The following is a 144,179-nucleotide window of genomic DNA, read 5'->3' on the forward strand; positions in this document are numbered from 1 at the left end:
ATATTGACCAAATTTTCTACCGTATTTACTAGATGGAAACTGGTTTTATCCCGGGGAAATTAAGATGCCCGCGACATGTGTAAAAATTCGTTTGCGCAATGCGCACGACAGTGAAGCCAAACTACCCGAATAGACCAGAACCATGGTAAAACATGATTTTTACAATGAAATTCAATGTTTACCATATACTTCATGGTAGAAACATCATACTTGGTTGAATATTTTTGATACTTACACATTTCCACTTTTTCGTGTAGCTTGAAATTTTCGCGCGCCAAAAGTGAACTTTTCGTACGATTTGTTTTGATTCGCAATTCAGTACATTAAGTTTGAAAAGAACTGTAAAATTATCGAAGTTTTTGAAGTAGACCACCGGTGAGTTGTATCGAAATTACGCGAAAAACATATTTTAAACTTTTTCCTCAATTCTAGCGATGCAAGTCCCGAAGTGCGAGACCCAATCCGATGGCTTCCGCAGGGCTTGGAAAATGCATCAAAATGCCATTGGGAGGAATGACCAGGAATCACCAAGCTGGAACTACCTACATATAGTGACCCAAGAACAGCCCGGCTCGTGGTCTGCGGACGAAATAAATTTCAGTGTCACTCGGAGATCCCACATCTTATGGTCTGCGGTTGTTCCAGAAAATATTTCATGTTCAACATGTTTTTTTATGTATTGTTATTTAACAAAGTGATATGTGATTGTGTGTGATGTAAATTAATGTATTTTTGGAATAAATAAAAAAAATCTAAACATAATTAAAATAAAATTTTATTCCATGATCGCAAAATATTATTGACAATGACTTTCATCATCCAAGCAATAATCAAAATATTATGAAAAACAATGGGTTTTCATGGTTTTATTGTGAAAAAATGGAAGCTGTAAAAACCATGAACTTTATATTTTTCAGCTTTCCAATGTATGGGAAATCGCCAATTTTTTCATGGTCACGCTGCATAACAATACCCCTTTTTCATGGTAATTTTCGTCAAAACGATTAAATGTATGGTCGTAAACTATGAACTTCAATGTGTATTCACGATATCGTGGATCGTAAAAGTCATGGTGAAAACCATCAAATTCATGGTATTGTGATTATGAACTTCAAAGTTTTTTCAAGGTGCAAGTCTATTCGGGTAGACGAACACGCTAACAATATTTTAGCGCGCAGTCATCGTTTTGAATAATGTTTTGAAATGCTGTTTCGTAGGACAATATCCGGTCAAGAGATCTATTTAAGTACTTTACTGGTGCTTATTTACTTAAATTTCACAAGTTTTTAAGGGGTCGTTCACGAATTACCTAAACACATAGGGGGGCGGGAGGTGGGGCTCAGCTAGTGTTTTCTATAATCGTTTATGACCTTTCATCTATTGTTTTGTAAAGTTGTGCTTTTCAAATGCAGTTATTAAGTTTTACCACAGACAGTCTTTAAAAGTGCTTTGCCTTGAAGCATGGATGTCACATTTTGAATATTTTCAACGATTTTTGAAAAAACGTGTCAATTTCTCAAATACTAAAAAAAAAGTAAAATCTTTAGTGGGAAGAGGGGTTTTAGAAAATCTTACATTGTCTTACCAGGGGTGTTACCGTCGGAAAGTAACAATGCGTTAAATGTAGGTGTTAATGGACCGATCCCATGTATATAAAATTAAATTAAGTTAAGGTAATTATTGTAATAGTTTTTATAAGGCTCGATGTTTGATGATAGGGAAACATAAAATTGTCATTAGCTGTGTTGTCTGTTAGTTTAGGATTTACGATAGGGTTCTATGTTCGGTTATCATCACGGAAGATTTCCGGTCTGGAGTGTCCCAAGAGCGCGATGCCCTAGGACACAACTACCAGAACGGTTACGTGATGTGGGCTGGCTTCCGTGGCTCGTGAGTACGAGAATCGGACATAGAACTATGTCCATGGTCACCCTAACTGCCAGCATCCCTACCCCGTTCGTGCTATAATGGGCGACTTGAGTTTGACAACCAACAAATTTCCGGGGCGAAATCTCGAAACGAAGTGGAGAGTTGGTTGTCGAGCTCTACAAGGAGTCAGTCGGGAGTGGATAGTGAATTGGAGCAGACGTGTTTGAAGTGGTCTGCACTTAAAGAAAAAAAACCGCGTGGTTGTGGCCTTGCAGAAGCCATCTTTTAAAGAACACCCAGTTCTGGCAATTTACCCTCTGAAAGGTTTGCTGGGCAATTCCGGAGAACTCAAATCAGGTGGCCTAAAACCTCTCCGAAAAGTTTGGTTAACCGACAAGTTGGAACTCTGGACATTTTATTACCGGAAGCCAAACCACGTGGTAAGGGGCCGTTCACTAATTACGTAAGCACAATTTTGGAAATTTTATACCCTCCCTCCCCCCCTGGTAAGAAAAAGTAAGATTATTCAAAACCCCCCCTCCCCCCCCTTGTAAGATCTTACGTTTTTGATTTTTTGAGAAATTGACACGTTTTTACAAACAGAGCTTAGCACTTTTTAAGAAAAACATAATATATGAATTTGAAAAGCACAGTTCATACAAAACAAGAGATGAAATGTCACAAACGATTACAAAAAAATATTATTTAAGACAAAGCATGTTCGTAGCAGCATAATTATCAATAAATTTCCACAATCGAATACACAATACAAAATCTAATTTCCGAAAAAAAAAGAGTCATAGATATTACAAGGTACAATAAAAATTGATATGTTGTGAGTTGTGAACTCAAAATCATAAAAATCTAAAAAAAATCATTCTATATTACTAGAATTGTTGCAAAAATGTTTAACGACAATAGCGCTGTTAGTTAACCCCAAAGCTCAGACTCATTTCAGCAGTGAGCGATAAAGTTTTAAATTTTTTTTTGATTTGATCTTTTGTTAAATAGAGTTTATTTTTTATTTACTCAAAGACATTAAAAGATAAATAACATAACATCAAAAATAACCAACAAAAAGGTTGTGAGAAGAAAAAAATTTAAAAAAAAAACCTGAGCAAATTGGTTTTGTATGGCTGTGACGAATTATCAATGTAACATTTCTTACGTAATATTTTGGGAAACCCCCCCTACCCCCCTTGTAAGAGATCGTAAGCAAATGTGAAACCCCCCCACCCCCCCTATGTGCTTACGTAATTAGTGAACAGCCCCTAACTATCCACTTAGCATTTCATCTGCTAATTGATCCGACGACAACATCCATTGGCTGGAACAAATCCCGCTGGCAAGCTCCGGTTGGCCACAATCCGTTGGCTTGATTGTATCCCGCTGGCAAGCTCCGATTGGCCGCAATCCGTTGATTTTATTGTACCCTGCTGGCAAGCTCCGATTGGCCTCAATCAAATCGACCCTGCTGGCACAGGTTCCGCTGGAACAAATCCCGCTGGCAAGCTCCGATTGGCCGCAATCCGTTGGCTCGGTGTTACCTCGCCGTCAAAGCTCCGATTGGCCGCAATCAACTGGCTGGCTTCGACCCCGCCGACACTGGTTCCGCTGACGCTGGTTCCGCTGGCACTGATTCCGCTGGCACTGGTTCCGCTGGCACAGGTTCTGCGAGCACGCATCTGTAAGCGTCGAATCTGCTGGCATCGACACATGGGCGACAATCCGGCAACTAGACATCCAAGTGGAAGAAGGCAGACGGCTACCGCAACCACAAAGTATCAAATTCGGGGGTCCATCCAAGGATCGTCGAATGGCGCCCATCCGCTCCGGCAATTGCGGTAAGCCACACTGTTAAGCCTTCCAAGAACCAAGAAATCAAGTCGCCACCCATGCGCTCAAAATCATTTCAAGTCGCTGTATCGGCCGCATCGATTCCCTAATAACCTTTGTTGTATGTCTTAAATAAAAAAATGTAAAAACGTAAATTTCCAAACTTATAATTTTCCGAGCCGATATATGTTGGAGAGGTCCGCTATCTCATTCGGAGATTTGTTTTGTTGCGCATCCCTCTTCCTCGTCTTTTTCGTGTTTCCCCTTTTGCAGTTAGCCGACTCTGAGATTAGCGATTAGACTGAGCTAGTCGGTCGTTACAGGGGGTGAGGAAGGGTTGAAAATTTCCAAATTCGTGCTGACCGGCCGGTCACTAATGGCGTATTTTTTTTTTTTGATTCCGGATTTGGCTCTGGAACCGTCAGAATAAAAAAGCGAGTTTCGGGTTTCGAGTTATTCCATACGTAGGTGTGCGTGAGAACGAGGGCAATGTTTACATGCAGCTGTCATTTTGTTCTCCCTTCTGGATTTCTTCATTCGGTTCTTCACATCCGGATTGCCGTTTTTCGTGTCCGGATTGCACTGGAATGCAGATAGTACGATTTTGCTTGGCTGAGAGGTTCAAAATCGCGGCAATAATCATTTGTCCGTTCATTATTTCAACTGTTTTGTTTTCAGCCAAAAACAGCTGTTTAATGTTTTGACAACAACGTTGAGAGTATTGGTGAACTTCTCGCAAAACTGACTTTTTTCTCAGTGCGACTCCGTCCCTTTTTCGAGCGAACCTAGGTTGCCTCTCGAGCAATAAATGAGCACGATGACAGCAGTTAGAGCGAACCTAGGTTGCCTCTAGTTTGCCTCCAGGTGAAAAAAAAATACGGTATAAGTCGTGTGCTTGGTTCAGTGAGACTTATCGCTTGAGCTGCTTCTTTCCCTTGTTCTTCTCGTATTGGAAACAATAGTGGTGCTTTCCCAGTTTTTAGCACTCCTCGATACTCCGCAGAAAAAAATAGGTTCAATCAACAGGCGCTGATAAATCCCTAAAGCTCGCTGGTGTAGTGCATTAATTATCTTAGCTGCATACGGTCAACCGATGTGGCACAGCAACAATATTTCTCATCGCCAAAGTCTCGCAACATGGGCAAGAACGCTCAAGTTCAACAGCCTATGCCGCAACCGCCAACGATGCATAGTTCCCAGGCTAAATTTGAACCTTTCTCCAATTACACATTATCCGCAAATATCGACACTTTGTCAACTGCAATAAATTCCCACATACTACCGGGCACCTCCGATTCTCTCATTTTCGTTTTCTCTCTCTCTGTAAGCATGCTTTAGCAATAAGTATCAATTAGACTAGATTCAATAAAGACAATCAATCGTATCGTAACCACGGTGTAGTCTATACTTCGATGACATCCCGTCACAGTTAGTACATGGCGACCGTGACTCGGTAATTAGTGAATCGCAATATCAAAAACAGAAGTGTCGAAATATTCGTGAATTGAATACGAATAAGTGTTCGAAAAATTCGTGAATTAAAAACAAAGAAGTGTTCGAAATAATCGTGAGTGATGGGAACGACAAAATCGAAGGAAACAACCATTAGTGGTGATGTTAATGTTGTAAATGAACTTGAGATTAACAATGATAGGCACAAGGAACACGAACTTAAATTGTGGTTCTTATTAGCAATAAATATATTGCAAGTAATGTTCAAACTTGTCAACTGGCAACTTAAAAGAACGCGCAGAAAAGCTTTTGAAAAAGGATGCAAGTCCCAAAATACCGAAGATAAAGTGTAGTGGTTAAAATTAAATCTGACCCCTAAAAACGATAAACAGTAAATCACAAACTTTGTTTAAACAAGTGATAAGCGTCTGCATCGCTTAAAAATAATGCAAACAGTGAAAAAAAAAAACAACAACAAAAGTGATTCAACAAACCGTGTGTGCGCCTCAACGACAAAGGCGTTACGAATCGTGAAATCCAGTGAAGGTGGCCCTCCCCAGCAGTGAAGGTGACTGAGGAAATTCGAACCGTGTAGAGGAGCGCGTTTCCACGAGGAATGGGATCGAGGAGTGCGTCGTCCCGTTGAGCTTCACCTATAACTCGGAGCATGGAGGTAAACAGTAGCCGTCACACCATTGGTGATAAATTGCCAATTTTAAATTTATTATCAATAAATGGGCATAGACGAGGATAAAATTATAATTCAACATAAGCTAGGAGATCTTAACAAAATTTTAATCAATTTCAAGAAAGCTCCAAACAGGAGTTATGAAACTAAAACTTTGGTAAACAAGTTAAGGTACTGCAAGCAACTTTATAATGAAATAGGAGATTTACTTGCAATAAATGAAGAAGAATTTACATCTAGTGAATTCCATTTTTTAATCAAAGTAAAAAAAATTAACGTATGCGGAAATAATTGACTTCATTAATATTAGACTTCCATACTCGAGTAATCATTCGCCAAGTTTTAAATCTACAGTGATAGCGATTATCTTTTGTCAAATACTGTCTAAAAAATTTGTAAAAATGCCAGTGGTTGACATTAAACTAGGTACCGCGTTGGTTAACACTTATGACGGATCACCAGAAAAATTAGATGCTTTTTTGGACGCAGTGTCACTGTTTTCAGACATTGTGGACTCAGAATTTGCAGCAGCATCGGCAGAACAACAAGCTGCGGCTCGTATTACCGTTGTTCGTTTCATTAAAACTAGACTGACTGGAATTTCACGCCAGGCAGTGGGAGAGCAAAATAATCTCCAACAAATAATTGACACAATAAAAACGCGATGTTCGTCAAAGAAAAATTCTGACAGCATTGTGGCTAAACTGAAGGTGGTAAAGCAAGACTCTTCCGTCGAAAAATTCTGTGATTCGGTAGAGATTCTCACTAATGAATTGCAAAATATGTATGTTGCCGAAAGAATTCCCCACGATAGAGCGGAGACTATGGCCACTAAACGGGGAGTGGAAACACTCATCAGTGGCATAAAAAATTCCGACACCAAGTTAATTTTAAAAGCAGGTAACTTTGCAAATATTAAAGAAGCAGTGCAAAAACTGCAAGAGAGTGACACGATGGGAGAAACCCGTCCGCAATTATTTCATGTAAGAGAAAATAATAACCATGAAATGTATTCTTTTAATAACCACCACCGAGGTCGAGGCCGCGGAAATTTTAGCCGAGGAAACAGATTCCGAGGTAGGAACACCTATAGTGGGGATCGCTACTTTTCAAATCAAAATCATGGTCAGCGATATAATTACAGACCAAACAATAATTGGCGCGGTGGGATCAATCATCAATCCTACCCACGTTACCAAGGACCACCTGGCCGCCAGATATTTTACAACAGCCAGGGAAACTCGCAGCTCCCCCAACTTCAACCACAAAGCGGGGGAATAGCAAACATCCAGCAAACGGAGCAACAAATCCCTCCCCAGCAGTTATCACAAATACTACATCGCCAGTGAAACATTTTTTCTCCATTAACCCATCATGTAGTAATTTTGTAGTCCTGAAATTAGATTTTCTAGAAACAGTATGCACCTTGCTGGTGGATTCTGGAGCAGAAATATCTATTTTCAAGACCAACAGAATACTCCCCACAACTTTTGTTAATACTAATGACCAATGCTACATTTCTGGAATTAACGATCATTCAGTGCCTACTTTAGGTACTGCTACAACAAATATCTTACTACCAAATCAAAGAAAACTGCAACATAAATTTCAATTGGTTGATGGTCAATTACCGATCCCCACCGATGGAATACTCGGTAGAGATTTTTTATGCAATTATTTCTGTTCAATTAATTATGACACTTGGATGCTAACAGGTAGATGCAAATCAGAAGTTCTCGAAATTCCCATTCATGATGACATGGACGGCAATATTTTTCTTCCACCTCGATGCGAAGTGTTCAGACGCATAAATATCGGAGATACTCACAAAACCTTCTTGGTAAAATCCAATGAAATAGTGCCAGGAGTGTTCATCTCTAATTCTATAATCAATTCCAACAATCCCTTTTTGAAATTTTTGAACACCACAAACGAAACGGTCAAAGTAAAACGAAATTTTTCTCGCCACTTATTCGACATTGAAAACTATGAAATTTACTCTTTTAATAAATTATCAAGCGATGGTTCTAGGCATCAGCAGTTATTATCTGAGCTTAATTTGGAACATACTTCACAAGATGTAAAACTTAATGTGATGAATTTGTGCAAGAAATATCAGGACATTTTTGCCTTGGAAACTGATTATCTTACATGTAATAATTTTTATAAACAGACAATAAATCTCACCGACAATTCTCCGGTTTACATAAAAAATTACAGACTTCCTGAAATTCATCGCGAGGCAATCAAAGTTATAGTTGATCAAATGTTACAAGGAGACATTATACAGCCTTCAATATCTCCTTACAACTCACCGATACTTGTTGTCCCTAAGAAATCTACGACAGACGATAAAAAATGGCGTCTGGTTGTAGATTTCAGACAACTGAATAAGAAAATTCTAGGAGATAAATTCCCGCTCCCTAGAATTGATGACATTCTAGATCAGTTAGGTAGAGCAAAATATTTCTCTACTCTAGATCTGATGTCGGGATTTCATCAAATCGAAATTGATGAAGCCTCAAAACAATTTACAGCCTTCTCCACCGAAACAGGTCATTACCAGTTCAAGAGACTTCCTTTTGGTCTCAACATATCAGCTAACAGTTTTCAGAGGATGATGACCATAGCTTTGAGTGGTCTGCCCGCGGACTGTGCATTTTTGTACATCGATGATATTATTGTCATCGGCTGTTCAATTAAACATCATTTACAAAATTTAGAACTTGTTTTTGAAAAGCTTCGTCAACGAAATTTGAAGCTAAACCCTACCAAATGTCATTTCTTTTGTTCGGACGTGACTTATCTTGGTCACCATATTTCAAATGAAGGAATCAAGCCTGATAAATCAAAATTTTCAGCAATAAGTAATTTTCCTACACCGAAAAATGCAGACGACGTTCGACGATTCGTTGCATTTTGTAATTATTACAGGCGTTTTATTCCATATTTTGCAGAATTAGCCCATCCCTTGAATAATTTATTACGGAAAAATGTAAAGTTCGAATGGTCCCGGGATTGTCAAAATTCATTTCAAACTTTGAAAAATAAATTAGTATCCCCCCAAATTTTGAAATTTCCCGATTTCAAAAAGCCTTTTATCTTAAGTACCGATGCATCTAAAATAGCATGTGGTGCTATGTTAACTCAACCATATGGAGACACTTATTTGCCAGTGGCATATGCAAGTAAGTCCTTTACTAAAGGTGAACGAAATAAGTCCACCATAGAACAAGAACTAATTGCAATCCACTGGGCAATCACACATTTTCGACCTTATCTATACGGCAGGAGGTTTACAGTCAAAACTGACCACCGACCTCTCGTATATTTATTCGCAATGAAAAATCCATCGTCAAGATTGACTAGGATACGAGTTGACTTAGAAGAATTTGAATTCGACATTGAACACGTTGAAGGGAAACTAAACGTTGGCGCCGACGCACTTTCACGTGTAATTGTTGATTCAGATGATCTAAAAACTATATCGGTCTTACCGATACAGACGAGGTCCATGACAAGAAGTGAACCCAACAATGTCACTCAAACCTGTAGCTCAAAGACTGATCACCTTAGAGCATACGACTCAGTGAATAACATTGATGCGTTTGATCTTCCCAAATTAATAACCGAAATTGACGAAATACAGACAGCAGTGTCAATAAAAATATATGATAAAAAAATGAAAAAGAATCTTGCTCAAGCGCAATTTTCTGCAAAGATGTGCACATCTACTAAAGATTTCGAAGAAATTATCGACACAATTAACGAAATGGCCAATTATTTGAATATTAAAAAGCTAGCAGTTGCAAGAAACAGTATTATTTTTTCGAAAATCAATACTGAAACATTTAAATCGCTTTACAATCAATCAAACAACGAAGTCGTCATAATTATCTATACACCAGCGATAACTGTTACAAAACAAAATGACATAAATCAAATCATCCTTGAGAACCATACATCCCCGCTTGGAGGACATGTTGGTACTACAAGATTATGGCATAAACTACGAAAAACATACTACTGAAAAAATATGAGAAACACTATCAGCCAGTTTGTTAAGAACTGCATTGATTGTAAAAGAAACAAACACACCGTACATACGGAAGAAAAATTCATTGAAACCACTACAGCCACTAAAGCATTTAATGTTGTGTCCATTGATACAATAGGTCCTATGACTAAAACCAGAAAAGGCAATAGATATGCTTTAACATTACAATGTGACCTCACAAAGTATGTTATTGCCATACCTATACCTGATAAGCAAGCTCAAACATTAGCGAAAGCATTTATTGAGCACTTTATACTTATATACGGATGTCCAATTTTAATTAAGACTGATTTAGGAACAGAATATAAAAATGAACTGTTCAAAAATATATGTCAACTACTGTCAATTAACCACAACTTTTCTACAGCTTATCATCCACAAACAATTGGTGCCCTCGAACGCAATCATCGATGCTTTAATGAATATCTTCGACAATTCATTAACGAGCAACTTGATGATTGGGATTCTTGGCTTCAATTCTATACTTTTTGTTATAACACTACTCCCAACACAGTACATAAATTCACTCCATATGAATTAGTTTTTGGTAATTTAGTAAATTATCCTCGAAGTTTAGTGAACCCCTCCAAAATTGATCCAGTTTATAACTATGATAATTATTATACAGAATTAAAATTTAAACTGCAATATGTAGCAAATAAAGCAAAAGCACTATTAATCAAATCAAAGCATAGAAGAATATCTAAACAAGCAGAAATAGCAAACCCCATAAATATTAAATTAGGAGATAAAATACTCCTAAAAACCGAAAACAATAGAAAATTAGACGCAGTTTATAACGGACCTTACGAGGTTCTTGCAACCGACCACCCAAATGTAAAAATAAAAAATTGTGAAACAAACGAACAAAAAACGGTACACAAAAATAGAATTATCAAAGTGTAATAAAAACTAAACAACCAAATCTATATGATAGCCTAAAAAATTGGAGGTGTTTGGTACAATGGAGAAAAGTGTCCAAATGATTTCTCTACGATCATCATTTTCCTTAAAAGGGGGAGATGTAGTGCATTAATTATCTTAGCTGCATACGGTCAACCGATGTGGCACAGCAACAATATTTCTCATCGCCAAAGTCTCGCAACATGGGCAAGAACGCTCAAGTTCAACAGCCTATGCCGCAACCGCCAACGATGCATAGTTCCCAGGCTAAATTTGAACCTTTCTCCAATTACACATTATCCGCAAATATCGACACTTTGTCAACTGCAATAAATTCCCACATACTACCGGGCACCTCCGATTCTCTCATTTTCGTTTTCTCTCTCTCTGTAAGCATGCTTTAGCAATAAGTATCAATTAGACTAGATTCAATAAAGACAATCAATCGTATCGTAACCACGGTGTAGTCTATACTTCGATGACATCCCGTCACAGTTAGTACACTGGCCTGCTTCTTCGTTACCTAGGATACCGCTATGGCGTGGAATCCAGAATAAAAATACTGTTCCTTTTGGCCAGGCGAAAAGATAGTGATTGAGAGATTGATTGGGTGTTTGGAGATGTAAAAAGGCAGTTTCTTGGTTGCTAATTGCTCCTTCAATGTATATTATGAAACGAAATACCCCTAAATGAATACAATGTATGTATACAATATGAATACAATGTACAATGTAATATGTATGTTACATTATTCAGTTGAACCCCGCTTATTCGAGGTAGTCGGGGGAAAAAACATCCCGGATAAATAAGTTATACCTCGAGGATTACACGAAATACATTGACCAACCATCTATTTTGCTCTAGTTTGCATACCATCCAGGCACATTGCATGATCCATAACAATATTTCGCGGAGGAGAAAAACAACTTTGCGTGGATTTTGTTCAATAATTGGATTGGAACACAGCCTGTTCAAAATTAGAATCTTGGTGTTTAATAATTGTAACAAAGACGCCTTTTAGTAAAAGCGCTTGTATATTTTTTTCAAAAGATATTTTCTTTTGAGAACAGATTTTATCATATGAACCTTTAAGGCTTTGATTAAATATTATAAGCAAGAAATTCGCTAATTGCAATAGATGGTGTTCAAAATCTAGTGTTCTTACCCCATTTTTCTGACTACCTCAATGTGATGTCGTTTCAACCTTACGTCTTCTGATGCATAAGCCGTTATCTGTGGACATATTTTTTCAAGAAGCCATTGAAATTTTTAAAAAAAATTTACATGTTAACCCAGGAAATAATATTTGAAATCCTATTGATTTTATTTTTAATTTGATTTTTCTTAAGAAAACAAAATACTGAATTGGACACGCATGGATAAAGAACTCAGTGCAACCCAACAAACAGCACCACGTTAAAACGCTATTCCCCTTACTGCGCCTGCCGGGTTTCCTATAGGTATGGGACAGGAGTTGGAATCTTTCCCATTAGAGACTCCGAACTTCATCCTTCAGATACAATTCGGTGCCTTCAGAGAGAGAGAGGAGTTGAGCGCCTCTCATGTTTGACGCTGCTCACCGTTCGTTGGGATTCTGTTGGCCCGGAGAGCTATGGTTTTTCTTTTCTCACGTGCTGCATGCACGTCCTACAATTTGTGTTTTCATGCGCTTTATGAATGGTTCGCTGGAATCTTTTCCCTGCGTTGGTTGTTGTAGGGCTGCCACTTGGAAGGGTCCCGGCCCGGATGTGGACGGGTTTGATTCGCGTCGAACTGAGTAATTCAGCTCGCAGTGCAAATTTATGTTTGTTATAAATTACTAAGTTGGGGATGTGGTTTAGGATTTCAAATGTCGATCGGTTTGGAAATAGAAAATATTTTAGCCTCTTAATTTTTTTAAGTCCATTTCAATACTTTTGAGTAAAGAACGAAAACCTGTATAAAAATATTCTGATAGTAAATCATATTAGGTACCATAATGCACCGTAGAGAATCTGAGCATGAACGAGAGAGAAATGCTCCCATATGCGTTGAATCGAGAGCAAAAAGCATAACCAAAAAAAAGGGTGTTTAGGGAGAAAACATAACAGAGGATAGCTGGGAGCGGACGATCGATAAGTGTAACCATATGTTGTATTTGTATCTATAGCATTACTGCTACTCGTTTGTTGGATTCGAACTACGGATGCATACTAGTGTGAAAGGAACGGTAGAGTTTGTTTGGAAAGAGACGAAGCAAACGTACACAAAATTTCAAATTGCTGTGATTCGTAAACCACCAAACATAATAAACAATCTTGAATGAGCATGGAACGATTTCTTATTATACTGGAAACCAATCGGATGTTTAGATCAAAAGGTGGAATATACATGATTAATTTATGTCAGACCGAACAAAGCTAATTCGCTAATCGGTATTTAGTGAGCTTCTTTTGGTTAGATTATTTACAACTCCAAAAAGAGTACATTGAGATAATTTATTCAAAAAGTCAGCAGAAACGTTGAATAGTAAAACCCCGCCTATCCAAACCCCACTTTGCTGAGCCGCTTTATTCCAGTCATCAGGTTAACACAGGATCTATATATCAATCGATCTTTGCGCCCGGATGGTATGCAAAAGGATATACAGAAGAACCCCGCTTACCCAAGGTTGTTGGGGAAGGGACCACCTCGGATAAGTAAAACCTCTGATTAAACGAAATACATTCAAACCTTTTTGATCTAGTATTGCATATCATCCAGGCGCATAGCTCGGTTCTTACATGGATATTATTTTTCTATTAAATCGACGATTTTCGCAAGTTTTCTTTAAACTTGCAAAAAAATGTCGATTTAATAGCTGAACAATATATCAACACATTTTTACATGCCTTTCAACAAAACAAGAAAACATTTGGTAAAAATTCACAAAGAGAAGAGTACGATCATTTCTCGTTCGGAAAAAGTACATATAAGGGAGAAGGATACTTGATCCCTGGGGATACTTGATTCCTTACCTATATCTCGTAACTGTAATGTCTTACAAAGATCAAATTTGCTAGAAAAATTTGCCAAATGTTGCAAAACAACAATGCTTAAAGCTCATAATATTTTAACAAGATAATTGGCTCAGTTATTAATCTTTGTTCGCAAAATTTCAGAAATTGTGACTTTTAGATCTTTTTTCATCACTTTAAAGGGTTATTTATATGAAAATAGTATAACAAAAATATTTCTTCCAATCGTTAGAATATAATATGAACTTCATTATACCACATTATACCATATTTTCAGAGCAATGGGAAGCTGTCAACTTTCTTCAAAAAAATTTTCTAAAATGTTGATTATGGGTACATTTGATCAATAGAGTTCAAAACGGTATATTCTCTTTCTGAATGTATCGTGGTCATTGCTGATTTGGAAATTACTAATATTTATCCAAAAACTAATATTTATCCAAAAATTAATATTTATCCAACACTGACTGAAGAAAAGGGTAGACATAATTAATTTTCTCTTAATTGTAGAATATAGCGCCTTTAAGTATGCAAGTATGCAATGTGTGTTGCCGCCGCCCGTGGCGTAGTGGACAGCCTTCAAGTCTTCTAAGCCAGGGGGTGTGAGATCGAATCCCGGTCACGGCATACATAGTACACTTTCGGTGGGTTGGTGGTTTTAGCATTTGTAAGATGCTAGCCATCATATCCTTGAAAGATGTACGCTTAGAGTTAAGAAAAAAAAAAAGGATTCTCTTCGAGGAAACATCATGTTTCATTGAGATCCTGTATGTGTTTGTGTTCGTTTTAAAAAAAAAAAAAAAATGTCATTATAGTTGAGATAATGTTATAGAATTTTCATCTTCTGACAGTTATAAATTGAGAAAAGAGAACAAACATGACCATAATAGTTCATCTGTGATAATAGTCAATTAACATTCATTCTTCGGGTTTTGTTTATTTTTTTTCCAATGATTAGAGCTTCTTGAATAAAGGATCAAGTCTTCTTCAATAGACGATCAAGTCTCCCTTAATTTAAAAAATATCGCATTTTTTTACTCCCACGAAAATGCATCCAGTTCATCTACGGGTTCAAGTATCGTTCTTATTTTTGGAGCATAGAAATATGAAGTTACCCGCTGTCAGAAAATGTAAAAGGGTACGAGTTGCTATTTTTTCCAAAAATATATGGTGAAAATAGGAGATCAAGTATCCCCACTCTCCCCTTTTGAACTTTGTTTGAACTATTTAACAAAATGTGATTTAGAGATATTTATTTAGGCCAAAACAAATTGCAAATATTTCCTTTGTCACTCGGAGTTGGAACATCAAGAGGAGGGAGAGGGGGGGGGGGATAATAAATTTGAATAAATTGCACGAAAGCTTGTATGCAACAAAATTGCATACTATATCATTGCAACTTAACAACAAAACTTATAAATCAAGCAATTTTTTATCGAAAAATCCAATAAAATCCAGAATACCAAAGGTGAAACAACTTTCATCTTCCAAATTTGTTTTTGGTCTTGTAATCTTCAGGATATTTGTTTTTTCTCGAAATTTACAAAAAAAAAACCTCAAAATTAACTTATTCCTTACTTCGGGTTCTTATGGAAATTTCGAACGGGGGGCCGGGGGAAAAATTGTAATAAAAATATTTATTCCAATATGCCAATCTTAAGAGTATAATATGGACTTCATAATGCATAGTAAACTCTCTATTTTATTGAAGAAAAAGTTTTCCAAAATGTATGTTATGGTTTAAAATTATCCCCAGAGTCCAAAAAAGATTGTTTTTCATCGGAATGGATCGTGATCATTTGTTATCAAGAAATTACTTATATTTGTCCAATAACTAATGTTTATTGTAATGTTGTTGAAAAGAACTCAAAATGCTGTATTTTCAAAAAACTAGAAAATTGCCCCTTAAAATATGCAATGACTATTTATAGCGTAGTAGACACACTTTTAGAATAACCTTTGTAACTCCACTAAAATATTGCGCTCTTCAGAGTTTTTGGTTCACATTTCTGCTTTCATTTTTAATCTTAAACATTTTCAAGAATATCTGAAAACATTCGCAGTGTTCAATCCAAAAACATGAAATTACTAACATTTTTTTTTATAAATAAATAAATATTTTTTAAATTTTCGTTTAAAGTCATGAAACGCGTTCAAACGTTTTTCTGACTGGGTTGAAAAAGAAGTAAAATTAAACCCAAAAATTGGTTTTATTTCCGTTTCGTGTAGTAAACGTCAAAAGTTGTTTATTTACATTTTTTCGCGAACAAGGAAAAATCGGTGACTAATCGTTATTTATCGGCAAATCAGTCTTCTTGTAACTATTTTCAATCATTTCAACTAAAAATGGTAAAAACCTTTAAATTTATTCCTTTTTATTTGCAAGATTTAATCGCTTGTTTCTCCCAATTGCAGCACGGACGTTTGAAAGTGCGTACCAGTGCTGAGGAAGCACTTCGCAAGAAGAAGGAACGTGAAGTTAAGGCCCAGGCTTTCCGTGCCGGAATGGGGCGGATTCTGCAGAAAAAGCAGGCCCTGGAGCTGGACCAGGAAATGATGGATCTGACCGGGAAGATTCTTGGCGCCAATCCGGACATTGCCACCCTGTGGAACCTCCGGCGGATGTGCATCGAGCAGTTTGTGCAGGATGAGTAAGTTGATGTTTCCTGAATAGTTGTTTTTTTTCTTTGGGTTTTGACGGCTAGGGCAAATTTGCCCAACTCGCCAGAATAGATAGATGAAATTGCTTTTCAATTTCATCATCATAAAATTTAAAATTCAACAAATAGGTGATAGACATGTCTTGTTATTCAATCGAGGCCCTCAAGATCAAAGTAAGTGCTAAAATCATCAATTTTGAGTTACAAAAAAATTGGGGCAAAACTCAGATCTTTTACAAATTTTTCTTTATCACTGGTCGAATTTCAAAATATATGAAAAATCGAGCTGTCGTTTGGGCACGCACTTACAATCCTCATAATTACCTCAATACCTGTTTTTTAGGAAGGATCAAGCTCTATTCGACAAGGACCTGGGCTTCACGGAACTCTGCCTCCAGGTCAACCCAAAGTCCTACTGTGCCTGGCATCATCGCTGTTGGATTTTGGAAAACGCTCCAGAACCAAACTGGAAACGGGAAGTCGACCTCTGTGGACATTACCTAAAGTTGGATGAAAGAAATTGTAAGCAGTCAAATAGCCTATTTTTTGTAAGATTTTTTAAATTCTTTTTTTTTTCTTGCAGTTCACTGCTGGGACTATCGACGATACGTAGCAGAGAAGGCACAGATTGCTCCCAAAGATGAGCTGGACTTTTGCACCGACAAAATTCAGAACAACTTTTCAAACTACTCGTCGTGGCACTACCGGAGCAAGCTGTTGCCTATTTTGTTCCCAAACCAAGACGACCCCTCGCGGCCAATTAGCGAGGCAAAATTAAAGGAAGAGTTGGAACTGGTTCTGACTGCAGCTTTCACAGATCCCAACGATAGCAGTGCTTGGTTCTATCAGCGCTGGCTACTGGGGAATTCCCAACCTCCGCTGGACATTGTAGCATTCCGGATGGACCTACAACGACAATTGGCTGTGATAACGTTTAGCCGACCAGTTAATTTGAATCATGAAAATGTGAAGCTTGCTGCCTCCTTCAGCAAAGATATTAGTGAGGTTGCTGTGTGGAAGGCTCCACTAGAAAAGTCATACAGTCTTACCTGGATTTTAAACAAATTTAGTGCTGAAAAATCCTCACAAGATTCATTGACAATTACTTTTACTGATGAAGATAGCACTGTCCATACCATTCAAGTTAAGCAAATTGACGATAGCACAATATTTGGAATCAAACAACCTAAATTTGACTACGAATTCGGTTCAGCAGTGGTAACCGTATTGAAAACTCAGCTGGAATCCTGTGAACAACTGCTCGAATTCGAACCGGACAGCAAATGGACACTTCTAACGGCAGCTATGTTGATGAAAGCCATCGACCGTGTTCAGTTTTATCCTCAAATGATTTCCAACTTGGAAAAGTTGCAAACCGTTGATCCGCTGAGAAAAGGCTACTACTCGGATATCCTTCAGAAATGGTCGATCGAAAATCGTTTGGTTGAATGGACGGCTCGGTTGCAGGATCAACCGAACGCTGCATTGGATCTCTCAGGACTGGGCCTGACTCACCTGGCCTTCGAGCAATATTTAGCCATTGCCGACGAATTAGACTTGAGTGGGAACGCACTGACTGAAACTAGCTTAATAAAGTTCAAGAATTTTGTATTTTGTCGCAAATTGTCCATGTTGGACAATAGTCAAGCCTTAGCTAATGACACAGAAGCAGCGATACGAAAGTTTTGTAAAAGCTTAAGTGAGTTACAATACGGACCGTAATAGTTTATGTAGAATTGAGACGCACTGCCGAAAGACTCAACAAGCCATTTATTTGTTGTATTTTTTCCTAAATGGGTCATAAGTCGTAAGAGATAAAGTCACTAACGAAGACAAAATAGATAGCTTTTTGGTGTATTTGTTACTAGTTCCGCATTAAGCCATATCTACTGAACAGTTTGCAGAGAGTAGCACGATCAGAAATATTACATTCGATCGATTCCAGATAATCTAAGAAAATTTTTTTACTTCATTTTTTTTAGTTTAAGTGGTTGCAGCATATCATTATAATTAGCCGTTGATTAAATAAATAACAAAATCATACATATGAAGTTTTAAATTTTTGTGAAATCTCCATATGATTGTCTTTAAAATATTCTTCAGGTTATTGAAGATTAAAATTTGTGCAACAGATTAATATTCGGTTTGCGATTTCTACTAAAATGAAAGATTTAGAACTCATGTTTCAATTTCTGAGTTCAATTGCATAATCAGATTCAGAAACATCAGATTTAGATCTTAGTTTCATTTTCTACGATTCAAATCACTAATTCAGTTTAAAATTTAAGTGTTTGATCCATGATTTATGATTTAAAAAATCAGATTATCCAGCTTTAAATGCTTTCACAAAATCATCAAAGCACGACATTTATTTAAATTTTATATAAAAAATTCAAAATTTTTAATCCGATGGTAGATAAATAGTCATTTCGATTGAAATTCAAATTCCCATATTAAAATAAGATTTAAGATTTATCTTTTGTTTCAAATTAAAAGTAAATAACTGTTATAATAAAATTTCATGATTACAAAAATTGTGCTTCAAAATATAGGTATGATATGCACTGTGAAGGATTTATTAAAATATGGTTTAAGTAAAACATTTTTTACTTTTAATATTCAAACGAACTAAATTTTGCATACCTAATATTAAGAGACTTTAAACCTCTAAAGAGTGTATCCCAGGGCCGTAGGAAGAACCGGCTCATGGGGGGGGTTTTGATGACAAATTTTTCTCAATAACATTTTTGCTTAAACAATGCCTACACAAGTGTATATGTACTTAGTGCAAATTATTCAAATTAAAGTTATTTTGCATTAAAAGTTGTTTATTTTTCAAATTAATTCCTAGGAGAAGCCAATTTTGTTCATGAAGCTTTCAGAAATATAGGTACTTGTGATATAGCTCAGTTGGTAAATCAGTTGCCTCCTGAGCTGATATCCGTGAGTTCGAGCCCAAGAGTAAACATCGATCACAGTTGTTCCAGATAGGTTTTTTAATACCTGGTGCGCCAACTGCATCGAAAATCGAGCCAAAAAAAAATGGATTTTGAACCTTCATTCAGATTTTTTTTTGTAAACTCACTTACTTTAGCAAGCTTCTGAACCATAAACATAACCGTTTTAAGCATTGGATGAAAATGTATCAAATATTCAGAAATAAAAGTAAAAAATAAGATTTGCGGTTCAAATAAGGTTTTTTTACTACTCTTGTAAACTCGATTAAAATTTAAGACTAAGTTAGAACCTTTGATTTTGAAGAATCTGCAATATATGTAAATTTTGTAAATAAAATTTCCAGCTGATTTTTTACATAAGGATAAAAAAGAAGTTCAAATAATTTAAATCCTGTTGTCAAAGTTTCCAAAATCAAAATCTAGATTTTTCAAAAAACAAATTCTTTGAAATGCATTCAGATCTTATTTTTTATATGTGATTTTCACCAGGTTTGTGTTTCTAATCTAACTTTGATAAGTTTAGAATTTCAATTTTGAATCAAGAATCAAAGTTATCAAACTCCAATCTCCTTCAATTTGAATCCCTGATGAAATTTTAACATCGATATTTTTATATTGATCGTAAAACTCAAATTTGAGCTTAATCTGAATACAAACCTCGAATTTTAGTTCCAAGTCTGAATTCTGCATTTTGAACCCAAATTCTAAGCCTGAATCTAAATTCCGGATAAGAAATCCTATGAATTTGAAAACAAAAAGCGAAATTTGTATCAGAACCCTTGTCCAGAAATCTTTTATTTGAATTTGAACTTATGGTTTTCAATATGATTTTTTTTCAATTATGTATTCGTAATTGAACTTGAAAAATTTAAATAAATTGTGAATAACGATATTTTTACATATTTTTAATTTCTGGATTCATGAAACTTTTTTTATGACTCAACTCTGCACATAAATTGAGAATAAAAATTTCAGATCCAAATCATAAAAGTGGTTTGAATTTCAAATATTTTTTTTCATATTCCGAAATTCAAAGTTTTGAATATGGAAAATTCATCACATTTGAGATTGAAATGCAACACTTATGTTGGATCAAGTATCAGGGCTTGGCAAATCCAGGCAATTTTATCCTGAAACCTTGCGAAATGAGGGCATATTGTTTTAAGTTTTTCTTAAAAACCCGGCCAAAACGCAGGCAAATTTCAGAATTATTCCTCTAAAATAAAGAAGAAAAACACACAGATTATTGTTTTTAATTTTTTCGAAACACATCAGGCGATTCAGAATCATAAGAAAAATCAATCTTCCAAAAAATCGTTTATGTTTTTTGATAAAATTTGTTTAAAAAAATTATTTGGAGAAAAGATACATGATTCTAAGGACACAATTGAAATTTTCGTTTGATTTTGCAAATAGAGTGAGAAAATCTGGTCCAAATCCGTATAATCTGGTAAGCGTCTAACTTTATTGGGATTCAATATTTGGGACACAATTACTATCACCAAGTGATAAATTTTTTGAAAAACTGTTGTAGAATTGTGGTCCTGGAATGAGATTTCGAGGTTTTGGAGTCAAGATTGTTACACTATTGTTACTCTTGAATCATTTACGTAGTTCATCAAAATTTGATTAGAAAATTCAAATTTTATGTTTAGTACAACATTTCACTTGGCATCTTCGGACCATCATGGGGGGGGTTTAACCCCCAAAACCCCCCCCGTTCCTACGGCCATGGTGTATCCTATTCCACCACAAAGAGTAGTGAAGATTTTTTTTCAAATTACAATTTCAACCAGCTTCTCAAAACTTACAGATTGGGATAATTTTTAATAGCTGTTTTTGAAAATATGTTTATTCTTCGTGAGCCTGTCAGTTAAATTTATCAAATATCACTCACTAGTACCTACATGTATATGAATTTTTATGCAAAACACAAACGAGGAAACACAAAGAATAAAAATGGCTTTTTTAAAAAATCCATAAACATTAGAAATAAAAATCAAATTTCTTGAAGAAACTTATAGAATTGATAAGCTAGTTTCAGAATGTCCAAATCCAGAAATCCACCTATTGAATTCACGGGAATCAATGTATTTATAATCATATAGAGCTAAATTTTCAGTAGAACAATCTTCAGATGTGGAATATAAGGATTTATTTAAAACTAGCGAACGAGCTTAAAACATCTGGGCGGCTCTAAGGCGACGAGGGGTCCCAGAGAAACTAGTCCATCTCATCGAAGCACAGTATGAGGCATTTTCGTGCAAGGTCTTGCACGACGGTGTCTTGTCCGAACCAATCCCGGTAACTGCTGGAGTGAGACAAGGATGTATTCTATCACCGCTACTTTTTCTAATCGTAATGGATGAGATTCTGATTGGATCGATTGACTGTGCACCGAACCGAGGATTGCCGTGGAATCCTTCAACAATGGAGCAACTGGACGACCTTGACCTGGCTGACGATATTGTTTTGCTCGCCCAAACACAACCAGATATGCAGAGCAAACTCGACGGCCTCACCGAAAGTTCCAAGGCAGCAGGTCTCAAAGTCAATGTCGGAAAGACCAAGTCGATGGAGATCAACACAGGAAATCCCTCCAGTTTCATGGTAGCTGGGCAACAAGTTGAGAAAGTGGAGTGCTTCCAGTATCTTGGTAGCCAGATTACGCCTGATGGTGGTACCAGAAAAGACATCGAAACACGGATCAGAAAGGCCCGATTTGCGTTTGCGAGTCTCCGAAACATCTGGCGGTCACGCCAGATCTCTCTACGAACAAAAATCCGAATCTTCAACTCAAACGTCAAATCCGTATTGCTGTACGGGTGCGAAACTTGGTGCACATATGCGGTGACGACGCGAAAACTGCAAGTTTTTGTAAACCGCTGCCTGCGGAATATCATCCGCGCTTGGTGGCCTGGCAACTGGATCTCGAATGAGGAACTACATCGCCGGTGTCATCAAAAGGAGCTAGAAATCGAGATTCGGGAACGTAAGTGGAGATGGATTGGGCACACGCTGCGGAAAGATGAAAACGAGATTTGCAGAGAGGCGCTAGATTGGAATCCAGAAGGTCATCGAAGAAGAGGCAGACCCAGAAATTCGTGGCGGCGAAGCCTAGCCGCTGAAATCCGAACTGTCGACGAGAATCTTGACTGGGACCAGGTGAAGACGCTGGCTCCGGATCGTCAACAGTGGAGGTCTTTTACCACGGCCCTATGCACCGGAGGATCGGCGCGGGATCATTAAGTAAGTTAAGTAAGTAAGCGAACGAGCTTCGAAAGTTTCATCGAATTTTTCAAAAAGTATTTTAACGCCTGAACATTATATTAACTACCTATTTCATCGAGCTTGAAATTTATAGCTCGCTAAATCATCGCAACTGGCTACTAGCGCCTCTAGTGTTCACTAGTTGAAACAGAATTGAATTTTTCGAGCAGTTCGACGACAAACGCTTCATGTGAGGCCATACTATCGATGAAAGTATCATATAACATCACGTAACAGGATAATTGAATAATTAAAGGGAGTATGTTCATATAACAATGTTTTTTTTCTTTGTTGCTAAATTTGGGATTTTAAGCCTCTTGGGTTTATTCATCCAATAGTATATAACAATTTAAGATATCTCAAATTATCTACAATTGAAGACACACGAACATAAGGGCTTTTGAAATTGTTTTTCATCTGGAGATTTTAATTACATACTCTTCCGTTTTTAACTTTTAATATGTTAACATTTTTGACAATTTTGTCATTTTTGCATTTCTGTCATTTTTGTAATTTTTTCCATTTTTGTCATTTTTGTTATTTTTGTTATTTTTGTGATTTTTTACCTTCTTGTCATTTTTGTAATTTTTGTCATTTTTGCCATTTGGGCAATTTTTGTTATTTTTGTCATTTTTGTCATTTTTGTCATTTTTGTCAATTTTGTCATTTTTGTCATTTTTGTCATTTTTGTCATTTTTGTCATTTTTGTCATTTTTGTCATTTTTGTCATTTTTGTCATTTTTGTCATTTTTGTCATTTTTGTCATTTTTGTCATTTTTGTCATTTTTGTCATTTTTGTCATTTTTGTCATTTTTGTCATTTTTGTCATTTTTGTCATTTTTGTCATTTTTGTCATTTTTGTCATTTTTGTCATTTTTGTCATTTTTGTCATTTTTGTCATTTTTGTCATTTTTGTCATTTTTGTCATTTTTGTCATTTTTGTAATTTTTGTCGATTTTTGGCGATTTTTTGATATTTCTTGTCATTTTTGTCATTTTTGTCATTTTTGTCATTTTAGCATTTTTGTCATTTTTGTCATTTTTGTCATTTTGGTCATTTTTGTCATTCTAAAATCCGTCAAAAATCCGGGCATTCTATTCCAAAATGTCGACTAAAAATCCGGGCAAAATTGTGCGAAACCCAAGATTTGTTTTTAAATTGTACATATTTTAAGCTTTCAAATAACTTTTCATGAATATTTTTTTAAAACTTTTTCAAAAACTTTCGTTTTAGACGCATAAATCAAAATTTTTACAAAAAAAAAAAATTATTTTTTGCTTGTTTTGGCAAATCACGTTAATAAATCGAGCGAAATCCGGGCTTTTTTCAATGAAATCTGTGCAACCGTTTCATTCGGGGGAAAATATTTCATAAATGGGGCATCATGGAACAGCATGATTAGATGTAATTTTTGTAAACCATAACACATGTTTAATTTTATTTTAATATAATGTAATAAAGTTATCATTTAAGGATAACAAAATGAAGATGACACAGTTTCTCACACCGTGAGATTGTTTTTTTTAAAGATTTTGATTATCATAGAAAATTTAAAAAACCGAGGAACAGATCTACAAATTTTTACATTTTTCAATGCCGTAAAAACTTTAACAAGTATGACGGATTGGCTCAGTGATATCACCTACGAAGTTTGTTTTGCTTTTATAATCCTATACCAACACAGTTGGTGTTAAATTATTTTTCGGACAATCACCTAATTTTTTTTAATAAATATTTTTTTAATTTAGTAACCAGTATGGGCTAAAATGCAAACCAAAGATTCACCTTTTTAATCTCGCTTCAATATGCTGGTTTTTTTTTTACGTCACGCGTTTTTTAATTTCAAAATATCATCCATCCAAACATTCATTTTTATGATATGCTTTTTCTTTAAAAATATTATTGACAGAAAAAAAATGTAAAATTTAATTCAAACAAAATGAAAATTTACTGCAATTGGTGCTTTATGCGATATGACATCACAAGCAAAAAACAATAAATTTTGAAACGTTTTCAATTTATTTTCCATTAAAAACAAAGTTTGTTGCAACTCACATCTTTTTCTTAAAAGGGTGAAAATCGGTTTTTATAAGTTTTAAAATAACGGCTGAAACCAATATTTTTTGTGACTACGTAAATTTGATCTCCCATCAACCTTAAAACTTTTAATGAGCAAGCAGTATTATTATCTGTGGACATTAAGTTTATAGAAGCCATTGAAGTTGAAAAGTATTGCATGGTGCTCAGTTGACGGTTAAAAAACATGCTGTTTGTTTCAATCCCAGTAATTTTTCTACATCTGCTTAGTGTATGAATTGTATCATCATCGCAAAATAAGTATATATTGTTTTAACAATCTGCAAACGGTCAAAAACATCTATGATAATTGTGCTTGGTTGATTTCAATAGGATAAATTACAAACCTCTACGAAAGTGCTCATATTGAGCTCGGCCAACCCTCCAATCGTCATTTCAACGGCGTTTTGCGATTTGAACAAGATAAAAGATAGAATTCGCTGCTGCTTCACCGGAAGTTTGTACCACCTGATATCGTACAATGCTCTGACTATTTGATCGTTCTAAGTGAAATTTGAATGTATCTTAAAGAAAAATCAAAAGCTTTTCAAGTTTGTATCAAACCTTTATCGTGATGGTCACCCCAAGAATGCAGAATTCCAGTAGCTGCAAAATTGCCGCCAACATAAACAACAGATTTGCAATTTGCATAGTCATGTAGAAAACGAACAACGTGGTCGAAAGGATGGCTACAGATGTCATCACTTGTACGAATACAACCCTCCGGTATGATTTGTCAAGCGCTTCCTCATACCTGTGCGAACATTTGTAGATTGGTTAAAGTTTGATTCTTCTAAATATTTGATTTCTCATATTACGCTATCACTTCCTTATGTGCTACACAAACTTGAAGAACGCTTTCGTGGATTTTCCTTTCGTTGAAATCATCTAGCTCTAGCATGTCATCCAATTCCTTAAGTAGGTTTTTGAAAATATCGACGATTCCGATTATGTTGAAAGTGATCAGCATCATTCCCAAGTCAGCAGCGAGGCTTCCATATGTTCCCATGAAAATAAGAAAAACGTGATAAGCAGACGTGGCTACGAATCCAAAATGGGTTTCCGGGTCGAAACCCGGTACTAAAACGGCAAGAATCATAGTGCGTTGCTGATATCTCGCGAAAGTGTACAAAGGAAGCAAACAAAATCCAACTCCACCTAGGAAGTAAAACAGCGCAAAAATGATGAAGGCAGCCCTTATCAGCCCTCCACATGACACCAATGATCGATTATTGCGTGGATGGTGGACATTTCGTTCGTACATTAGCTGCAATCTTCCGAGGGATGATTGAAAATATTCTTTCTGCGACAGTGCTAGGTTCAGTTTAACCATTCCTTGAACGGCAACCCCGGCCAAAGACAGCGCCTCCAATATTTCAAACCACGAACCCCAGTAACAGTACACGGAATAACCAAGACAAATAAAATACGAGTTCATTGACAATATCAGCAAAATTGTCCGAAAGTTAATGCGAAAGTTTGAATCCAAAACGTCTCCTCCAATGTTCCGGCAACATGTCCTCACAAACCCGACAACGTCTTCTAGAACATCGACACACCGCTGTTTGTCCTGAGTTTCCTTGTCTAGCAGCCAAAACTGCTCACGGATGCGCCGTTTGATGTTCATGGCGAAACCGAACGAAATGTTTGACTTGTGCTGAATGTGGGTCAATTTAACGCTAGACATTGGAACAAATTTTTTAACGGCTTTATGTTTCACAAGCAATGGAAATCGTTAAGGTAAACACTTCGCCGGAATATTGTTTGGGGAAAAAACAGTGACATTAACATCCAAACGAGACACACCGTTGTAAATATTTCAGTAGCCATTCTGCAGTGTCTGGCATCCGCATTACTTTACAATGTTGCCATGTTATTATTGATATAGAAATTACGCGAATGACCTACTTAAGCAGGTTAAATACGTCTTTAAACTTCAATAAAAAAGTTATTATTGCGAATTCGAAAAAAAACTATACAGTACAAGACCATTCCTCAAAAGATTGTTACTTGGAACAATAAAGTTCTTATTAAATTTCAACCACTCGATCGTTTCGAAAACAACGGGCATGGGTTCGCGTTTTACCGACTTCCTACAGTTTACACCCGAAAACTGCAATCCTTTTTTCTCCCAAGAGTCCATGTAAGTACACCCACAAACAAACTCCAATAATGCACTTCCTTGGAGGTGGAATTATCGGTAAAAGATTCTATGCCGGACCCAGAGTTCAACAAATCGCACTCGTTTAGCCACGCGCGGCACACGCAAACCATTTCTCTCGAGCGTAACACTTTGTCGTTTGCGTTCTGGCCGTTGACGCACTCTCGCTCGAAACAAAAACACGCTCGCTCTATCTTTCCGACTCGTTCTCGTCGACAGTGATGTCAACTGTTTTTCAGAAATGTCTGGAAGATTTTGAAAAAATGTCTGGAAAAGTGTGCAAAAGTCTGGATGGCGAACTTTATAGGTGATGACCTTTTTTTATGGTCGCCACATCGCAATATTGCAGTCTAGGGAATAACACTTACTACTTCATCCTAATCATACATTCTGTGTACCCGATTTTTTTTTCTTTTTTTTTTTGTTTCGATTATAGTCGTTTTACCATCTTTATGGCATTCGCGACTTTATCAACGGTGCAGTTGGCGGATCGTTATTGAAAAACTTATCCGGTACAACTGTGTTCGATGTTTGCTCTTGGGCTCGAACTCGCGGACATCGGCTCAGGAGACAACAGACTTGCCAACTGCGCTATATCACAAGCCCTAAATGTGTACCCGATGATTAGCTTGAATACTATAGCTCGAGTGACCGATAGCTCTGTCGGGTCCAGAGGACTGAACCAGCTGTCAAATCGCATACAGAGAATTCATAAATTGGCACCAAAACCATTAGCTGGCTCGGTTCCACAGAAGAAACAAAAATGATGTTGATTTTTTAATACAAAATATTCAATTTTCCCATACAAGTTCAAATTTACTCATGTAAACGTTACTTAAAAATTCTGCAAAAATTCATGGATGAGTTTTGAACCAATACGAACAGTTTTAGACACCAGGGTTTAAGAAGTTCAAAAATGACCCCATATCGACTCAGTCTATTGTTAAAACCCTCCTTCCAAGTCCAAGTGTTCCTACACGCACGCGGCTAGAAAAACGCAAACGCAGTTTCCGAACCGCTCGCGCTCTCGAATAGGCGTGCTCGCTCAGCTCAATATTTTCCAAACTGCGTTTTTGTCGCAAATTTCTCGTGCGAATTTCGAGCAATCAAATGTGCCCGTGAACCAGTGATTGAAATCCTCACCAATTTTCTCATCAGAGGCATTCAAAATACACGTTCTGAGGTTTCACACAGCTATACAGGAGACGATACATATACATTCATTCAAACCTCCCCCCATGAGGAGGATCTGCTCTGAGCAGGGTTGCCAACATTTATTTTCAACAATCAGGGAACTTGCGAAATAAAATTCAGGCGAAATCAGGCTACGTAAAAGTAACGGAAATTCGCTCAAAGTGATGACCTTTTTTTTTTTTGGTCATCGCTCCACATTTTCAATCCAATATGTGTTGTGAGCCTACTTAGTTGAATAATTCTGCTGCATCAAAGCAATCCCTTCAATTCTCTTTTTCAATAAGAATTAACGGGAATCTTTCGATTGCTTTGATTCAGCCACATTTTCACTTTTTCATTTCAGCTATGGTACCTATTCCAGTTCCTTACTACCCATTTTTCATGACATTCGCAAAAATCAGGCAAAATCAGGCATATTTTCAAAAATCAGGGAAATTCAATGGCTTATCAGGTTGTCAGGCAGAGCCTCGAAAAATCAGGCAACGCCTGAAAAATCAGGCACATTGGCATCTCTAGCTCTGAGAGATACTATTCGTTTGCTGCCCCGAACTAACTCTCTCAACGTTCGGTTGCTATATGATGCATGAAGAAGACGAGGCACACATATTCATTTACGTTGTTGAATTTGGATAACTCCAGCCGATAGCTGTCGTTGAGGAGAACATCTTCAATCTCGCCGCAAAGGTTGAGGCAACAACAAAACAACCGAACTTATTGCCATGCACAGGCCCGCAACGTATGGTGCAAAGAGGGGGGAAGAAAAAGAAATAAATCTAGAGTTTGTTTTGATTAGGTCGTATGAACCAATATAAACAAAACTGAGTTATTTGCTGCAAACTATTGATAAACATGTATTCTACGTTAGGTAAAAATTTGGTTTCATTTGATCAATGAATAAATTTCAGAACATGATTTGAATTTAAAGCGTATAATGATTTTCTCATTTTCGAGTGTAATTTGGTTTTAACGACTATTTGCATTGCACTAAATTGCCGTGCATGCAAATAGTCGCAAAACAACAGTTCGGCAATGTGGTTGAAGCGACCTTTTGCATTTTTCCTTAAAGTGCTTCAGAAAGTGTACGAAATCTATTGAATATCGTGATTAATGGTAGTTTTAAGCTGCCTTGATGCCATAGAGGGCTGTAGGTAAGTCCAATTAATGTTAATTTATGCTGCGCAAAATTGTAAAATATCATTCTCATTTTTAAGAGGCAGCCACAATAACTAGCAGCAATTCGGAGACGTTTTCGCACTCCTTGCACGGTCATCGGAATACCAGAAAACCAGCAATGTTTATTTGATTACAAATATTCCTGATGGACAGTCCCTCGCGGAACCGATTCCGGTCATCACTGTGTACAAGTACTTTAAGGTAACACTTCTGTTTACTATTAAGTCAAGTATCAGTTTTCAAGTAGCTTAGAAGGAAATTCGAAAGATTGAGAAGAATTCATTCTAGTTTAAACGTAATTAATGTTCTTTTGCATAACGACGTTAACGTCAAGTAGGTAATGCATAATGTCGTAAGAACATTTTAATGAATTTAACCAAAAAATTGGCAATATCGAAAACATTAGCATGTTCTTCATTTAATTCCGCATCGCATACCATTTTTCCAGACAACTTTCAGAGTTATTCAAAATACTAGAATTAAAAATGTGTTTAAAAATTTTAACAGCGATTTTCTCGATACACGCAATGTGGCTCATACGACCTAATCAAAACAAACTCTAGAAATAAACTAGCTGCCTGCGTGCGGTTGCTGTGCAATAATAGCAATAGCAGAAAAACCTCACGCATTCGATCCAGGCACAAACGAGGAGACTCGGGTTTGCTCTGCCTTTTGAATTCGGTTCCCTCAATGTTGTAACCAGCGTTACCACATATACAGATTTTTCAGTGAACATACAGATTTTTTTGAAATTTTCAAACCAAGAATCTGTATATACAGATTACAGATAATTGGAAATTTATACAGATTTTATACAGATTTTCAGCAAATGAAAAAAATTCTATGATATTTTGATTATGCTTTGAGTTAATCGAGAATAATCTCCTTTGATGATCTAATGTTCAAGCCATCAATTGTCATGCTCACAAATGAGAAAAATCTTCCAGATAATAGTTCGGAACTGCATCAATGCAAGGGTTTGAAAACAGTTTTCAAACCTGTGCTCGAAAATCATATACCAAGATCTGACATTGTATACACGAAATGTAACTTTTAATGGTACCTGGTTAAATATCATTGACTTACTTCAGCTGCTGTGAATATTTTTCTTGCAGTAAACAGTGATAACAGCTAAATACAGAAACTGATCAGAGACAGTTGACACAATTTTCAAATCTTATTTGATTGTTAAACCCCGCTTGAACAAAGATCGTTGCATTTTACAAAATATATCCACTTTAAAGTTGGCGTGACCTAATATTTTACATGTAGTGGTAGCAGATATGTATTTTGTTCGTTGTACTGGAAATTGGATTTCGTGCAATGTTTCGAAGTCGCAATTATTTGTACAAACAAACTAAAAAGCGGATTGCATGTAGCAAAATCACAGGATTAACACTGATTTGAAAGATCGTAGAAATGTCGCAGTTCGCAATAGTGAAGAGGGCAACTAGATTAGTGTCTCACGCATTATAAAAAACAGTCGCCGTAGGGCAATGTTAGTATCCGGAATCAAAATTTTGGATACAGATTTCAATACAGATTTTTGAGATTTTATACAGATTAAAAAGATTTTTTGCCTCGAAAATACAGATTTAAATGTGGCAACGCTGGTTGTAACAGGAGATGAGTGAGAGCCATTCGTTTGGTTTTTTGGATTCGCTGCCTCGAATGTATATTGCTTCATGAAGGCGGGCCATGTTGAGAGCGTATGCATCCTCGGTTTGTCGTTTTCGCTGCCTCAAAGCAACCTTTGCTTCCGAGTAAAGCGTTGAGCGAGAGATGGTTGATCAACTCATGCTCACCAAAATTCAATCACTGCCGTGAACGGAGAACGAAAAGGCTGCGTCTAATTTGCTCTTTCTCATTCGATGCACTCGTGCGTGTTGAACCCTGGCCGGACCCATAGTACTTTGAAATATACAATAGACTGAGTCGATTTGGGATCATTTTTGAATTTCTCAAACCCTGGGGTCTTAAAAGCTTCGATTTGGTCCAAAACTCATCCATGATTTTTTGCAGAATTTTTAAGTAGGGGAGAGTGGGGATACTTGATCCCCTTTTCTTATTTTCACCATATCTTTTTGGGAAAATTTAGCAACTCGCCGTCTTTGACATTTTCTGACAGCTTGTAACTTCAAGTTTCTATGCTCCAAAAATTAGAACGATACTTGAACCCGTTGATGAACTAGAAGCATTTTCGTGGGAGTGAAAAAATTGCGATTTTTCTGAAGTTAGGGGAGACTTGATCCCCTATTGAAGGAGACTTGATCTTTTATTCAGGAACCCTTATCCTTGTATAAAAATCAAACAAAACCCCAAGATAGAATGTTAATTGACTATTTTGGTCATGTTTGTTCTCATTTCACAATTTATAGCAGACATAAGAAGAAAATTCTATAACTTTGTCTCAACGCTAATAACATTGCATACTTAAAGGCGCTATTTTTTATAATTAAGAGAAAATTAACTATTTTTGCTCTTTTCTTCAGACCATTGCTTGATAAATATTAGATTTTGGATAAATATTAGTAATTTCGTAATCAGCAATCATAACGATCAATTCAGAAGAAGAATATGCCGTTTGGAAGAGGGATCAATTGTACCCAACTCTAGGGGATCAATTGTACCCATAATCAACATTTTAGAAAACTTTTTCTGAAAAAAGTTGAGAGTTTTCCATTGCTTTGAAAATATGGCATTGTGAAGCTCATTTTACGCTCGAACGATTGATACATTGGAACAAATATTTTTTTCATAATTTTCCCATGTAAGGAACATTTTAAAGTGATGAAAAAAGATCTTCAAGTTACATTTTGTGAATTTTTTCAAACAAAGTTCAATTACTCAAACAATTATTTTGTTAAAATTTTTTAAACTAAAAGTATTGTTATTTTGCTCATTTTGGCACATTTTTCTAGAACATTTGATCTTTGTAAGACATTCCAGTTTCGAGATATAGCTAAGGAATCAAGTATCCCCAGGGATCAAGTATCCTCATTCTCCCCTAACGTTTACATGAGTAAATTTGAATTTTTAGGTTTGTATGGGAAAATTGAATATTTTGTACTAAAAAATCAACATCATTTTTGTTTCTTCTGTGGAACCGAGCCTGCTCATGGTTTTTGTGCCAATTTATAAATTTCTTACAGAAAATTTTCCACTGAACAACTTTGTCGAATATCATAACTTCGTATCTTTTTAGACAAAAAAGTTATAAGCTCATTAACAGGTGTATGTCTTTTGGCATTGATAAACAAGAAATTCAATTGACACCACTGCTGAGTGCCTAGCGAAGTATTGCAAGACCACTTTTCAAGCCATACTCGCTAAAATTGAAATACTCAGAGCCCGGCTACCTTTTACTCAGACGTCGCCACATGTATGAAGCAGCCGACGGCTGATCTTAACGAACTCAGAAATCAGCGGAAAGATTACTCAGACGGCAGGAAATTCGCCACTCAGAGAACTCGAGTGCTTGAAGGCGACAACTGAGTAAATGTTGAACAGTTTGTGCGAGGCTGTTGAACTTGGTTGGTTTTGTGCAGCAAAAACTTGAAATTTTACATGGTGAATATATTGATTTTAAAGGTAATTTTTAGATGTTGTTACGGTTTTATTTATATTACAGAATTCTGCGACGAAGTGATGATGGTCCAAATAGATTTGCCATCAAGTACGGCATAATGGGTCCCGGCCCGGGAGACGAAACCAGATGGGCAAAAAAAAAAAAAATTCAAAAAGTTTGCGGATTTTTTTTAAATAAAGGTGTATTTTAACTTTTATTATTCATCAATCAACAAATCCATCATTTGTCTGAATAATAATACAGGTTTTAGTTATTCTACACAGAAAAAAAATCTGAATCCTTAACAACACTGAAATTGGAAATCTTTAATGTTACATGACATAGAACGCGATTTATTAATGTGAATTTACAGACTAAAACAAGATTGAATCCTTAACAGCACCGAATTCTACACTCAGAAAAATACTATTATGTATGCCATAAGATTCTCTTATGAAGTGGCGCCATAAGAAAAATCAATAAAATTCATAAGATTGTCTTATGACGCGAATGAATTCTGAAGATGAACGCCTACTTCAATGAGAGGTTGTTGCTTTTCATGAGAGATTCTTATGGAAACAGTAAATCACTTTCAAATAAGAAAAATTCTCGATATTTCATGCTGAAAACATTGACTTTATTGTTTGCCAAATTTGTTCAAAATTAAATTCTTCATGGTCACCATCAGCAGCGCATCAACAGACGGCTCCATCAAAGTTTTTTTTGCCGCATCTTAATCTTCGACCTTTCGTTTTTTGCCGATCATCTTGCTGAAAAGTAAACAAATAATGTATTTTAGTTTACTAATATATTCAACGTTCACACCAAAAACATCAAATCGAACTTACCATTCCGGAGATAACAATATCATTTAACATTGAAGGAAAACTATAATAACTATACACAACGAAAAAAATCTGTAAAATCACATCACATGTGATGTAAATAAAAAGAAGCATCATATATGCCGGACTTTTCAGTGCTAGTTGGAAATTACACGCCAGTGAAATGTTGCAACGTGTAAAATAAAAAAAGATGTAAAATATGGCAACATGTAAAATAAAAATGATGTAAATTATAAAACCACTGAATATTGGAAGAAAATCTTCCAATTGGAATCTGTTTTGTTTTATTTATTGATATTTTAGATTCAATAATGGAATTATCTCATGTCATAATAAAAATAAAACCTTTTTATAATTAATTTAATTTATTTCATTTGGTGACAATGATTTTTTTTAATCTCACAATTTTTTATATTACACACTTAAAAAAATCCTTGTATTATTACATGAAACTGCATGGGTAGAAGGGAATCGGGTATTCAGCAGCGATTATACAATTCATTTCATGTAATTGTACTTGAAAGATAGAGTACATCTCATGCTTCCTTCATGCAATGGACATTTACATGTCAATTTGTTTGTTTTGAAAAATTAAAGTATTATTACATGAAACTTCATGAGTAGAAAATAATCAGGTGTTTATCAGCGATTATACAATTTATTACATGTAATTGTACTTGAAAGATAGAGTACATCTCATGCCTCTTCATGCAATGTATATTTACGTGTCAATTTGTTTGTTTACTGTAGATCTACATTTCCCATCGTTTTTCGTGTAGTAATACATGTAAATTTAATTTGTTTGTGAAGTTTCATTGATTTGTCCGCTGCCATGCGTTATCCAGTACAAAATCTGCCAGACTATGAAAAGCGAAGATATTTCGTTTCGCTTTGACTTTTGGACAGAGAACAGTTGTTCCAGGCAACGCTTGGCGTCGGACGTGTTAATTCGACCGAGTAGTATGATTATTTACAGGAGCAGATTTAGGATTTTCCCGTGTTAACTGATATTCCTGTGATCTAATAATCTGAACATTTCTTATGGTTTCATTAATGTTACATTCCAAATGACCAATGTACGGCTGGCAGCGTAAGATTTTTTAGAAAGAACTGTTATGTAATACACTGAAATAAAGGAATAACTGTTGATAAAATAAAAACATAATAAAATCATAATAATCATGTTTATTCAATGCGAATTCAAAATACTGTTTTAAAACTTAAATAGCTTAATAAATATAAAAGTAAAACTGATAGTATTAAAGTTATTCATATTGAAATTCAAATGTCAGCAACTTCAGTGAGCTTCTCAATTATTTTCATTACCATGCGTTGTTGACGATTTATTCTCCGCGCAGTTGATTTCGACCCAAACAATGGATTAATTTTGAAAAAATAAATTTGAATGAACTCGAGGAATTTTGATGCTTGGTTCGAATACATAAAGTTATATGTATAGTGGCTCATGATTAGTTCACTCATAGCTACTAATATATCGCTGCAACCCTCGGTGAGTTGCGTTTGCTCTGCAAATACGTAAAACATTGATTGTCCTTGACCGAGATCTGTAAAAAAAATTTTTTAACCTTTTGGCTGAATTGAATATTGAATTATTAAAATTTCTTTACTGCATTACTAAGCGATCCAGTACTATATGTATTTTAATTTAAATAGAATTCAAATATTGCAATTTTGCTCTCTTCAAATAAACAACCGGAAACATTTGATCATATACCTTTCAAATATTTTTTGGTCCCGTCACAGAAAGGTTTCCTTGGTATAAATACATATATTATTCGTTAATTTATTATAACCATGAGAGGCCAATACGCACCACAAAGAACAACAGAAGCAACATTGGAAAAATGTTCCATAAAAAATTAAGATATATTGTGTTAATTATTCCTAATTCAAATTTCGATTTCGTAATGGGAGTTGAGAATTGTTGTATTAATTCATAAATCTGGCATTTTAATCTGTTGACAGCTTAGATTCAACCGACTCACCATGCCTAAATGCGGTTGAAATATAAAAAAAACTGAACTTTCCTACTACATCGATACTAGATACCTGACGCATGTGACATCCACTTACACAAATCGAAATACAAAAAAAAAACAAGAGCGTCCAAAATAAACATCAAAATAAGATAGGAATAAAATTTTTAAAACCTAGAAAAACATAAGATGTCAATTAGTTATTTGTGTAGCTTTTGCTGTTATGGAAACAAGAATGTTTGAGGTTCCAGCGCATATTGCAACTAATTTGATATTTTTCACATGGTACTCACGCTTAGAAATGTAATTAAGCAACATCTCAGAAATTTTCAGATCAATCAGAATAATCTTTCTTACCAATTTCAACCAACAGTGGACTACCAGAGTCGAATGTTAAGGTATCTAACCGGGTGCCGATCTGGAAATGTTAAGAAAATTGTAATAATAAACACGTATTTACTTCTAATTCATATTGTAGTGTTCAAATAAGCGCGGAAAGCTGATTTAGGTGGAAAGTCCTAGAGAATTCTACTGTTCAGGGAGAGCTAATTAAGTGAGGCATCTTGAGAAATATAAATTCTTATGATACTAACAATTGAAGGTCTTCAAACGAATCCAAAGGGCTGAAAGGGGATTGAAACGTATTTAAATTTTGTATTTGCTTAAATTTGACGTCACATTAACCAAAATAAAAACTATGTACGCTTTAAAAGGCGTCAAAACTGAAAAGAAAACCACAAAATTTGAAACACTACAATACACACAAGTTCAACACTATATTATGACCACAAAAACTGAATTCCTAAACAGATAATCTAAAAACTACCTGAGAATCTTTTTTAAAGTTTTGAGACAAAAACAAATTTGTATTTAATTAAGTTCTACATTCAAATGATGCATTCAGAACCAACCGATAACTAGAGAATAGGAAGACACAATCAATCTAGTCCAACCAGCATAATGGAATTTTCAAAAAGGCGTATTTACACGCCAATCTGGAAAACCATGAATAAGTTAGATTTTAATTCCAGTGCTTATTTGTTGTTGAGGTAATTTTTTACTCAAAATAAAAAAAGGTTTAAATTCAGTTTTTTTACCTCTTTCCTTAGTATGATGTTTTCCAGTTTTTCTCCTAGTTGGTTGCATAGGAAATGTAAGGTCTCGTAATCCGTTGCAGTTTGACCAAGTCTAACAGAGCTTTTTAGCGTTTGCGAATACTTAATCGCGCAGTCTTTTCCTGCTGGAAAATTTACAGCCATACTGTTACCATCAACACCTGTCGCTTTCATGAAATGGAAGCTCAACATCGCATGACGTCTAAGAACCGGAAATTTATTGATTGTATCAATGATCGGGGTGCTATCCATTAGATAACGAACGAAACTTTGAGACTCTTCTAGAAAATTGTCGGTGAGCAACTCTGGTTCGTTCCTCATCAGATTTGAAAATATTTCTTTCGAACATTCTTTAGAAGTTGTTAGCCAGTACTCCTGTAACGTTCCCGCTTGTACGTTTCGTTTGATTTTCGAATTCACCGGTTTAGATCCTGTATCTAAAGATGTTTTGAAACGGTTAAGATAACCATTTCTATCTATCAGTTTGTTCTTGAAGCTGACGTAGCCTTTGCCTGTTGCCAAACCACTTTCGTCATACTCGTCCAAACAAGAGTATTTGTTGATAATTTGTTTCGAAACTTTTTCGAATGTTTCGAAATGTATGACTACTGATATCATTCTCAATTGATCAATGATAGCATTCACCATGCTACATTTGTCCGCTTTCGTCAATTTTAAATTAGCTGGGGCTTTTTGACGAGGGTTTGTATTCTTGAACTCTTGCCAAGCATTCAGTTTGTGTAGAACACAATCGCTTATTTTGTTCCAATTTATTTCAAAACAGTTGAATTTCATGTCCGTAGTTGCATGTCGTTTTGTACTCTTTTCAATTACCAAATCATTCGCTATTTTTCTTTTTTGAACTGAAGTTTCATCTGTTGTGATATGATTGGTTGATGTGTCCTGAAAAAAATAAGTTGATACATTATTTTAAATATGATTGCAAAAATCAATATCAAACAAATGCTGCTTTGGTTCATTCGTTGAATGCAGTGTGTAAAGCGTAAATTGTTTAATTTTATTTAAGTTTATTGATTTCAGGAAAAAGTACGAGAATGGTTTCAAATTAGGTATTATGGTTAACTAGCTTCAAGAGTATAAATGTAGTACTAGATGTTAAGTAAGGGGGTTCGATGGTGGGTGAGCAAATAGGGTAACGGACTTATTTTGGACCAGGGGACCTATTTTGGACCACCTTGTCTAGCTCTCTTATAAAGCAATTAATAATGAAAAGCAATAGTGCATTACATTAAGTGCCCGGGCTTCAACAATATTTGCTTAGAAATTTCATGATTAATTGTTTTATAAGAGAGCTAGACAAGGTGGTCCAAAATTGGTCCTATGGTCCAAAATACGTCCGTTACCCTATGCATGTATAAGTGCATTCGAAAGACACTGGCGTATATGATATTTGACACTCGAGCCAATCAAACCAAAACCCAACAACTACAACAAGTGCATTCGGGAATCTACTCTAAAATCGTATACGTACAAGAATTCAGAAGAAGCTAAATTCGAAAATAATTACCACGATGTGTTCTGCTTCTACCTCAGTTGCTGTCGGTATAAGATTGGCTATTTCGGTCTCCTCAATTATAATCCCATTCTCGATTACCAAGTCCACTCCAATGGCTGAGTTTTCTATTTCGAAACCAAGGTCTAAAATTTCTTGTTTGTCTTCAACAGTTTCTTGGGTGATGTTCACTTCATTAACAGTTTCAACGGCGTCCTCTCTAGCGATTTGTCCTGTAGTAGACGTTTCGGGATCCATTAAAGCAGAATCCAGATTTTCTGGTAGAACCGCTGTTGGTAACAATAAAAACCACATATTATCCATATTATTAACTAATATCGGCAGCTGAATAGTATAAGATCAGTATCGATTTCGAAATAATGGTTTTTGATGATAGATAAGTGTGTGTAAGATGAAAATATGAGTTGACCATGCGAAAAGATAGAAATTCGTTCCATTGTTTTTTTTTAACTTTTCGATTTTTCTTTAAAAGATAAGTATTCGAGTATAAAAAAGACTTGAGAAAAATTAGCCGCTTAACATAAATTGAACAATTTTATCTTACAGTAGTAAATTTTCAAATGATTATTGATGTACTTTGTTTTCAGAGAAATTTAAGCTCAAAATCAATAAATATAATATTTTTTGCTTGCGAAATTTTAACTGGGTTCCAACCTTAGCTTTTGGAAAAGTGTCACAAATAAACAAAAAAAAATATTATAAACAACATTTGCAACATGCGATTAATTATGTGAATAATTTTTGTTCAAATATTTATTTTTATATATTTGGTTTCAGAAAATTGTGACTACAAGATGAATTGATCATATCATTTGGCTTTTTGAATTGCATTTGTAAATTATGATGGCTTTTTTCTTGACTTAACGCAGAGCAGAATAGCTAGATTATCAGGTATACTACTCCGTTGCTTGCAAAAAATTGTTATGGCAATTCCACTGAAGTGATTGAAAAGTAAAAAAAAATGGGTTTTTGGATGAAACAACTTATTTTAAAATTCTGCAAAAAAAACGATTCTCACCAAAGTATTCTCCACCTAGTTAAAAAAAATCTTTTTCGTAAAATTCCTTGTAACTGAATAATTTTTAGTTTTTATTGGACCTAGAATAAAGTAGCATTCATTACTACCACTGATAACTTATTTGGACAATAAGACCCCTCAATTTTCCATAATTTGTAATTTTGTTTCAAATCCCATACATATCAGTCGAAATTTCATAACTATTTTTGACCCTGCGTTTACACGGCTCTGTCGATTGAGGTTAAACGCAATGTTATACCTTTGATCTACCTATCTTGATCTTCCTCATTTACCTTTTTTGTTCTGACGTAAGGAAGGAGACTAGAATACATATTCTAGTCCCTCTACTCTAGCGAAGAAATAAACGCATCACGCATGTATTCGTTAAATTCGTTTAACGAAAAAGCTTTTTTTTAGCAAGCGTATAGGTGGTATAGGTACATCATGTTTAATTTTTTCTTTTATTTTACGAAAATCGTTTAACGAAAAAAAGTATATAAAGCTTAGTTCTTTTAGAAATGGGACAGTTACGAATGCCTGTATCTAAAAAACTATTTGTTTGAACGAAATACTTTCTATGAAGAAAAAGAAGGTAATGTTATGATCTTTCATGAAAAAATTTGAAAAAAAATATTTACCGTTTTTTGTTAAAGAAATTTCTACTTAATTCTTGGTATCACCCATTGGCCGGCGCACACTTTTTTCAGTCATGGTATTGATCAGTTTCTCCAACTTATACTTCGTAAAATCTATATTTTAAGTGGCTTCACCCTCCTTCTTCAATTTGTGATACTTTCTGGTCCAACACTTCTCTTGAAACTGGAAATTGGAAGCATTTTAGTGGATACAGTTGTTTCGAAATGAACAGATTTGATTATTTTTGACCACATTTTTGAACGTTTTTTTTTTCGGTACCGGTTTCATAGCTTAAGAGCTTTGGAACTATCAAAAAATGGTTGTTTGAGGTTGGATTTCAATTAGTCATCACTAGGCAACACTTTCAGCTTATCGGAGAAAATTGTTTTGGACATTTCAGCGATCTACTCTTAGTTTTTCGTTTATTGAAAATTAAAAAAGCTGCTATAAGACTTGACTTCCTTGATGATCCTTAACCGTTGTTGCCGATCATGTGCTTCTCTCCAATGCTTGATTTGAACTTTGTGGACATTATTGACAGTGTTTGCATACTTATCCACCACAAAAACTCAGTAATTCTTTGAATAATCAACGGTTTTGTCAGCTATCAATTTGATATTGACGCATTTTCAAGGAAACTGTGCAAAATTATTTTTTTCTTTTTCTCTTGCATCGTACATATCTCAAAAACGCGTAAATTTTAAAATTTGAAAAAAATAGGTCGAATATTACTTTTTACAGGCAACAAAATGTTGTCAAAAATTTGGACCTCCGATAACTAGTTAACGAGCTATTAGCAAATGAAAGTGTCCCATTTCTAAAAGAACTAAGCTTTAATTCGCAAAACGTTGATTGCTTGCGTATTTAAGCTAACGAAAACGTGCAACTTAATGCGTCTATTAAGTTAGTATAACAACGTCAGTGTAGTATCAGTTTTGGTAGGCAGTAAGGCAGGTGTAGCTCGATTTCGAAGAAATAAAAATCTGTTCAGGTTAGTAACATGAAATCTTTTTTTAGAGGGATTATACAAATAAATGACTTGAAATATAGGTGAAACAACGACGCACGACACGGCCCGTTATTGAAGAACTTTGGTTCAACATTAATATTAACGTGAAAGACAACTCGCTAGACAAGGCTCCCCAAGAAATGGTCACATGGTAAAAAAGCTGCTGATTAAGACGGAAGTCATGCGATTGTGGCCAATTGAACGATGGACTTGGGACCCGGGGGGACCTTGGAAAATCAAGGTCTCACACATAATGGGAGAAGATAACATTTGTTGGCTGTTAGCTGCAACAGAAAACAGTCTTAAATGGATTTTAAAATCGAGCTCTCACCATTACGATACTCCGTTTTCCAGTTACACTTCGGTATACAAATTAAGGAGAATCACTTCTGGAAAGGACTCGCCATTTATTTTTTTTACCTTCTAAGGTTTGAGAAGTGTACATAAGTCACGTGATTGGATCAATAGAGAAAAAATGAGCGTTCGGGAGAGAAAACTTAATTTCCATGCAATAAGCAAACTGTTGGACTGCGGATACATCGGAAAGTTCTCTTGATCAATAGCAACAAGGTGAGTGTCAAATAGAATTTAACCGCCTGATATCAGTGTCAGCGATTATGCTCAACACTTGGTTTCCATTGAAAATTGCACTTAATTGACAAATCCCAGTGGAATCGCAAAGGGATCCGATCTATGCATGACCAAGGACAGTCCGGTAGCTGTGATAGTAACTGAAATTACATATATCACACAGTGAATATTTTCCAATTTAAAACCATCAAGTTTGACAAAGTATCAAGTGAAGCCGAGTAACATACACTTTTTAAAGTTTGAAATTGGACGATAAGTAGAACTGTACTAGACAATTTTCTATATGTGATAAATACTTCCCCTAAACATAAAAGCTATGATGATTCTAAAAAATCTTGAAATTCTCTAAATTGTTAGCAGTGTTTGAGAAAATTTGGTTGCTCGACAAACCTTTTTTTTGAAAATGTAACCTTTTGCATAAACTAGATCTTACTATTTTTCGAAAACATATTATTTATATGTTTATATGTTTCGTAAAGAATAAAAACTGAATCCTGAGCAGCTTTTCGCATGCATTAAATGCATGTTTTTTTTTCAAATTTTATATGATATCGCCTCGAATTATTATCTCAAATGAAAAAATCTTGATACAACGCTTCTTGACTTAAATGAAAACTATGTACTGTAAATCTAGAGAACGTTAGAGTGATTATGTTGTTTTTACTTGAAAGTAGAGATTCTTAAAACAATTTTAAAATAACTCACCACATGAAAGATCGGAACTGGAAGCTTTAGGGGACCAAAATTCTTGGTTATTCAGGAGCATCAGAAGATTTTTTTCAAAGGCTTTGAGTGTTAAGTCACTTGTGATTCTGTACCCTTCGTCCTCGGTGACAATTGAGGATATATTTTTTTGCAATATTTGAGATCCTAGAAAACAAAAATATTAGAATGTACATACACATATTCAGTTATGATGCCAAAAGAAATACCTTGTTCTGTTAAGCTGGTAACTGTACATAACGCAGCTACAACACATTTGTTTTCTCTGTTGGCATCGCATATTTTGAAAACTCCAACCTGGTCCATGATACTAAGGTTATAATTAGAAACTGTTGTTAGGCTTACATTTTTAATTTTTTCGTTTTAATCAGTAGGCAGGGCATGTTTTAAAAATAGGTATTGTTTTGTATCTTCTACGAAGACTTCAATGGGAGTTCCATCCACTAAAGAGTCGAGCTCTTCCAAAACATGCTCCGATGGAGTTTCTGGATCTATTTCAAACAATCCTTTCTCTTTATGTATGTTTACATTTACTATTTTGCCAAATATATGTACATTGTTGGTTTCTTTCCGATATATGATTAATTCAATAGACAACATTTTCATTAAATTGCTGTCGATATTTTTCAAAAAAAGCAAATCCTGTTTCTTGTACATATTTCCGCTCCATCGTGCTATTTCTGCGTATGTCATATCGAGGTTCCTTATATCTGGTAAGCATAGTTCTAGCTTGTTGATTTGATCAGTCGGTAAATCAAACAGGTTTTCGATATATTTTTCTAGCAAAAACTCACGTTTGAATCTTGAAGTTTGTAAACTTAAAAGACCTCCATAAAATTGATGCTGCTCTGCACAGAACCTTAGAACATTTTTAAAGTTCAGTGTAGAACGAATAGCACGTTTAAAAAAACAGTGTTTCCTCTCGCAATAGAGTGTGCAAAAGGTTTTCAGAGGTCCTAAGTTCTTTATGTATGCAGGATAATGTGTGGTGAAATGGTGCTTTGGTCGGAGTTGTGTTTCGAAATTATTTTTTCTCTCTTCCATGTACTCTGCTATCAGGGATTCCAACGCTTCAATTTGTCGCAATGAGATTATTGGAGAAGTTACAGTGTCTGAAATATCTTTCATTAGAAGAAGCATCTTAAAAATTTTGTTCTGTCTGTCGATCGACTTGTTGATGAACACAAAAGGACTTATTTGGACTAAGTGCCAAATGTCGATTGCTCTTCCCTTGATGCTTCTAGATTTCCGAGTAAAATCCAAAGTGATCTTTGTATCGAGCTTCAAAACTTGGCAAATAGCATTCAGTTTTCCTTCCAAAAAATTTTTCGAAATCTGTCGTTCTTTTACCAATCTCTTGAAAATCAAAAAAATATCAAAGTTCACCCATCCTTCGTACAAATCATGAGCTACACATGGTGCTGTCCCATAGTTCAGAAAGTGGAAATATTTAAGTTCGTTGAAAACACAGTCTGTTTTAACTCCACGATAGAGAAGCTTTCCCGAATTGCGGTTTAAAATTTCCAAATCCATCTTGTGAGATTCTGGCGTTCTGGACTCAGCTATGAAGTTTGGATTTGTTCGGAAATGTTCCATTGTTATGTAACAACTCCTACAGAAATGTGTCGTCCTCGAGAAGTTTTCTGCCATACCTTAGAAAGAGGAATGATTGTATTATAATCTATGAATGTCCTGGAGAGCTGCCCAAACTTGAGGATTCAAAATTCAATTATCAATTTAAATTGATTCTTACCCACTAACTGATGTGCTCCGAGATTATCATTCATGGTAGTGAACACGGAACCAAATACTCGTTTTTGCATATCGTTGCCGTCGGGTATAACGATACCCTTCTCTTCCAGCACCTTTAAATCTTCGACCAACCTTCGGAAAATCACGTTTGGCCCAAAATAAGAAAAATCTTTGTTTTTGCATAGAAGAACTAGTTGGACGTTGTCCGTTAGACATCTCAAGTGTGGATCAAGATTTCCGAGTACCACGTACACACAAAGCATTTTGTGGCGAGCAGTGGCATTTCCAATGGCATTAACTACCATCTCTGTTGAGTCTTGATATAAAAAGAGATTCAGTGTATCCGTCCTAAAAAATGCGCTTGATTGAAATTTCAATCCATCAGGAAAGTCGGTCAAAAACCCCGAAACAGCAAGTTTGCTGCTAAACATAGCGTTGTAAACTTCATTATGTTGAAGTAAGGCCGTTAAAGTTTCCAAGATTGGAATATAATAATAAAAACATTCGTTGTGCTCCAGGTTTCTTTGGAGCATTATTTTTTCGGGTTCAACAAAGGAAAAATTTTCGCGAAAAAATTTCCTCCTCATGTGGGAAGATCGGAATTTTCCCGATCTTCCAAACATCGAGATGTAAACATTCGTTCTTCCAAACATTTCTCTAATTTTTTCTGCATCGCTTTCATTGACGGATATGTTCCGTATCAAATTATTACATTCGATTTCTAGCAGTTGTGATTGTGCAATCATGGCTTCTTCTAAAGCTACCACTATCTCCTGAATCGCTGTGTCAGTGACATGATTTTTTGATAACAATTTCAAAAACAATTCGCCAAAAATCATTTCCAATGCTTTCTGAACATCTTTGGATTTCAACGGTTGAGCATTTTCTGCACGTTCTGAACTATCTGGCGTTTCTTCATACGTTGTGGGATCATCAATTGGAGTTGTTGAAAGGAATGGAGTTGTTGGATTCTTTTTCATGTTTTTATCGTCCACACGGTGAAAGTACATGTTGTGACGATAAAAACTTTGCGTCGTTGCAAACGGTTTCCTGGTTGCACATCCCGTAGGACAAAAAACAGGCTGTCCCTGGGTTATGTGATTCACAGCATGTCTTCGTACTGCTATTAGGTTGGATTCTACATAACAACAACCATCAACATTGCATTCATGAAATGTTGTAGCGATTTCGCGATGGCGCTGCCTTAAATGCGCGCGGTATGCTTTAAGGGAGCCAAAATTCGCATCACAATATTCAATCGCACAAGCATAACACTTTCTATTTTTATGCACTCGAATATGCCTGCACAAAGCATTTACGCTCGAGCAAGAGGTTGAGCACAAATTGCACTTTATTAACTTCATTTTCACCTTAAACTCACCGAGATAACTATTCCTGAACTGCCGCAATAACAAATGGACGAACTGCACCGGAAAATGCGGTAACTGGACATGGCATGTAACTAAATTTACATTCAATCGCATGTAAACTAGTTTTCGTGTAATGACACGGACAGTTACGCGATAACAAATGTAATTATACTTGAGCACAAATTTGGCGGATGAGCATCAAGAAATTTTACATGAGTTTTCATGAAAAACTGATTCGGCGAAAAAAAGTTATTTCGCCTCTAATATAGGGGGAAGTTGTCTACTATCGTACAGTTGAGATTTTTAAGCAATAACTTCAAACATATACACCAAGGTCTTTTTTTACACTGATATACGTACCGCGTAAAAAAACCGTGTAAAAAAACCATGTTAATTCCCGAAAACCGTGCTAATTCCCGAAAACCGTGTAAAAAAAACCGTGCTAATTGCGGAGAAAACCGTGTAAAAAAAGACTTTAAATTTATGCAGCTTTGAAACTTGAAACAATAAGACATGCACGCAGCGAAAAGATTTTTTATTTCAAAGGAAAGTGCCGCAAAAACAAAGGATTTTTTCCTTTGATTTTGGGATAAACAAAAATTCCTTTGGTTCAAATGAATTTTTCTTTCTTTCGAAGAATTTTTCTTTTGAAAAATCTTTGAATCAAAATTCTAATCCTTTGAAACGAAAAACAGTTTCATTTGATACAAAGTTGTTTTCGTTTGCTACAATGTAACAAAGATTTAGATTTAAAAGCATTTATTCATTGAACTCTTTCCCATTTATTCCAATTGGAAGAAATATTTTCAGTTGTTCCGAAGTTCCTATTAGGAACTTTAAATAATTAAAAGAAAAATATAAAATTTTTAATTCTTTTTTATTCACGAACTTAAGAAAAACACTTGTTCACTATATAAATAATTGAATGATCCGATCCTAAATTTCGGTGACAAAGTTTACCAGTCTGGCGTAGAGGCATTTCTTCGTGAGCTGACTTCCGGAAGCAAGTCTCGCCATCCGACTGGTAGTTGCCGCTGAAGATCGGGCCGAAGATAAACTAACCGCTGAACTTGGGGTGGAATCAGCAGTGGTCCTGTAACAATGCAAGCGCTTATAGAAATTCTTAAATATTCCCTTTTTTATTAACGGATACACTTACCATTCTTCATCCTGAATTCTCCTTAGCTAACTCTGATTAACTGGTTTAGATTTTTAACACAACCGGCCAAACTCAATTCTTTTTTTCTGTTTTATTCATCTTGCTCAATCCAAAATAACTCTAAGTTTGAAGTTTTTATTTAAAGAAATTATTCCTTTCCTTCGAAAGCATTTTTCTTTGGTTAAAAGAAAATTTACTTTGTTTCAAAAGAAATATGCAATTGAACAAATGTCTTTTAAATCAAAGAATTTCCTTAAAAACAAAGTCCAAAATTATTCGATTCAAAAAATTTATTCTTTCTTTCAAAAATTATTCATTTGAATTAAAACCATAATTCATTGATTCCAAGAAAACAAGAGTTTGATTCCAAAAAATGAATTTTTTGATTCAAAGTCAGTTTTGTTTTGTATCAAAATCCAAGTTTTCTCTGCGTGTGTAACTAGACACTTTAGACCTTAGACCTGAGACTTGAGACCTGAAACTTGAGACTTTAGACTTAAGACATGAGACCTGAGATCAGAGACTTGCGAACTGGTACCTTAGACTTGAGACCTGATAATTGAGACATGAGACCTGAGAACTGATACGTGAGACCTGAGACATGACAGCTGAGACCTGATACCTGAGCCCTGAGACCTGAGACCTGAGACCTGAGACCTTAGACCTGAGACCTGAGACACAAAACGTGAGACCTGAGACATTAGACATGAGACCTGAGACATGAGACCTGAGACATTAGACATGAGACATGAGACATGAGACAAGAGACATTAGACATGAGACATGAGACATGAGACATGAGACATGAGACATGAGACATGAGACATTAGACATTAGACATTAGGCATTAGACATTAGACATTAGACATTAGACATGAGACATGAGACCTAAGACCTGAGACATGAGACATTAGACATTAGACATGAGACATGAGATATGAGACAAGAGACTCGAGACTTCAGACCTGAGACCTGAGACCTGAGACATGAGACATTAGACATGAGAATTAGACATAAGACATGAGACATTAGACTTGAGACATTAGATATTAGACATTTGACATTACACATTAGACATTAGACATTAGACATTAGACATTAGACATTAGACATGAGACATGGGACATGAGACATGAGACATGAGACATTAGACTTGAAACTTGAGACCTGAGACATGAGACATTAGACATTAGATATTAGACATGAGACATTATTTATTTATTTATTTATTTATTATATTATTTATTACATAAGACCTGAGACATTAGACATGAGACTTGAGACATGAGACATTAGACCTGAGACATGAGACATGAGACATTAGACATGAGACATGAGACATGAGACCTGAGACATGAGACATGAGACATGAGGCAAGGGGGTCTAATGTCTCAAGTCTCATGTCTCATGTCTCATGTTTCATGTCTCATGTCTCATGTCTCATGTCTCATGCCTAATATCTAATGTCTCAAGTCTCATGTCTCAAGTTTCATGTCTCAGGTCTCAGGTCTCATGTCTAATGTCTCAGGTCTCATGTCTCATGTCTCAGGTCTAATGTCTCAGCTCTTATGTCTCAGGTCTCAGGTCTCAAGTCTCATGACTCAGGTCTAAAGTCTCATGTCTCGTGTCTCGTGTCTCGTGTCTGAGATCTCTGGTCTCATATTTCAGGTCTCAAGTCTCAGGTCTAATGTTTCAGGTCTCAGGTCTCAAGTCTCATGTCTCAGGTCTCAGGTCTCATGGGTCTCATGTTTCACGTTCTTGGTCTCAGAGCTAAGATTTTCCCAACTGTTTTTGTGTTTTTCTTTGAAAAGGACTGAATATTTTTTCTCAAAAACCGTGTTAATTCGCGAAAACCGTGTAAAAAAACCGTGCTAATTCCCGAAAACCGTGTAAAAAAGCCGTGTAAAAAAAACCGTGTAAAAAAACCTAGGTGTATTTTTGTAAATATTGCTTCCTTCATTGATTTGAAGGATATCAATATAAAAAGCATACAAGTATATTAGAACAAAACTAACAGGAAACTTACTCAAATCACTTGCATAGGTTTTTTGGGTACAGATTTTTTAATACTGATCATCCGACAAAGCTTTTTATTCCAGTTTTTTGACAAAACTGAATGAAACCTTTGATTTTGAAAAAAACTAGAGAAAGTGCTATGGCCGAACGGTAAAATTTAGTTTTTCCGATCACCACAGTTTTATTACTTATCTTCTGCTTACCATTTGAACGTGCTATAAGATAAAATATGAACGATTCAAGTTAAAATCACATTTAATTTTAAATTTTTGATTTCAAACATAGAAAAAAATATGGTTAGCGGTTTTATCCAAATATTTTTTTTTTTGAATTTTTCCATTATTTCGTTTGGTTTTCCATTTCATTATCTTAAGTGTGTTCCTTTGGTTTACTTCTACAAATGCAATTACCATATTTCAAATACCTTATCTGGCTGCTTTTTACCCTATTTTCATAATGTCAAAACATTATTAGGATTATGCGTTATCGAAACATCTATGTTGTACTGCCATAGGAGGTGATCGGTAATAGACAACTGTTATGTGTCATAAAATAGTTATTTAAATGATTGAAATTTTAAAAAAAATCTTGTTTAAAAACAAGGAATATTTAAAGAAGGTAGTGTCAAGGCAGCCCTGCTTTAGTATTGGTACAGACTGTCGTCACAATCACGAAAAATCTGTTAATTTACTAGAAAATTGGCTTTTTGTTGATAATTTGAAGAATAGGGTGAAAATTTTACACATTTAAACCATGTTATTCTAGAAGGATTCTTGCTTCTCAAGATCGGTAAAAAAGTTGGAGTTTCGTGTAATTTTGATATAAAATAGACCATCGAAGTTCGAAAAACTGGTGACTTTTTTCTACTCAAATTTGCAAAACTTTAAAATTAGTTCAAAGTCTTCCATGAAACTGTTCAAGTCAGGGTATTTTTAGATCCTTATTACAATAAAGTAATCAAAACACAAACTTTTTACAAAACCTCAATTATTTATTGGCGTTTTAGTAAATCGAGTTGACAATCATAAATTGATGTTAATTGTTAATTGTAAAGAATTGAATATGGTAAACCGGTTTGATAAAAATCATGACAATCAGTTGAACACTCAATAACAGCTAATCCTGAACTGAACTTTTTCTTTATTTTTGCATGTTTCAGCTTCATGACATTGCATTCATTGATAAAATAAGAAAAAACCATAATGCAATCTTCAAAGGACAAAAAATAATCATAACATAGAGAGGCCCTACAACATTATCAAAATCAAATTGGAATTCATTGTCGTTCTAAAAAGTGTTTTTCGTTGAAATTTCTGCCATTCGCATATAAATTTTCGATACATTGGTTTTTGTGACGTCCCTAAAACAAATATTACTCTCGACACTATCTTATTTAAATATTCCTTGGTTTAAAACTAATTTTAAGATCGTTTTATTGTCTTAAGGCATCTGAAAACATTATTATCAACGCATTTCGAATGACTTTTAAGGTACACGAATTGTTTGGACCTTCTTATCATATCAGTATTCAATCAAATCAGCAAAAAATAATACAGAATCTCAATATAAAATTTTAAGAAAATCATGTTGAATGTTTAACGATGCATGAAGTACCGTTGCATTAAATTGACTGAATGAAATATTGGGAATAATTTGCAAAATCTTATTTTTGGAAACTACTTTGTTAATATGTAGTATTAAAATTAATATTTTTAATTAATTAAAAAATTAATATAATTTTTAACTCCCCATCCATGTGTTCCTACAGAAGCACTTATAATCAGTGGCACCTGATAGGGCTTGTGATATAGCTCAGTTGGCAAGTCTGTTGTCTCCTGAGCCGATGTCCGCGAGTTCGAGCCCAAGAGTACATCGAACACAGTTTTACCGGATAAGTTTTTCAATAACGATCCACCAACTGCAACGTTGATAAAGTCGCGAATGCCATAAAGACTGTAAAACGACTATAATTTAAACAAAAATAAAGAAGCACCTGATATGTTCCTATGGTATCAATTTTTTGAAAGAGCGAATGCACCAATTAACCAACCGAGTTATTAGCAAAGTTAAATAGAACGTTCGAAGACCTACATTGCCCAGATTACAACTAATTCAATACACTTACCAGGAGAATAGGGCCTTATTATGCGACTCGAGTGACGTGACGTGACTTGGGAAAGTTCATATAATTTTGCTGGCTTAAATAGCCTTTCTAGCCTCGAAACTTCCGTTCAGATAAGCTGCTATTAGTATTCAGAGCTCATCGATACTCAAACGTCTTTCCTGAAGCATTTTCTGGAGTCGGGAGGAAGAAGTGAAATTTCGTGAGTCACGTCACTCGAGTCGCAAAATATGCCCCATATTTTGTATTCGAGATAGTAATTTTTTTTTTTCAGGGATTTTCATCCTGTTGGATGATTCATCCCATGACAGTTCCATTTGAGATAGTAAGACAAATTTTTTGTTCTAGGAGCTTTTGTAGCTGTCAAACATTAATTGCGTTTTTCTCGAATTAGCAATGTTGGCACATTCGCCCTTTACTAAAATCGATACCAAATTTTTCAATAATTCAAATTCAATACAAACAAATAGTTCAAGCATTCAATGAAATTAACTGAATTTAAATAATTGAAAACAAAACATGTAAACGTTTATAATGTATTTCAGATTGATCCAAAAGTTCAAGCCATCCCACAGGACTGGAAATCAAATTATGTATGCTAACGAAAAACCTCAGAATATGAAACAAGGGCAATAGTCCAAATTATAACCTAAAAGTACTATAAATTATCCGGAATAGTAGTAAGATTTTGACCCATTGAAATTATGAAACCAGGGCCAAGGAATAAAAATATACATGACGGGAGACCTATTGAAACGGAGTCTTATGAAGCGGCTGAATTACAGTTGTACAGTGTGCACTTACCATCTTTATCCATATCCGTCTAATTAAGAAAATATTAAACCAGCAGCTGGAGGATGTCATCTTGGAGCCCATTTTATGATAAGCTGGTATCCGTTATATTGGATCCATTTTATGCATCATCCATTTTCTTCCAAAATATGGCTGTCGAACTAAAGAAGAATTCAATTGTTTTTCGTTAAAACAGTTATTGTCAATACAATATTTTACTGCTTTCTTAACAAAACATTGCAGCTACACTTACGATTTTCACAGTTTGGAACCAATTGCACTATGGCGCATTTTGCGTTACAAACATTGAGCAAGCTGCAAACACTAATCTTTGAATAGCACATTTATGTATATTTTCTCCTTATAGACATTTAAATTCGATTTTTCCGAGCGAATTTTTTCGCAACTTGATTGAATTACAAATGGATGACAATATTTGAAAAGATTGGCTCACTGGAAATTACATGTACATGAGTTTACTTGTAATGAAATGTGTTGTTTCATGACGAAGCATTCAACCGATCCTAATGATTAACTTCACATGCAATGTGATATCACATTTGGTTCACTCTGTAGATTTACATTACCCAATCAAACGGAATGTGGACGGAGATTTACATGAACATGCTTTATAATTACATGAAAACACCCGATTCCTTTCTACCCATGTTCTTACACGTAATGTCACATGGATTTTTTAAACTGTGAATATTTGTTTGTATTTTTACATGTCTTTTCAAGCGATTTTTGTTTTCGATTTCAAAATCTCAAAATTCCGTGCAAAGTAACATTACATTTTTTTTTCTGTGTAGGAGTCACATTCACACTTTTATTTTTTCTCGAAGACCGGATCCAAAGTTAAATAACTTGAGCAGGAAGAACCGCTTCCTGCTTCACGAAGATCTCTGGGAACTTTAATCGCGGGAAAACTGCTTAAAAAATACTTTTTGGTGCACGACCTTGACTTGACACTTTGTTTAAATTTGGCTGATCCTATTACATTGAAAATTCAATGTCCTCATCACATTCCATGTCGTGTAATTTTAAGAAATTTCATCACATATGATATAACAATGATATATGATGTAACATATGATATATGATGTAACAAAAACGAAGCATCACATACACAGAAAAAAAATCTGAATCCTTAAAAGCACTGAAAATGAAAACCCTTAGGGCATCCGCAGCAATCGCGAGCAAAGTGAAAATGCTCGCGAGTTTAATAACTTCTATACCGCACCGGGGGTTAGTATCAAGGTGAGCAAAATAGGGCCGTTGCCGTCGGGACCGACAAAATCACCAAATTTGCCCACTAGAAAGGGGCGAGATCAAACATGCACTGAAAAAATTCTACCGTTTTAAGCAGAATTAAACAAACGAACGGAAAGCGGAAACTTTTTTAATTGCGCAAAAACTAATTCCATGAAATATTTCCGAAAAGCCCTTCAAGTTCGACGATTGCTTTCTGAAATTTTTTTTAAAAGACATACACCGTCTTAGCCGATTTAGGCTCACAGACTGAATAAACGTGGACAACATTTTACTGACTCCCACAACCTTGAGTGAAGCTTCGAGGATTTTTCTCGGAGTAATGATAATCGAGACCAGTGTGCTGTGCAGGATTTTTGTATCCAACCGTATGGGTGGCATTCCATTACTGTCCCTACCGAATTCGGCTTTCGAAACGAGGTCTCTCAATAAGTTTGGAACTAATGGGACCCAGTTTTTCGGAGCAGCAACTATTTCAGTCAGCACGTTGGATAGAAAAAGGAGTTGAAGATTTAAGCAGAATTAAACAAACGACGTCGCGTGGATGTTTGTTGATATTCATTTTAAGAAAAAAATCGTATGAGATTAAAATTGTGGATGGATTTTTTTTTTTGAATAACCAGTTGAATTCGCAATTTCGTTACATTTTTCGGGTTTATCCAGGAATTGAACGAGAAAGTGCAATTGCTGGTTCTGATGGTGAGTTATTTATTTTGTAATTTATATTGTTTATGACTTTTTTCTACCTATAAATTTTGATAACATTTTTTCCTTTCTCACTCAATTTCAGATAAACAAACTCGAAGCATCGTATTTTATGACAAAAAATGATCATGTAACTAAGAAGAGCCGTTTGGTGGACGACTCCGAAAATTTACTCGGTCCGTATTAATTTAAGATTAAGATTTTCTTCAAAAGTTTTCTCAGTGCAATGCTAAATTTAAAAATAATTATGCTACCGCCCGGTGCGCGAAAGAGTGTGTATCCCAAAACCGGTCCGCTGAAATGAGCAAAACCGGGCCGCGTATACTCACTTATTGGTGCGTTTGCTCTTAATATCACATGACATAGAACACGATTTCCTTTTGTAAATTTACAGAGTAAATAAACAATTGAACCATTAACAGCACTGAAATTGAATCACACAAATTTAACATGACACAGAACACGATTTCCAATGTAAAATTCCGTCATTTATGATGCTCCTTTTTATTTACATCATATGTGATGTATTTTTACAGAATACTCCAATCAAACGCAAGATACAATTGACCTCAGATCACCGTTTCAAAACAAAAAAAAATCAAACTATTAACAAAAGAACTATTAAATCATTTTACAATCATGAGGCACTTCCGTGTTATTTGCTCTTTAATAGCTAATATTTTTGTGCAGCGGCACCAAAAGTGGGAAGATGGCACACACGGAACTCATGGCGCATGCGCATCTGCAGATTATTTTCATTCTGTTTGTTTTTGTTCACTTTGTAGAAAAAACGTGAAGTGTACAATGCGAAAGAAACTTTTTTGAAAATTTTCTATGAAATCCGGACCTATCTGCAGCTGGAGAAGTTTCTCGTTGTGATAGTCGTAAACCCCTGTGGAACAAACTGTTAGAAAATGTCACCTGTGATCGGCGCGCTAAGAAACCACAGAAACATCTCGTTACTCTTTTCCCCGAGAATTTTATCAGGATCGATATCACTAGCTGGAACACTGGAGCATTCATCAGCCCCTGAGTAATCGAGATGCACCGGACGGAAAACATCAGTAGTGGATGGATTTACTCGTTATCCACTAGTAAGTAAGTTTAACAATCTTTGTGTTTTGCAGAAGTAAAGGGAAAAGATAGTATGAATCATGAATCTTATTCCTTTTTTTCCTTTATTTTAGGTCGTCAACGAAGTACGAAATCAGCTCAACGGCAAGGATCAAGTTTCGACTGGCAGCCTGCTTATTCAATCTTGTTGGCAACTTCTTTTGCCGGCGTTAGACCCACAGGAAAAGTGAAACCGTTAATATCACCAACAACACCCTAAAATCAGTGACCTTCCAAAACTTGGATGCAATGGGCTGTAGATTCGGTAGGATACCATCGATGTCTGATTTAAGCAACCAGCAACTCATTGAGCTTGGAGGAAGTATAAAAATATAATTCATATCGATGAACAAGCTGCGAAAAAGGAAAATAATGGTGAGAAGGTTTTGTTAAAATTATGCTCGGTAGTAATTTCAATTTATCTCATCGACAGATTTTTGTGCCATCCGTCGTGATGTCCAATCGTAAATCCGAAAATGACCAAGGAGCATAAGAAAAAAGCCCTGGATTGTCATGCAGAACCGCTGCTACATTAAAGGACAAGGGAGTTTATCGGTCGGGTGCATCTACTGGCATGGAAACCTACATATTTGCGAATGTTAGTCAAGTATTGAGAAAATAAGTGGTTCAATTGTGCAATTATCTTTGAGCTTGAGTGTTATTATGTTTACAAATGCCAATAAAAACAGAAAAATAAAATTCTTTCTTGATTTCTTATTGGAATCAAAAGCCTTACGAAAAAATTGAAAATTACATCACATATGATGTAACCAAAATAAAGCGTCATAAATTATGGAATTTTACATGCGAGTTTAATATTACAGCTTTTCTATTTTAAATGACGTGTAATGTTCAAATCGCACTGAAAATTCCGTCATATATGATGCTTCTTTTTATTTACATCACATATGATGTAATTTTACAGATTTTTTTCGTAGTGTGTATGATGGGATTTTCAGTGCGAGTTGAATATTCCACGTCTGTAAACTTCAAAAGACGTGTAAAATTTAAAGACATGAAAAATATTAAAGACGTGTAATATTTAATTCGCACTGAAAATTCCGTCGTAAGTGATGCTTCTTTTTATTTACATCATATATGATGTAAATTTACATCATATATGATGTAAATTTACATCAAATAATCGCGTTCCGTGTCAAGTAATATTTGTGTCATACGAATTCAGTGCCGTTAAGGATTCAACTTTTTTTAATTTGTAAATTTACATCAATAAATCGCATTCCATGTCATGTAATGATACAGGTTTTCAATTTCAGTGTTGTTAAGGATTCAGATTTTTTTTCTGTATATGAACTGGCGATTGCTTCGTACTGTTAGATGATGAAAAAAACTGATGCTATGAATGAATGTGTTCAGGGCCGTAGGAAGAACCGACTCATGGGGGGGGTTTTGGTGTTCGATTTTTACCTATGATGTTTTGCCCAACAATGCACGAACAAAACAACTTAAATCAACATATTTTTGAAACTATATGATTATTCATTTTTAAGTACTCATTTATAGTTTTCGAATTAAATCATAACTTTAGAAAAGTGCTCCTTAGGCTAAAGGTGAGCCAATTTTTTATAATGAAACCTTTAGAAACAAAACATGGAATTTGCTTTCATTGATGGTTAAAATTTATGAATTTGTTCAAGAGTCTGGTAGATTAAAGTAATTTGAATTGAGCAAAAAATTAGTTCTTCTTAGGGCCTTCAATTTCTTGAAAAAGCTTATTCCATACTAAAATCAAACAAGCCCAATCTTTAAAACTCTTAAGCAAGTTCCAAGATTCTAACCTTTGATGAAAAAAAATTTAAAAAAATAAAATAAACAGTAAGCGATAAAACATTTTCGGATCAAATTTGCTTGATTTAAACTTGAACTAAATTTATGATTTTAATGTGAAATTTGGCTTAAAAAAACTATTATATTGATTAGGTTTTGCAATACACCGAGAAAATATAGAATTTTGTGCAGATTTTTGAGGTGAAGATCGGGTACATGTTTCTTTTACAGTATCTTTCTTTTCTTTAAAATAAATGTTCATGAAGAATCAATTCCATAATGAAAATCCTGAAGATGTTTTTTTTTAAATATAATTTAGGATATTTTGCATTAAACAAAAGTTTATTTTTTAAGTTTTCAGCTGAATTATGTGTACAACCCAATGTTTCAAAAAATTGGAATCTGGAAATTGAATGGAAAAGCAAATATTTAAGTTCATGTTCTTTCTTAACAATTTAATGTTGATAGAAAAACTTATTCACAAGCAAAATCTTTTACTGAATTTTAAACCTGAATTTTGAACCTGAATTCAAAAATTGAGTTTTGAATCTGTTTCCGAATTTCAAAACTATTTTTGAAATGTACAAAAAATATGATTTCTGAAACTTATTATCAAATCAGAATTTTATGAGCCAAGCCCTCACTCATGAATCTTTTATTTGAACACTGTAGTGCTGGTTTACTCTTAATTTATTATTTCAATTATTTATTTTTAAATCTGTTTTGTAAATCTGAATTAAAATGTGAATTTCAACCTGAATCTGTGTTTTTAATTTCTGATCACCACTTAAAAGCTTTAAATGTTTAAATTTTGTGTAAGAATAGTGTTTAAGAACTTCGAATTTGAATACCTATAAAACAAAATTCTTTTTTTTCATATTCGGAAAACTGTTATCAAAATATTGGAAATGCATATGATTTTCGAAAAACATGATTCAAATTTGATATGAAATGCCAAAATGCTTCTCATTCCTTATTTCTTATGATCATTCGAAATGAAAATCAAGAATCCTAGACTTGATACAAAATCAGAAATACGAAAATATGTAGAAATACAATTTTGGTTATGGGAATATGGAACCAGAACCTCCAAAATGGGTTTAATTTAAAATTTAATATTCAGACCTGAATTTCTATGACAAGGTTGCAGATTGCCCAGTTTTAACCGGGTTGGCCCGGATATTTAATATAAAATTTTGGAAAATTCCGGTTCGACCCTGTTGCCCGGATTTCATTGGAAAAGTCCAGATTTTGCTCGGATTTATTCACAATCTCATTCTTGAATTAAACTTAAAAAAAATTATGTTGTAAATTTATTTTTATTTAGGCGCTCAAAATTTTTAAAGCAAGTTTAAAAACAAGAATCATGAAAGGTTTTCTTTCTTGGTTCTTGATGAGTAATTCACAGATTTTGACCAGAATTGCCCGGATTTTGGTCGATAATTTTTAAATCATATACCCGGATTTTGAAAGGTTTTTATAAAAAACAGCTCGGATTTGTTCGGCCCGGATACGTGGTGAAAAAAATCTGGCAACCTTATTCCATGAACAAGTGAGAAAATTTTGAAAATCTGTAGCAGAATTTTGAACTTGGGATGGGTTTTTGAGGTTTTGGCATTAGCTTTGAGTCTAGATTGTTACTCTTGAATAATTTTGCTCTATTATCATAATTGGATTATGAATTTAAAATTTTAAGTGTAAATTTGAATACCTCGCTTGCTTTTTTGGACCCTCATGGGGGGGGGTTTAACCCCCAAAACCCCCCCCCCCCGTTCCTACGGTCATGAATGTGTTCATCATTTTTTCACAATGTCGTTTCTTCTATTTTTCATAAGAACATCGTATGAAAATTGAAAGAATTTCATAAGACTCTTATGAAAAATTAGTTTGGACGCAAAAAAGTGGTTCATAAGATGTGTCTTATGAAATTTATAATAAGATTTCCTCTGAGTGTAATGGCATAAATATTACTTGACACGGAACGCGATTATTTGATGGAAATTTACATCACATATGATGTAAATAAAAAGAAGCATCACATATGATGTAAATAAAAAGAAGCATCACATATGATGGAATTTTCAGTGCGAATTGAATATTACACGTCTTTGATATTTTACATGTCTTTCAAATTCCACACGCCTGTAGATGTTTACAGGCGTGTAATATTCAACTCGCACTGAAAGTTCCGTCATATGTGATGTTTTTTTTATTTACACAGTATTAAATAATTACATGTTATAACCTGCAAATAAATGGAACAAGTTATTTCTACTAAATTTACATGACTTATGACGTAATGTAAATTCCCGAAACGAGAAAAATGACATTGTAAATTTACATGACCATAACAATGAAACCGTTCCTGCTCATTATTCCTTTTTAGTTTTTGAATTATTATTTTATCAACTTCTAGTCATCAGCCTTGTAACAAAGCATGAAAATGATTAAAAAGATGTTCATAATGGTTTACCTAACCGAAATCCACGAGCTCCAGATTTTAAATGGCATTTTCTTGGCGCATCAAATCGAACTTGCTCCTTCTCGGTCAGCCGTTCGGTGTTTGTTTGTGAAACGATCTTGCTACAGGGTGTATCTAAATTTTCTTTTAGTTTCGTTAATACTTTTCGGATGGATGATTTTGAAAACAATTTTTCATTACTTTTCAATATAGGTAGCACTTAGTTTATCTAGATTTCTTTTTTATTAATAATACTTGTTATTTGTTACTTGTACAATGAAATGTCCTTTGCAAAATGGTGGAATGTGAGGAAGGGGTAATGAAGCTTGTAATTTGTTGTATAAATATTAAACAATTCAAAACGATTCACTTGTATTTAAATCCAAGGACCTGATTTTCTTGAATTCACAAGTTTAAACTTAAATCGAAGAATAAAGAAAAAAAAGCTTTATTTTGCTGAATCTTTTGTAACATCAAATTGAGATATGGTTGACTTTTTTGTGCAATATTTATTTAAACCAAAAGTTTGACTACTTCTTTGTATTCATTTTCAATGGTTAGATTTCGTATCAATGTTATGGGTTAGAGTTATTCCAATTTTTTTAAAAATATTATGAATCAAAGACAAGAGGTGAACTGTTGCTTAGAACAAAATATCACTTCTCCAATAAAGTCTACAAAATTCTATCGAGTAATATACCATTTTTAAAATGTTTTTTACAATAAGCAATTAAACATAATTTGGTTTTGGTGAAAAAAGTTAAAAGGATTTCACTTTTTCAAATTTATTAAAATTGTCAAACAATAAGAAACACCCTGTGCGCGACAGCAACGTTTCTGATTCCAAACGTCGTTTCAAGCAAAAGTCATGTAAAATTACAACAAATTGACCCGAATGAGGAAACGCATGGTTTTTTTCAGGGCTGCGTTATAATATACAATACATCTGACCGAATTTTAAATGAAATTATATTTTACATCAAATGTAAAACTCAGGTTTTTTTTGTGTGTACATCATATCCCAACAAACCATTAAGCACTTTTATAAGCCGAAATATGGATATATAGCAGCACTTGAGTGTCTAATAGCCGTAAAGTATGTTCTTAAATGCTAGTTAGCATTGTGAGAATAAAGCAGTGAAATTAGCCGTATATAAGTTTCTTCTGCTGCTTTATGGCTTTGAAGCCCTGTTGATATGCTAAGGAAATGTCAAAGCCTTCTTGCGGCTTTCAAAATGTCAAGTTGAAAGCGATGAAAAAAAAAACAAAAAGAAAATGAGGAGTAAAAGAACAATTTGATAAACAAACATAAGATTTCGGGATCGGATTGAAATTTTAATTGTATATTTGAGTGTCGCTAGATTTTCTTCGGAAGAAAGTTTCCGGATAGCGAGGCGCAGGTGATACAGGAGCAGCGGACTCCGGTGTATCAGCTGGATCAATCAATGAAATTTCAAAACCCTGTGTGTTTTATCGGCAGCCGGTAGGGGAGGTAAATGCTACGATTGTGTGGATTCAAAAAACAATCAAAATTGGTCCTAGAAATCGAACTCGGCGAGAGGATGGAGGAGCCTTTATTTCAGCTTGCTGGTGGTTCGTCGAGGAGTCATCCGGATGCAGTTCTACAAGCAGTGAAATGTCGATAGAGTGTATACCGAAGGTTTAAAAATTTAATCGCTGAAGAACAAAATTTCTATATTTTGCCTGAATTCTGTTTTACTAGACCAATAAATAAAGTGTTGATTGAAATTTTACAAGTTTCATCATTTCAATGTCTTTCTCTCACTTTGAACTACAACAAAGTTTTTCTTTTAAGAATGCCTCATTTTCCAACATTGAAGCAATAAGTCGATAGGTCATGGGTGAAAGGCGCCGTCAAATGCTCGTAAATTCTTAGTGGTCCAAAAGGTTCTGAGGGTTCTAAGTTCAATTCCACTATCATCTCAATAGCGTGAAAATAAGGGGTTTAAGAAAGATAGAAAACAAAAATTCCTTCTGGAGGAAAAGGACAAAAAAAAGCGAGACAATATTTTTTTTTTCAATTTTTGGACCTGTCATTTTTTTTGACATCTTCTCATGGGCGTGGTTCAAAAAGTGGGGGCAGGCTTTATATCGGCCGATTTGCAGGCCAAAAGTGGCATTTGAATGGCCCTTGAGTACAACACACGACTATTAGGCTCTGTAAGGTATTTTCTATAGCCGACTATAGGGCCGATTAAGTGCCATTTTTTACGGCTTAATGGTTACTTGGGATGTGATGTAATTTTACAACTTTTTTCTGGTCACACAGAATTCTTAACAGCACTGAGATAAAAATTTCTTAAAATTACACGACATGGAATGTTATAGGACATTGAATTAATATTCAATGAATATTTTGAAACACTGAACGCGTTAATGTCATGTAAAATTACAGACTGTCAAAAACAGGCACACACAAATGTCAACATATAGCATGAAAAAAGCGGCCAAAAACCGCTTCAGAATTATTCGCGCATTCTGAGTAACCATGACTCAGTTGTCGCGAAAAGGGCTGTTAGTCAGTTCTGAGTAAATGCCGTTTAGTCAGAACTGAGTAGGTGCGGTTTTGGCGACAACTGAGTAACCGCCACTCTGAACTGAGTAGCTGAAAGTTAGCGAGTACTTCGGTGGGGCACAAGCAGTGGTGTCAATTGAATTCATGGTTTATCAATCCTAAAAGACATACTCGCTAAATTTGAAATACTCAGAGCCCGGCTTCATTTTACTCAGACATCGCCTTTTATATGAGACATCCGTCGCTTGATCTAAAACGACTCAGTTTTCCGAGTAGCGGCTACTCAGACGACACGAAAATTGGCACTCAGCAAATTCGAGTGCTTGAAGGCGACAACTGAGTAAATGTTGATCAGTTTCTTCAAGGCCCTCCAACAATTGTCGTTTTTGTTTGCAATAAACATCGGAAAACCCAATTTCTAATGGTAAATATCAACTTATAATAAAAATTTATGAACAATCAGATAATTTTGATTTTATTGTAGGGCATGATAATGGAAAATACCCTCATCTGTGGGTATAGGAATCATTCTCGGATGTGCACCAGCAGCAGCGAGGAAAATCACAATGAGAAAGCAACAACTGTGAAAATTTAGTTTAAGATTTCTGGAAAATATAAAAGTATATTCCAAAAATTTTTACTGTTTTTTTTATTTTAATCTACATTATCATTAATTCCACTGGGTTTGACTATTCCTACGTAAAAGAAACGGCCTAAATCCGCTCCGGAAGGATTCGCGCATTCTGAGTAACCCCTACTCAGATGTCGCAAAAAGGGCTGTTAGTCAGTTCTGAGTAAAGGCCGTTTAGTCAGAACTGAGTAGGTGCGGTTTCGGCGACAACTGAGTAAACGTCACTCTGAACTGAGTAGCTGAAAGTTAGCGAGTACACCTGTTAAGCAGCTAATAACTTTTTTGTCTAAATGATATTCGACAAAGTTGTTCAGCGGAAAATTTCCTGTAAGAAATTTATAAATTGGCATAAATCCCATTTGCAGGCTCGGTTTCACAGAAGAAACAAAAATGATGTTGATTTTTCAGTACAAAATATTCAATTTTCCCATACAAGCCTAAAAGTTCAAATTTACTCATGTAAACGTTACTTAAAAATTCTGCAAAAAATCATGGATGAGTTTTGGACCAAAACGACAGATTTAAGACCCCAGGGAAATTCAAAAATGACCCCAAATCGACTCAGTCTAATATACAAGGTAGGCCATTCCGCTCTCTTTCAGCGTATTGGTAAGAGGCCCCGAAAAATAGTTATGGAAATAACCGGCTAATGTATGGAATTTTTCAAAAAATCACATTTTTCATAAAATTGACATGCATTAAAATTATGAGAAAAATATGCACTGATGCATTTTAATACAACGAACAATATTTGGCTTTTCAACACCGCTAAATGAAATATGCAATGGGTTTTTTCTCGATTTAAAATTAAAATTTGGTGATATTTTTGCCTTTTTCTTTTGTGATTGGAATAAAAATTCAAACAAATTGACTTTTCATCACAGAAATACGAAGTATTTTAGATCATTTATCAAATGTTTAACACAGACAGAAGAAAATATTACATTGCTTTCTATAAAAAAAAGAGGGACGACGATGAAAATTACTTTTGAATGTTTATTTTTGGTTCAGATCCGGAAATCCAATGCAAAAAATAGTTTGCGATAAGCCTGAAGAATCAATCTTTAATCTGAAGCCCGTTTCAAAAGAATTGAATGGCTTTCGACGTAGAAATTAATAATTTTGATTGCTATTCCATATTAAACTGCCAAATTTTCATAACTATTTTTGTTGGTATGAAAGCATGCTGTAGCATACACGGAGATTTCGAGTGAGGTTAAGCGCAATGGCCTATCTGTTATTTTCCATGTACTATGTGTAACCACTGCTATGTAATTTATTACACGCGATTGGCACAGAGGCTGAATTTTGGGTGCAGTTTTTAACTTTTAGGGTGACGTTCGAGGATAATTCGGGTGGTTAGAGGATAGATTGTACCCGTTGAAGCACTCGTAAAGGGTACACGTATACGTATAAGTCGAAGGATTTTCCGGTGGCTAAAGTTTTCTGTATTGCATTTTGAGTTGTTAGAATGCAATGGATTCAGTTGCGAAGCGCATGGTTGCTGGAGTAACGAATGACTGAGAATCGGGAGAAGAAAATCAACCAGCAATGCTAGGCAACACTAACAGAACGAAAAATCATTGTACATAGTTCACTAGGACGGCGCTTTTCTGTTGCATGTTTTGATTCGTTCGCGAGTAGGTAAATGCTAAACAGCGCCGTTACTGTGGTGATTGGAAATTTTGAAGTAAACGAAGCGAATATCAGTAAGCCTGTACACAGAAAGGAAAATTTCGCTTTCAAGAGCCTGTTCCATGGATGTTTGGGAAGAAGAACAGCCTGTCGTTCCTTTTTGCATTCTTAGTTATATATTCACCTCTAAAATTCATAATTTGATATGTTTTCAATTGAATCAACAAACGGCAAAAAATATGCAACGGCAATTTACATGATCCATCAAATATTCACTATCTTTCTAGATAAACACGATACGCAACTATTCTTTAGCAGAATTCTAGAAAACTACGGCCATGAAGGATGTGCAGGAACGAATTCGCCAAGTGGTTTGGCTCTTCGACGAACGTGCCTTGGACAACCGTCAGGGAATCGACGTCTTCAACGATGTGGTCTCTGCATTGCGTCGCTTTTGTAAAAGTGTTGGGGCCGATATTCTGGACCCAAATTATCGTTACAGCTGGCGTACATTGGTACTGCTTTCAACATTCGTGGCGTATTGGCTGAGCACGGTGTACACCATTCACTTCAAATGGGGTTCGTGGCTTTTCCTTATGGAACTTGTACCCATTGGAGCAATAGCTGTTCAAGGGTCGGCAAAAATGCATCATGGATTTTCCAACATTTCCTTTATTCGAAATACGGTTCACAAATTGGCTATTTTATATGGACGAAACGTGAACAACCGGGCCAATAACAGATCCTTGGTTTTTTGTGCTGGTCTTATCAAAATGGTGTTTGAACTTTTTCGTCTAATTTACTATCTAGCTGCAGGTGGATTTTGTTGTTTACCGCTATACTTCTACTTAAAAGATGGTAAATACGTGTTGATGTTTGCGATGCTGATCCCTGGTTGTGACCCTGAAACTCTCCACGGTTTTGTGATCACCTGTATTTATCACATTAGTACACTTTATGTTGGTATCGTCGGACTAATAGCTGCCGATGTTTCCAATATGTTGCTCATACTTAACGTGGTTGGAGTTGCTGATGTTTTCAAAAATCAGTTGAAATCCCTAGACGTCATTCTGGACGGCAAGCACAGCGATGAAGGAATATTGCATAGAAAAATTCTTGGAATATGTTCAATGTATGAGGAAGTCATGCTGTAAATATTTTTCCCCAAATTATCCACACAAAAATAGATTAAAAGTAATTTGTTTCTTGTTTTTAAATACCGTGCAGATATGCAGAAGAACTTGAGAGGTCATACGGAACAGTTATCCTGTTTCAAATTGTCACTTCAATCGTAGAGATTTCTACAGGTCTGTTCATATTCCATATGACCGGCCATATCAATGCTTTTTTTCTGGTACTCGGTGCAATTTGGCAGTTGCTTGAGTTTTGTTTGCTCGGGGTTACATTGACTGTAAAAGTAAGATGTGGAACCATAGGATTGAATAAATAAATCACTTACATACACAATTTGTCCTTACAGAATGAAGAAATCGTTCGTGCTCTATACGATCTCAAATGGTACCAGCTGTCAACGAAACATCAGCGGATGCTTGGTTTGATTTTACACAAAGCTCAGAATGCCGTGGAAATTTCGATTGGTGGATTAGCATGGCTGAACTTGGAGACATTCGTAGAGGTAGGCGTCGCGAATTTGAATCAGAAGTCTCTTACTTTCTCACTGATATTTCAGGTTATGAAAAAAATTTACTCCTATTACGCCATGCTGATACAATTTATAAAGTAACCAAGTCAAATGATGTGGAGGTCTGTGGAGTGCTCTATGCACCAGAGTGAGTTTAAACAACGTTGCTTGGTATGTCTAAGATTTTAACACTGCTACACATAATCCTACGTCTGCAACCGGAGAAATTCGGAGTTTAGAAAGTTAAGTTTGTACTACCGTACTACAGTTGACAAAGAATTCACTATTACTGATTTTGTTGTTGTTTGTTGAGCACTTTTTTATACTACTGTATAAAGAAACATGCTGACCCCGTATGAAATCCGAATCAATTGTTGTTTTTAGAGAAAATAACCCATAACTTAAACGCGTGTCTTCACAGTCCGAAATTTGCTGAACAAAGGTTCCAAAGGGAATTGGACATAAAATAGCCTTCTATGGACATGAATTTAGAAAATGTTTCCCAATAGCCTTTGTTCGAACTGAAATTTATTGGTCACCTTGATATTACTGGAATGCGACTTAAAGTATACACTCAGAAAAATACTATTATGTATGCCATAAGATTCTCTTATGAAGTGGCGCCATAAGAAAAATTTATGAAATTCATAAGATTGTCTTATGACGCGAATGAATTCTGAAGATGAATGCCTACTTCAATAAGAGATTGTTGCTTTTCATAAGAGATTCTTATGGAAACAGTGAATCACTTTCTAATAAGAAAAACTCTAGATATTTCATGCTGAAAGCATTACTTTACTTTATTTGTTGCCAAATTTGTTTAAAATTAAATCATTGATGGTCACCATCAGCAGCGCATCAGCAGGACCATCAAAGTTTTTTTTTTTGCCGCATCTTAATCTTCGTCCTTTCGTTTTTTTGCCGATCAGCTTGCTGAAAAGTAAACAATAAATGTATATTAGTTTACTAATATATTAAACGTCCACACCAATCAATCAAACTTACCATTCCGGAGATAAAAATAACATTTAACATTTAAGGAAAACTATAATAACTATGAACTGGCGATTGTTTCGTACTGTGATGATGAAAAAAAACTGATGCAATGAATGAATGTGTTCATTATCTTTTCACAATGCCATTTCTTCTATTTTTCATAAGAACATCGTATGAAAATTGAAAGAATTTCATAAGACTCTTATGAAACATTATTTTACACTCTAAAAAGCGGTTCATAAGATGCATCTTATGAAAATTATAATAAGAATTTGCCTGAGTGTAGTGTTCATCTGAGCACCGCTTTAATGATGTCAGTTCGCTCTATTCTTAAATCATGTATGAATAAGCGGGAACAGTTGAAATTTTAAATCCAGAAAAAAAATAAAATTTCTCTTCCTTGTGAATCGTACCCCAGTTAAGACGCATTTATTCCCTCCAAAAATGGTCTGTTCAATCATTGGTACCGTGACCAGGGTGGAAAAGCTTTCGCTAGGAGTCGATATCTCCTGCTACAGCGTAAAGTTATCCCGACCAATCAACCTGGACCTAACGGAGCGATCTCTGATCCTGATAAGTAAACCTTGATGGTCACCGAAAGCCCCGTGCTCGACAGAAGACCACAGCAAGTACCTACCCAATTTTTGATTAATGTCCCAAGAGAGTGCCGCAGACCCGTTGACCCACAGGCTTATGGACCCACAGAAACATTAACCCGCTGAACTGCCGTCCATCAGTGTCGTAGTCCCGCAGAATGGTTGTCCCACTGAATGGTTGTCCCGCAGAGCCAATACCAGAAAGCAACTGGGTCGTCCGAGAAACAAAAATGGTTCTGACTACCTTAAGTCCCAATGTCTCCGGATTCCAGCAGTCTACTCGAACCTCCAGATCCAAAGAAATCCGTTCCTTCACACCGCCTTTATCGATAAATTTCAACGATTTTTTTACCTAGAATCTGGTGATGAAATCAACAACAGTTCTAGTATGCTAAGTACGCCTGTCAAAAAATTTAATCAAAACAAAATTAGGGCTACCGAGTTTAAAACATTTGTTTTAGCTGGCCGGTATTACCGGCCGTCTATACATATTTAAATTCGATTCAAGTGACACAGAATTTTTCGTCTTTTCAGCTTTGATTTTTGCTATTACTGTGATTATTTCAAGTGACTAATCATTTACAGTCAATCGCAAAAATGATCGTACACACATGGTTTACCAACTCTTTTCATTTATTTGGTGTGAAAAAATGGTTCAACATTTATGATTTTGACGCACATTAATTGTTTACAAATTTAGCTATTGACCTGATTGCGACGATTTTGAAAAACATGTTTTGCTTATTTTATAAATCGAGAAGTTATTAAAAAACCCCAAATGAGAGATAAGCAAAATTGATCGTACACCTTTCATTTAACCTGACATTTTTTATGTGTAAACAAGACCAATGTGGATAAGCGAAGTTTTTTTGTTAGTGTTTCATGCAGCTTTTTTAGCAGCTTCTTGGGCAGTGTTTGTTTTTGTTTTTTTTTGTTGAATTTCGAAGAGTTGTAATCTAAATAGCAAACAAGCACAAGGAAACGGACATTGCGACGCGATCGTTGATAATAAGTATGTGTTGTCGCGGAAGGCCATTGCGGGAAATAGCAGAATCTATCGAGAAACGTCACTCTGCAGTGCAGTACATCATCAAAAAGTGGAAATATGAAGGAACCGGGAAAAATATCGCTGGAAGAGGACGAACACGCATCTTGACTCCTACAGTTGAACGGGTAATTGTGCGAACTTTGAAAAGGAAACCTAAAACAAGTATTCCGAAATTGACCACTGGAGTCGCTGGGACCGTCGAAAGACCTTTCAGCGCAGATACTGTCCGGAGGGTAACGTACAGGAGCGGATTTAGAAGTCGTGTAGCCCGTAAGAAGCACTTTATCTCAACGGTAAATATGAAAAAAAAACTACTGGAATTCGCTAAGGCTTATGTTAATAAGCCTAAAGAGTTCTGGAACAATGTTCTATTTACCGACGAAACAAAAATAAACCTTTTCGGATCGGATAGACATTAAATGGTGTGGAGAAAACCTGGAATGAAGCTCCAGTCCACGAATTTGGTCCCAACTGTAAAACACGGTGACGGCAATCAGATGTTGTGGGGTTCAATGTCGGCCTCTTTACCTGGAACCATGGAATTCATTGAATCAACAATGGACAAGATGGGTTATTTGAACATCCTCAAGCGTAACCTGCAGCCTTTCGTGGATAAAATTGGGTCTACTTCGTGAATACTACTTCCAACAAGATAATGACCTCAAACATACCGCTTTTGTCGTACGGAAGTGGTTGCTGTATAATACCCCTAAACAACTCAAAACGCCTCCGCAGTCTCCTGATCTGAACCCGATAAAACACCTCTGGTGGGAGAACAAGAATCATCTGAAAAATAAAAATTCTAGGAACAAGGCAGAACTGTGAACGGCGATTAAGGCGATCTGGGAGAGCCTTTCATCTAGTGTGAACAAAAACCTCGTTGAATCGATGCCACGACGCTTTCAAACAGTGCTAGATGCCAAAGGCGGTCATACTAAATACTTATTCAGCTGTTTTTTTTTTATATTTGTTAGTTTCTATGAATTGATTTTTAATGAAATTTTAAGAAAAAGTAGCACTGTACGATCAATTTTGCTACGTCTGAAATGGTGTTTTTTTGGTTGTTTTTTCAAATATGACGTGAAAATGTAAATAATTTTTATATTTTTTTTATGGATTAAAGTTGTTTTTACTTATTTACTGTTAAACCCCGAAAATTTAAGAATTAATAATGGGTGTACGATCAATTTTGCGATTGACTGTATATTTAACAATTTGTTTGTAGGAACCACCTAGGTGGTATTAGTTTGGTTTAAATTTGAAAGATTCCTACCAAGATCTACTATTTACAACTTATGACTAACTAACCCTACTATCTACAATGAATCTACCATATACAAGTTGCTTATCAAAGCATGTTGGGAAGTTTGGCATTTATCTACAAATTGGGATCTAATGTCAGATATCTTGATATCAATTTTTGGAATGTCCGCCTCTTGGTGTAGGTTAGATATCCTGATATTGAAAGGACGATCTAGGATCATCCGTAGAAGCCTGTTCTGTGTCCTCCCTCTGTAACTTGTTCGCGGGTGCTATTATTTGTTTGTAGACAGCCAGTTTGTCATCTTTACAGAGGCAAGATCTACGTTTGATCAACAGATACAAACATCTGGTCAAAACGGAGCACGGAGAGCACCAGTGTCCTCTCAATATGAGAGCGAAATAATAACTTTTGGTCAATCAACAACCCAAGATATGTTATTACTCAACCCTTGTGCCTTCCATAGTCACAACGCAAGAAGGAGGAGGAACTAATTTAGGGGATTGCCTGTGCAGGAACAGTATGGTTTGTGTTTTAGAGGAGTTGATCTTTATTTTCCAATTGTTTGCGTAGTTTGTACAGGCGTCAAAACATCGTTGAAGTTTACTAGTGATTTCATGTGGCTTCCTTCCTTTGACGGCAATTGCAGTGTCATCCGCAAACAGAAGAACTCGCAGGCATCTCCGAGAGGAGGGATGTCAGAAGTGTATAGGCTATAAAGCAGAGGGCCTAACAGGCTGCCCTGAGGAACACCTGCTGGGATAGAGAACGTTCTTGATGGAGAATTGAATGAAACCTTCAACGACCTATGTTGGAGATAGCTAAGGATAATTTTGATAAGGTGTAGTGGGAATTTTAAGGTACAGAGTTTGTACAAGAGCCCTTCGTGCCATTACGTTGTCAAAAGCTTTCTCAACGTCCAGCAAAGCCAATGCTGTGGACAACCCTGTTTATTTTTGGATAGTGTTCATCACTCTTACAAGTTGGTGTGTGGTGGAATGGCCGTGTCTAAAGCCAAACTGTTCAGGCAATAAAATGTTGTGATTTACAATAAACCGGAGCAGACGATTGAGAATGAGTTTCTCGAACAGTTTGCCCAGCGCTGAGAGGAGACTTATGGGTCGGTAGCTTGAGGGCAGGCTAGGATCTTTTCCGGGTTTGAGAATCGGAACGATCTTGGCTTCCTTCCAGATACTTGGATAATAGTGTAATTCTAAACACTTGTTTAAGATTGAGCTCAATAGCAGGTAGGCTTTATTTTTAAGCTTCTTCAAGATTAAGTTAAAAACTCCGTCAAACCCGGGGGCCTTCATGTTCTTCGTAGCCCTCAGCGCTGAGCTCACTTGTTGGGCAGATATTCTGTCTTCCCGGGGTACTGCACAAGGGGAGTCAGCAAGGGTGTGGACGCAATGCGCAATCTGACTTGTAAATGGACTGACTATATTCGAGCCAGGTAAATGCGATGAAGTAATGTGGTTTCCAATCGCATATTCCTTTTCAACAGGGGAAATAAGCAAATCTTCTCCAACTTTGAGTGGAGGAACTGGTTTAGGGTGTGTTTTCAGAACTTTGGCTACCGTCCAGAATGGTCTGGAACGTATGTCCAAATTTTGAATGACACGTCCGAAATTTTCGTTTCGAAGTGAGACCATTCTGGATCCAATTCCTTATTGAGATCAGCCACTTCGAATTTAAGATTTAGATTTCCGGTCCTCTGTCGGTCTCCCGTCTTCGAACATTGCGAAGTCTGATAAGAAGCTGGGTGTGGGAATCAATGCACGCCTCATTGGCCACGGCGATTGCTTGATTAAGACCTTCTAGAGCCCGGTTGATGTCCTCATGGTCAACGAGTGGCGGGTCCTCTTCGATGTTTCCGTCAACCATTCGTGCGAATCGGGTCCAGTCGACCAGGTGGTAGTCCTTCCGGAGTTGGGGTGGTTGTCGAACAGCAACGGAGCCAACTTCTGCCACCACAGGGTAGTGGTCGGAGCTGAGTTCATTGTACACTACCGGTTTGGAGATCGTGGTGTTCGTCAAGAATAGATCCAGGGTCGAAGGGTTACCGGCTCCGGAAATTCGACCGTGTATAGCCCATGTTGTGAGTGGTCAAAAAGCAGTCGTCCATTTTGGTTTCGGCAATAATTCCGCCAGGGTTGGTGGCGGGCGTTGAGATCGCCACCGATAACAAGACGGCAGCTAGAGCGTGAAATGGCAACTAGATATCTTGTTAGTTGTGGTGCCAACCCATTGCTAAATAGTGAAGCACTGACGAGGACAGTACACTGCGATGAACCTGATGCTTCCGGTCGCAGTTTCTACTTCTTTGCTGATTGTTTTAGATAATGGTGGTCCGAATATTTTTCAAGATCCTGTATTTGATGTTTTTACGTATGACGATTGCTACGCCGCCACCCCTAGAGCTGGTGCGATCTAGCCTTACGATGGTGTGGTCCGGCAACCAGAAACTGTCACCGGGTCTTAGGTGGGTCTCGAGAAGCAGACCCACGATGATGTTGTGCTTGCCGAGGAAATCAGCAAGCTCGATGGATTTTGCCCTTGCAGAGCAAGCGTTCCAGGTCAATACGGTGATGGGTTTAGGGTCCATACTGAAAAGTGATCGTTCCTAATGCCTGAATTTGCTCAGGCTTGTTGCGACACCGGCGTAGGGCGACAGTCATATGTTCGAAGATGTTCAACAGTTCCTCCGGAGAGAACTTGTCGGATTCTTGGGCGACAACCAGGGGGAGATGGCGAACTTGGACCAGCGGAGGTGCCGGTCGATGTTGGGTTGATTGAAGGTTGCAACCGTGGCTGGGGGAACGGCTTCGATTGAAATGGCGGAAAATCCATGTTAGTAAAGCGCAAGGGCTTGGTTTGGCTTTGCCTTGGTTGATGTGATCCCGCATAAATCAGTATTATACAGTGACTATTCCCATTAGCTTCTTCCCACGACACCCAAAAGATTACTTCTATAGTTTTGGATTATTAATGCATGATAAGGCTTAACATTTTTCCATGAAATGGAATCGTTTGGACGCACTTTACGATACAGTGAACGGGTCGTTAAGTAGAGTAACCATTCAATTTTTTTGCTTTTTTCTACTCACTCTGAGCGAGTTGTATCATACGTGGAATCTTCCCTCAATGATTTTCGTATGAAAAAAGAACGATACAACGTATGGTGAAGTTTTGATAAAATTATTTCAGTTAAAATAATTGAAATAAAAATACGTATTTCTGTTTCCGATTCGTGTGATATTTTTTTATTGAAAGTTTTTGTTCACTCTTACAATTTTTACATTTTTGCATTTCTTCTTTTAATTTCCCCTGTCCTTAAATTTAGATTATTCTTACATACAAAGTTCTTATTGATTTTGTATAAATCAGTAAAAGTGCCCAAGAGTTAAGAAAAAAACGCGCCTCAAAGTTTAAGGAGTGCTCGATTAAACAATTTCAATTCAAGCAAGTTTAAAATCAGTCCAAAAAGTATTAAAAAAGGAATTTTTACTACGTGTTTAAGAAATGGAGAATTTTTTTATATATGCTTATCTAGCTTAATTGTTGAAATTGGCACTTGCATCTCTTCTTATCCTTATTTGGGGCTTTTTCTCTCCAGACACTTTTATCCTTAATTTATTGCTGGATGTATTTTTTTGTCAATCGCTCTGGAAGGTGTGAAAACAGCATAAATTTTCTGAATCCGTGCGTTCGGAATCTGGAAGAAAGAAAAGCATGAATAAAATATTTATTATCGGTATTTCAACTAAAATATCTATAATTTTTACATGAACATTGTGTCACTATGAGCATCGTGCGTTTAAAAACAGTTGTGAAACATAATTGATAAAAACTATTAGTTAGAATAAACTTATTGCCATGGTATTTTGTACCAATTAGATTCGTCCTCATTACTACTAATGAACCTTATGAGTTATTTTGGTCAAGGAAAATTCACATAATTGTTTTTGTTCAAATCAAAACTAATTTTAAATATTCTACGGCTTTTAATGGTGATTCCATCATTTGTGTAATTCAAAGACTATTTCCATCAGTCAGTTAAGGAAGAATTGAATTAAACAGAAATACATTAAAAATTAATAAGATTAATTACTTCGATGAACCTTATATATGGGCTTTTAGAGATTAAAAAAGATCGCTTACCACGCTCACGATGAACATTATGCTGGTGGCTGGTCCTAGTTTCCTTTCTTCGAAGATAGAGCCTTAAGCACACGATCTAAAAAATCATCGACAAAGATTAACGAAAAACTCTAGATTCCGGTATTGAAGTGCTTTTACATTTTTTTCTAATTTCAATCTGCGATTCAATTGAATATAAATGATTCATAATCGATTCTCCGATTTCCGAATTAAATTTCGTATTTCATTTAAAAATTTAGATTTGATATTCACGTTAAAGATTGAAAATTTCATTTCGAATTTGATTAGAATACCGATTCACAATTTCATATAAAAGAATAAAAATAATGTTTACCTTTTTTGGGTGTTCGAATACCGATTTTTTTGGTGTTCACAACATCCGCTAAGGGTGAAACCAGGAGACAGCATGCAGCACCAGGTTCTTTGTAAGATGAACTGCTCCTGCAACGTCGTATCTGGTAAGAACGGTACATGTTGTAATTGGGGAAATGCTCACTGGAAGGTTTGGAATTTCAGCTCGATGTGGGGACGATTGTTCCACGTTACTTCTGCAGTGCTGTTACTCTCCAAGATTTTCAATCGGCCTAAGCGTATTTCAGCTTTCATGATTCCAACTGATGAGGGGTAAGCGATGTTCTCTTTCTTCTAAAAAGGAGGCTGAAGATCCGGGTGAATTTTTACTGTCGCCTTTCCGCTGTTTGTGCTCCTACCTGCACCGTCTTTCGCCACTTCCTGAATAGAATTAGTTTTGATTGAGCTCAATTTGAGCTGAAATGCAATGAATAATAAAACACTCACCACCAGAATCAGCGTCATCGTTTCCCGTTAAGAAAATTCTGCACTTTGTGGTCTAATTCTTGGCTTTATATAATTTTCCAGCCAGAAAACTAACGCGATCACAATTCTCACCGATGTGGAGTCAGCCATTTTTTACTTTTGTTTTCGAATGATGCGAATGATGCAATCCCAGTAAAGACACAAACTGATTCCGCACGAATTCGTTTTAGATCACAAACTGTATCGTCCAGCAAAAGTTATATTATCATTTCCAGCGGTGACGCACCAAGAATCGAAATTTTGTGAAAAAATAGATTATTTAAGGACGATAAAACGAATAGTCACTATTATAGTAATCAGTACTGAATGATATTGTCGATTCGATATATGATATTTGATTATGCGGGATGTTGATGCCTTTTTTCGGATCTGTTTGTATGTTTCTCGTTTTGGACAACTCCGGTCGTTGCCCTGGCGCTTATAGCAGTTGGCACACTTAACTGTCGAATCGCTGTCGTCTTCCACGGTACACTCCGACGAAATGTGTGACATGGCACAGTGACTGCAACGTGACAACAGGAAACAGTTTCGGGTGCCATGACCAAAGTGAAGAAACCTCTGGCATTGGGTGACGTCTCTACGACCGCCTCTGTACTTCTCCCAGCGGATTCGGACGGCTAGGATGGTTCGGACTGCTTTGAGGGCATTCAATGTGACCGTGCCTTCGGAAAATGAACCAGAAAAAGGCTGTTTGAGTACTGCTTCACTTGTTCGTCCTTCCTTTTGATCCTGAAGATTGCCGAAGGCACCAGCTTGTATCGGTCCTTCAATTCCTGACCAATTAGCTTAATGTCAAAATTTGATAGGCCGCGGATAACAACTTTAAACGGTTTGTCACCAGGAATATCGTGAGTGAAAAATTCCATTTTAGAATTTTTCAAAAATGATGCCTTTGCCCCGCAGCTCATATTCGGCGGATATTCCTATCGAGGCAAGGTCGCTAATAAGCTTTTGCAGTGGTACGTTTTTGACTACCTATGGGGGCAGATTCATGTTCACCAATGGCCCGGCGTTGTTGACGTTTTCCATGAAACCACCGAAGTCACTTACGTCGCTGGCATTTGAGGCTGTCTCAGCGTACGTCTCAGCGTGTGCTTTTCTATGCGCAATTACTAGCGCGCCGTCCGATGGGCCACGTTTCGTCTTCTTGGTATTATCCATCGAAATTGGGTCAGTTTTCGCAGGGCTCGTTCCTGCCTTCCTCTTCTTTCTGGCCATCGTCTCGACGACGCGAAAAACGCTCGCTGAAAACTATGTTGCAAAGGCGCGCCGCTATATATTCAATACGCGCCTAGCAGCCGAACACACCCGAAAGCAGCTGAAGACCGAAAACAAACCAATACTTACAGCCACTTTGACTGGATAGAAAATCAAAATGGACTAATCAAAATTAAAAAAAAAAAAGAAAAGTACATTTTTTGGGCTGAATCTAGTTTTGAAGCAACTAAAGGAATTTGAGAAAGAAAAAAATCATAGGCATTTGTAGAAAACACTTTTCTTCGACGAATACACTCGTTTTTAACACAAATTGTATGTGGAATAAACAAATCAGCGATTCGCTTAGGTGGCGCATAATAGAGCATGTTTCCCTACCAATTACGCATTGTGATATCGAGAACTCATGACTGGAGTAAAAGTTAAATTTTGGCCTTTGGGTGAAGATAAACAAGGGTGATGTAGAGATTCTCAGCCAGGAGTTTTGAATAAATTCATTTAAATTCTAAACAGAGATTTTTCAGCCAGGGGTTTTCAGGGAGCGTCCATAAAAAATAACGCTAAAAATTTTAGCTTACATAAATTCATTATATGCTGCAAAAAAAAACGTTTTTATATTCGCATGAAATAGGCACAAGCTATCAAACTTCCAATAGTGTCTAACCAACACTCTAAACCGGATGGTGATAAACATCTCGCTGGATGTTTTTCCTATTTTAAGAGCAAACGCACCAATAAGTGAGTATACGCGGCCCGGTTTTGCTCATTTCAGCGGACCGGTTTTAGGATACACACTCTTTCGCGCACCGGGCGGTAGCATAATTATATTTTCAAATTCAGCATTGCACTGGGAAAACTTTTGAAGAAAATCTTAATCTTAAATTAATACGGACCGAGTAAATTTTCGGAGTCGTCAGTTTTTTTTTGCTAAAATTTCGATTAATGTTGGTCTTAAAAGCTGCTATCCGTAACGTGACGTCAAAGTCTACATCCTGGTTGAACATGCCGTACAGCAGCAGCAATTGACTTAAGGCCAAGCACCTTAGACGACCAGCAATCGGGTCCGATGACGGATGCAGCAAGAACTTCTTAGCAGTTAGCAGGATGTTTGCTTCGCTTGACCTCGTTATCATATCTATAGGACACCGCTTTCAACCGGTGGTGGTTGTTTTCGGCGACCGATTCAACTTTGATCCTTTCGGCAAAGCGTTGAATTTCCCTTACGGTGTTTCCAATTCCGTGTCACCCGTTTGCTGGATTGTGATTAAAAACTTATTGAATTGTAGGACGACTTGATTGAATAGAATAAGTTCAGATAAGAATGTATTTTCGAATTAAGCTCGATTTTGTTTTCAAAACGCCGGGCACTTATATTTCCTAACACATGGACCCGAAAAACAAAATTCAACAAACTAAACAGTTCAACTAAAATTCAACTTTATTTATTTATTATATTTCTATTAAAATCATACTTTTCTAAAAAATCTTCAACTTTTTTCTATCCAACGTGCTGACTGAAATAGTTGCTGCTCCGAAAAACGGGGAAAAACAGTACTGGAATGCCACCCATATTTACCGGTTGGATACAAATATCCTGCACAGCGCACTGGTCTCGATTATTATTACTCCATTAAATCTTCAGGAAGCAATCGTCGGACTTGAAGGGCTTTTCGGAAATATTGCATGGAATTAGTTTTTGTGCAATAAAAAAAAGTTTCTGCCCAAGATGCGATTTTTAACAACTCCGTTGAAGCCCTCGGCTCGTGTTTTGACATACATACAGTGGTTCGCTTCCGTCATAACGAGCCATATTGCTGGCCACTTCGCATTGATTCAGAATCGAGTAAACAACTTCGTTTGTTTAATTCTGCTTAAAACGGTAGAATTTTTTCAGTGCATGTTTGCTCGCGCCCCTTTCTAGTGAGCAAATTTGGTGATTTTGTCGGTCCCGACGGCAACGGCCCTATTTTGCTCACCTTGATACTAACCCCCGGTGCGGTATAGAAGTGATTAAATTCGCGAGCATTTTCACTTTGCTCGCGATTGCTGCGGATGCCCTAAGAATTGAATCAACATGGCACAATAGGAATAAATTGTTTTCATGACCTATTAGAAAGAAATGATTTAAAAAAGGTTTGTTTTCAAAGTGATTAGTTCTTACCTCAATGAATGTTTCCAAGTTCAACAATGCTAGTCCACCGACCGTAATTTGAACGGCATTTTGAGCGTTGTGCAAAACGAACCCTAGCATCCGTTGATGTTTCGACGACAGTTCGTACCATTTGATATCGTACAGGGCCCGTTCAATCTCTTCGTTCTTGAGAGAAAAAAAAAGTTTATGATAGGATTCAACTGATTTAGTGAAACAGTGATGTCAAACCTTTATAGTCAAAACGACACCCAGTAAGCAAAATTCGAGCAACTGCCAAACAGCACTTATTGCAAGGAATAGAGCAGTGATATGTCCTGTCATGTAAAGTATGAACAAAGATGTTGAAATTTCTAAGATAGAAGTTATGATTTGAAACAGCACTACAGTTGTATACGATTCATCCAGCTCTTCCTCGTATCTGGAAATAATTAAAAAAAAAACAGAATGTTGTTCAATATATCCACGGTTGTATACAATCGAGGATATGAATAGTTAACTATGGTTTACAGCAAAATATCAATCAAATTAAGAGTTCAAAACTTGGACTAAAAAATGAAAAAAAAACAACCTAGAAGGGACCAAAAGAAAAACTGGCAAATCAAAATCTTAGTGATCAAAACTAAGATTCAAATGACTTAAAAATGTATAAAACGTCGAGATCTGGTGTTATCTTCAAAAAAAAATTGGGGCCGAAACTCCCTTTGATGGTATTTAGGGTCAAAAACCGAAACTTTGAGTTCTTTGAGTTACCCCTCATGTTCAATTGAGCTGAAATTCTTCACAGGTTAGTTTTTTTTTTAGCCAATCTACATAATGTATATGGTCGGTTTTCGAAATTCGACATGACCCACTTGGCTGCCACCCTAGTGTAAAATGCATGATTTGAAGCTGTATGAAAATTTGAGACATTTTGTTTGGGATAAGCGTGAAAAACTGGTTTTATTTGAATATGATATTTTCAAACCTTAGATTATGTTTATGATTACATGTTGAAATCAATACTGACGTTATGAAATCGCTTGGTACATCTTTGTACCCGAAAATCACATTTTCGTAGGTGATGGAAAGAACCCAGCAAACATAACATCGTATTAGAAATGTCAGCTCAACTCGTTAACAATGTTAATGCGAATCGTTATTCCTACCAAACCAAGTAAATGATCGTAAAAATGGTTAGTTAAAGTCTACCGACTCGTATATGACAAAATTGCGCCATGTTTGCAAATTTGTCTCCCGCGTGCGGCATTCAAGTGAGAAAACAACCTTGTTCTTCTCTCTGCGATTAGCAGTGCAACCAGATTTCTAAAAATCAGAGGACCCATTTTGTTAAACTGTCCAATGAGAGAAGCAGCAAATATTGTCGCTGGCAACGGTTTGCATGCATTGAGAGCAAAACTTGCGCTCTCTCGCATACTGTCAGGATGTACGGTAAAAGGTGTTGTATATCGTTCAATTTTTACAACACTTATCGCATAAGCCAGAAGTTAAAAATATGTATGTATATTGCCTCCACTTTAGTACGTAAATGCTGTTTTTCCGATTTATATAAGATGATTTTATAATGTATATGAAGCGTATAGCAAAGTTTGTTGAGAAATATAATTACAAAAATGTTTGCTGGGAAAGAGAAAAACATGAGGTATCAAAGAACGAAAGAACATAAGCCGTAAATAACATGAATTTTTCGAAAAAAATACAACCGGCAGGATTCGAACCTGCAATTTCCGCTTCAGCACAACGGCGCGTTAGCCAATTTTACCACGGTGAACGCGATGAAATCGTCCAACATCATCGGACTCGGGATTTTAGCCGAGCGAGCACATGGGTGGTGTTAGAGAAACAAGAGAGATCAATAGTGGGAAAGATCACATGCGGGATATACATGGTGTTTCGATAGAAGGTTCAGCAGTTGATCGGCAGAGCTCGATTGCTCGCGTTGGCCGATTTCATCACATTCATCGTGGTGAAATTGGCTAACGTGCCTTTCTACTGAAGCGGAGATTTTTTTTTAGATAACGAACACACCCATATAGGATCTCAGTGAAACTTCTTGTTTCTTTGAAGAGATCTAATTAACTTAACTCAAAGGCGTACATCTTTCAAGGATATTTTGGCTTGCATCTTACAAATGCTAAAACCACCAGACCACAGAAAGAGTACTATGTGTGCCGTGATCGGGATTCGATCTCATGGACTCTGGCTTAGAAGACTAGAACGCTATCCTCTAGGCCACATCCGGCGGCTAAAGATTGCAGGTTCAAATCCTGCCGGTGAGCCGTTGTTCGAAAAATTCATGATATTTACGGCTTATGTTCTGTCGTTCTTTGATACCTCATGTTTCTCTAATTCTTTCCATCACCTACGAAAATGTGATAACAAGTTGATTCAAGCTTGAATAAAAAATAAATTACGGCACGAAAAGTCAGTTGCGGGGTAAATTCGTTTCATAAAATTCAATATCCATGAGGAATATGCAGGATAGAAAAATATTTTTGCTCAAAAGCCAATTTTTCACGATTCTCCCGATAAAATTCTTTAGAATTCAGGCAGGCACCCTTTCCTTTGTCTGGATGGGCTCAAATGGTGCATGTGACCTTTGTCATTTTTTTTCTTCTATTTTTTCTGCCACTCTAATATTCATTCACAGATATTCTGGACCCAAATTATCGTTACAGCTGGCGTACATTGGTACCGGCTTCAACACTCGTGGCGTATTGGCTGAGCACGGTGTACACAATTCACCTCAAATGGGGGTCGTGGCTTTTCCTTATGGAACTTGTGCCCATTGGAGCAATAGCTATTCAAGGGACGGCAAAAATGCATCATGGATTTTCCAACATTTCCTTTATTCGAAATACGGTTCACAAATTGGCTATTTTATATGGACGAAACGTGAACAACCGGGCCAATAACAGATCCTTGGTTTTTTGTGCTGGTCTTATCAAAATGGTGTTTGAACTTTTCCGTCTTATATACTATGTTGCTGCAGCTGGATTTTGTTGTTTACCGCTATACTTCTACTTGAAAGATGGGAAATACGTTTTGATGTTTGCTATGTTGATCCCTGGTTGTGACCCTGAAACTCTCCACGGTTTCGTAATCACCTGTGTTTATCATATCGGTACACTTTATATCGGTATCGTTGGAATACTAGCTGCCGATGTTTCCAATATGTTGTTCATACTTAACGTGGTTGAAGTTGCAGATGTTTTCAAAAACCAGTTAAAATCCTTAGACGTCATTCTGGACGGAATGCACAACGATGAAGAAATAGTGCACAGACAAGTTCTTGGAATATGTTCAATGCATGAGGAAATTGTACTGTAAGTTTTTTCCCGATCTATCCACACAAAAATAGATTAAACGTAATTTGTTTCTTGTTTTTAAATACCGTGCAGATATTCAGAAGAACTTGAGAGTTCATACGGAACAGTTATCCTGTTTCAAATCGTCACTTCAATCGTAGAGATTTCTACAGGTCTGTTCATATTCCACATGACCGGCCATATCAATGCTTTTTTTCTGGTACTCGGTGCAATTTGGCAGTTGCTTGAATTTTGCTTGCTCGGTGTTACATTGACTGTAAAAGTAAGATGTGGGACCGTCGGAATGAATAAATCACTTACATACACAATTTGTCCTTACAGAATGAAGAAATCGTTCGTGCTCTATACGACCTCAAATGGTACCACCTGTCAACGAGACATCAGCGGATGCTTGGTTTGATTTTACACAAAGCTCAGAATGCCGTGGAAATATCGATTGGTGGATTAGCATGGCTGAACTTGGAGACATTCGTAGAGGTAGGCGTCGCGAATTTGAATCAGAAGTCTCTTATTTTCTCACTGATATTTCAGGTTATGAAAACAATTTACTCCTATTACGCCATGTTGAAAGAATTTATAAAGTAATCAAGTCAAAACACGTCTTGAAGGTCTGTGGAGTATTCTATACACAAAATGAGTTCAAACAACGTTTCTTGATATGTCTAAGATGATGACACTGCTACGCATAATCTGTTGTTTGTTGCGCACTTTTTTTTATCACTACGTAAAGAAACAAGCTAGATCCGTACGAAATCCGATGCATTTGCTTATATGAACTTGTAATGATGTTTGTTATCTATAAAAAGAATAATATACCATATAATAATTTGGATTAAGAGTTTTATTATACAAGAAAAAAGAAATCAGCTTCTTAATTTTACCGGTATGGTTTCTGTAGCTAACACCTTTTCAAAAGCTAACCGAAATAAGTGAAAAAACAATCAGCTTGCTTCAAGCATGCGATGCTAATTTTAACATTAAGAGATTATAACCTGTGGGTCGGAAAGACTGCCCAGCAACCTCCCTACAAGCTTCAGGGCCGGCTATCCGAGTTCTAACTAAAAGCAACAAGGACACACAATGGCCCTTATTCTGCGCCGCGAGTGACGTGACAGTTGGCGAGTCACCCCACCGTCACTCGACTCTTATCACCTTATTCCGAAAGTCGGTTTAAGTGAGGTGACAGCAAGGTGAGATCAAGTGACAGATACTCATTCCGAGCTGAATGACTGGATGAACCCATCTAGAAAAATGGCGAAATTTGCTCTGATTGTGTTGAGCCGGTGTTTACGATTCGGGTTTTGAAAATTGAATTTAAAATAAACGAGTGAAAATTGTGCCCCGTCCTGGACAATTATCGGATTGTACGGTGTTAGCAAGCTGGTCAATTAGAAAAAAGGACGAATTTGGCTACAAAAGTGTAAATTTCAGACACAGCATCAAACTGGAGCAACAAAAACTCGAACAGCATGCAGGGGCGACTGCTGTCTCACAAACCGGTGCGCAAAAAGGCTTCTGAGTATCTGCGACAACCTTAGCAGCTATTTCAGGTTGGAAAAATAAGTTGCTTCTTTTAATCTCACCATTTCTAACTTCTGTCTACCTATTTTAGGTTTTAGGTTTAGGTGTCGCGGCCAGCTTGGGGCGAAAATCAGCGAGGACAAGTGCTGATGGAATAAATCGACGCGGTCCTAGATTTGGTAGTGTCGATTATCGTTTCCAATCCGCTGGAACGGGGCGAAGCAATGCGACCGGATAAAGGAAGTCTTCCGCGGAGTCGATCAGCTAAAGGCTAATTTATAAGCTACCTGTTTTATTCTACACCAAATTCTAAAAAGTTTTGAGATACATGTTAATAAAGTTACGGCAAGTAAATAAAAAGATTAAAAAGCGAAGTATCGACTTTTTGAAAGTGTTCACAATTTCGAATTATTAAAACTATATAAATTGTATACAAAATCATGAAAACTAATAAATTTATTTTTCCCTAAAGATTTTTCAAAATTTCAATCTCAATATACCTGCTTTTTTGTAATTAATCCGGGCCCGGATGGACCTGAAAACTCGCACCGTGTACATCTCCTCCTGCCCTCAGTGGCAATAGTTAAGATTGCATGCCAAGGAAGATTTGATAGCCAAAATCCCTTAGATAAACACCCTTATTCTCGTTTTCGATCGAACGACATTCGTTCGAAGGTTTCCCCAATTCGTATTCTTGTTTTCGTTCGAACGCGTTATTGTTCGTTCGAACGAATTGTTGCATTCTCGTTTTCGATCGAAAGTATTTTTACTACCGCCTGACAAACGCAAGTCAAATGCTGCGAATCGAGAGCGTTTGAATGAAAAACTCTTAAGCGATGCGAACGTATTCTGTGTGAAATTAACAGGAATTTGGAGGAAAAAAATAACGCTCGAAGCTAATCAGAGTAAAATTCCGATCCTGGACGATTTGAGCTAATTATTGCGGGAATTTTCGACAATTTATAAGATTGGGAGTGTTTTAATTTAATTTTTAATTTTTTCGGGATAAATTTTTCGACTTTTTTTTTTTCTTTCAAATGACTTTCCAGAATATTTCGGATTCAGATAAATTTTTATTTCCATATAATCGTAACATGTCGTCAATATTATGATTTTATTTGATACCTATGTTTATACTTAAATTTTCTTATGCGGGGCAACCTTTTGGCGGCAACAGCAGCAGCAGCGATAGCTTCTCCACTACCGACTGGTATCTATCGGCTCCGACTCGTTACTCATCTTACCAATATCCAAAATATTTCCCTGCTGTTGATGGTTTTGATGGCGATCAGATCCGTTTTCTTGAAAAATGACCTTTTATTTGTTTCCTGGTGGTTTGCTGTGATACAATTTCACAAAATCACAAAAGTATGACTTCTGTTTACATTCAATTAGCTGGCTAGAAACGTCATCCGGGCTTCGAAATTTCTAATTCGATCGGGTAACACCAACTTCGAACGTATCGCGTTCGAACGAAAACAAGAATAACCTTTTCGAATTCGTTCGAAAGTATTCGTTCGATCGAAACTCAGATACGCCGTAATCAAGAATAAGGGTGAAAACCAACTCTTTAAAACTCCAACCCTTCTCATAAAAATAAATCATCGTTGTGTTTACAAATTTATTAATAATTTATGCTAAAAACATGCTAGGTAAAATATTTTGATTGAATTTTAACAACTAACAACTCCGCTTTCTGTAATTTTTGTAATTTTTCATTCCATTTTAATCTCGTCAGTCGTCACCACCTGAAAAGGTACCGACAATTGTCACCTCAAATCGTCACCCGAACGCGACGATTCTCACCCACGGTGACTACAAGAACAGGGTAAGAACTCACAAAGTTCATCCAAAGTGACGTTTCTCACCTAAACCGATTACCGGAATAGAGTGACTTGGGTGACTCGCCTATCATCACGTCACGCGCGGCGCAGAATAAGGGCCAATGCTTTGTAGAAACGGCCTTTCTCATTTTACTGGTAACTTGTTTGTCAAAAAAAGTTCTCTCTTCACTTTGAGGTTGTTACGAGTGAGACTCTCAAATTGAAAGTGGCGCAATCTGTGGCCGCAATATAGAAGTGATCAAAATTCCATGAGTAGGCTGTTATTAACGGCCCAATGCCAAGCTGTTACACGCACCGAGCCAACATTGAACCCATCGCTCCTCTAGCAACTACGAAACGAAGTAAAAACAAATTCGCCTACAGCAACACCCCTGGCAGGTACACCAACAGAACGTCAGTAATCTCGACATACGACAGCGAAGATTAAGAAAGCAAGCGTAGCAGAAAACGTGACACAGCATTTCTTGGTTTGGTGACTTATGCTTTTAAGTAGTATACAAAGTGAACAGGTATAAGATATGATTTATAGCCGATACTTAAACTTATAAGCTTTATTATCTTTAGCCAGTTTACGAAGATTTATTAGCCGATTTATCCATCACCTTCCGCTATCAGTTTCGTCAGTGCTTTCCGCAATAAGTGCTTGAATTCATGATAGGTAAGCAGATCTTACATTACCAGAAACTTTTATTACAAATAATTCTTAATTATTGTAATCTAGTACCCAACATTGTAATTGAGAGGTACGCTTTGAGTTGCTATATCCGATAGCTTTTACTATTTAGTGAGGTCAGACGGATGGAAGTAAAACGCTTCTATTAGCTTCAGGCTTTAAAGTACAACTGTCTTTATTAGTGTATCTCGTAGTGAGAGAAGTGTAATTCAAGTGGTACAATTGGGGTTCTTATGATAATTTCAATTCTCTCTCACATCTTCCCCTTTAAGATTGTATAATAAAAAATATATATATAGCTTATATACTATTTTCCTTATTATCTAGTTGATGCTTTTTTAAAAAATAATTCGAGGTTCAAGTTGTCATGCTTTTTTCCGGTTGTTCTGTTTGACCGCCTAAGAACAAGTTCACTGGTGTTGGGAAAAAGTGGTAGAAATTTTGACATTTTGAAAATTTTACCATGCAAAAATGTTTTCAAGATCTTGGGGCGTTGTATTTTTTTACAACACTGTTTCTATTTCAGCCGTATGTGATAGAAATATTGCTATTTTTGCATCACAGCATGCGAAAATACAACACGTGTTGTAAAAAAACTAGAAGGCCACAAGTCTTGAAAATGTTTTTGCATGGCAAAATTTTCAAAATGTGCCTTAAGTGTCGAAATTTCCACCACTTTTTCCCAACACCAGTGAACTTGCTCTAAGCCTACGCGATGTAAAGAAAACCGGAAATTCTTTGCCGTGTATAAGATGACTCAAAACTCCCGAAATTCCTTCATCGCTGGCATCGCACGTCACGATTATAGGTTTTGATGGATCGAAATGGGTAAGTATTTTGGCACTGCAAATCGCTTCTTTACTTTTCTCGAATGCTTTTTGGCAACTGGTGTCCATTCCAAATTTTGTCTTTGCATAGCAAATTATGCAGAGGAGCTAAAACAACATTGAGTTTTGGAATGAATTTCATATAGAACGTTATCATTCCGAGAAACGCCTTTAGCTGTTTTTGGCAAGTTGGCACTGGCACGGCCCTAATTGCCCTCATCTTCTCCGGATTTGGCGACACACCTATCATTTCGATAAGATGTGACCTAAATATCTCACTTTAGGAACGAACCACTGGCATTTCTCGGCATTGACTTTAACGTTATATCGAACAAGCCTTTCTAGAACGACTTCGATCCTCTTCAAAAGCTCCACATCGGACTCTGCCCAAATCAAAATATCATCAATGTAGCTTTGTGCATTGGAAACTCCGGTTAAAATTTTATCTATCGCGGATTGAAAAAGGCTAGCTGCTGGTTTCACACCGAAAGGTAATCGCTTGTAGGTGTAAACTCCCATATGGGTGTTAATAGCTAAAAGCTTTTTTGTGCGCTCTGAGGCTGATGTCATGCTGAAGCAACTAGCAACGCAACACAGCGCAACGATCCAATAAGAAAGCGTTGCATCGCATTGGTATGTCATGCTGGCGCGACCTGTCGCTTTGAAATTCCCTACAAATCATCACTTCTCTACATCTGATAATGCTTTGAATCGTCTCCTTTCTTTCGGGAGCCATCAAAAACTCATCAAATCACGACCCGGATTGCAAGAATGCCGAAATTTGAACCGACAAAATTCCTTGTTTTTTTGCCGGAACTAAGAATTTATGAAAATTTTCTCACCGATTAAGATATTTTTTAGTTTATTATCACAAGTTCGGACAGATCTTCGTACTATTGTGCTTAAAACTCGGAATCACTGCTTCAAATCGAGAAAAAACAATATTCCCATTGGATTTCCTACTAGTCGCGCTACAAAACACACTGGCATCAGATTTGTCGCGCTTTACAAAGCGACCAGTATGACAGGTCTGCGCTTTTTCCATGGAGATCAAATGAGAGCTGGTTTGTCGCGTGATTGCGTTGCGTTGCGTTGCGTCGCTAGTTGCTTCAGCATGACATCAGCCTGAGACTATCAATTGCTGGTAAGCTCCTCTCAAATCAATTACGGCGAAAGATTTGGCTTTGCTTTTATTGGTAATGAGATCTTCTATGGTGGGTAAGGAGTAATGATGTGTTTTGATATAAGGATTGATTGTCTTTGAACCATCCATACATATTCGTATGTCTGATTTGTCAGGTTTAACCACTACTACTATGGGCGACGCCCAATCTGTGTACTCTGTTTTCTCTAGTATTCCCTTACTAACTAAAGCTTTCAAATGATTCTCTACCTTCTCCCTATGCTTGTATGCGACTGTATACGGTTTGTGTACTATAGGTACCGCGTTCTCGCTCATTTGAATATTCATCACAATATCTTTGATGGGCTGAGAAAGATCGTCATCGAAAGCTCTAGAATACTTTTTTTTAAGTTTACCAACTGTGCTCTCGATCCTAAATTCTCTAGAGTTTACGTGTTCAACTTTGTTAAGAGAGAAAGCGTTCCGCCAGTGTGGCCAAATTACGTTTAACCAATCTCTACCTAAAAAAGAAATGAATGGTTTTGAAGAATCTATAATTACAAGAGGTAATTGAAAAGTTTTATTCCTTATTTTTACAGCAACTTGATTTTTTCCTAAAACCGAAACTTTTCCTCCTGATACAACATAAATTTTTTTAGTTAACTTACTCATTCTACAGTTTTTGGACTTTTCTTTGAATGTTTCTAAAGAGCAAATTGATGCACATGCACCCGTATCGCACTCCATCAACAGATTATGGTTGTTTACATTTAATTCTACAAACACTGGGGTTGTATCATTTATCAACAGCGGTGTGTAGACTCGCTTCGGAAAGAATCATTCGGCTGATTTTTTCCGAGTTTAACTTGTTGTGTGCAGATTGATTTTATCTTCGTTCCAATCATGACGTGATTGCACGCAAAACGAAGAGAACAGTTCCGAATTGATGTTTTCCATGCCTCGCAGGAATAAGATCACAAACAACGAAATAACAGAACGAAGCTTACCGTACACGAATGCTCACGAGCGATCGTTGCCCGACGGACCGAGTTAACATTCCTCGCACCCTTCTCTCTGTCGTTTCCCGTTCCCTTGTATCTATATCTTTTAGCCACGCCCCCATGCGTTGTCCGATCGTTGTGTTCGGCTGCCGAACGAAAACGATTTTTTTTTTAATCCGCAGCAGAACTCATGGTTGCCACATGTACAGATTTATCTAGACAGGTACAGATTTTTGAGTTCATTTTTGGTACAGAATCTGTACGTACAGATGACAGATTTTCAAAATTTGGTACATATTTGTACAGATTTTTGACCTCGAAAACTGAAAAAAAGTTTCTACATTTAGCTTTCAACCAGTCTATTGAAAACATTATAGAAAATAAGTCAAAAGTTAGCCTTTATTATTCTGACGATAGTTCCTTACTGGGAAGTACACGGTAGAACAGTTAGATTTCCAAATATGCTGCAAATAATTTAATATCTGATTATAATCCCCCACTCGACAGCAGCGGTTGAGCGCATTTTGTCGCATGTAAATGCCACTAAAAGCATAGTTCGTAATCATCTGAATGTTGACATATTGGACGCTATCCTTAGAACGAAAAGTTATTTGAAATTAAATGGCGGATCGAAAAATATCGTATTAAATATGATGCTCAAAAATCGTTTTAATAAAACTATGTATTAACATGAGGAGCATTAGGAAGTGTTCGTTATGAAAAATATTTTTAATGTCAGTATTTTAAAGAGAGGAAATAAAAATGATTAAATGAGTTTCTCAAAAAGTGTTTAACTAAAAACCTCTACAATGTGCTATAGATTATCCATCTTTTTTAAGATTAAAAATAAGGAAACAAAATCTTCACACATTGAAAGCAGAAATTTGTTTTCTTCGGTACAGATTTTGGTACAGATTTTTGAGTTTTCGGTACAGATAAAAAAGATTTTTTCGATGAGCGGTACAGATTTGGATGTGGTAACACTGGCAGAACTGTACGTTCGCTTCGCAGATGTTTCCCCCGATTGCTGTTTACTCCTGCCGAGTTTACCTGAAGCTTACTTCCTGATGCTTTCCGAGTTGAACTTTATGCCGTTTTCGTTTATCTCCACTAGCGCGGAGCAAAACTTTTTCTGAATAAACAAACAGAATCGTTACCCGGGACGATGCAAATATATGGTTGCTATACTCACCCTTATGCTTACACCCAACACTGACAACTTTTACAGGGTGCAACCGCCTGCTTGAGGTTCAAATCGCGGGCAAAACAAGTGGACTTCTGAATTAATAAACGAACATAATAACAGCAGTTAGGGCAAAACTCGTGGGTAACTAGGTTGCCACTGCCAATAAACGAAAACACTATAAGATAGCACCATTGCAGATTGAGTTTAACGAAATAAAATCGTTCTGCAAAGAAGGGCAAAGTGCGAGTATGTAGACTCGCGATTTTAACATCTCTGCCTATCAAAAAATTGTTGATCAAATTGTTGTCATCAACCTCTACATTCGCATCATCTGCTGACATTTCTTCAGACGACTCTTCGTCCTCTAAATTTGATCGAAGCTCTTCCATAGCAGCAGTCAACTGATTTATCCTCTCTTGAAAAAATCGCTTTCTGCCCCCTCGCCCCTTGGGAGATTTGTTGTTCCTTGGTTTTTTTGCCTTCGGGAATGGACACGAGTAAGAAATGTACCCCTTTCCGTAGCAATTGTAGCACACCATTTGGCTTGTATTGCCCTCTCCGTCTCGTTCACGGTAGGCTGCTGACGTCGCCTTGTGAGTTACCAGCACTCAACTTACTCGGTCGTAAAAAGCTTCCTGTTCGGGTCACGAAAGCTCGGCTTGGCCCCACGTAGTTGACGTTGTCTACCTCAGATCGGGCCATTTTCCGCGCCTCTGCTGCCGTCACCTCGATCGTTTTCGCCTTCTCCAACAGTTGGGAAAGATCCAACTCCACACTGCTCTCTTTGATCATGGCTTCGCGCGTTCTGTCGTTTCTAATTCCCGCCACAAATACCGTTTGCACCAAGGTTGCCTCCATAGATGCCACACCTACCGATTTTTCGGTATTCATACCGATTTTTGACGAAAATTTTTACCAAGAATCGGTATTCACAGAATACCGATTTTTGGCAAAACCTACCGATTTCATACCGATTTTTGAAAAATTTGTTCTGACAGTTTTTTTTTTTCAAAATAACTATCTTTTTCCTTATTCAAATTATGAACCAATATAATTCTAGTGCCTATTTAGCCAGCAAGTCTCAGATTATTCGATAGCATCTTTGTCTCCTATGCCAACTCTCTTGAGATCGAATTTAGATTATCAAATAACATGGTAGATTAGAGATTATAGCAGTTTAAGATATAAGCAAATCATATCTTGAAGTTGGGGGTATAAAATTTAGGGACCAAGATAAGCTCACGCTCTTGATAAATAGCACAAGTGCACAAAATTAAAAAAAAAATTTGTGATAACTTTTGCTAGTAAAAATTCTTTAAAAAATTTGTGCGCTTTTTGGCAAAGCTTTGAAACATTCCAAATATTTTGAAAATATCCACACAATAATCAACATTCTCGAAGACCACGAGTAATTTTGATTTCTAAGATAAAAAGTAATGGAGGTTTTCATTTCGTTATTTTTTTCTGAATCACAAAAAACGGGAATATTGACGAAATTTTAGAGAAATTTTAAACGAAATTGAATTTTTGATTTTTAAAAACACAAAAAGTCAAATCGTTTCGCAGTCTTCATGAGCTACGATCTTTAAAATCAAATCCTCAATGACTATCTTGAATGCTGTCATAAATAGTTGTTATCTTATTTATATCAATTTTTAAAAATTGTAGAAATTTATTTTTTCTCAACGTTGTTTTTCTGAAACAAGAACATCCAGGCAAGATCTGGATTCATGAATGTAGTAGTATTCAGTGTAAAGATTTAAGGAGCATAAAAATACTAAATGGTAAAAGTGTTTAGAGTGAAAAACACAATAAAGTCGCAGTGAGCAGAAAATATCATGTTTAAAAATTACGATATCAGCAAAATAGTAATTTTTCAATATTCTTTCAATAAAAATAGTATTAAAAGCTTTGAAAAAAAAATCGGTATTTATACCGATTTTTGGAATTTTCGAACCGAATACCGATTTTTTCGGACTCGAAAATACCGATTTTAATGTGGCATCACTGACCGACACTGACACCGGTGTTATGATCGCTACAATGCAGTATCTCGATCGGGCACTGAGTGGTTGATGGTATGCACTTGGTGGCGTGTTCTTAGTGGGACAAGGCACCAGTGCCGCACGGTTTGGTGTTTTTGCCATGTCTGATTAAAACATACATATTAAAAAAAATTGTTAGTAAATCTATGAAAATTATAAAAAAAGTTTTAATGTTTAAGATCTTGGGAAATAAATTTAAAGATCAATTCTAAGAAAAAACTATCAACCCTTCATCTCATGATTTTTATTCTCCCTTAGAAATAATTTTAAACAATTTGAAATTATGTGTAGGTACACCAAGAAAAAAAAATTAAAATAAAGCTTTCGTTTCTTTATTATGTTGAAATTTGGTTGTAACGCTGTCTAGGAAATAAAACTGAATTTCAATTATTTTTACAAATTTTATTATACTTTGGAAGGTGTAGCAACCGAGTCAGCTAGTATCTTTCTGAAATGAGGTGGGCAGGCCGGGGGTGCAAAAACTTCGTACGTTTTTTTTCACGAGAAATCGTCAATACTACCCCCTCTCCCTTCCCAAGAAAATCAGATTGAAATTCCCACGAGAACAGTTTTTTCTACTTTTTCTTAATAACGTTCTTAATAATTAACCATTTTAAAAGATACACTCGAGGCGTTGATAGTCCGTTTTTGCCATTCCAATAAATCACGGCTATGGAAGTGTTTAACAAATTCCGCCAATTTTTTTTTTTTTTGGCCCGCCACACTCCCCCACACCAAAAAGCTCGAAAGAGCCCCCTGGTAATGGACACTTCAGTTCTCAGCATGTCTGGCAGCAACAGGATAAATTTAATTTTAAAAAACGCGAGCAAAAACACAAAATTTACGCATGCTGAGAACACAATATATTTTAACTTTAAGGCGCGGAAGAATGTAATAAAAAGTAAGCAAATACAGTGAATCTCAGTGGAAAAAAGTTTTCCTTTTAAGAGATCCACTTTTCGATGGAAGAAATTGAAGAGTATTAACAAGTTAAAAAAAAATTAAAATAAATTAAACTAAAAGTTAAAATTAGGTGACATTAAACTAAACTACAGACAAACAAATTAAAATCAATTATTCTATACAAATTAAAAAATTTAAAAAAAAAGCTAGTTTGGTGATTCGTTGTTTATTGGTTTAATAAGTTCTTAAAGTGTTGCATCAGTTTGGTCTTGAAAATAATCCTGTTATTAATTATCTTTAACTCTTCGGGTAGATTATTGTACTTCGTAGGTCCGACAAAAGAAATCCTATGTTGGCCTAGGCTTGTTGACGAATTACTTCTCAGAAGGTGATGAGACTGCCTTGTGTTATGAATACGAATTCCTGAAGTAAACCTTAGATTTCGAGATATATGAGAGGAATGCAAATTATCAAAGACATAAGTGCAAGTTTGGAAATTACAAAGTTCAGCCAATGGTAAAATATTGTGAGAGCGGTTACAGTACAACAGATTGGATGGATGACGAAAGGGAAGGTTAAATATAGTTTTCAGACAACGATTTTGTAAAATTTGTAGACGAGATAGGAGAGATAAGGAAGCTCTACCCCACGCCGCAATCAAATAATTCAAGTGTGAATGAACAAACGCAAAAAACAAACGCAACATTACATGGCGTGGTACAAAATGTTTCACTCTCCATAAAACGCTACTGAAAGACGATATCTTTTTGTGTAAGTTGTTAATGTGCGATTTCCACGACAGAGTGTCATCTAGTGTTATTCCCAAATACTTGAAATTATATACTTTTTCCAAAATATTATTAACTATTTTTGAACTGTTGTGGGATTGGATTGTTTTTCTAGATGACCGGAATAACATGTATTTTGTTTTTGCAAAGTTTAAAGTGAGAAGATTGGAATTAAAATATTTATGCAGAATGTTGAGATCATCTTCCATGTTTTTAATAATTACATTAGGACATTTTCCTGGGTAAAAAAGTGCCGTGTCGTCCGCAAAAAGTCTTGGTAGTCCATGCAATGGCAGGTTACTAATATCATTGATGTACAAAAGAAATAGGATTGGTCCAATGTTGCTACCTTGCGGGACGCCGACTTCAATACTCCCTAAGGAACTTGATACTTCATCAATACGGACAAATTGTTTTCTTTCTGATAGATAACTGCGAATCAAGTTGTTTGTGATACCTCTGAGGCCATAACATTCGAGTTTTTTTAGAAGTATTTCATGGTTTAAAGTATCAAAAGCTTTTTTAAGATCTAAAAAAAGGCCACCAACTATATTTTTCTTATCAAGTTCACAAATAGCTGTAAGAGTACTTGAACCCGTTGCTTTGGCTATTCGATGAACGAACCTACGACAACCGTCGGGGTATCGACGTTTTCAATGGAATGATCGCTGCATTGCGCGAATTCTGTGTGAACATAGGAGCGGACATCCTCGACCCCAAATATCGTCCCAATTGGCGCACAGGAATACTATTGATATCTATTGTAACGTTCTTCATCAGCATTTGCTACACGTTCTACCACAAATGAGGAAACTGGCTCTATCTCGTGGAAGCATTTCCAATTGCGGCACTTTGTTTTCAGGGATTGGTCAAAACTTATCATGCTTTTTCCAGCATTCAATTTCTTCGAAGCAGTATTCGCAAGTTGCAGCTTTTGTACGAAAAAAACGTCAATCATCGTGCAAACAACAGATCTCTGGTTTTTTGTGCTGGACTAATCAATTTGATGTTCAGATCAATCCAAATTACGTACTTCTGGGCTGCATTTATTTTTGGCCTTTTTCCTCTGTACTATCTGTTTTTACAACATAAATATGTGCTGATGGTTTTGGTAGAGCTTCCGGGTTTTGATCCGGAACGTTACATGGTTTTGTTGCTACCTTTGTCTTTCACTGCATCATTTTGTACATTGCAGCCTATGGACTGGTTGCTGCTGACGTTGCCTGCATGATAATAATCCTTCAAATTTTCGGAGTTGCCGATGTTTTCATTAACCAGCTTAAATCGTTAGATGATGTTCTGGAACAACATGACGGAAATGAGGAGTACGTGTATCACAAAGTTCGTGGTATATGTTTGATGCATGAGGAAATAATACAGTAAATAATTCTTGATAACGAAGTATGTGATTACTTTCAGAATTATATGGAATTTGTGTTCTTATTTTTCAGATACGAAATAGAAATGGATGAATCTTACAAAACTGTTGTACTGGTTCAAATAGTAACTTCAATTGCTGAAATCTCTACATCACTGTTTGTTTTCTATCTGACAGGGCACATCAACGCTTTATTTCTTGCAGTTAGTGCAGTGTGGCAATTGTTTGAGTATTGCTTACTGGGTGTCACGTTGACTATAAAGGTAAGGATGAAATGCATCATGAAATCGTAGTTCTGAACGTTTAAAATTATGTTTAACAGAATGAACAGATTGTGCGAGCCCTATATGACATTAAATGGTACAGACTAACGACGAAACAACAGAAAATGCTTGGTATAGTCTTGCAAAGAGCCCAGAACGCTGTGGAAATAACGATTGGTGGATTAGCTCTGCTGAATTTAGAAACATTTGTCGAGGTGAGCAGATTGCCTTTAAAGAACATTAATAAATAATATAACAGTAAATCCTTTGTTCAGGTTATGAAAAAAATTTATTCCTATTACGCCATGTTGATGCAGTTCTTAGACCAATGAAAAGTACAAAAAATACTGCATTTATAATAGTTTAAGTCACTAAAAAACTATTAAAGAGAAAAAAGTTGACATTCGACACAATCGACCATGGGATTTTACTGGCTTAGCTTGCTTAGCTTAATCACTATGATATTTTGGCTGACCATAGCGGAAGGAAAGAAAAAGAAAAAAGAACAACTTATGTATGGGACGTTTAAAACCTTGATTTTGTCCCTTTTTTAAATACTAATTTTCCTGAGGAGCAGCTGCAGATTTTATTTAAACATAAAGTTTGTGAGGCATTTAACTTTAATATAAAATTTAAACTGTTCGAAGGTAACTTTTAATTGGAATTATATGTGAAAAGGGAATTATGGGGGGAAACATGAAGGGGAGGAATATGATGAAGAGAGGTTATAAGGGTATCTCTGGTGGTTGCACTTGCTGCATACTGCGCGTCACGACTGATCGGGTAAAGTGTGTTACCATTTCTTCACGAACAACTTCTTTTATCGAAGTTGCAGGAAGAGACGATGGAAGAGGAGTCCTTTTTGGAGACAGTGAATCTGAACCAGCGGACTGAGATAAACGGAGAATAATCGTCAATGACCACACAAATTGTGCAGCCAGCCAGTAATTGAATATGTGATACTTACTTAATGATCCCGCGCCGATCCTCCGGTGCATAAGGCCGTGGTAAAAAACCTCCACTGTTGACAATCCGGAGCCAGCGTTTCACCTGGTCCCAGTCAAGATTCTCGTCGACAATTTGGATTTCAGAGGCTAGGCTTCGCCGCCACGAGTTTCTGGGTCTGCCTCTTCTTCGGTGTCTCCTGGATTCCAATCTAGCGCCTCTCTGCTAATCTCGTTTTCAACTTTTCGCAGCGTGTACCCAATCCATCTCCACTAACGTTCCCGAATCCCAATTTCTAGCTCCCTTTGATGACACCGGCGATATAGTTCCCCATTCGAGATCCAGCTGCCAGGCCACCAAGTTTTCGCGTCATCGGCGCATATGCGCACCAAGTTTCGCACCCGTACAACAATACGGATTTGACGTTTGATTTGAAGATTCGGGTTTTCGTTCGTAGAGAGATCTGGCGTAACTGTCAGATGCTTCGGAGACTCGCAAACGCAAATCGAGCCTTTCTGATCCGGGTTTCGATGTCTTTCCTGGTACCACCATCAGGCGTTATCTGGCTAAAAGTAGCGGTCGTGCGATGTACAGCGATGCCTTGTTTTACCTCTTGCGAGAGTTTGTTCGTGGGTATGAAAGTTTTTTAAGCTCCGTGACAGTTTTGGGGATATCTTCGTGACAGTTTTCAATGCGTTGAATTTCGCATGACAGTACTACTCACTCCGTCCGACTTTAGCCGAGATTTGCTTTGGATTATCATCCACGCTCGGGCCGAGTTAATTTCGAACGAACGTAAGTAGAACTTCTTTCTCGCTTAAAAAGGGGAAGGGGGGGTGATCACCCCGATCACCCTCCTCATAGGACCCCATAGGATTGAAGGTAATCATATCGCCGGCACCACACATCGTGTTACGCCTCAGTCGTATGCTGCTGCTCCATGGCTCGTTCGATCTATTCGAGCCGAGCAGCAGCGCATACGACCGCGCATGGGTACGGTATGAGCACGACAGTCACCCGTGACAGTCTTGCCCAAAACTGTCACGCCTCCAGCCGACAGTTAGGATGAAATTATTTTCGAAATAGGAGGCATGAAGGCATGAAAACGGAACTGTCGGTTGGGTTCGCTACAGCTTAAAGCACAACATTTTCGCCAGCGCAAGCTTTGAGCCGATTGTTCAGATACAGCTTGCGTTCCCGCACGTGTGCGATGTAGCCGAAGCGTTTCGATTCGTTGCCGACGGTACAGCAGCGAACCGAGTGGTAAGGAAACCGAGACAGTTTGTTCGACAAGGAAAAGGTTGTCATAGCAAAGCTGTACTTTTCGGAAGCCTGGTCAGGTCTCCCTTCTTTGGGACCTTTACGAGGATACCCTGCATCCAGTCGGCCGGGAATGTTGCAGTATCCCAGTTGTCAGCGAAACACGGTGCAACATTAGTCTGACAGGGCAGGGTTGGCTTTCAGCATTTAAGCTCCCAAATGCTTTGTTGGATTTCATGTTTTTGATTGCCGCTTCTATTTCAGCCAGCGAGGGCGCTTCCGAGTTGGCGCACTGTTGGCGCTTCGAGCTGCTGGTTCTGTTGGCCATTGCTATTCGTGACTCGGAAGAGTTGTTCGAAGTGCTCAATCCATCGTTTGAGCTGATCTGTTCGATCGGTCAATAACTGACCTGCTCGGCCTTTCAGCGGCATTCTTGCATTAGTCCTTGCACCACTGAGGCGGCGAGAAATGTCTTAAAGTAATAGGATATCTCCATTGGCGGCGGCTCTTTCTACCTCTTCGGCTAGGGAGTTTATCCAGGCTCTTGGTCTCGTGTACAAGCTCGTTTAACTGCCTTTTTCATCTCCGCATAACGTAAGCGGGTGGCTGCTTTGGCTGACCCGATACATGCCTGCTCAATTCCGATTTTCGCCTTTCTCCGATCATCGATCATCCTCCAAGTTTAATCCGACATCCATTCACTTCTTCTTCCACAAACTTTACCGAGAGTACCATGGCTCGCCGTGATAAAGGCATTCTTGATTCCACACCACTGTTCTTCGACTGTTCCGTCTGTCGGCAGCTCCGAGGCTCGGGATTCTAGCTGTTCAACGTATGCCCTTTTCACTCCTGGATTCTCCTAATGGCGGACGTCGTATCGACATCCGACTATCTCCCTCGCCGCTGGACACGCGCAACTCTCAGTCGTATCTCACGAGGTGATGGTCAGATGCAATGTCTGCGCTTCGCTTGTTGCGGACATCAAGAAGGCTCCTTCTCCATTTTCGGCTGATGCAAATGTGGTCAATTTGATTTTCTGTTCGGCCATCTCGGGATACCCAAGTGACCTTATGTGATGGTCGATGGGGGAAGAGCGATCCACTGATCACCATGTTGTTGTTGCCACAAAATTCTACAAACAGCTCTCCGTTTTCGCTCATCTGTCCTAGGCCGTGGCGCCCCATGATGCGCGGAATTCTCTCTACCACGCTGTTCAGTTGACTGTAAAACTGCTCTTTCTCCTGCAAGTCGGCAACGTCAGTTGGTGCATAACACTGGACCATTGTAAGGTTTTTAACCCGTGTTCTAAATCTGGCTACGATTATTCTTTCGTTTATCGGTTCCCATCTAATGAGGGCCGCGTAGGCCTGCGGGCTTAACAGGAAACCAACTTCTCGTTCCCGAGTAGCATGTTCTCCTCGTATACCAGAGTGAAGCAGGACTTGTCCGGACTGTGTCTTGTGTTCTCCAGTGTTGGGCCAACGGACTTCGCTCAGTCCCAGAATTTCAAGCTTGAGGCGGCTAGCTTCTCTAGGAAGTTGAGCCAGCTTGTCTTGTTGAGCAAGGGTTGAAACATTCCAAGTTCCAATTCGTGTCCGTGTTTTCATGCCAAAAGTCGTCGCCAAAGTTCCAGATCGGTCATTTTTTTCGGATTCCGTAACAAGTTTTTGAATCGGGAGCAGTAGGTTGTTAGCCTAAAGTCCCTATCCCGCGATGGGGCTGTCATCTTGGACTTAGCTGGCGGGAGCCGCATGTCATAAATTCAGCCGCTTGCTGCAAGGCAGACGCTGTTTGAGCCGCCCCTGACCTGGAGAACAGACGCTCGGTTGCTGTTGCACGCCGCCCCTGACCTGGGGAACATACGCGTGCGGCCACCTTCTCAGTCTGCATGCGACCAAAGCATCCACCGGGGTTGGATACCCGATCTCCGCTTAGGTTACTCGCATCCCAGCCGGCACCGCAAGGAGGTAGAGATAGGAGTTGTGAATAAGAGGTGATATGACCACTATGGGGTCTCGTGTTGCACATTGTCCACCGTTTACCAGCCATACTGTGGAAGTTCATGAAAATTTTCTTCGATTCATTAGCCACTGTCTCTTTTCTACCCACTCGGGGAGTGAATAAAACTCGCTGAGTGAAGAATGATAGTAAAAATACTTACAACTTTCTTTTTGATTGAGTTCGGTTCTGACGAATACGCCATTTTTAGTTTTCACCAAAAAGAGTTTTTTCTCTATTTCCGCACTCTCCTCTTTGCCGGAACTTTTCATAAAATGTTATCTGTATACAGTATCATATTTCAAGAGAAGTCTCGGAGAAGTGGAAAATAGGGAAAAGGAGAAAAACACTCTTATTGGCGAAAACTTAAAATGGCATATTCGTCAATTCGGCATTTCACGGCAGTAATAAGATCTACTTACTATAATTTGACTGAAATATTACGAAAATAGTCCGAAATCTGTCCCGAATTTCCTCATTTTGCGGTACCAATCCAATGTCATGTAAATAAAAAATCATTTACCCTCTATTAACGTTATCATTATTTTTGTGAAAATTCAAAGGCTTAACTAAGTTTGCCGGGTCAGCTAGTATAGGCGAAGGAAGCGAAAAGTTATTATTTTTCTCCTTAAGAACTCTTAAGAAAAACCCTTTAGATCTGTCAAAAGTTGGGTGAAATCCTGATGTGTATAGAGGTGTATAGGAGGTGCTACCGAATATCAAATTCCCGATTCAGCCATTTGCAACTGCGGAACTCATGGAGTTTGTTTACCAACAAACCATAGAAAAGCTGTGCAAATAATCTTATCGATAAGTTTGGTGTCATAGCCTGGGAGCCCCCGGATGACAGCTTTGAACAGCTTGTCACCAGGGATGTCCTGTGTATAAAACTCCGCCTTAGAGTTTTTCAGGAATTTCGTGATTGCGTCGTAGTCTGCTCTGGAGCGGGAGTGGATCTTGGTGCCAACACCACGCAATTCGTATTCGGCTACTACGTCCATCGATGCGAGACCACTGATCAGTTTCTGCAGTGGTACGTTTTTCGTTACCAAAGGTGGCAGTTTCACTTTGACCGGCGACCCGCCAAAATTAATGTTTTCGATGGAACCACCGGAATCGCCGATTTCGCTTGCGTTCGTAGCCGTCTCCGAATTTCGGAAACTTTTGGTGCAGCCACTAGCACCGTCCGATGGGCCATGTTTCTTTTTCTTCCCGCTGTTCTTTGAAGCTGGATCAGTTTTTGCAGGACTTGAGCCCGCCTTCTTCCTTTTTCTCGCCATCATCCAAGCGAGACGCGTCAGTCGTTCGAAACTTCACTTAGAACGAAAAATTAAAACGTCCGTTCTACAGCGCTGCCAGAACTAGCATGATGATGCAACGCACGGGAGCGCGCTTTTTTATAACTTCGTCGCATTGGCTGCTGCTCACTGATTGGTTGGCGCTCCTATTGCGTTCTTCTTTTCTCGTTTTCTTCTCAGTCCGTGGGCACTTCTTGCATTGCAAGAGGGAAGCGACTGGAAGTCCATATCATTAAAATATATCTACATATTGAAATAATTAGAAAATCTATGAAGCTTATCAAAAGAAAGTTAAAGTTTCAGATCTTGAAAAATTTGAAGATCAATGCTAAGAGAAAACTATTAACCCTTCATTTCATGATTTTTTTTATTTTCCCTTAAAAATAATTTTGAACTGTTGGTATTGATGTGTACACCAAGAAAAAAAATTACAATCAAAAACAATTTTTTCACATTTTCCGTACATCCATTGCTGCAAATTTGTTACTTTAGGGAAACGAAGGGTTGAAACATCTTTGTACTGATGTTAGAAACATCATTTTCTGCTCTCTTTTCAAAGCATTCGTTTCTTAATTATGTTGAAATTTGGTTTGAAACGCTGTCTAGGCAATAAAACTGAATTTCAATTATTTTAACAAATTTTATTAAATTTTAGAAGCTGCAGGAAAGCACATCTGGTCAGTTAGTATCTTCCTAAACTGAGGTGGGCAATGCCGATGGTGCAAAAACGTCTACAAAGTAATCCGTTCTCATTTTTTCTCTTCTTAAATTTTTTTTCGCGAGAAATCGTCAATATTACCCATTCCCCCTTTCTTAAATAAACTGAATGAAATTCCCACGAGAACAATTTGTTCCACTTTTTCTATATAACATTCTCAATAATTAATCATTTGAAAAGATACACTCGAAGCGCTGATAGTCCGTTTTTACTATTCCAATTAATCACGGCTATGGAGGTGCTTAATAAATTCCGCCAATTGCTTTGGCTCTTCGATGAACGAACCTACGACAATCGTCGGGGTATCGACGTTTTTAATGGAATGATCGCTGAAGTGCGCGAATTCTGTGTGAACGTAGGAGCGGACATCATCGACCCCAAATATCGTCCCAATTGGCGCACAGTGATACTATTTACATCGGTCGTAACGTTCTTCATAAGCATTTGCTACACGTTCTACCACAAATGGGGACACTGGCTCTATCTCGTGGAAGCAGCTCCAATTGTTGCACTGTTTGTTCAGGCAGTGGTCAAAACTTATCATGCTTTTTTCAGCATTCCATTTCTTCGAAGCAGTATTCGCAAGTTGCAGCTTTTGTACGCAAAAAACGTCAATCATCGTGCAAACAACAAATCTCTAGTTTTTTGTGCTGGACTTATCAATTTGATGTTCAGATCAATCCAAACCATGTACTTCTCCGCCGCGCTGATTTTTTGCCTTTTTCCTCTGTACTATCTGTTTATACAACATGAATATGTGCTGATGGTCTTGATAGAGCTCCCGGGTTTTGACCCTGAATCGTTCCATGGTTTTGCTGTTACCTATATCTTTCACTGCATCGCTTTGTACATTGCAGTCTATGGACTGATTGCGGTTGACGTTATCTGCATGATAATAATCCTTCAAATTTTTGGAGTTGCCGATGTTTTCATTAACCAGCTTAAATCGTTAGATGATGTTCTGGAACAAGAGAACAGAAATGAGGAGATCGTGAATAAGAAAATTATTGATATATGTTTGATGCATGAGGAAATAATACAGTAAACAATTTTTGCCAACGAAGTATGAAATTACTAACAAAATAACATGGAATTTGTGTCTTTGGTTTTCAGATACGAGGTAGAAATGGATGAATCTTACAAAACGGTCGTACTGGTTCAAATAATAACTTCGATTGCTGAAATCTCTACAACGCTGTTTGTTTTTTATCTGACAGGGCACATCAACGCTTTATTTCTTGCAGTTAGTGCAGTGTGGCAATTACTTGAGTTTTGCTTACTGGGTGTCACGTTGACTATAAAGGTAAGGATGAAATGCATCATCAAACCGGAGATCTAAATGTTAAAAAATATGTTTTACAGAATGAACAGATTGTTCGATCCCTATATGACATTAAATGGTACAGACTGACGACGAAACAACAGAAAATACTTGGTATAGTATTGCAAGGGGCCCAGAACGCTGTGGAAATAACGATCGGTGGACTAGCTTTGCTTAATTTAGAAACATTTGTCGAGGTGAGCAGAGTGCCTTTAAAGAACATTTATAAATGAAATGACAGTGAATCCTTTATTCAGGTTATGAAAAAAATTTATTCCTATTACGCCATGTTGATGCAGTTCTTAGAACAATGAAACGAACAAAAAATAACTGCAATTATTATAGTTTAAGCCATTGATAACCTGTTAAAGAGAAAACAAGTTGAGTACACCGATATTAAAGCTGCATTCGACACTGTCGACCATGGGATTTTACTGGCTAAGTTTACCAAGCTTGGTATTCATGATGTTTGGGCTGACTATAGAGGATCAGGAAACGTTTGAAACTTGAAAGAAATTTTATTTATTCTTCATTTAAAAAAAAAACTTTTTTCACTTCAAATGTATGTATGTATGTTGGTTATCCATGTTTTCATGCTTAAAGGTCGTTGACAAAGTTAGAAATTCGATTATTTCCTGTCTCAGTTTCCGTAACGATTAATTTATCAGGAGGTTTTAACCCTTGCCCAACAAGGCAAGCTGGCTCAACTTGCTAGGGAAGCCAGCCGCCTCAAGCTTAAAATTCTGGGACTGAGCGAAGTCCGTTGGCCTAACACTAGAGAACACAAGATACAGTCCGGACAAGTCCTGCTTCACTCTGGCATACGAGGAGAACATGCTACTCGGGAACGAGGAGTTGGTTTCCTGTTAAGCCCGCAGGCCTACGCGGCCCTCATTAGATGGGAACCGATAAACGAAAGAATAATCGTAGCCAGATTTAGAACACGGGTTAGAAACCTTACAATGATCCAGTGTTATGCACCAACTGACGTTGCCGACTTGCAGGAGAAAGAGCAGTTTTACAGCCAACTGAACAGCGTGGTAGAGAGAATTCCGAAGGGTGACATTCAAATCCATTTGGGCGACTTTTGGGCGACTCTTCTCGCTAATTTTGAAATACTCAGAGCCCGACTCCATTTTACTCAGACATCGCCTTTTCTATAGCGCAGCCGTCGCTTGATCTAAAACGACTCAGTTTTCCGAGTAACGGCTACTCAGACGACTCGAAAATTGGCACTCAGCGAATTCGAGTGCTTGTAGGCGACAACTGAGTAAAGTTGGATCAGTTTGTGCGAGGCAGTCGACTTTGTTTGTTTTCGACAACAAAGAATTAGGAAATTTTCATGGTAAATGTACATATATTTTTAACGTTAATCTTATAATAATAACATGATTTTGATTATTTTACAGGGAATTGCGATGATTTCTTAACGAATCCGAGGTGCATCAAACATCCGTCGGGGAGAAAATGAAATGGATCAACGAAACGGATTTTTTTTTTTTAATAAAGATTTTTCAAATAAAATATTATTACTTGTTTTCTATTGCATCAACAAATCCATCATTCTTTCCAACAATTGTACAGGTTTTTACTTTTCCAGTATAAAAAATCCGGTCAAAAACCGTTACGAAATCATTCACGCATTCTGAGTAACCCTGACTCAGAAGTCGCGAAAAGGGCAGTTAGTCAGTTCTGAGTAAAGGCCGTTTAGTCAGAACTGAGTAAGTGCGGTTTTGGCGACAACTGAGTAACCGTTACTCTGAACTGAGTAGCTGAAAGTTAGCGAGTTCCCCCATCGACCAGCACATAAGGTCACTTGGGTATCCCGAGATGGCCGAACAGAAAATCAAATTGACCACATCTGCATCAGTCGAAAATGGAGAAGGAGCCTTCTTGATGTCCGCAACAAACGAAGCGCAGACATTGCATCTGACCATCACCTCGTCCTTGGCGAGATACGACTGAGAGTTGCGCGTGTCCAACGGCGCGAGGAGAAAGTCGGGTGTCGATACGACGTCCGCCGGTTGGAGAATCCAGAGATGAAAAGGGCATACGTTGAACAGCTAGAATCCCGAGCCTCGGAATTGCCGACAGACGGAACAGTCGAAGAACAGTGGTGTGGAATCAAGAATGCCTTTATCACGACGAGCCATGGTACTCTCGGTAAAGTTCGTGGGAGAAGAAGTGAATGGATGTCGGATGAAACTTGAAGGATGGTCGATGATCGGAGAAAGGCGAAAATCGGAATTGAGCAGGCATGTGCCGGGTCAGCCAAAGCAGCTGTCCGCTTACGATATGCGGAGCTGGAAAAGGCAGTTAAACGAGCTTGTAGACGAGTCAAGAGAGTCTGGACAAACTCCTTAGCCAAAGAGGGAGAAAGAGCCGCCGCCAATGGAGATATCCGATTACTTTAAGACATTTCTCGCCGCCTCAGTGGTGCAAGGACTAATGCAAGAATGCCGCTGAAAGACCAAGCATGTCAGTTATTGACTGATCGAACAGATCAGCCCAAACGATGGACTGAGCACTTCGAACAACTCTTCCGAGTCACGAATAGCGATGGCCAACAGAACCCGCAGCTTGAAGCGCCAACAGTAAGTCGCATTAATGGCGTCAACTCGGAAGCGCCCTCGCTGGCTGAAATAGAAGCGGCAATCAAAAACATGAAATCAAACAAAGCACCTGGGATCGATTGCATCCCTGCTGACCTATCAGCACAAATGTTACACCGTCTTTTCGCTGACATCTGGGATACTGCAACATTTCCGGCCGACTGGATGCAGGGCATCCTCGTTAAGGTCCCGAAGAAAGGAGACCCAACAGAGTGCGGTAAATGGCGAGGCATAACGTTGATCTGTACAACCCTCAAAGTACTCCTGATCCTGAACAGAATCCAGGAGAAAATCGACGCTACACTCCGACGGCAACAAGCTGGATTCCGATCCGGACGATCATGTGTGGATCACATCACAACGCTACGAATCATACTGGAACAAATCAACAAATTCCAGGACTCTCTTCTGCTGGTTTTCGTTGATTTCGAAAAAGCATAAGTCCGACTTAACCATGAAAACATCTGAGTGGCTCTAAGGCGACGAGGGGTCCCAGAGAAACTAGTCCATCTCATCGAAGCACAATACGAGGCATTTCCGTGCAAGGTCTTGCACGATGGTGTCTTGTCCGAACCAATCCCGGTAACTGCTGGAGTGAGACTGGAATGTATCTTATCACCACTACTTTTTCTCATAGTAATGGATGAGATTCTAACTGGATCGATCGACTGTGCACCGAACCGAGGATTGTCGTAGAATCCTTCAACAATGGAGCAATTGAACGACCTTGGCCTGACTGACGATATTGTTTTGCTCGCCCAAACACAACCGAATATGCAGAGCAAACTCGACGACCTAGCCGAAAGTACCAAGGCAGCAGGTCTCGAAGTCAATGTTGGATAGACCATGTCGATGGTGATCAATGGTAGCTGAGCAACAAGTTGAGAAAGTGGAGTGCTTCCAGTATCTTGGTAGCTAGATAACGCCTGATGGTGATACCAGGAAAGACACCAAAACCCGGATCAGAAACGGCCGATTTGCGTTTGCGAGTCCCTGAAACATCTGGCGGTCACGCCAGATCTCTCTACGAACAAGAATCCGAATCTTCAAGTCAAACGTCAAATCCGTATTGCTGTACGGATGCGAAACTTGGTGTACATATGTGGTAACGACGCGAAAACTGCAAGTGTTTGTAAACCGCTGCCTGCGGACTATCATCCGCGCTTGGTGGACTGGATCTTGAATGAGGAACTACATCGCCGGTGTCATCAAAGGGCGCTAAAAATTGAGATTCGGGAACGTAAGTGGAGATGGGTTGGGCACACGCTGCGGAAAGATGAAAACGAGATTTGCAGAGAGGCGCTAGATTGGAATCCAGGAGACACCGAAGAAGAGGCAGACCCAGAAACTCGTGGCGGTGAAGTCTAGCCGCTGAAATCCGAACTGTCGACGAGAATCTTGACTAGGACCAGGTGAAGACGCTGGCTCCGGATCGTCAACAGTGGAGGTCTTTTACCACGGCCCTATGCACCGGAGGATCGGCGCGGGATCATTAAGTAAGTAAATAAGAGCAGTAGGTTGTTAGCCTATTTAAGGTTCCTACACTGCGAATAGGATGGATGGATAGGGAATTAACTGGGGGGAGCCGCATTTCAAAATAAATTCAGCCGCTCGTTGCGAGACAAACGCTGTCTGAACCGCTTTTGATCCGGAGAACAACAACCGAGCGTTTTGTTGTTGCACGCCACGACTGACCGCGAGAAAAGACGCTTGTGACCATCTTCTCAGTCTGCATGTTACCATAGCATCCACCGGGGTTGAGTACCCGGTCTTCGCTTAGGTTACTCGCATTCCAGCCGATATTACGGAGAGGTTGAGATAGGAGTTGTGAATGATGATATGACCACTATGGGGACTCGTGTTGCACATTATCCACCATTCGCCAGCCATTTTCGTGTACCTACACAGTAAACTATAAATCAGTAATCGAGTTCATCAATGTAGATGTGGCCAGTATCACAAAAAGTATAGATTTTACATGATAATGCACCGAATTAACATCTCAGGAAAGCCATAGTATTAAAAAAGTTTGCTCGTACCTCTTAGAAATACACACACTGAACATATTTAAGTACCGTCACTCAGTTATACTATTACAGTAGATTCAACTTTGCCAGAAGCCAAAGCCAGAATTGGATATTTTCTGCAATAAAAACTGGTTCCCTATTGCCTTGCCCTTATTCCGGCCTTGCCAGGCAGGCTAAGATATATTAAGATCAAATATATTATGCGTTTTTGAAAGAAAAAGTACAAATTTCCTGGAAAAAGCGGGACCTCTACGTAAACTGCTACGTCATTTCGTTGAATTCCATTAGAATAATGGTTATCTGTTTCAATATTTCTAATCCAGGTCATAAAAAATTAACTACCTTCCGGGGTATAGAAACTCTTTTTCAATTCCGTCAGCTGCAGTACACTCAGCAAGGGCTTAGAATGAATGTGTCGGAGCGAATTAGACAAGTGTTCTGGCTCTTCGACGAAAGTGCTTTCGACAATCGTTTGGCAATCGATGAGTTTAAAAATGTGATCGCAACATTACGACGTTTCTGTGCAAACGTTGGAGCAGACATAATCGATCCAAACTATCGCCTAAACTGGCGTACATTGATCCTTGGAATCACCTTCTTTTTGTTTGCGATAATGACGGCATATACCTTCTACTTCAATTGGGGATCCTGGATCTATCTCGTGGAAGCAGTTCCCTTTGCCGCAATATTTTTCCAGGGATTGTCCAAAGTGCATCAAGTATTTACAAATATTCCATTTTTTCAAGGAAGTGTTCGGAAGTTGCATCTTCTTTATGAACGGAACATCAATCATCGTGAAAACAATCGATCTCTAGTGTATTGTGCTGCACTTATAAATTTGGTGTTCAAGTTATTCCAAATTACATATTCCGCGGCTGCATTTATTTACTGCCTTGTGCCTTTATACTTTTGGTTACGGTACCGAAAATACATGCTAATTTTAAGTATTATGATACCGGGTTGTGATCCTGAAACATTAACTGGCTTCTTAATCACCAATGCCTTTCACTGTCTCGTGGTGTATGTTGCGCTCAATGGATTGATAGCTGCTGATGTTATCTGCATGTTGATAATCCTTCACATCGTGGGAGTGACCGATGTCTTTAAGAACCAGCTAAAATCCCTGGATGACCTCATCGACCGAGAAGACAAAGATGAAGAAAAAATCCACGTTAATGTCCTTGGAATCTGTTTGATGCATGAGGAAATCATAGAGTAATATGTAGTTCAAAACTTTGATCAATGACATTGAAATGTTTGAATGAATATTAGAGTGGCAGCAATTAAAATTGGAAAAAAATACTTTCTAAAGGTCACTTCACCATTTGAACCCATCTGGACATAGGAAAGGGAGCGTGCCTGAATTTTGAGGACCTTTATTGGGAGAATCGTGAAAAAATGGCTTTTCATCAATAATATTTTTCAATCCTGCATATTTCTCGTGAATATAGCATTTTATGAAACCAATTTACCCCGAAACTGTTACTAACGATTTTAAAATTGAATTTTTTAGGGCCACCCCAATATGGTGTAACTTGGCCAATATTTTACAAAACGGTATTCCAAGTTAAGCCTTTTTTGTTACGCTTTGTCATTTTACACAATACGTGAGCTGGGCATTCATTAGTTGACCCTTAAGAATTCAGACAATTTTCGAGCCGTAATATATTTTTTATTTGTGCTTGAATCAACATAAAATTTTCAGATGGAAATATGCTTTGTCATAAACTAAGATTTAAAAATATCACTTTAGAATAAAACCAGTTTTTCGCACTTTTCCCAAACAAAATGTCTCGAATTTTCATGCGGATGCAAATCATACATCATACTTTTCGGTTGACTGTACAGTGTACACAAGGGTGAAAGCCAAATGGGTCGTGTCGAATTTCGGAAACCGACCATATACCTTTCAAAAACGTAACTGTGAAAAATTTCAGCTCAATCGAACATGAGGGGTGCCTCAAAGCACTCAAAGATTCGGTTTTTGACTCTCAAAAATCACCAAAGGGAATTTTCGGCCATAAATATACATATTATACATTTTTAAGTCATTTAGCATCAAAATTAAGATTTTCGTTTTCGGATTTCCTTTTGGTCCTGCCCTAGTTGTTTTTATATTTTTTAAGTTGATTTTTTTATTATTCTTTTTTTTTTTAGATAACACCAGATTTCTACGTTTCATGTCATTTTGCATTAGAATTAAAAAATGAATTTTCCGATTTCTTTAGCTTCTGCCTCTGATGATTTTTGAGAGTCGAAAGTTCGATACTTTGAGTGCTTTTAGGCACCCCTAAATCATGTCCGACTCAGCAATAATTTTGCACAGGCCAGTTTTAAGGCCAGTCTACAAAATGTTTACGGTCGGTTTTCAAAGTTCGATCATTCAGTTGTTCTCATACATCTATTGTCACCCTACTGTACACTCATGGGCACTTTTAGTATGTAGCGCAAAAGATTTTCAAAAATCAGCAGATTTGTATCACTCTAATAAAAACTTTATCAATGTCTTCTTAGAACACTTCTGCACAACTGTTAATTTGATTGACATTTAACTAGAATTTGAATTAGAATTTTATTAGAAGTCAACAATTCAAATCCCTGATTGTACACAACCATATATTTTGTTTTTTTTTAATGTTTCCAGATACGAGGAAGAGCTAGATAAATCGTATAAAACTGTAGTGCTGTTCCAAATCATAACTTCTATCCTAGAAATTTCAACGTCTTTGTTCATACTTTACATGACAGGACATATCACTGCTCTATTCCTTGCAATAAGTGCTGTTTGGCAATTACTGGAATTCTGCTTACTGGGTGTCACTTTGACTATAAAGGTACCACTATTTCACTAAATCAGTTGAATCCTATCACGAATATTTTTTTCTCTCTCTCTAGAACGAAGAGATTGCCCGGGCCCTGTACGATATCAAATGGTACGAACTATCGTCGAAACATCAAAGGATGCTCGGGTTTGTTTTGCACAACGCTCAAAATGCCGTACAAATTACGGTCGGTGGACTAGCATTGTTGAACTTGGAAACATTCGTTGAGGTAAGGAATAATCAATTTGAAAACAATCCACTTTTTAAATCGTTTTCTCATAATAGGTCATGAAAAGAATTTATTCCTATTGTGCCATGTTGATTCAATTCTTAAAATAGGAAAAACATCCAGCTAGATGTTTGTCACCATCCAGTTTAGAATGTTGGTTTGTCACTATTGGAAGTTTGATGGCTTGTACCTATTTCATGCGAATACAAACACGATTCTCTTTTTGCAACATATAATGAATTTATGAAAGATACAATTTTTATCGTTTCTTTTTATGGACGCTCCCTGAAAATCCCTGGCTGAAAAAATCTCCGTTAATAGTTGAAATGCATCAATTTAACATTTCTGGCTGAAAATCACTATATCACCCTTGTATATCTTTTGGGTTTGAATTCCATAATCGGCCGACAGGTAAGATGGGTTTCCTCCTATAACTGACTATATGATAAGATTGTTCAATCAGTTGCCAGCTGGTCAGGTATATACACGGATGCCGGAATACCTGCAATAAACTAGCACACCTGATTGACCCGTTCTTCCAAAATATACCTACAACAATACACGCAATACATTCACAGAAAAATATGTCCCAATTGAAGTCTAACCGACAATATAATGTAAAAATTCGAATAATTGACGCGAAATTATTTCGGTTGAAGTGTATCTGCTCACCTTATAGCCCGGCATGCGTGGATACGGTGGAATCGGCAAAAAATGCTATCAATTTCTGCCCTAATGGGTGATACGGTCAAAATTTGGTCAATATAAACTTGAAGTATTTTTTTCAATTTTGCAGAGGTCGGCATTGAAATGCTATTCGCTAGTTAGTCCGCTACATTTTTTATTTAATATTTATTTTTTAACTTTATTTCTGGAGAACTTACGGCTCAAAAAAACTCCATTACTTAATAGAAAATAACATTTATCAGCATTCCTGCTTGAATAATTGCACCTAGTAGAGTTTGTTTATCCTTTTTTTTTTAACTGAAATCCCATGAGAAAATAATTTGTCGACAAAAAAGTAGCGGACTGATTAGCGATTAGCGATTCAACGCCAGACACTAGAAAAAAGCATATATCAGCATTCTTCCTTGACTGATTACTTGTGGTGACGTTTGTCTATCTGCTGGTACAAAAGTTTGGTGAAAAAATAAATGAAAACAATAATTATCTAACAAAAACGGAGCAGACAAATTAGCGATTAGCGCTTTAATGCCGAACACTGCAATTTTGCATTTAAAAAACCTGAACACATTTTGAAGGTGTGTGTGTGTAGAATGTAGCTCCTATTTTGATTTTGGAATTCACTCTTCAGTTGTCAAAATGCCGCCCAAGGAAGAAGAGCAGCGTATCAAAATTTTGCTCGCGCATCGCAAAAATCCGAGCTACTCGTACGCAAAGCTGGCAAAATCGCTAAAAGTTGCCAAATCAACCGTTACAAATGTAATTAAAGTGTTTGGGGAACGTTTGTCGACAGCCAGGAAGTCTGGATCGGGAGGAAATCGAAAACCGGAAGCCGCTGAGACGACAAAGAGAGATGACGGTAGTTTCAAGCGAAACCCTAACCTATCTCTCCGAGATGCCGCAAATAAGCTGGGTGTATCATCTACAACCGTGCATCGAGCCAAAAAACGAGCCGGGCTATCGACTTACAAGAAGGTAGTGACTTCAAATCGCGATGATAAACAAAATACGACGGCCAAAGCGCGATCCCGGAGGCTGTACACGACGATGCTGACGAAGTTTGACTGCGTGGTCATGGACGACGAAACCTACGTCAAAGCCGACTACAAGCAACTTCCGGGACAGCAGTTTTTTACGGCAAAAGGAAGAGGAAAGGTAGCAGATATTTTCAAGCACATGAAACTGTCAAAGTTCGCGAAGAAATATCTGGTTTGGCAAGCCATCTATACCTGCCCAAGCAACCAAAAGTCCCATAAAACAGGTACAAAAACGCTTACTCAGCCCCATCATTGATATGAAATCCATTCTATACCTACCTAACCTACCTAAGGGTCCAGCGCCGATTGACCGGCGCATAGGGCTGAGATAAAAGATCTCCACTGCTGGCGATCCGGAGCCAGCGTCTTCACTTGCTGCCAGCCGAGGTTCTCGTCAACTGTGCGGATTTCAGCGGCTAGACTTCGCCGCCACGAGCTTTTGGGCCTGCCTCTTCTTCGATGCCCATCTGGATTCCAGTCAAGCGCCTCTCTGCAAATCTCGTTTTCATCTCTTCGCAGCGTGTGCCCAATCCATCTCCACTTACGTTCCCGAATCTCGATTTCTAGCGCCTTTTGATGACATCGGCGATGAAGTTCAACGTTTGAGATCCAGTTTGCCAGGCCACCAAGCGCGGATGATGTTCCGCAGGCAGCGATTCACAAAAACTTGCAGTTTTCGCGTCGTCACCGCATATGTGCACCAAGTTTCACACCCGTACAGCAATACGGATTTGACGTTTGAGTTGAAGATTCGGATCTTAGTTCGTAGAGAGATCTGGCGTGACCACCAGATGTTTTGGAGACTCGCAAACGCAAATCGGGCTTTTCTGATCCGGGTCTCGATGTCCTTCTTGGTCCCACCATCAGGCGTAATCTGGCTACCAAGATACTGGAAGCACTCCACTGTCTCAACCTGTTGTCCAGCTACCACGACATTGGAACGATTCTCTGTATTGATTTCCATCGACTTGGTCTTTCCGACATTGATTTTGAGACCTGCTGCCTTGGAACTTTCGGTGAGGTCGTCGAGTTTGCTCTGCATGTCTTGTTGTGTTTGGGCGAGCAAAACAATATCGTCTGCCAGGTCAAGGTCATTCAGTTGCTCCATGGTTGAAGGATTCCACGGCAATCCTCGGTTTGGTCTACAGTCAATCGATCCAGTCAAGATCTCATCCAAAAGCAGCGGTGACAAAATACATCCTTGTCTCACTCCAGCAGTTATCGGGATTGGTTCGGACAAGACACCGTCGTGCAAGACCTTGCACGAAAATGCCTCGTACTGTGCTTCGATGAGATGGACTAGTTTCTCTGGGACCCCTCGTCGTCTAAGAGCAGCCCAGATGTTTTCGTGGTTCAGTCGGTCGAATGCTTTTTCGAAATCAACGAACACCAGCAGAAGAGAGTCCTGGAATTCGATGATTTGTTCCAGTATGATTCGTAGCGTTGTGATGTGGTCCACACATGATCGTCCGGATCGGAATCCAGCTTGTTGCCGTCGGAGTGTAGCGTCGATTTTCTCCTGGATCCTGTTCAGGATCACTTTGCAGAGTACTTTGAGGGTTGTACAGATCAAAGTTATGCCACGCCAGTTACCGCACTCTGTTAGGTCTCCTTTCTTTGGGACCTTTACGAGGATACCCTGCATCCAGTCGGCCGGGAATGTTGCAGTATCCCAAATGTCAGCGAATAGACGGTGCAGGGTCGGCTTTGAGCATTTCAGCAGGAATGCAATCGATTCCAGGCGCTTAGTTGGATTTCATGTCCTTGATTGCCGCTTCTATTTCAGCCAGCGAGGGCGCTTCCGAGTTGACGCCATTAATGCGACTTACTGTGGGCGCCTCGAGCTGCGGGTTCTGTTGGCCATTGCTATTTGTAACTCGAAAAAGTTGATCAAAATGCTGTCCAACGCTTGAGCTGATCTGTTCGATCTGTCAGCAGCTGAACTGCTCGGTTTTTCAGCGGCATTCTTGCATTAGTCCTTGCACCACTAAGGCGGCGAGAAATATCATATAATAATCGGATATCTCCAATGGCGGCGGCTCTTTCTCCCTCTTCGGCTAGGGAGTTTGTCCAGGCTCTCTTGTCTCGTCTACAAGCTCGTTTAACTGCCTTTTCCAGCTCCGCATATCGTAAGCGGGCGGCTGCTTTGGCTGACCCGGTACATGCCTGCTCAATTCCGACTTTCGCCTTTCTCCGATCATCGATCATCCTCCAGGTTTCATCCGACATCCTTTCACTTCGTCTTCCACAAACTTTATCGAGAGTACCATGGCTCGTCGTGATAAAGGCATTCTTGATTCCACACCACTGTTCTTCGACTGTTCCGTCTGTCGGCAGCTCCGAGGCTCGGGATTCTAGCTGTTCAACGTATGCCCTTTTCACCTCTGGATTCTCCAACCGGCGGACGTCGTATCGACACCCGACTTTCTCCTCGCGCCGTTGGACACGCGCAACTCTCAGTCGTATCTCGCCAAGGACGAGGTGATGGTCAGATGCAATGTCTGCGCTTCGTTTGTTGAGGACATCAAGAAGGCTCCTTCTCCATTTTCGGCTGATGCAGATGTGGTCAATTTGATTTTCTGTTCGGCCATCTCGGGATACCCAAGTGACCTTATGTGCTGGTCGATGGGGGAAGAGCGATCCACTGATCACCATGTTGTTGTTGCCACAAAATTCTACAAACAGCTCTCCGTTTTCGCTCATCTGTCCTAGGCCATGGCGCCCCATGATGCGCTCAAAGTCCTGATTATCGGAGCCAATCTTTGCGTTGATGTCGTGGATTTGAATGTCACCCTTCGGAATTCTCTCAACCACGCTGTTCAATTGACTGTAAAACTGCTCTTTCTCCTGCAAATCGGCAACGTCAGTTGGCGCATAACACTGGACTATTGTAAGGTTTCTAACCCGTGTTCTAAATCTGGCTACGATTATTCTTTCGTTTATCGGTTCCCATCTTATGAGGGCCGCATGGGCCTGCGGGCTTAACAGGAAACCAACTCCTCGTTCCCGAGTAGCATGTTCTCCTCGTATGCCAGAGTAAAGCAGTACTTGCCCGGACTGTGTCTTGTGTTCTCCAGTGTTAGGCCAACGGACTTCGCTCAGTCCCAATATCTCTAGCTTGAGGCGGCTAGCTTCTCTAGCAAGTTGAGCCAGCTTTCCTGGCTGGGCAAGGGTCAAAACATTCCAAGTTCCAATTCTAGTCCGTGTTTTCATGCCAAAAGTCGTTGCCAAAGTTCCAATTCGGTTATTTCTTCTCTCAGTTTCTGTAACAATAAAAGACTTCAGGAGCAGTAGGTTGTTAGCCTAAAGTCCCTATCCCGCGATGGGGCTGCCATCTTGGACTTAGCTGGCGGGAGCCGCATTTCATAAATTCAGCCGCTTGCTGCAAGACAGACGCTGTTTGAGCCGCCCCTGAGCTGGAGAACAGACGCTCGGTTGTTGTTGCACGCCGCCCCTGACCTGGGGAACAGACGCGTGCGGCCACCTTCTCAGTCTGCATGCGACCAAAGCATCCATCGGGGTTGGGTACCCGATCTCCGCTTAGGTTACACGCACCCCAGCCGGCACTGCGGGGAGGTAGAGATAGAATGCAATGCATTCTATGAATTCTATGCAGCTCCAAATTTAAGTTCTTATTGATACTTTCAAGTTCAAAAACAAGTCTTAATGATCTTCTATTCAGCTTCCAGCGGCCTTTTTATTCAGCTTCCAAAAAATCATAAAAATGAGCAAAAAATCTATTTCTATCTCAACTGGCATCGGTTCGGTTCATATCACCTTCTCTTGATTATTTACTATGTTCTGTACATGGCGCCGCCATGATGCCACGCACCAGATTCCAAACTCGACAAATTGCTCAATTGCTTCTTTCCTACATTTCCTACATATATCGCATCAGAATGGTCACTCAATTACCAAATAACTTATTGAAAAAAAACTTGCCCGGCTTGGTGATCGAACCCCGACCTTCGTGGTGAGAATCGAACGCGCTACCACAAGACCACGCCTATATGTTGTTCTAACTGAAACTAAAACTCGATGTGGTGATTTGATTTTGAAAGCACCTCAATGCACTTTTTGTGAATTAGTAAATCCCGTTTGAGCACTTTTGTGCCCTTAATGTGACTTATATCCCATACAACGTACATATAAGTCACTTTTGCAGCTTTCAAGTTCGTTAATGAGTACATATAGTTCACTCATGGAAATTGGGCAAAACAAGTCACATACAACGTACACATTAATCACTTTTGCAGCTTTCAAGTTCATTAATGAGTACATAAAGTTCACTTAAATGAATAGGACAGTTGATTCTCTTTGTCAGCCAATATGTAACTTTCAAAGCCTTCATTCAATTAAATATGTGACTTTTGGTTGCTTGGGTGTGGCTTGAAAAGCAGCATTTTCATAGCTTCCGGGACTGTCAACCAAGAAATTTACATGAAAAAGTGTTTGAATAAATGTCTGCTGCCTTTCCTGAAGAAACACGGTTGTTCCGTACTGTTATGGCTGGATTTGGCATCTTGCCATTACGGTTAAAAGGCCATGGAGTGGTACGCCGCCAACAACGTGTAGGTGGTTCCCAAGGACAAGGACCCTCTCAACACGCCAGAGCTCCGCCCAATTGAGAAAAACTGGGCTATTGTCCAACGGAACCTAAAGAAGACCAAAAAAAACTGCTAAGGACGAGCAGCAGTTCGAGGCAAACTGGCTTTCTGCGGCGAAGAAGGTGGACAAGATAAGATGGCTGTACAAAATCTGATGGCAGGGGTTAAGCGTAAGGCCCGGCAATTCGGATTTGGAAAAGCGGAAGCCTAACTGAATATTTTTCCTGAATTATATACTAATTAAACTTGAAAAAGAAATTTAATTTGATTTTTTAAATAAACGAATTTACTGATTTACACTAGTTTTCCCTTGACCAAATTTTGACCGTATAACCATTTATTTTCTACTGACAGGAGTTTGGGAGTCCCTCCTCTATGAGTGGTACTGCTCTGCCTCTTTTGAGTCGCGCCTCAGGATCCGTCCGAAGCCTGCTGAGATACCGTAGGAGTAAATCTCAAGTTGACAAAATTGCATATTGAGTAGCGGTAAATACATTCAAAAGCTTGCACAGAGCCCAACGTTGCATATACCTGAAAAATATACAGAGAAATATTCAAATTGAACCGAAACGTTTTTGGACGTATGTTAACTCCAAGAGTAAATCCAATTTAATAACAACAAATGTATCGTATAAAACTAAAAGAGCAGATAATTTGGAAGAGGCTTCAGAACTATTCGATCAACCATAACAAATCTTGGGGAGTTTGTGTCGAGAATTTCGATATGGATGATGCAAGGACTGCAAGTCGACGCTATTTATACTGATATGTCAAAAGCATTTGATGTGATCGAAATCAGCGCACTGCTCTCCGTGCTCAGCAAAAATGGAATTGCCAATACTTGCTTTAAATGGGTACATTCATACTTAATTGAAAGAATTCAATATGTAAAGCTGGGGAATTTCATATCCGATGCATTCTCGGTCAACAGTGGTGTGCCACAAGGGAGTCACTTGGGACCCCTTCTCTTCATAACTGTCATGAACGAGTTCCCCGAGGTATTGCAGGACGTTTTTGTGCTGATATACGCAGATGATCAGAAAATGTTTCTCCCTACTCGCAACCCGAAGGATTGCTCGACTCTTCAAAACGCACTATTCCGATTTTCGGACTGTTACAGAACCTATGGATTGAAGTTGAACGCTTTAAATGCAGTAAAATATCGTTTTCTCGAAAACTAACGAATATCATGTATGACTATTGCCTTGAAAATAGCTTGATTATCACTAGAAAGACCTCTGTAAAGGATCTTAGAGTCGAGATAGACAAAGAACAGAATTTTACGAAATACAAAGAGCAGGTAGTAGCCAAAGCTAACTCTATGTTTGGAATGGTCAGTAGAGTCTGCCATGAGTTGAATGACCCTTACACAATCGTCTTAATTTATGTTGGACTAGCTGACCCGGTGTGCGTTGCTACACCTTTCAAAATCAAATGATATTTTCAGATATTATTCAAATTTTTATGGTTTTGTTGGCATAATTTTAAATCAAATTATAACATCATTCATAAGCAATCGCTATAAATGAGAGCTGCAGCTGGAGTTTCGAATTACAACACAATGATAACTTAAAATTATATTCTGAATCTCGATCTATAAATTTGTGTTACAGATCTGATAACTTTAATCCGCTCTAAAAATGGAGGGTCTCAAATTAATTGTATACAATGAATCTAACTTATAAAATATGGTTGATTTCGCTTAATATGTTGTAGATTTATGAAAAAAAAAACTGATAAGAGAGCCCTCCTGTCCTTCCTTTCACCCCCTGCTGAATGGAGGTCATGATCTTTAATAATCACACCCATTTACTGATTTACTGGAGTTAAATATGTCCAAAGTCGTGCCTACGTAACTAGTTAACGACCCCTTAGAGATTCTCAGCCAGGAGTGTGAAATTGATGCATTTAAACTTTAACAGAGATTTTTCAGCTAGTGAATTTCAGGGAGTGTCCATAAAAAGTAACGATAAAAATTGTTTCTTTCATAAATTCATTATATATAATTTTTTTGTATTCGCATGAAAAAGGTACAATCTATCAAACTTCAAATAGTGTGAAACCAACATTCTAATCTGCATGAAGATAAACATCTAGCTGGTTGATTTTCCTATTTTAAGAATTGAATTAACATGGCGCAATAGGAATAAATTCTTTTCATGACCTATTAGAAGGAAATGACTTAAAAATGGTTTTTTTTCAAAGTGATTCGTTCTTACCTCAACGAATGTTTCCAAGTTCAACAATGCTAGTCCACCGACCGTTATTTCTACGGCATTTTGAGCGTTGTGCAAAACAAACCCGAGCATCCGTTGATGTTTCGACGACAGTTTATACCATTTGATATCGTACAGGGCCCGGGCAATCTCTTCGTTCTTTGGAGAGAGAAAAAAAAGTTCATGATATGATTCAACTAGTGAAACAGTGGTGTAAAACCTTTATAGTCAAAGTGACACCCAGTAAGCAGAATTCGAGCAATTGCCAAACAGCACTTATTGCAAGGAATAGAGCATTGATATGTCCTGTCATGTAAAGTATGAACAAACACGTTGAAATTTCTAAGATAGAAGTTATGATTTGAAACAGCACTACAGTTTTATACGATTCATCCAGTTCTTCCTCGTATCTGGAAATAATTTAAAAAAAAAACAGAGTGTTATACAATATAATTGCGGTTGTGTACAATCAGGGATTTGAATGATTAACTATGGTTAATAATAAAATAAAGATCGAATTAAGAGTTGTGCTCAAGTGTTATCAAGTCAAGTCGAAGTCTAATGTTACATAAAAAAAATAATCAAAAATCGAATTAAAAATAAAAAAAAAACAACTAGGAAAAAAGCAAAAGGAAATCCGGAAAATCAAAATCTTAATTTTGAAGTCAAATGACTCTAAAATGCATAAATTGCCTGAATTCTTAAGGGTCAACTAATGAAAGCCCACGTTTTGTTTTTGTTGACAAAGCGTGACAAAAAAGGTTTAATTTGGAATTCCTGCCGTTTTGGTCAGTATTGGCTAAGTTACACCATATTGGTTGGGAACCCTAAAAAAAATCAATTTTGAAATCGTTAGTACCAGTATCGAGGTAAATTGGTTTCATAAAATGCACTATCCAAATATCCAAATAATATCCAAAATCTCCCGATAAAGTTCTGAAAAGCGCACACCCTTTCCTCTGTCCAAATGGTGCATGTGACCTTTATAATTTTTTTTTCAAATTTTTCTGCCACTCTAATATTCATTCAAACATTTCAACATCAATGATCAATGTTTTGTACTACATATTACTCTATAATTTCCTCGTGCATCAAACAGATTCCCAGAACATTAACGTGGATTTTTTCTGCATCTTTGTCCTCTCGGTCGATAAGGTCATCCAGGGATTTTAGCTGGTTCTTGAAGACATCGGCCACTCCCACGATGTGAAGGATTATCAACATGCAGATAACATCAGCAGCTATCAATCCATTGAGCGCAACATACACCACGAAACAGTGAAAGGCATTGGTGATTAGGAATCCAGTTAATGTTTCCGGATCACAACCCGGTATCAGAATACCTAAAATCAGCGAGTATTCTCGGTACCGTAACCAAGTGTATAAAGGCACAAGGCAGTAAATAAATGAGGCCGCGGAATATGTTATTTGGAATAACTTGAACACCAAATTTATAAGTGCAGCACAATACACTAGAGATCGATTGTTTTCACGATGATTGATGTTCCGTTCATAAAGAATATGCAATTTTCTAACACTTCCTTGCAGAAAAGGAATGTTAGTATATACTTGATGCAATTTGGTCAATCCCTGGATAAATATTGCGGCAAAGGGAACTGTTTCCACGAGATTGAGCCAGGATCCCCAATGGAAGTAGAAGGTATAGACCGTCGTTATCGTAAACGAAAAGCAGAAGAATCCAAGAATCAATGTACGCGAGTTTGGACGATAGTTTAGATCGATTACGTCTGATCCAACGTTTGCACAGAAACGTCGTAATGCTGCGATCATATTTTTAAACTCGTCGATTGCCAAACGATTGTCGAAAGCACTTTCGTCGAAGAGCCAGAACACTTGTCGAATTCGCTCCGACACGTTCATCCTTAGTCCTTGTTTAGTGTACTGCAATTGATGGAATTGAAAAAGAGTGTCTATACTCCGGATGATAGTTAATTTTTTATGACCTGGATTAGAAATAATGAAACAGATAACCGTTATTCTGATGGAGTTCAACGAAATGACGTAGCTGTTCACGTCATAGTCTCGCTATTCTCCGGAAATTTGTTCTTTTTCTTAAAAAAAAAAGCAAATTGTTTTATGTTTGATTTTAATTGCCTTTGGGAGTGTTTGACTGCCCCCTTTATCCGACCTTGTTGGGCAAGTAGCCTGCCTGACAAGGCCGGATTAAGAGGAGGGGCAATAGAGGACTAGTTTTTATTGCAGAAAACATCCAATTCTGGCTTTGGCTTCTGTCGAAGATGAATCTACTGTATAACTGTATAATCTAGTATAACTGTGCAACGGTATTAAAATATGTTCAGTGCGTGAACTTCTTAGAGGTACGGGCAAACTTATCAAATAATGTGGCTTTCCAGAGTTGTTAATTCGTTGCATTATCATATAAAATCTATACTTATTGTGATGCCGTCCACATCTACGCTGATGCACTTATCTACTGATTAATACTTTATTGTATACACTAAAATGGCAGACATATGATGTGCAACATAGAGGTCATATCACCTCTTATTCACAGCTCCTGTCTCAACTTTCTCGCGGTGCCGACTGGGATGAGAGTAACCTAAGCGGAGATCGGGTACCCAACTCCGGTAGATGCTTTGGTCGCATGCAGACTTGGAAGGTGGCTGCACAGGTCAGGGGCGGCTCAAACAGCGTTTGTCTCGCAGCGAGCGGCTGAGTTTATGAAATGCGGCTTCCGCCAGCTAAGTCCAAGATGGCAGCCCCATCGCGAGATAGGGATCTGGGGCTAACAACCTACTGCTCTTGATAAACCAATCGTTACGGAATCTGAGACAAGAAATTTCTGAATTGGAACTTTGGCAACGACTTTTGGCATGAAAACACGGACTAGAATTGGAACTTGAAATGTTTTGACCCTTGCCCAGCCAGGTAAGCTGGCTCAACTTGCTAGATAAGCTAACCGCCTCATGTTAGAGATATTGGGACTGAGCGGGAATCCATTGGCCTAACACTGGAGAATACAAAACACAGTCTGGGCAAGTACTGCATTACTCTGGCATAGAACGAGGAGTTGGTTTCCTATTAAGCCCGCAGGCCCATGCGGCCCTCAAAGGATGAAAACCGAAAAACGAACCAATAATCGTGGCTAGATTCAGAACAAGAAACCTTTCAATGGTCTAGTGTTATGCGTCAACTGACGTTGCCGATTTGCAGGAGAAAGAGCAGTTTTTCAGTCAATTGAACAGTGTGGTTGAGAATATTCCGAAGGGTAACTCCGACAATCAAGACATTGAGCGCATCATGGGGAGCCATGATCTAGGACAGATGAAAGAAAACGGAGAGCTGTTTGTAGAATTGGGTGGCAACAACAACATGGTGATCGGTGGATCGCTCTTGCCCCATAGACTAGCACATAAGGTCACTTTGGTATCCCGAGATGGCGGAACAGAAAATCAAATTGACCAGATTTGCATCAGCCGAAAATGGAGAAGGAGCCTTTTTGATGTCCGCGACAAACGAAGCGCAGACATCGCATCTGACCATCACCTCGTCTCTTGTGAGAAACGACTGAGAGTTGCGCATGTCCAACGGCACGAGGAGAAAGGCAGATGTTGATACGACGTCAGCCGGTTTGAGAAACCAGAGATGGAAAGGGCATACGCTGAACAGCTTGAATCCCGAGCCTCGGAGTTGCCGACAGACGGAACAGTCGAAGAAAGTCGGAATTAAGCAGGCATGAACCAGGTCAGCCGAAGCAGCCGCCCTCTTACGATATGCGGAGCTGGAAAAGGCAGTTAAACAAGGTGGTAGACGAGAAAAGAGAGCCTGGACAAACTCCCTAGCCGAAGAGGGAGAAACTGCCGCCACCAATGGAGATATCCGATTACTTTATGACATCTCTCGCCGCCTTAGTTGCAAGGACTAATGCAAGAATGCCACCGAAAGACCGAGCAGGTCAGCTGTTGACAGATCGAACAGATCAGCTCAAGCGTTGGACTGAGCATTTTGAACAACTCTTCCGAGTCGCAAATAGCGATGGAAAACAGAACCAGCAGCTCGCAGCGCCAACTGTAAGTCGCATTAAAGGCGTAAACTCGGAGCGCCCTCACTGGCTGGAATAGAACCTGAATGAAATCCAATATAGCGCCTAGGATCGATTGCTTCCCTACTGAAATGCTGAACACCCACCCTGCCTTGTCAGCACAAATGTTGCACTGTATTTTCGCTGACATCTGGAATACTCCGATAAAGGGTGATACGGTCAAAATTTGGTCGAGGGAAAACGCTTGTAAATCGGTGAAATAGTTTATTTTAAAAATCAATTTAAATTTGTTTTTCAAGTTTAATTAGTATAAAATTCAGGAAAAATATTCAGTTAGGCTTCCGCTTTTCCGAATCCGAATTGTCGGGCCTTACGCTTAACCCCTGTTACCAGATTTTGTACAGCCACCTTGTCCACCTTCTTTGCCGCAGAAAGCCAGTTTGCCTTGAACTGCTGCTCGTCCTTAGCAATTTTTTTTGACTTCTTTAGGTTCCGCTTGACAATAGCCCAGTATTTCTCAATTGGGCGGAGCTCTGGCGTTCTTGTCCTTGGGAACCACCTGCACGTTGTTGGTGGCGTACTACTCTATGGCCTTTTTACCGAAATGGCAAGATGCCAAATCCGGCCAAAACAGTACGAAACAACCGTGTTTCTTCAGGAAAGGCAGCAGACGTTTATTCAAACACTCTTTTACGTAAATTTCTTGGTTGACAGTCCCGGAAGCTATCAAAATGCTGCTTTTCAAGCCACAGGTACAGATGGCTTGCCAAACCAGATATTTCTTCGCAAACTTTGACAGTTTCATGTGCTTGAAAATATCTGCTACCTTTCCCCTTGCTTTTGCCGTATAAAACTCCTGTTTCGGAAGCTGCTAGTAGTCGGCTTTGACGTAGGTTTCGTCGTCCATTACCACGCAGTCAAATTTCGTCAGCATCGTCGTGTACAGCCTCCGGGATCGCGCTTTGGCCGTCTTTTTTTATTTATCATCGCGATTTGGAGTCACTACCTTCTTGTAAGTCGATAGTTCGGCTCGTTTTTTGGCTCGATGCACGGTTGTAGACGATACACCCAGCTTATTTGCGGCATCTCGGAGAGAGAGGTTAGGATTTCGCTTGAAACTACCGGCAACTCTCTTTGTCGTCTCAGCGGCTTCCGGTTTTCGATTTCCCTCCGATCCAGACTACCTGGCTGTCGACAAACGTTCCCCAAACACTTTAATTACATTTGTAACGGTTGATTTGGCAACTTTTAGCGATTTTGCGTGCGAGTAGCTCGGATTTTCGCGATGCGCGAGCAAAATATTGATACGCTGCTCTTCTTCCTTGGACGGCATTTTGACAACGGAAGAGTGAATTCCAAAATCAAAATAGGAGCAACATTCTACACACACACACCTTCAAAATGAGGGATGTTCAAGTTTTTGAAAAATTGAAAGAAATGCGTCAAGTTGTTATTGGCCAAATTTTGACCGTATCACCCTTTATGCTTCTGGTCAAACCAAATCTTTGAAACTTTTCTGATAGAATCAATCATTCTTTGCTGTCAAAAGTTTTTGGTTTTCAACCATTAGTTTTGATGTGTGCATAGTTAAATAGATGAAGGCTGATAACAATTTCCACCTTCAAGACATGTTTTCTAATGTTCAAATAAGTAGAATTTGGATGATCGAACAGAAGTAGAATATTTTTTTTTTCATATTATATTTTATGTGTTCACGCGCCTCGAAATGTTTGCGCGTGTGCATTTAAAATTTTACCACGTGGTTTATTTTATAATGGTATAGGATTATTTTTTCCATATATAGCTTGCTTCTGATGCATAAAGATGTGTTTGAGCATAAAAAACCGTGTTGATAGTTATCATAAATATATCGCGTTCGAAATGCTAAATACGCATTTTTTTTATTATGTGAGCTGTAGAAGTTTTGCTGCACTGCATACGTTCCCTTATATTGAAGTGCACAAAAAGTCTGCAAACTTTTTTTGCCTAAACCATCTTCCACTCTTCGCAATGTATTTAGTGTGAACTCGTGAAACAGTACATTTCATCGTGTAAATACTATTAATTATTCAAATCATCCATGTTTTTCCCTGGATTTTCTCTGGGTTCCTAGTAACAACTAAACCAGTATAATCGCTTGTGCTCTATTGATTTCACGATCAGCAAAAAATACGAGAAGAAGGTACCATGGTACTGAAAATTCAGCAACACATTACAAGTTAACGACTTTGGCTCTTTAATCAATACTCAATAAGAGAACGGCAATTTCTTAACGTGTTCAACGATGTTATTTTTCGTCAATAATGTTTTACGGTAGGAATGGATATTTAGGATCCGAATTTTCATAAGATTGGCCTCCGTTTAACATTCGTGTATGATATATTTTTAAAGCCATGGGGGATCCTGATTGCAGATCATTGAATTGTGTCGTATCAAGGCCTGTTTAATCAAGGAATTCTGAAACATACTATTGAAAATAATCCGTACATGAGTAGAAGATAAAATTGCATATTTGAAATCAGCGCCTTCAAATTATTCAAAATAAATCTATGGCATTAAAAGTTTGCCAATTTTGCCAATTTTGTCAATTTTGTCAATTTTGCCAATTTTGTCAATTTTGTCAATTTTGTCAATTTTGTCAATTTTGTCAATTTTGTCAATTTTGTCAGTTTTGTCAATTTTGTCAATTTTGTCAATTTTGTCAATTTTGTCAATTTTGTCAATTTTGTCAATTTTGTCAATTTTGTCAATTTTGTCAATTTTGTCAATTTTGTCAATTTTGTCAATTTTGTCAATTTTGTCAATTTTGTCAATTTTGTCAATTTTGTCAATTTTGTCAATTTTGTCAATTTTGTCAATTTTGTCAATTTTGTCAATTTTGTCAATTTTGTCAATTTTGTCAATTTTGTCAATTTTGTCAATTTTGTCAATTTTGTCAATTTTGTCAATTTTGTCAATTTTGTCAATTTTGTCAATTTTGTCAATTTTGTCAATTTTGTCAATTTTGTCAATTTTGTCAATTTTGTCAATTTTGTCAATTTTGTCAATTTTGTCAATTTTGTCAATTTTGTCAATTTTGTCAATTTTGTCAATTTTGTCAATGTTGTCAATTTTGTCAATTTTGTCAATTTTGTCAACTTTGTCAATTTTGTCAATTTTGTCAATTTTGTCAATTTTGTCAATTTTGTCAATTTTGTCAATTTTGTCAATTTTGTCAATTTTGTCAATTTTGTCAATTTTGTCAATTTTGTCAATTTTGTCAATTTTGTCAATTTTGTCAATTTTGTCAATTTTGTCAATTTTGTCAATTTTGTCAATTTTGTCAATTTTGTCAATTTTGTCAATTTTGTCAATTTTGTCAATTTTGTCAATTTTGTCAATTTTGTCAATTTTGTCAATTTTGTCAATTTTGTCAATTTTGTCAATTTTGTCAATTTTGTCAATTTTGTCAATTTTGTCAATTTTGTCAATTTTGTCAATTTTGTCAATTTTGTCAATTTTGTCAATTTTGTCAATTTTGTCAATTTTGTCAATTTTGTCAATTTTGTCAATTTTGTCAATTTTGTCAATTTTGTCAATTTTGTCAATTTTGTCAATTTTGTCAATTTTGTCAATTTTGTCAATTTTGTCAATTTTGTCAATTTTGTCAATTTTGTCAATTTTGTCAATTTTGTCAATATTGTCAATATTGTCAATTTTGTCAATTTTGTCAATATTGTCAATATTGTCAATTTTGTCAATTTTGTCAATTTTGTCAATTTTGTCAATTTTGTCAATTTTGTCAATTTTGTCAATTTGGTCAATTTTGTCAATTTTGTCAATTTTGTCAATTTTGTCAATTTTGTCAATTTTGTCAATTTTGTCAATTTTGTCAATTTTGTCAATTTTGTCAATTTTGTCAATTTTGTCAATTTTGTCAATTTTGTCAATTTTGTCAATTTTGTCAATTTTGTCAATTTTGTCAATTTTGTCAATTTTGTCAATTTTGTCAATTTTGTCAATTTTGTCAATTTTGTCAATTTTGTCAATTTTGTCAATTTTGTCAATTTTGTCAATTTTGTCAATTTTGTCAATTTTGTCAATTTTGTCAATTTTGTCAATTTTGTCAATTTTGTCAATTTTGTCAATTTTGTCAATTTTGTCAATTTTGTCAATTTTGTCAATTTTGTCAATTTTGTCAATTTTGTCAATTTTGTCAATTTTGTCAATTTTGTCAATTTTGTCAATTTTGTCAATTTTGTCAATTTTGTCAATATTGTCAATTTTGTCAATTTTGTCAATTTTGTCAATATTGTCAATATTGTCAATTTTGTCAATTTTGTCAATTTTGTCAATTTTGTCAATTTTGTCAATTTTGTCAATTTTGTCAATTTGGTCAATTTTGTCAATTTTGTCAATTTTGTCAATTTTGTCAATTTTGTCAATTTTGTCAATTTTGTCAATTTTGTCAATTTTGTCAATTTTGTCAATTTTGTCAATTTTGTCAATTTTGTCAATTTTGTCAATTTTGTCAATTTTGTCAATTTTGTCAATTTTGTCAATATTGTCAATTTTGTCAATTTTGTCAATTTTGTCAATTTTGTCAATTTTGTCAATTTTGTCAATTTTGTCAATTTTGTCAATTTTGTCAATTTTGTCAATTTTGTCAATTTTGTCAATTTGGTCAATTTTGTCAATTTTGTCAATTTTGTCAATTTTGTCAATTTTGTCAATTTTGTCAATTTTGTCAATTTTGTCAATTTTGTCAATTTTGTCAATTTTGTCAATTTTGTCAATTTTGTCAATTTTGTCAATTTTGTCAATTTTGTCAATTTTGTCAATTTTGTCAATTTTGTCAATTTTGTCAATTTTGTCAATTTTGTCAATTTTGTCAATTTTGTCAATTTTGTCAATTTTGTCAATTTTGTCAATTTTGTCAATTTTGTCAATTTTGTCAATTTTGTCAATTTTGTCAATTTTGTCAATTTTGTCAATTTTGTCAATTTTGTCAATTTTGTCAATTTTGTCAATTTTGTCAATTTTGTCAATTTTGTCAATTTTGTCAATTTTGTCAATTTTGTCAATTTTGTCAATTTTGTCAATTTTGTCAATTTTGTCAATTTTGTCAATTTTGTCAATTTTGTCAATTTTGTCAATTTTGTCAATTTTGTCATTTTGTCATTTTGTCAATTTTGTCAATTTTGTCAATTTTGTCAATTTTGTCAATTTTGTCAATTTTGTCAATTTTGTCAATTTTGTCAATTTTGTCAATTTTGTCAATTTTGTCAATTTTGTCAATTTTGTCAATTTTGTCAATTTTGTCAATTTTGTCAATTTTGTCAATTTTGTCAATTTTGTCAATTTTGTCAATTTTGTCAATTTTGTCAATTTTGTCAATTTTGTCAATTTTGTCAATTTTGTCAATTTTGTCAATTTTGTCAATTTTGTCAATTTTGTCAATTTTGTCAATTTTGTCAATTTTGTCAATTTTGTCAATTTTGTCAATTTTGTCAATTTTGTCAATTTTGTCAATTTTGTCAATTTTGTCAATTTTTTCAATTTTGTCAATTTTGTCAATTTTGTCAATTTTGTCAATTTTGTCAATTTTGTCAATTTTGTCAATTTTATCAATTTTGTCAATTTTGTCAATTTTGTCAATTTTGTCAATTTTGTCAATTTTGTCAATTTTGTCGATTTTGTCAATTTTGTCAATTTTGTCAATTTTGTCAATTTTGTCAATTTTGTCCATTTGTCAGTTGTGTCAATCTTGTCAATTTTGTCAATTTTGTTAGTTTTGTCAAAACGGAGTATTTGAAATGTTTATTGTGGTGGAAAAAGATTTGTCAATTTTGTGGATGTACTCGCCAATTTTAATCCTTAGATCGTTTTTGTATTTTTTCTCATGTTTGACATTCTGTCAACCATGATAAGCGAGTATCGCATATCTTGGCAATGACGTTGTAGAAAACATGACATGATATTTTTGATCATCTCGATTAGCGATTGTTGGATATTTCTAGCAAGCCAAATGGACAGTTTTTGGTGTGATCAATTTAAAGGTATTTTCTATGATTTTTTTAAAACTATTTTGTTTTTTTTCTTTTTTTATAGATTGCCGAAGAAAAATCCATTTTGAAGAGCTAAAGATCCATAAGATGTTTGAAACAACCCTGACAATGTTATACTGGTTCCGACTCTCGAACTCAATAGGAAGTTTCCCCGCAAGCCATAATTTATCCTCTACGCGCACCGGGAAACTAACTCAAAAATCGGATAAATCATCACTGCTTGATAAGCCGTGTATGAAGCTGAAATAATACAATTTGTGTCATTTAAAATGTGAAATATTGCTCTCGAGTGGAGGAGCCATTTCTGTCAGGCGACTGTCGGTGGGTGGATTCGTAACAGCTAGAGCTAGAGCTTTCGTTCGCTCTTCCGGATGGCTCGGGGAGTTGAAAGCTGAAAGTTGAAAGCAAAAAGCCATTCCAAGTTTGCTGCTGCTACTGCCGATATGCGATGGTATGAGAGTTACTGGTGAACCACTCTAACCGGATGTTATGTTCAGAAAAAGTTGCGATAAGACGGAAAAAAAGTAACTTGCCCCATGCCTGGATGTCATGTGTGTACGTTTCCGGAGGAATCCTTCCTTGTGCAACTTTAAACGGATTTTTCCTGTTTCACTTATAGTTTCATTTACGATGATGAACTGTTAGCAAAGCTTTTAGTGCATATTGTTCATTGGATTACTGGGTACTTTGTTGTTGTTGTCGTCGTCTAGAAGAAACGAGTAGCAAGCAGTAGTTTTTCATCATGGTAGTAAAAACTACAAAGTAATGCAGCCTCATTTCTTGTTCAGATTTTGTTCTACTGATGGCCATGTAGGGTCGATCTCATTTTAAAATGCATGCTCGAATGCTTAAATAAACGTTTTTTATGACCATATTATAAACATTTCGAAAATCAACTTTACAAATTACGGACCGCGTAGAATTGGCAATCTTGATCTCGGAATCCACTGAAGCAAATTCTACCAATTTAGTACTTTTGAGTAAGAATCTAAATTGTTGTGTAAAACAAAATTTCATTATCAACTTCGTGACATTCAAGTGATGCTTCTCAGAATAGCTTACATCGACAATCGAAAAAAACGCCCGAGCAGACTTTTATGGCAAAATTATAGCAAATTTTGCTATCACGCCCTGAGAGCCCAGTTTGCTCTCATTTTGCTTGACATAAGGTGGTACACAGCAAAAATGAGAGCACAGATTTTCATACTTGGTTAGCAAAGTGATACCAAATTTTGCTAAAACTGAGACCCTAACTACACCTCATTTTCCGACAGCATGGAGAGCACAATGATGCCAATATAAGGTGTCACGTATTTTTTAGTGATAGCAAAATTTCATATCGTTATGCTCTCAAAACTATCATTGTTTTGAGGTGTAGTTAAGATCTCAGTTTTAACAAAACTTAAAATCGCTTTGCTAACCAAGTTCGAAAATTTTGCTTTCATTTTTGCTGTGTACCACTTTATGTCACGCTAAATGAAAGCAAATTTCACACTTAAGGGGTGATAGCAAATTTCGATATAATATGCTCTGAAATGTATTATGGATACATCCTACTTTAGCAACTATGTGATCTTAAACGCGATTTTATGAAAATTTCATTGTCGCCTCAAGTTATAACTGCATACATAAAGGCGTATACCTAATCACCTTATGCTAAACATTGAATCATAAAAATCGTCTCTATTTATGCAATCATAAGTGATGGCGTTTTTCATAATACATGACCCTTTTCTTATCTTTTATCAAATCACCTTCTCCTATTCCATTTAAACTAACACTTTGTTTTCGTTGGACGAGGTTGAAATTAGCTGAGATTTGATTTGATCGACTTACCAAAGCCTCTTTTTCCCAGTTCCGTTTGAAAGTGAACATGTACGGAATCGGTCCACAAAACGGCTGACGTGTCACGAATTTTCCTCAACAAGATCTGTTTGTGATGTTAGCACGGCCTTTCTCTATATTTTTCAGCTTAGGTCGATCTTTCTGCAAGCAGTTCATTTCTTCCCGGTAACGAACTCTTTTGATTGATGCAAAGAGACGATAACTTCCGGTGGGATCGTGTTTTTTCAAGCTTTCTGTCTAGATCTTTGATCATGGACTCGATTCTAACTCCAACAACTGTAAAATTAAGGAAAAACATATTCATTATTTTTTTAGCTATGATAAAACTCTATGATCCGTTTAATCCGAGTTGCATTATATTACCAAAAATTAGGCTATAATGTGTTCTTACTTCTGGTTTTAGCTCGTCATATTTGACCAAGGCCACCTCGCTTTTGATGTGCTTAAGATAACATCCAACATTATGGTTCAGTTCATAATAAGTATGAGTGAGAAGATTGGTTCCAGTCATATTAGCCTCTCCGTGGCCATATCCCTTGCTGAACATCGATTCCAGCTCTTATGAAACTGCGTGCATCCCTGTATCAAATATACAATACATAGTATCTTGGAAATAATTATGAGCAGCAATTATTAGAATGGCTAGTTTTCGCTCATCCAGCTTCTTCGCATTGCTTATCATGTCTAAAATATCAAGCAGCAACTTATCTTCTGGTGAATCCTCAGCAGACAGTGACCAAAATCGTCCTGAAATATTGAAATATTTTTTCGTTTTTATATTTTCATAGGTGATTAAATGTTTCTTGATAAATTACTCACTTGTGGACACATTTGCAGAAGTTATAGTAACCGGAGCTTTTCGACAAATGCAGTCCTAGGTAATTGGATACGGAAACCGTTCCACCGTTAATCAGCACGAGGGTGAAAATCAAATGGAGCATTAACGCCGTCGAGGATGTTTAGCTTCTGCTGCAATCGGGGTTCCCGAAGTTGTTTTTTCTGCCGTTTTGGCCTGTAGGGAACGAAGAGGCCCACCACCAACTTCCGTAATAGGTGTGCTCAGAGTTCTGTGAGCTCCTTTTCAAATTGCATCCGCTTAAATGTCTGGCCATGTCTTCCTTTTTTGATGCACTATCACTATTTTTAACGAATAATGTAGACATTGAACTCTACCGTACTACGAAGAAAACGTCTCATAACGATACCGATAACGTAAAATGGGCAATAATCAAAGTGGCGATAAGAAAAACTTTCACATTCGGACTTGGACGGGACGCGACGGCCGAATTTCAAAACAAAATTAATTTAATAATCAAAGTTTTCAGTTCGTTGTACTAGAACCATCTGTTTCAAAACATGACGGGTGGGTCGGTGACTGCGAACATATATCCATGCAGATTCTCAACACAGCAGTTTTATTGAAATGAGCTTAAATTGATTTGAGTAAAATAAATAAATGTATAGTTTCAAATAGTTGCCTTATTATGTTCTCTTAATTAGTTGCCTAACTATTTCGAAATAAGTCCTTGGAAAATATTTTTTTTTAGATCATTGAACATTTTAGCTATTCTAAAAAACTTTAAACTATAAATTAACTGTTTGGATGAGCCTCGCCTGTGTAAGAAACTCGTCAATGAGGAGGATGGTGTGCGTTTTAAAATCATCAAATCAATACTCTAACAGAACTTCAGTTCAGAATTTTTAACCGAAAACCAAAAAAAAGATATTGTTGCTCTATCTAAACCGGAGTTTTCGTCAACATCAGTGACGGCGAAATCACCGACGACATTTCATGTTGACCAGGCATCTATCAAACATCTTTCAAGTGTCGGAACTAAACAAAAAAAAGAGTTATCGATTGCCGAGGTGTTTGATGAATTTTTCATCGTCGCTGGTTGGTAAGGTTGCGACAAAACCGCGACCAGTGCGAAAACTTTGGATTTCAACTGTTTTGACAGGACATAGTTGAATTCCGAGCAGTTTGGGAATTAATGATCAGTGTCTTTGGCTTGAGAAATAAAAATGACAGAATAAAAAAAAGCTAGAATTAAATTCAACTTTTTTTTTACTACGGAATTTATGGCGTTTAAATTGAAAAAAATTGCATTAATTTTTTCAATAGCCAAAAAACTTTTTCAATTTAAAAAAAAATCAAAACAATTTTCGGGCAAAAAATAGGTTTTATTATTAAATCTCTAGATTAAACATACCTGATTGTTAAAATCGCTAACTGTAGAAATTTATTCTAAATATTGTAACACTGGTTCACTGGTTTACTATGTGTGTGTACTACATGCTGATTTTGATTGTGAAAAACTGTAACTTAAGAAATGCACTGATTTTCAATATAAAATTAAGGAAAATGCTCACATGTACATTGAATGTTGTCTTTTTAATTTTTCAAACGATATGATTTCAGTTTTGATTTTAGTTTTTTGTAAAAGCAATCCAATACTTACTATTACAATTGGGTTTATTTCTTCAATACTGTTTACAGTATAGCAGTTTACACCCCACCGGTAGGCAAGAAATTTTCAAAACTAAATTTCAAGCTACTTTCTATTTCTCGAAATTTCTGAAATATCAGAAACAAGTTTCAGTGGGTGATAGGGGCTCAATTATCTCTCCCCCTTTTCGTACGACTTTGTGTTGAGGTTGGCTAGTACCACCAAGTTCTATTCTAGCACTGTCTAGAATGCATGCAAATATCTAATGTCATTGATTTTTGGTGTTATAATTCAGTCTCTCTATTCTGAAAATCGGCCGGTCAATACTGATTCTGTTAGTGCACGGAAAATATCGAGTATGATTGTGACTTTTGGTAGGATCTGAAAATTTTAGAAGGAATTGGAAATTTGCGATTTTAGTCGAACATTCAAATTGGGAACCGAATCTTTATTTGACTTCAAGTAAAGACATTAACTCAGAAATTACAATTAGTGACGATGTTTTCTTCGATATTGAAAGAATTGAGAACTTCAAATTGAACTTTATTCGAAGGAAACGGGATTGAGCCCTGTAAGTTTTTCTAGACAAATAGAGCTTAAAGTAATTCAATGAGTTTAGCTTTTAACAAACATAAGATAAAATAGTGATTTTTAGAGACATGAGAAGTGTTGATGTGAAAAATCTATTTGGTTATTTTGAAATCATCGAGTTGTTAAGTGTACAATAAAATTTAGAGCTAATTTTAAAGTATTGAACTCGAAAAGATGAGCCTTTGAACACTATATAGCCTTTGAATAAAATGTCCTATGTGTATAAGCGAAGTGATCTACATTTCCGAAATCTTGAGTTTTATTACATTGCATGATTCATTATTATATTCTTTAAATTAGCATCACTTACAACATGCACACACAAATTATATAAGAGTTTTAAGATTAACATAAAAGTGTGCCAAAGGCTAATGTATTAAAAATTTTACCGATTAGCATTTTAGTTTTCCTTCTGCCGTGCTGCTAATCGCTATTTGGTTTAGCTTTTTGACAACAATGATGAACGTTTTGTATGAAGATATATTGCGAAAGGTCTTGTTACCAGTGATCTGCTACCGTTCAGATTGTAACTGGCCAGATGTCACGATACATAAAAAAAAATAATATCTTAATAAAAACATGATAATAAAAACATGATATCTTGCGAGAGGACTCGATATCAATGATCTGGAAGTATCTTGCGAGAGAACTCGATACATTAAAAAAAAAAAATGATGATATCTTGCGAGAGGACTCGATATCAATTATCTAAAAGTATCTTGCGAGAGGACTCGATACTTAAAAAAAAATAAATAAATAAATAAAAACATGAATAATGATGATATCTTGCGAGAGGACTCGATATCCATTATCTGAAAGTATCTTGCGAGAGGACTCGATACATAAAAAAAATAAAAAATTATGATATCTTGCGAGAGGACTCGATATCAATTATCTAAAAGTATCTTGCGAGAGGACTCGATACTTAAAAAAAAAAATAAATAAAAAAATGAAAAATGATGATATCTTGCGAGAAGACTCGATATCCATTATCTGAAAGTATTTTGCGAGAGGACTCGATACATTAAAAAAAAAAAAATGATGATGATATCTTGCGAGAGGACTCGATATCAATGATCTGAAAGTATCTTGCGAGAGGACTCGATACATTAAAAAAAAAATGTGATGATATCTTGCGAGAGGACTCGATATTAATGATCTGAAAGTATCTTGCAAGAGGACTCAATACATTAAAAAAAAATCTTGCCAGAGAACTCGATATCGATGATCAGTCAAAACTTTTGATATCTTTCGAGATGGGTTGATATCAATGAATTGCTATCTTTAAAAAAAAAAAGTATCTGTAAAACTGTATTGATGTAGAAAGTGTCTTACAGAATTGGTGAAAGCAGTTTACATGTTGGCGCTCTGCGTTACAGCAACAGTTTCAAAATTAGCGGGCTCTAACATAGAACTTTAATTTACTAGCCCGTCTTTTATCAATGTCATTTTGTGATTCATAGATGTCATTATTCTTCATTCGATTTGGGCCGATTAGCATAATAATAATAACGATAAGCATATTCGGATGCGAAATGTACAGTTCTTTTTCGTATAGTCATTAATGTGTAGCTGTCAGCTACTAGCTACTAATAAATAATTAATAAAAGTTAGTTCATACCATTATGACTGCACCTGAGAACAACTCGTTCTGCAATTCACGTAGTATTATAATATAAAACAACGTACAATGTAAAACCAAAATTACCAGGTTTCGAAGCTGTCAAAATTGAATTAAAAGTTAAACAATTTTCTAGAACTAGAAACACTGACCGAAGATGCTTTTAATACGAAGGTTTTTGATGAGTTGTTGATTGGTTTTACCAAGAACAGAAAACTATATGTCCTGATAGCAATGTCGTCGTAGATTTTTTCGCGTACTAATCGACACAACTAATTGTCTTCCGTCTATGTCCGATGTGTCAGAATTGGCCTCAAGTTCATTCCATAAGCCAAAATCAATAGACCGTTGATTAAAAATCCGAAGTTGACACACCGATAGGAATCCTTGAAGAACTTGCAGCCAGCATCAGCACCATAAAATTTGCAGTCCCAATTCTGTCCAGTTGCTACGGGTGGTGATGATGAGGATCTCAATGAATGCTCCTCGGGTACTGTGGTCATCGTGGAGTATATATCGTTTATGATTTGTGAGGGCCTCGTAGTCGTAGCCTGCAACGGACCTGATTCCTCAGCTGCATCTGCGGCGTCTTTGGAGGGTTGGCGGTCAAGGATTTATCGCTTGGTTGTTCGAACCGCATCGCATAGTTTTGTTTATAGTTTACACATATGTTAAGAATCCCTTTTAGTTTGCATATTTGTTCGTGCTGTGGCGGTATGAGCCGGGTCAAAAAGGCGATCCAATGACCACCATAACGATCCAGGGCAGATTTCAGGAACAATTTTATGCACCTGTTCTCGTTTTGGATTTTTGATCGTTTGATTATGGGTAGATGAAAAATGCAACTTGGAGACATTAGTTTTGGTAACCAGTGAACCTGAAATAAAGGAAAGAGTGTATTACGGAGGGTTGTAGGCAGCAGTGGGCTTCAGTTTGATAGCGTGGACTTAGGATACGTTGGGGAGATCTGGAAGGTGCTCGTTCAGAGGGCCATGGTGACGGGACTCTTCTGGACCTGACAGCAGGAGCAGGCGTCGACTGCGAGTGAGTGAGTGAAACTGTTGTGTACTCTCGGCTCATGGGAGTGATGTTTCGCACGAAAGTGTCTTTGTGGGTGGTGTAGGTAGCGAGTAGCACTTATGTCCGCTAATAGGAATTTCGTCCTGAACCCGAAAAGCGGAGCACGGAGGCACATCTCATCAGTTGGAACGCGGCTGCATGCGTAGTTGATTTGCGTTGGCAGCACAGAATAAAGGTCGTTGTCGGTTTTTCCGATGCACAAATTCAGCTTTTCTAGACTTCTTTTTCGTTCCTGCTTCTATAACTAGTCCTTCGCTTTGACTGTTTTTATCAAGACCCCGTATTAATCCGTTGAACTACCGATGTTTTAAAATACAAATAGACATCAGTTAAAGGCAAAAGAACGGAATTTTGGAACTAAGAACCAGCTGTTTTATGGATAGAAAATTTGGATTCGATCATTTATAAACATAAACACACTTGATTGTCAGTTGTACACTGTAAGGTTGGAATACTCAAATGAAGCTTTAAATTATCCAGAAACACATCCAAAAATGATATAAAAGCGAATAACAACATGAAGGGAGAAAGATGAGAATTGACATAAAAAAAATGAAGTGATGCGGCAGTCAAAGTAGACTGTCTTTTAGGCTTTCTTTGCCATGACTATATAACACTCGCTACATTCAGCAAATTTGATTGCTCAACTTAATCAAAATATATTAAAAACAAACGCAGTTTATACAGAATGGTTTATATAAAGGGTTTCATAATAGCATTTTCTACTTCTCGTAAATTCAGTGACAGATGATGATGTTTAAATATCGTATTCAAAGTAAATGTCGTGTTGACCCAGGGGTGGAAAACAAAAAAAGCGCTCAAATGTCAAATTGACCTGATTGGGTCACCGACCAGTGAGCAGGCATCATTTGGTTCCGGCACGATTTTTTATCATAAACGATTACAAACCAAAAAGTGCTCATTTGTCTGTCGAAAAGTAAAAAAAAAAAAATGCTGTAGCAAAATTTCTATTTTCCTGACCTAGGTGTTGACTGTTTGTTGTCTATTATTAGGTTACATATGACATCGTGGTGGCAGGGCTCCGACTTTGATTTCACGTACATTCAGGACTGAAGCTACATGAAAATATTAAATTTCATAGTGTTGTGAGTGAAGAGGCTCATACTTTCTGTATGAATTTTCTATTCAATGAGATTAGTGATGGATGCAGATTCTCAAAGTGTCTGTATGTACTGATGCCGCATTTGGTGTACAAAAAGAAAATCGAATTTTCTCTCGAGTTTAAAAAAATAAATAGATAAATATATTATCTCTTTCATTGAAAATTGGATTTCGTGCAATGTTTGCAGTCGCAGTTATCCGTACAAAGGTTGGCTCAAAAGAGGTTAGTGTGTAGAACTCCGACAGATTTTAATCTGAATTGACAGGTCGCACGAATGTACAAGTTCGCACAAATATCGCAGTCATGAGTGCGCAGTCCAATTTAGTGCGCTGCGATTAATAACATATCCACAATAATATTCACAGTAGAGAAAGGGAATATTGTAGGGAATGAGGTTAAGGGTAAGAAATAATAATAGAATTTAGAAAAAATTATATTGAATTAAATATATGTGATTCCCTAGCTCTTAACGAATAGTATTTCAGTTTAATACATGTAAATGGGTTATTATTCGGACCCGGTATCAATTACTCAATTATAGCAATCATAGCGTGAGCGTGTAAGACTAGGAAAATTCATTCAGTTAAGTAATTTTGTGAGTAACAGTCGTGTTCAGGATTTCAGGTTAGTTTCGTTGTGCGTGATTAGAAAGGAAGTAATAAATAGACGTATGAGGTCACGTATGAGGTCACTACAACTTTGAGAAATAAATCGAGAATAATTGGAACCAGTAACAGTCAAACCGGCTAAGGAGTTTGGTAAAAACCATCACTATACCTAACTGAAATAAGACGACTCACCGACTCGGGTGCGACCCACCAACTTCGATGCACTATGCGGACAAAATTTTCCCTGCCCATATTTAAATGCATTTTACGCGCAATCGTACCGATGATTAGTTTGATGAATTCGAAAGTTTCAATTTATCGAATGTTCGTCGCTCAATGGAAGTGGAAGAAAAAACAGCCTTTATGAAACCTTAATGATGTGCGTTCAAAGCGCAATTTGACAGGGTGAGTGGTTTTAAAATAAGATCTGGTTTCGAAGAAATTACTTTTTTAATTAAGAACACCGTATTGATGCCTTGTTTTGCCTTCAAATTAGTTCAATGTATATTATGCTTCAGATTTTCTATCAGTTTACCGTCGCGTCGGTACCTAATTTTGGTTTCAACTTGCTATCAAATGAGAATTATTGAAACCTAAATCATGCCTTATTTTGCTATCAGCTAATATCCTATACCAAATCATACTATCAGTTTGCTGTTGAAATCTCATTTTGGTCTAAGTTTGCTATCGGTTTAGGCATCAAAGTCTGCTCGGGACGAAATTTCTCGTATTTGGTTCGCGTTCAGGATAATTTGCCATTTTCAATTTACTTTGGAAAATAATATTAATTACACAGCAAGGTTTTTTACGCGACATGCGGTTGATTCACAAGAACCATGTAAAAGAATCGTCTTCCAAGCAAAAATTCGTGAAAAAGCCGTTTGAGAAAAACTGAGCTTAATCAATCCATTTGGAAAAAACTTAGTGTTAAGCAAATTAAACGACTATCTTTAGTTATGTTTATACGAAGTAATGTTTCACGCAAGACTGTTGGTGGGTGCCTAGCGAGATATTGCATGACAACTTTCCATGTAATTCTGCGCTAGGCACCCATCAGTGATGTCAATTGAAAGAGACATACCCCTGGTAAACAGCATATAACTTTAAAGGGCGAACAAGAAATTATTGCGACACATTCAACAGGGCATAGCTTTTTTACCATTGGGTGAAAATCAACCAAATTTTGCACACTTTCTCATTGATGTGTATTGTTTACATACTTTCAAACTCGAAGTCGTGTTTTTCGATTCAACGAAAATGGAGGTAAACTAACGCAAGTTGAGAAAACAAATTCTTTCCAAACGCCTAGAATTTTCTGACCTGTCGCACCGGCAGTTGGGAAACATATTGAACAAATACCATTTAACCGTATCCAGAGTGTTGAAGTGGTTCCAGAAGCAGTTGACGTTGAAACTCGGCAAAGGAGCTGAAAGAAAACCAGGACTGGAGAACAAAAAGACGGAGGAAAAGGTGAAGCGGATGATAAAAGCAAATCCCAACGGCTCAAGCCGTGATTTGGCTATAAAGATCGGCCTGTCGCAGAGCTACGTCCAGAATGCAAAGAGAGCTGGACTACATACATACAAGGTAGAGAACTTCCCAAATCGCGATGCGCGGCAACAATCGACGGCTGATGCGAGAAGATGCTGACAAAATATGGCTGCTGTGTGATGGACGACGAAACGTATATAAAAGCCGATTTGAAGCAAATGCCGGAGTTGGAGTTTTTCACCGGCAAGAGCAAGTTTGATGTAGACGACAAATTTAAGAAGAAGAAAATTTCGAAGTTCGCCTCCATATATCGCGTTTGGCAGGCCATGCGTCTTGCGGACTGAGGAATGAGCCTTTCGTGACAAAGGGCAGAGTAAATGGCGAGATCTACAAATCTGAGTGCCTCGAGAAGCACTCAGCAGCATGACGAATTTGGCAAACAAAGAAACAGTACGGAAATGTTTTAAAAAGCTTATTCTTATAGTTTATAAAAAAAATACAAGTAAAAAAATAATTATTGGTGATATTCTCGGAGGTTTTACCGCGCTTCCAGATCGCGTTGCTTCAGAATGGAGAGTTTTCTTAACGACCCCGTCTTTGCTACTTCCCTTAAAACTTGGACTAGTTCAGCCTGTGGTTCGAACTCTGGATTCACCTCGTATGTTGTGACACCATTCCAGATTAGTACGGTGTGTTGTTTTGTTCCAAGACTGTATTTTGATGGAGTATACTCCATTCGTAGCTGGTGTAGCTCATAGCTAGTTTAATGGTGCTGTTGTCCAGATGTTGCTCTCCGCGGCTCGATTTGTCCCGATCGGCAAATAGTCTGTCTGTCCGGATTATCGTGGAGTGGTTATCCGTTGTTGGCAGTCGTGTTTCTCCGTGCATAGCTGGATTTGCTGGTTTGTCACGTTCCAGTAACGGCATGACAGCGCGAGGCATGTACACGGTCAGTTTCTCGCGCCCTGACTAACGGCTAGCCCGCGGGAGGCCTTGCGGGTGTAATGGTTACTTCTTTCGGTATCGTATTGGAGTACCTGGCCTGGCGTTCCAATACTGTCTCCTTATGAGAATCTCTGCGAATTGCGCCCAGCCCACAGAGTTCGATATTTCTCGGTTCGTGAACGGAAAGCGCCTTGGCACTGATGAGTCATTTCCGGTTATTCTCGGTCTGCATGGTCCTGTTTGTGACCTCCATTTACTGAGGAGCCTGTCCAGACGATACCTGCACACGCCGTACTGCTTCAGTATACGTTGTCCATGTCGAGGAAATTACTGCTGTCGCTCGGGGAGCAGGTTTGCAGCGTGAATTCCGCACTGCCGCTGCGGATGAGCTCAATCCGCTTGCGAACGCGTTAACCAGTGCTCTTATCGGGCATACTGTCACGTTCGGTGAAGTGTGGTGATTGACGCTGTGCGTAGTCGATGAAGATCTCTTTGTTGATCACCCTTGATGATGGACGTAGCTGTATAGTCGTCAAGCGATGAGGTAGTGAAAGGTGTTGTTGCTCGATTTGTCCCGCTTGGCAACGGTGTTTTCGGCGATAACGCAGTCGTTCACAGGTCTAGCCTGTCGTCATAGCTGTGATGGTTCGAGGAGATAGCGAGCGATGATCCTGCTAACTGCCCTCGATTGTGGCACGATTTCTCCCGATCGGCTAACGGTGTTTTTAGTGCATTGAGCGTAGTGGTTCACAGATGGTGGTTGGTCTGCGTCATAGCTGGAACATTGCGATACCGATAGTTTGCGGCATAGAGTCGATATGGTAGTAGCGGCCGTCATGAAGTCTACTCCGCACAACTTCTGCGCAAAACTGTAATTCGCGGGGTTCTTGATGTTGTTCTGATAATCCCTTTGACTGCAGCGACGTGGTGTTTGCAGCTACTGTACTTTCCAGGATTTCCAACATTCCAATATCCCAAGCGCAATTCAACGCTTGACTTGACGCGTTTCACTAGGTTTTGTACAGCTGTGTCCACTCTCCACAATCCACTTCTTGACCGCAGCATTCCAATTTTTCTTGAAAACCGATCCTGTTGGCCTTACCATCCTTCTTGAAAACTATCTTGACGATAGCCCAATATCGTTTTATTGGGAGAAGCTGCGGGCAGTTTGGTGGGTTAATATCTTTTTCAACGAAATCTACATCGTTATCCTCAAACCATCTAAGAGTGGATTTAGCGTAGTGGGCTGACGCCAAATCCGGCCAAAACAATGGTGGAGTCGTATTTTTCTTATATAGTGGCCTTTTCTGCAAACACTCCTTTTGGTAGATATCGGCATTTATGTAAAGAAACTCGTCGACTTCAATCCGCAGGAGCAGATTGCCTACCACACAAGCACTTTCTGGCCAAATTTTTCCACCTCAATCGACTTCTCGTGGTCACTCACATCTTCCCCAATAGCTGCAGTATAGAATTGTGTTCTCAGAAGAGTACTGGAATCCTCTTTTACATAAGTTTCATCGTCCATGAGAATGCAGGCATCTGGCTTCTGCAAAAACCGGTGATACAGCTTCCGGGCTCTGGTTTTGGCTCGTGATTTTTGTTCAGCCGTTTGTTTGGACAGTTTCTGCTTCTTGTATGTCTTTAAGTTGTTCCGATTCTAGATCCGCTGTACCATTCCGATCGATCTCCCAGATTTTTTCGCCAAATCCCGTATGGACATCGATCGATTCCGGAGGATGAAGTTGATTACCTTACGGTCCAGATTTGGGTCAGATGGTCATGGTTTTCCGCCTCTTCCTGGAAAATCATCGAACGTATAGTGTTCCCCGAACTTGTGGATGATGGATTTTACGCGCGCCGGATGAATGCCGAAAGGTTTCGCCACTTCATTCATCGAGATGCCCTTCTCTCGCATCCGAGTGTCTAAGACACGAATTTTAACTTCTTTTTTAGTTCGCGACATTTTGGGAGAAACGAATGTTTCAAACGTAAACAAGGCGCTGGTTAACTCTTGACATATCAAGATGCTACTTACAGGTGAGCACAGTTGTGTCCGTTCACGCAGTAGTAAGTAGAGGGCCCAATTATGTTTATAGTTAATTTTCGATACACTCCTTAGGCCAAGCGTGGTTCGCTCCACAAGCGAAAACTTGCAGAGCGAACTAACAATTAGATGGTATAAAATCACTCAGATAAGCTCCCTAAAACTCAGAACGGATCTATCGATGTTTAGCCTTCTCAGTTTGTTATCAAAAAGTTCTCTGAATGAAAAGAATTTAATATTTTTTCCTTGCAAAGCCTTTTTATCTGGAAAAATCCTGCCAGTATCTATGCCATCCTGGCTATGTGCTTCATACAAACATAGACGACCAGTTCAATTACCAAGAAAAAATTAGACCACCCCCTAAATGGAGCAACCTTTTCCATGGTCGCTCAGCTCTAATTTTAGATTTAAAACCATCTCGAGATTTCAACCGCCACATCTTTTTTCATTCATCCAAAATCTTTTTTAACATTAATAAATGAAAAAAAGAAGGAGATCAACCGAGGTAGAAAAACAATATTGGAATTAAATTTTGTACCACGCTATCAAAGTCGATCCCCCATCAAAAATGGTGGCTCACTTTGAGGGTCCAACAGTTTTCCATACTTTGGAAATCATCGCAGCAAAAACTGACTCTCATTATTACTTTACATCTACCAACTTTCCGGAGGAAAATTTTAATTTGTTCAAAAGCGCGCCCAGTAACGAACGACAAGGAAGAGAGCGAAAAAAAATATAACGTCCGAGTATAAAGCGAAAGTCGAGAAAACAACATTTCCAGGGAATTTATTTAAAAAAAAAAGAGTTGTAAAAGGATTTCAGGTCAGAATTGGACACAGCACTTTTCACCTCATTTGCAATGTAAATTTGGTCTAGGTCACTTTTGCTGAATCGAGTTTGTTTTTGGAAGGTTATGGCGGCGAAGGCATCATTTCCAGCTTCATTAGCAGAGAAGAAGCAAAAAAAGAACCCCTTAGAGAGTAGTTTGGTGAAGTACGTATGAATGGATTCGGGCATTTAAGTCGCTCCAGGGAGTTGTTTTTAATTCGAGGTATTAAGCAGTGCACTCTGCTTTAGACCCATGTTTTCTATAAAGTAAAGGGAACAAAATATAGCAGATTTGTTCCGGTGCTTGTTGAAAAACCTTGACACAATAAGGTTCAACCAAATAAATTCCAAAGCAAGGGAATAATTTTTATATTCAAACCCAAATTAGCTTGTCGGTACATTACCGTTCAAAGCTGAATGTTGATTAGTCACGTGATTGTTGTTAAACTAACTGGTTTACTTTACTGCCTTTCACCAGAGACTAGAGGTATAATTTCATTAAAGGCTTAAGTTACTTAAACGTCTTCAACTTTTAAATGTGATGAATAGTTAAGGTTCTTTAATAATAACAGCAAAACATTTTCACGATGCATCTTCGGGTGTAAAATCTGCCAAAGTTGTAAAAATATTGATCTTTTAATATGGGCGACTACAATTCATGGTAAACTACCAAGTCCCAAAACCTCTTCAAGTGAGATTTTCACAAAATTTTTCTGGCTAGACTAAGGAAATATGAGAAAAATCCAATTTTTGTATTTTATTTTTGTTACAAAAACTGCCATCAAACTAACTTTGTGAGTCGTAGAACCTTGTGTTTCTTAAAACCGTGGTAAAATGTAATTTTTTCCTACAAGCAAACCAATTTGAATTATACTTAACAAGGTCGAATGCGACTATAAAATATGGCACGAGATCTAATTTCAAATGCAAGGGACAATTTATAAAAACAAGTTTAAGAGGTTGTATATCAGACACAACTACAAGGTTTACGTAGAATTACGGCATCTTTTTTCAATTTCACAAAAACTGAATAAATTTGTTTAATTTTAACTTATATATTTTTTCTTGTTATAGCCAGTGTCATTTCTTGTCAGCCCTAACCCCTTAACACTGCAACATGTAAACCAAATAAGCACCAGCTCCAGCGCCGACTATCTAAGCAAGCAAAGCCCTAGTTGAACTTGCATGTGTTTAGTTCAAAAGTTGTTTTTTTTGGAATTTTAAACCAGTTGGTTTATTAAT

The 144,179-nt window shown here is 37.4% G+C and overlaps 8 protein-coding genes across 8 annotated transcripts; 5 read left to right on the top strand and 3 right to left on the bottom strand.

Annotated features, from left to right (window-relative positions):
• The first annotated feature begins 16,034 nt into the window (after window positions 1–16,034).
• Window positions 16,035–18,504, top strand: LOC129746584 (geranylgeranyl transferase type-2 subunit alpha). Its single transcript, XM_055740315.1, has 4 exons — window positions 16,035–16,150; window positions 16,217–16,452; window positions 16,805–16,983; window positions 17,045–18,504. Exons 1-4 carry the CDS (start codon window positions 16,148–16,150, stop codon window positions 18,181–18,183), a joined length of 1,557 nt encoding a protein of 518 aa, XP_055596290.1. The 5' UTR covers window positions 16,035–16,147; the 3' UTR covers window positions 18,184–18,504.
• A 6,471-nt stretch (window positions 18,505–24,975) lies between these two features.
• LOC129741399 (odorant receptor 67d-like) lies at window positions 24,976–26,451 on the bottom strand. The gene is made up of 4 exons (XM_055733123.1): window positions 25,583–26,451; window positions 25,329–25,518; window positions 25,112–25,267; window positions 24,976–25,045 (listed from the first exon to the last, which is right to left on the bottom strand). Exons 1-4 carry the CDS (start codon window positions 26,449–26,451, stop codon window positions 24,992–24,994), a joined length of 1,269 nt encoding a protein of 422 aa, XP_055589098.1. The 3' UTR covers window positions 24,976–24,991.
• An 8,535-nt stretch (window positions 26,452–34,986) lies between these two features.
• On the bottom strand, window positions 34,987–44,385 carry LOC129741400 (uncharacterized). The gene is made up of 5 exons (XM_055733124.1): window positions 44,082–44,385; window positions 38,346–38,620; window positions 36,800–37,720; window positions 36,060–36,120; window positions 34,987–35,270 (listed from the first exon to the last, which is right to left on the bottom strand). Exons 1-5 carry the CDS (start codon window positions 44,383–44,385, stop codon window positions 34,987–34,989), a joined length of 1,845 nt encoding a protein of 614 aa, XP_055589099.1.
• A 19,633-nt stretch (window positions 44,386–64,018) lies between these two features.
• LOC129741401 (putative odorant receptor 83c) lies at window positions 64,019–94,798 on the top strand. Its single transcript, XM_055733125.1, has 5 exons — window positions 64,019–64,259; window positions 94,021–94,204; window positions 94,277–94,466; window positions 94,526–94,681; window positions 94,742–94,798. Exons 1-5 carry the CDS (start codon window positions 64,019–64,021, stop codon window positions 94,796–94,798), a joined length of 828 nt encoding a protein of 275 aa, XP_055589100.1.
• LOC129744244 (odorant receptor 67d-like) lies at window positions 80,304–81,590 on the top strand. The gene is made up of 4 exons (XM_055736670.1): window positions 80,304–80,911; window positions 80,987–81,176; window positions 81,236–81,391; window positions 81,446–81,590. Exons 1-4 carry the CDS (start codon window positions 80,358–80,360, stop codon window positions 81,497–81,499), a joined length of 954 nt encoding a protein of 317 aa, XP_055592645.1. The 5' UTR covers window positions 80,304–80,357; the 3' UTR covers window positions 81,500–81,590.
• A 6,119-nt stretch (window positions 94,799–100,917) lies between the features above and the next one.
• On the top strand, window positions 100,918–102,341 carry LOC129741403 (putative odorant receptor 83c). The gene is made up of 5 exons (XM_055733126.1): window positions 100,918–101,260; window positions 101,543–101,726; window positions 101,799–101,988; window positions 102,048–102,203; window positions 102,264–102,341. The coding sequence occupies exons 1-5, from the start codon at window positions 100,918–100,920 to the stop codon at window positions 102,318–102,320; spliced, it is 930 nt and encodes a 309-aa protein (XP_055589101.1). The 3' UTR covers window positions 102,321–102,341.
• A 5,253-nt stretch (window positions 102,342–107,594) lies between these two features.
• On the top strand, window positions 107,595–109,806 carry LOC129741404 (putative odorant receptor 83c). The gene is made up of 4 exons (XM_055733127.1): window positions 107,595–107,860; window positions 109,290–109,479; window positions 109,541–109,696; window positions 109,753–109,806. Exons 1-4 carry the CDS (start codon window positions 107,595–107,597, stop codon window positions 109,804–109,806), a joined length of 666 nt encoding a protein of 221 aa, XP_055589102.1.
• Window positions 109,807–118,123: 8,317 nt separating this feature from the next.
• LOC129744246 (putative odorant receptor 83c) lies at window positions 118,124–119,680 on the bottom strand. Its single transcript, XM_055736672.1, has 4 exons — window positions 119,313–119,680; window positions 118,461–118,650; window positions 118,244–118,399; window positions 118,124–118,188 (listed from the first exon to the last, which is right to left on the bottom strand). The coding sequence occupies exons 1-4, from the start codon at window positions 119,462–119,464 to the stop codon at window positions 118,135–118,137; spliced, it is 552 nt and encodes a 183-aa protein (XP_055592647.1). The 5' UTR covers window positions 119,465–119,680; the 3' UTR covers window positions 118,124–118,134.
• Between the last annotated feature and the right edge of the window lie 24,499 nt (window positions 119,681–144,179).

The sequence above is a fragment of the Uranotaenia lowii genome, chromosome 2 (assembly GCF_029784155.1).
Source record: "Uranotaenia lowii strain MFRU-FL chromosome 2, ASM2978415v1, whole genome shotgun sequence".
Classification (NCBI taxonomy): domain Eukaryota; kingdom Metazoa; phylum Arthropoda; class Insecta; order Diptera; family Culicidae; genus Uranotaenia; species Uranotaenia lowii.

Excerpts from the sequence above, each read along its gene's own strand:
- LOC129741404 (XM_055733127.1), top strand. The coding sequence starts at position 107,595 with ATGATACCGGGTTGTGATCCTGAAACATTAACTGGCTTCTTAATCACC. Across the intron at positions 107,861-109,289 it reads ATGCATGAGGAAATCATAGA|ATACGAGGAAGAGCTAGATA; the intron begins GTAATATGTAGT and ends TAATGTTTCCAG. Across the intron at positions 109,480-109,540 it reads GTGTCACTTTGACTATAAAG|AACGAAGAGATTGCCCGGGC; the intron begins GTACCACTATTT and ends CTCTCTCTCTAG.
- LOC129741400 (XM_055733124.1), bottom strand. The coding sequence starts at position 44,385 with ATGGTAGTTAATGCCATTGGAAATGCCACTGCTCGCCACAAAATGCTT. Across the intron at positions 37,721-38,345 it reads TAGAAGCAGAACACATCGTG|GACACATCAACCAATCATAT; the intron begins GTAATTATTTTC and ends TATTTTTTTCAG. Across the intron at positions 36,121-36,799 it reads ACATCATACTAAGGAAAGAG|ATCGGCACCCGGTTAGATAC; the intron begins GTAAAAAAACTG and ends TAACATTTCCAG.
- LOC129744244 (XM_055736670.1), top strand. The coding sequence starts at position 80,358 with ATGGAACTTGTGCCCATTGGAGCAATAGCTATTCAAGGGACGGCAAAA. Across the intron at positions 81,177-81,235 it reads GTGTTACATTGACTGTAAAA|AATGAAGAAATCGTTCGTGC; the intron begins GTAAGATGTGGG and ends TTGTCCTTACAG. Across the intron at positions 81,392-81,445 it reads ACTTGGAGACATTCGTAGAG|GTTATGAAAACAATTTACTC; the intron begins GTAGGCGTCGCG and ends CTGATATTTCAG.
- LOC129741401 (XM_055733125.1), top strand. The coding sequence starts at position 64,019 with ATGAAGGATGTGCAGGAACGAATTCGCCAAGTGGTTTGGCTCTTCGAC. Across the intron at positions 64,260-94,020 it reads CACCATTCACTTCAAATGGG|CCTATGGACTGGTTGCTGCT; the intron begins GTTCGTGGCTTT and ends TGTACATTGCAG. Across the intron at positions 94,205-94,276 it reads ATGCATGAGGAAATAATACA|ATACGAAATAGAAATGGATG; the intron begins GTAAATAATTCT and ends CTTATTTTTCAG.
- LOC129744246 (XM_055736672.1), bottom strand. The coding sequence starts at position 119,464 with ATGTTGATAATCCTTCACATCGTGGGAGTGGCCGATGTCTTCAAGAAC. Across the intron at positions 118,651-119,312 it reads ATGCACGAGGAAATTATAGA|ATACGAGGAAGAACTGGATG; the intron begins GTAATATGTAGT and ends AATTATTTCCAG. Across the intron at positions 118,400-118,460 it reads GTGTCACTTTGACTATAAAG|AACGAAGAGATTGCCCGGGC; the intron begins GTTTTACACCAC and ends CTCTCTCCAAAG.
- LOC129741399 (XM_055733123.1), bottom strand. The coding sequence starts at position 26,451 with ATGTCTAGCGTTAAATTGACCCACATTCAGCACAAGTCAAACATTTCG. Across the intron at positions 25,268-25,328 it reads GGGTGACCATCACGATAAAG|AACGATCAAATAGTCAGAGC; the intron begins GTTTGATACAAA and ends AATTTCACTTAG. Across the intron at positions 25,046-25,111 it reads ATATGAGCACTTTCGTAGAG|ATTGTTAAAACAATATATAC; the intron begins GTTTGTAATTTA and ends GACCGTTTGCAG.
- LOC129746584 (XM_055740315.1), top strand. Across the intron at positions 16,453-16,804 it reads GAGCAGTTTGTGCAGGATGA|GAAGGATCAAGCTCTATTCG; the intron begins GTAAGTTGATGT and ends CCTGTTTTTTAG. Across the intron at positions 16,984-17,044 it reads AAAGTTGGATGAAAGAAATT|TTCACTGCTGGGACTATCGA; the intron begins GTAAGCAGTCAA and ends TTTTTCTTGCAG.
- LOC129741403 (XM_055733126.1), top strand. The coding sequence starts at position 100,918 with ATGGAGGTGCTTAATAAATTCCGCCAATTGCTTTGGCTCTTCGATGAA. Across the intron at positions 101,261-101,542 it reads CATTCCATTTCTTCGAAGCA|TCTATGGACTGATTGCGGTT; the intron begins GTATTCGCAAGT and ends TGTACATTGCAG. Across the intron at positions 101,727-101,798 it reads ATGCATGAGGAAATAATACA|ATACGAGGTAGAAATGGATG; the intron begins GTAAACAATTTT and ends TTTGGTTTTCAG.